The 138,080-nt window shown below is 43.5% G+C and overlaps 13 protein-coding genes and 1 long non-coding RNA gene across 25 annotated transcripts in view; 6 read left to right on the forward strand and 8 right to left on the reverse strand.

Annotated features, from left to right (window-relative positions):
- slc34a1b (solute carrier family 34 member 1b) overlaps positions 1-1,799 on the reverse strand; it is a 13,277-nt gene extending 11,478 nt beyond the window's left edge. Inside the window, exons 1-4 of the mRNA XM_030061605.1 lie at positions 1,763-1,799; positions 1,462-1,647; positions 884-1,030; positions 479-622 (exon numbers count right to left, since the gene is read on the reverse strand). Of these exons, the coding sequence (XP_029917465.1) occupies positions 479-622; positions 884-1,030; positions 1,462-1,647; positions 1,763-1,799 (514 nt within the window). The remainder of the gene's footprint in view (positions 1-478; positions 623-883; positions 1,031-1,461; positions 1,648-1,762) is intronic.
- Positions 1,800-4,690: 2,891 nt separating this feature from the next.
- On the reverse strand, positions 4,691-12,046 carry LOC115366740 (uncharacterized). Its single transcript, XR_003928860.1, has 5 exons — positions 11,925-12,046; positions 7,312-7,430; positions 7,154-7,231; positions 6,967-7,020; positions 4,691-5,088 (listed from the first exon to the last, which is right to left on the reverse strand). It is a non-coding gene; the product is annotated as an uncharacterized LOC115366740 (long non-coding RNA).
- A 1,850-nt stretch (positions 12,047-13,896) lies between these two features.
- rgs14b (regulator of G protein signaling 14b) lies at positions 13,897-26,824 on the reverse strand. 3 transcript variants are annotated; one of them, XM_030062519.1, is made up of 15 exons: positions 26,363-26,824; positions 22,410-22,431; positions 22,102-22,253; positions 21,832-21,924; positions 20,689-20,832; positions 20,415-20,594; positions 20,094-20,175; positions 19,872-19,975; positions 19,430-19,648; positions 19,039-19,115; positions 18,560-18,686; positions 18,327-18,408; positions 16,001-16,053; positions 15,307-15,406; positions 13,897-14,375 (listed from the first exon to the last, which is right to left on the reverse strand). In XM_030062519.1, exons 1-15 carry the CDS (start codon positions 26,483-26,485, stop codon positions 14,092-14,094), a joined length of 1,842 nt encoding a protein of 613 aa, XP_029918379.1. In that variant the 5' UTR covers positions 26,486-26,824; the 3' UTR covers positions 13,897-14,091. The 3 variants fall into 3 exon arrangements, with proteins under 3 accessions (XP_029918379.1, XP_029918380.1, XP_029918377.1); XM_030062520.1 differs by having other exon boundaries at positions 15,328-15,406; positions 19,872-19,978; positions 26,363-26,823; XM_030062517.1 differs by having other exon boundaries at positions 19,872-19,978; positions 26,363-26,823.
- Positions 26,644-30,965, forward strand: LOC115366867 (uncharacterized). The gene is made up of 9 exons (XM_030062521.1): positions 26,644-26,662; positions 28,728-28,780; positions 29,045-29,097; positions 29,198-29,281; positions 29,435-29,479; positions 29,628-29,660; positions 29,775-30,029; positions 30,268-30,366; positions 30,733-30,965. The coding sequence occupies exons 2-9, from the start codon at positions 28,755-28,757 to the stop codon at positions 30,807-30,809; spliced, it is 672 nt and encodes a 223-aa protein (XP_029918381.1). The 5' UTR covers positions 26,644-26,662; positions 28,728-28,754; the 3' UTR covers positions 30,810-30,965.
- A 733-nt stretch (positions 30,966-31,698) lies between these two features.
- arl3l1 (ADP ribosylation factor like GTPase 3, like 1) lies at positions 31,699-36,770 on the forward strand. 2 transcript variants are annotated; one of them, XM_030062341.1, is made up of 6 exons: positions 31,699-31,969; positions 33,031-33,177; positions 34,264-34,380; positions 35,076-35,126; positions 35,283-35,468; positions 36,194-36,770. In XM_030062341.1, exons 1-6 carry the CDS (start codon positions 31,952-31,954, stop codon positions 36,239-36,241), a joined length of 567 nt encoding a protein of 188 aa, XP_029918201.1. In that variant the 5' UTR covers positions 31,699-31,951; the 3' UTR covers positions 36,242-36,770. The 2 variants fall into 2 exon arrangements, with proteins under 2 accessions (XP_029918201.1, XP_029918202.1); XM_030062342.1 differs by having other exon boundaries at positions 31,700-31,969; positions 33,034-33,177.
- Positions 36,771-41,329: 4,559 nt separating this feature from the next.
- LOC115366675 (soluble guanylate cyclase 88E-like) lies at positions 41,330-51,188 on the reverse strand. The gene is made up of 18 exons (XM_030062238.1): positions 51,069-51,188; positions 50,697-50,837; positions 49,719-49,858; positions 49,445-49,579; positions 49,057-49,180; positions 47,974-48,093; positions 47,762-47,846; positions 47,313-47,399; positions 46,925-47,042; positions 46,295-46,424; positions 45,978-46,124; positions 44,900-45,046; positions 44,577-44,733; positions 44,056-44,165; positions 43,855-43,944; positions 42,935-43,093; positions 42,647-42,784; positions 41,330-42,362 (listed from the first exon to the last, which is right to left on the reverse strand). The coding sequence occupies exons 1-18, from the start codon at positions 51,186-51,188 to the stop codon at positions 42,207-42,209; spliced, it is 2,304 nt and encodes a 767-aa protein (XP_029918098.1). The 3' UTR covers positions 41,330-42,206.
- Positions 51,189-53,027: 1,839 nt separating this feature from the next.
- Positions 53,028-58,075, forward strand: LOC115366678 (myozenin-2-like). Of its 4 annotated transcripts, XM_030062241.1 has the most exons (6): positions 53,028-53,100; positions 53,537-53,630; positions 54,998-55,155; positions 55,614-55,767; positions 56,455-56,638; positions 57,642-58,075. In XM_030062241.1, the coding sequence occupies exons 2-6, from the start codon at positions 53,546-53,548 to the stop codon at positions 57,823-57,825; spliced, it is 765 nt and encodes a 254-aa protein (XP_029918101.1). In that variant the 5' UTR covers positions 53,028-53,100; positions 53,537-53,545; the 3' UTR covers positions 57,826-58,075. The 4 variants fall into 4 exon arrangements, with proteins under 4 accessions (XP_029918101.1, XP_029918100.1, XP_029918102.1 ...); XM_030062240.1 differs by lacking the exon at positions 53,028-53,100 and having other exon boundaries at positions 53,522-53,630; XM_030062242.1 differs by lacking the exon at positions 53,028-53,100 and having other exon boundaries at positions 53,522-53,630; positions 55,614-55,695.
- A 170-nt stretch (positions 58,076-58,245) lies between these two features.
- On the reverse strand, positions 58,246-64,474 carry rbm22 (RNA binding motif protein 22). Its single transcript, XM_030062239.1, has 11 exons — positions 64,095-64,474; positions 62,726-62,779; positions 62,581-62,610; positions 62,327-62,459; positions 62,136-62,236; positions 61,844-62,016; positions 61,384-61,584; positions 61,030-61,194; positions 60,804-60,892; positions 60,315-60,443; positions 58,246-59,117 (listed from the first exon to the last, which is right to left on the reverse strand). Exons 1-11 carry the CDS (start codon positions 64,146-64,148, stop codon positions 58,963-58,965), a joined length of 1,284 nt encoding a protein of 427 aa, XP_029918099.1. The 5' UTR covers positions 64,149-64,474; the 3' UTR covers positions 58,246-58,962.
- Positions 64,475-66,731: 2,257 nt separating this feature from the next.
- On the forward strand, positions 66,732-105,458 carry ndst1b (N-deacetylase/N-sulfotransferase (heparan glucosaminyl) 1b). The gene is made up of 15 exons (XM_030061495.1): positions 66,732-66,920; positions 93,146-94,168; positions 95,315-95,797; positions 96,574-96,661; positions 97,149-97,303; positions 97,927-98,112; positions 99,234-99,362; positions 99,498-99,680; positions 100,402-100,498; positions 100,854-100,977; positions 101,148-101,322; positions 102,018-102,188; positions 102,310-102,419; positions 103,105-103,207; positions 103,337-105,458. The coding sequence occupies exons 2-15, from the start codon at positions 93,623-93,625 to the stop codon at positions 103,454-103,456; spliced, it is 2,670 nt and encodes an 889-aa protein (XP_029917355.1). The 5' UTR covers positions 66,732-66,920; positions 93,146-93,622; the 3' UTR covers positions 103,457-105,458.
- Positions 105,459-106,371: 913 nt separating this feature from the next.
- cd74a (CD74 molecule, major histocompatibility complex, class II invariant chain a) lies at positions 106,372-111,687 on the forward strand. Of its 2 annotated transcripts, none has more exons than XM_030061497.1 (9): positions 106,372-106,588; positions 107,553-107,722; positions 108,514-108,611; positions 109,139-109,195; positions 109,306-109,389; positions 109,483-109,555; positions 110,519-110,722; positions 110,835-110,894; positions 111,023-111,687. In XM_030061497.1, the coding sequence occupies exons 1-9, from the start codon at positions 106,503-106,505 to the stop codon at positions 111,031-111,033; spliced, it is 843 nt and encodes a 280-aa protein (XP_029917357.1). In that variant the 5' UTR covers positions 106,372-106,502; the 3' UTR covers positions 111,034-111,687. The 2 variants fall into 2 exon arrangements, with proteins under 2 accessions (XP_029917357.1, XP_029917358.1); XM_030061498.1 differs by having other exon boundaries at positions 109,142-109,195.
- An 8,012-nt stretch (positions 111,688-119,699) lies between these two features.
- LOC115366191 (probable UDP-sugar transporter protein SLC35A4) lies at positions 119,700-121,427 on the reverse strand. The gene has a single exon (XM_030061514.1). The coding sequence runs from the start codon at positions 121,405-121,407 to the stop codon at positions 120,430-120,432; it is 978 nt and encodes a 325-aa protein (XP_029917374.1). The 5' UTR covers positions 121,408-121,427; the 3' UTR covers positions 119,700-120,429.
- Positions 121,428-121,581: 154 nt separating this feature from the next.
- Positions 121,582-123,989, reverse strand: LOC115366192 (SLC35A4 upstream open reading frame protein-like). 2 transcript variants are annotated; one of them, XM_030061516.1, is made up of 3 exons: positions 123,540-123,989; positions 123,072-123,170; positions 121,582-122,249 (listed from the first exon to the last, which is right to left on the reverse strand). In XM_030061516.1, the coding sequence occupies exons 1-3, from the start codon at positions 123,552-123,554 to the stop codon at positions 122,052-122,054; spliced, it is 312 nt and encodes a 103-aa protein (XP_029917376.1). In that variant the 5' UTR covers positions 123,555-123,989; the 3' UTR covers positions 121,582-122,051. The 2 variants fall into 2 exon arrangements, with proteins under 2 accessions (XP_029917376.1, XP_029917375.1); XM_030061515.1 differs by lacking the exon at positions 123,540-123,989 and adding an exon at positions 123,258-123,362.
- A 136-nt stretch (positions 123,990-124,125) lies between these two features.
- On the forward strand, positions 124,126-137,028 carry hmgxb3 (HMG box domain containing 3). Of its 2 annotated transcripts, none has more exons than XM_030061510.1 (21): positions 124,126-124,309; positions 125,302-125,459; positions 125,593-125,767; positions 126,527-127,069; positions 127,236-127,343; positions 127,475-127,609; positions 127,753-127,997; positions 128,292-128,398; positions 128,508-128,588; positions 128,847-128,929; positions 129,019-129,126; positions 129,290-129,430; positions 129,886-130,193; positions 130,324-130,451; positions 131,223-131,354; positions 131,460-131,644; positions 131,769-131,991; positions 132,516-132,649; positions 132,762-132,881; positions 134,542-134,755; positions 134,917-135,068. In XM_030061510.1, exons 2-21 carry the CDS (start codon positions 125,323-125,325, stop codon positions 134,931-134,933), a joined length of 3,324 nt encoding a protein of 1,107 aa, XP_029917370.1. In that variant the 5' UTR covers positions 124,126-124,309; positions 125,302-125,322; the 3' UTR covers positions 134,934-135,068. The 2 variants fall into 2 exon arrangements, with proteins under 2 accessions (XP_029917370.1, XP_029917369.1); XM_030061509.1 differs by having other exon boundaries at positions 124,129-124,309; positions 134,542-134,751; positions 134,917-137,028.
- csf1ra (colony stimulating factor 1 receptor, a) overlaps positions 137,023-138,080 on the reverse strand; it is a 12,789-nt gene continuing 11,731 nt past the window's right edge. For all 3 annotated transcript variants that reach the window (XM_030061512.1, XM_030061513.1, XM_030061511.1), the window contains one exon: positions 137,023-138,080. This exon is cut by the window's right edge and continues 523 nt beyond it. The gene's annotated coding sequence lies outside the window, so the exon portion shown is untranslated.

A 138,080-nucleotide genomic window follows, 5' to 3' on the forward strand; every position in this document is an offset into this window, starting at 1 on the left:
CTCTTGCTCATACGTACGCTCTAATATGCCGTAAGTTATATTTGCTCACAGGTCAGGTGCCAAAGTTTACTGTCAGCCAAGTTGTCTGATGTGACTGCGCTCTCCGAGGGCAGCTAATCAGCTCAGGAGCCAGAGAGCTGAGATCACATTCCTATGAGCTGCTAATTAATTAGGTCCATATATCACTGCCACAAATGCACTCTGGGACTGTAAAGATTTTGCACTTGTTTGTTTTCCGTTTCTGTCTGTCTCCTAGCATCCCTCTTAATCCCCCCCCTTTCTGCACTGCTCTGTATTTGCATGAGCGTATACAGACACGCAGGCAAATACATACACATCTCGGACTAAACCAAGCCAGAGTGGGTATCTTGTCATTTTTCAGAGCGTTAGTCGAAATTTCAAAGAAGGGTACTGCCATACCATGAGGCACCCGCACATCCACACACACACACACACACACACTTGATCGCCTACTCACATCCAGAGGCCACTAGACTGACGATGATGGAGGTGGAGGTGGAGGAGCTTTGGACCAGCACAGTAACCAAAATCCCCACCACCAGTCCAGCCACAGGGTTAGACAGCACAGCATTGTCCTGGAAGATGTCCCCGGCTACCTTACCTGACACACACACACATACATTGTATAGACATTCATATCTCGGATGAGACAACTACCAACTTCAGTGTTACACAAGATTTAAAAAGCTAGTCTGCCCAAAACCAAAAAGGTCAAAAGGCGTAGCTTTGAAGTTAAATTATACAGCAGGGCCACAGCGGGACAGTGTGAACTATTCTGCAGTGACTCATTTATTAGTCATACATTAACCGGCTGAGTCATTATTAACCCTCTGAGGGGGGCAGCGAGGGTTAGAGTACCTACCCCCGGCTAACTGGAAGGCAGAGCTCAGAGTGTCCAAGGAGCAGACGAAAAGGAAGAGGAGAACAAGGAGGAGAGGGATCTTGGAGAGATTGAGAAAGAGCTCCTTGATCTTGTGTGGATTCCCCGCAGAGGTGTGTGGAGAGCAGTCTGTTCAAAACAAGCAGGCATGAACACTGTGCAGCAGCCAGAGAGACATGTCAAATCATGCTCACAATGAGGGATTAGAAGCCAAAGTTGAGCCAGTTCAAAAACACTATCGCTGCGGTATCACGCTTTGTCTCTCGTTTTCATTATTTCTGTGTCCTGGGTGAGAGCGATAGCCTCAATAAGCAATCACACGCAGAGAGTAAAGATACGTGCCATACAGTCACCGTACGTGGGAAAATGATGCTGAGTGACTTTGTCTTTGCTGTCCAGACTCTGTGATTCCACCAGCCATGTCTATCTTCTGTGCATTTTCCTTTATCTTATAAGCTTGCTGTATTACTTCTTTTTATTTGTCTTTTCACAGAGGCGAGACTCACTCCTCGCCCAGGACATGAAAGTGTGATTTTTTTGTGGTCATGTTATTCCTGTACCTGTCTGTTTTGAGAGTCTGCCTGCCTCCACGGGTGCAGATTTGTTGGACAGGGTTTGATTTGTTTGGTTGTTGTAGCTCTCAAAGCTGCTGATGAGGTCCAGAGTGGAGCCAATCCCTGACTCCCGGTCGTCCTCCAGCGGGAGCTTGGGCTGTGAGGGGAGCAGGCCGCTATGCAGCCTCGCCTCTGATAACACAAAGAAACACCACTGCATCAGGAAAGCCGGTGAGAATCAGTTCTGAAGTGTTAAATAAATATGACTGTGGGTTTTACTTTATAGAGTGATGGATAATTTTATTACCACTGTAGCTGACCGCCGGGCTCCCTCCAGAGGGCATTATAGCGATTGGGCGAGAGGACATGGTGGTTTGACTGCAGTGCAGAGAGATGGAGGTAATTAAAATCACAGGGTGACACAATCAGAGAGAGAGTGAATGCGAGAGGGAATGTGTTTATCACCCACCTGCAGCAGTGAAAAAAACAACCAAGGGAGTCCGGGATGTCTTTATGTAAGCCTGTGTGCAAAGTGTCTTTCACTGTGCCACTGAGATCAACAGACAAGCAATTAGAGGACAACAGAGGCGGCGGGCATTGTGTGTAATTGGCAGCCGTCCTTGATTTGAAGGTCAATAGTTTCACCGCTTAAATCAGATACACCGGGAGGGTTTTCGTCTACCCACTCCACCGACAAACGAACGCCTTGTCAGAATCAATAAGGAGAGCTCAGCATCCATGTAACTTGTTCTTGTCCTCCGTTTCCTGCAGCTGCATGTCAGCTATTAAAGGGACTCTCCATTGGCTATAGAAAAGCAACTCACTTCAAAGGTTTTCATGCTCTCCGTTTAAAGAGACCATTTTTCCCTTTTCAAGTCAGCTACTTAGCCATATTTTGGGGACTCCGGTAGAGGAGGGAGTACTAATGTGTCTCTTAAAAGCAGAGGATGGAAGTGAGTTCAGTAATTACAGTATCCTAAATTACAGTAATTACAGCCGCTGCATCATTCTGATTCTCTGCGGCATCCTCCTACAAGTTGTGATTTGCACCGAAGCGCCGCTACCAACCCGTATGCGAGTGTATGTGCGCGGTGTACGTATGTGAGACAAAGAGCCACAGACTGCAGCTGAAAAAACTCAAAATTCACTTCTGCGTGTGTGTGTGTATGTGTTTGCCTGTTTATCTACCTGTCACATGCTCATCTCCCTCTCTGTCTGCATGGCACAGGATTTGTGTGCAAGTCCAAAAACTTATGAGGCATTAATGAAACATTTATTGACTGTTTGACATGCCAATATACTTTGAAGGATGCATGAGCTCTGGGATCCTGAACCGTGGATAAAAGACCGGCATTCAATCGGTTATAAATAATTCATTATAATTAATTACAGGACGGTTTAATATTGATGATGCAGGTTTTCATTGTATTAGTATGAAGAGGTTATATTTTATTTCTGGCATGAGCAGCATAGATTTTTTTCTTACCTTGTTTCAAACTGTCTCAGGTGTTGGCCCCACTGGATGGAAAAGTTTCAGAGGGAGGGAGTGTTATGCATTTTTCACTATTTATCAGCCACCGGGTTTTGAGGTGTCTAGGAGAACACCTCATCTCTTGTTCATTAACTTGCTCCATCATCAGGGATCTCGCTGTTAATCAGTAACACAAAGCCTCACCACAAACTTCATGATGCATACACCGGGGAGGACGGGGCTGCACTTGGTGTATTAGCTGATGAAAGATGTTTGCTCAGCCAGACATTTTTCACCGACTTACGGACAGATAAGATTCCAGGATGAAGAGGATTTTGCATTTTGTCTGATTAATGATCCGTGCATTTCAGGTTCTCTCTGGTTTGTGAGTGCAGGAGAAATCTGACATCTAGTGGCACAACGACGGAAGAACCATATCACATTTCCCATCATTAAACTAGGCCTTTTCGAATTCTCCTTCTGCTGTTTTCAGCAATAATAAGCCTTGGTATTACATTGTCATTTTTTCCCCATGTGATAAGGTCAGTGGAGGAATTTCAAACATGTTTAAGCGGCTTGACTCGTACAGAATGTTCTGGTGCTTCAATCTGTGTATTCTGCTATTATACATATGTGAGTAGACACCTATCTCTGCACAAGCCATGTCCTCTCCATGACTTAAGGTGGTGGTAACCTGAAAAACTGGGTACCGGTTAATGAGTAGTCCAGCTGCTGTTCTGTCATATCAGCAAAGCTCTCACCCAAGTCCGCCAAAACTGCTGACCTCGTATTTGATTTCCAGCAGCAAAACAGGGGCAGCTCATAATAATGTGCCCTCTTGGACCTGGTTGGTGCTTTCTGAGGAGCAGAGAACATTATGAGAAGTGGGAGGCAGAGAGATAACGGCAGTCCTGTTATTGTGCAGTCAGCTGGACTGGAGCAGAAGCGCTGAGAGAAATCCTTGAGATCTGGTGTGACGTAAGGCAGAGGGAGAGAGAAACAGAGAGCCAGACATCAAGAGCAATGAGTGAGTCTCAGTTCCAGACCTATGTGGTAAAAGCCCGCCCATCCTGTCTCCAGATGTGGCAGTCAGAGAGAGGCTGCTGCCACCACTTAGCCTGGTGACAAGCGAAACATGGGGTACTCGGTTGTCACACACCCCTCTGGCGGTCTAAACACATGTCAGTCAGTTGCACGGTAGGTGCAAGGCCTCATCCTCATCCGCCCGCCAGTAAGTTGTCACCCCGCCTTAATCTTACACGAAGGAATGCCATATGAGGCTTCCAGTCAGATAATAGTCTCAGTGCATGCCAATCTGCCACTTGAACATGCCAGATCAGAGCAGAAACAGCCCAGTTAATTATCTCCAAGGCGCATGGCAGAGGATGCATGTACATCCTTGCAAGTTCCTTGTTTGAGAAGCTATTACTCATTAATAGGCTTTACTGTTTTTTATCATCAGTGTTGCACAAAGGCGACTTGTAACAACATGAGCTTATACAGTCTACATGAACAGCTAATTAAAAGGCGATTTCTGTCACTTGCTGCAGTCATTTGACAAAATGGTAGCGTACAGTGACGAGACACCAAAGGCAGTGTGATGAAATGCACTTCCCCTCACCTGGAGCTTTTACGGCATTTCCACATAAAGCCAAAATATTTAGTAGATCCCAGATAAAGCTGCCTGTTCCTTTAGAGATATTTAAGGTATTTCAAACATTGGTGAGGTGTTTGGCTGTGAATAGAGCAGAGAGAACCGTGGAAACACTCAATAGCATTAATTTATTGTCATTGCACATTCAGCTTGGTGTGTATACAACACTCACAGTACAATGGAACAGCATCATCATGTGTGTCTCTTTGTTCATGTGTGATTGTCTCAGTGTGTGTGTGTGTGTGTGTGTGTGTGTGTGTGTAAGAGCCCATGTTTGCCCAATTTCTTTCTTTCAACTGACGACAGATTCACTGTTTGTGCATTTTCCAATTTACTGCACTCCTACGCTCTTCTCAGTGTTGTTTGTTTGTGTTGTGCGTGTGTGTGTCCCTGTGCAGATATGTACATTTTATGCATGTTGGTTTTATGATCATCTGGTGGTTGGATGCCACCGTCACTTCAGCTCCTCGGTGGAGGACGAGGGCGTCTCAGAGCCATCGGGCCCCTCCTGCAACAGACACACACAAGAAAAAAACCCCTCTCTCTCTCAGATTGCGTTGTGTACATTCCTATGTTGGAAATACATATTTATGCTTTCTATTCCTGAATCAGAGGACTGCACCTAAGAGTGTGATATGCAGAAAATACAGCATAGGAGGGTACATCCACTGAATAGAACCATTCAGAACACACACCTGTTTATATCGCTGAGGAACTTCATTGACTATTTTCATTCCCTCACCTCTAACCCTAACATTAAGCACTACACAGGCAACTTTAACACTCTAACCTTACCCTAGAGTCCTTATTCTAAATTAACCTTTATCCTTGTCTTACCCCTAAAGACAAGACATGCCCAGAGCTATGTGTTGTCCATCTATAGTAATGTGATGCAGATCCATGACACCATCTGTCACATTGATGAGATTTGGTTGGTGTGCTCCAAAAAAGGGCATGTGGGAAGTGACTAGGAGGTAGCATATGTCAAACAGTTCACACAAATTACTAAAAAGGAAGATATTTTTCCCACTCACCCCTTGTGCAGTCCATTCATCCGGATAATTTCCGTGTGATTCGGTGAGGTTCCCAGGCTGCCACAATCTTCCCCATCTCTCTTCAAACTGGCACAATGGGGCTGGATGGGTATTGTTTAGTAGACGTGCAACTGTCAAAAATTTATATGCGATAAACTCGGCAGCAACGGCTCTTTCAAAAAACAATGACATGGATACTATCGTCCTCCAATTTGTACTCCCTCACAAAGGGTGGAGACATACAATTTGCCGTTGTTCTTTGGTAGAAAATAGTTCTGGATGAAACTCTTCCCTCCCAGAGGCTGTGGATTATACTGGGTATCCATGTCATTGTTTTTTTAAAAAAAACTGTTGCTGTTGAATTTGTCTCATGTAAATATTTGACAGTTTGAGCTCCACAAGTAAATATCCATCCAGTTTTGCTGGGCCAGGAGACGAGGAAGATTGGAAACCTTGCACACAGAAACTATCTGGATGGATAGGTCGCGCTGGGGATAAGTGGTAAAATACATATCTTTGGATTTGGGTGAACTGCGCCTTTAAAACCATATTGACAAATCGTTCAGCTTTTGTTCAAACAGTACCCCCGTTTAACTCCAAAATGAAAGAGCTGGGAATTAATCAAAGTAAAAATTCAGTCTGTTGCAATTGTGGAGTACTTCATGTATTTGGGTACACAACTTGACAACAGTTTGAGTTTTTAAAGCCAACTCTGACCACATTTATGAGAAAAGGTCCTGCAATGTGTACATTTAGTAAGAAAGAAGATATACCTTGGAGCTGGTCTACAGAGGTTACTGAGGATTCTGACAACATATTGACTTAGTATAGTGGTCTTTGGACTAAGGATGAGACTAAACTTTCTAGCATGGTAAATATGGCTGGGGAAATCAGAGGTAAACCATAAAATCAGCTATCAGACACATGAGGTCTTCAGAGGGCAGAAAGCCCAGGTTCTCCACGGGAAGGAGCTATAAGGTACCCTGGGTAAAACATCTTCAAGAATTACCAATTTCCCAAATAAATTCCTAAATCAATCTTATCCTCAATCCGATTAATTCAGTTTATCATTAATTTGTCTGCACTTTGATTACTGGAGTACCTGAAGCTGTTATTGTGGTATGTTGTGAATGTGAGGGTCCTGTGCTGTGTGTTATGCTTTGTGCAACCTGGTGAAATCAAGGACAAATTGCCAGGAATGGATAATAATATTCTATCTCTCTATTCATCTATCAGCTCTAAAATTAAAATTGCTGCATACAGAAATAAAATGTCCCTTTGGAGGAGATTTTTTTTTCTAAACTCGGGACTATTTTTGGTCCTGCTAAGTATAGAAATACAACAACACACACCTTGACTTTGTCCAGCTCCGGTCTACCTGGGAGGGATTTCTGTGAGGAAAAGGCCTTTAAGGAGAAAAGAGAGGACAGGCAGATTAGACGGGACATGTGATGAGTGACAGAGGGAGGGAATGAGGGACGGCACGTGAGATAAGATAGCCCTCGACTGAACGACAGCCCGGCCGCTGCTGCTGCTCACCTTCTTTGTCTGTTGAATCTCCTCTGTGGATTTGGACCGGTTCTTCATGTACTTCTGAGGAGAGGTGGTGGTGGGGCACTAGAGACAGAGAGATCATATTAAACAGGGTCGGAATGACTGAATGCAAAGGTTTTGCATATCACTCCTCATTTCCATACCTCATTCATCTTCTGCTCCATGGCTGAGTTCAAAGTTTCCTCTGGAGGAATTCGGTGCTGCGACAGAGGTTTGAGATAGATGATGTCCTTTGGAAAACTCGGGCAATGTGAACGGAAATCTGGAAGAGAGAATAAGGAAAACTTTACAGCCACACGGTTGTTGAATGCAACAATGATGAATGCACTTTTGCCAATGTTTATCTTGCCTCTCTGAGGGAATACTGATATAGAGTCACTGGCCTGGTCCCCTTTGTTTTCTCATTTCAGTAAGACTGATAGGCTTTACCGATTCCTGATGAACGCTGCTACTCTGCGAGGCCTGATGAGTACTAGCTGATGAGTGAGCTCGGGCGTGCTGAGAAATCTGCAGTTGTGGTCTTATCTCACTAGATGGCGACTCTTACCCAGGAACCCTCTGTTGTTTCCACTTGACTGATATGAATTTCTTGCGAGGTCATTTTCCTGGGGGAATTTTCCCCAACACTTTTGTCCTCCATATCACATTGTGATGAATTTGCTATTCATGGTGCATAGCTCACACCGTTTTTTTCCCCCCTCAGTTTATAGTGTCCAAGGAGAAAAAAATTAGGGCACACTTTAAATTGGTGCAACCTGTCTGAGCCCCCTTTTAGCAGCAGATGTAAACTAAAGACTAATTAGAGAGAAAATGGCTTTGTCTTAGAGGAAGATGTCTCCTGTCCTCTGTCTTTGAGTCTTAAATTGTGGACACAGCCTGGAAAATGGCACAAACAAATCAATGTCCACATTGTAGTGAGCCTCTTTTTGAGTTTCTGCAAAAAAACATAAAAGGCCAAGGCAGTTTGCAAGAGGAACATTGGTAATATCAAATGATGGAGAAGAAGGGGTGGAGCACATCTGTGCCATACAGAAGCAAAAATATCTCATTCCTACAGAGCAACAAGACCAAAATGAATGACAGCTAGTGCACACCGACATATCCACACCTGGCCTCAGCAACATCAGAAGATAAGGCGATCACTTGGGAAGCCTGGCCTTCAAGGTCTGAGTCAACATGCAGGAGATTAAGTCTTATACTCCTGTGGTTCTGGACCTCAGTGCAGCCCTGCTCATTTGTAGCTCTGTCTGACATCCAGCCAGTTAGATCAGATCAGCACATGTTCTGGTAAACTGGGGGGTTTGTGGATACATAGCTGGGATGTTGAGGAATGGGATAACATTCTGGTGACTGGATAAGGAATCCGTAGGGATTAGCAAATGGAAGTGTGTTTCCCTAATGTTGCTGATCAAAAGCATCAACCCCTCTACATTCAGCAGCTCCGCTCGCAATCAGATGTAAAGAAAGGATCCAATTGGGACAAAAACAAGCTGTCAATCTCTCATCCTGACACACACAGACACTCTTACTCCAACCTGTGTAAATATTATCAAAAGTAACAGTATCCAAAACACAACACTGGTGGCAATCATTGTCAATCATGCAAGCAGAAGGCTTAATAAGCGAGCAGAAGGCTGATGGACAGATGCTGGTCAAATACCAACAAGTTTTCTGAATTATCATTTTTTCTTCTGTTTCTGTATTGGTGATTTTGTACTTTAAATATGGCAAATCAATCTGAAAGTAACAAAGTAATCAGATTAATCACTGGGAGGATGATTTTCATCTTAGTTTACCTTGCTGATTACAATTTTTATGACAACTGTAATGGAATACATTCTTAACCTATAGCCAACCGTGATTAGTAGTGAAAATTAATGCAATACAAAGAATGATAAATCTCATACTCGATCGTTTGTAGAGGGGGAATCCACAATCTGAAAATAGTCCCTTCCGGATTTGACTGAACTGGGAGTAAAAAATGCCTCCCACACTGATCTCCACTTCAGTCTTGTGCTCCACATGAAGCATTCAGCCCAGGGCTCATTAACAATGAATGGGATCTGATCGACAGAAGTTAACTCGCCAACTGTGATGGCTGACGTAAGCGGTCGTGATGGTGCCAGATTTGATGCTGCGGGGAGCTCCATTAATACACCGCTTGCTCCTGTAGAGCTGCACTCGAGTCAGAGTGACATTCAACCCCTCACCTGTGGTCTTGGACATGCAGAACACATGCTAACACAGTGCTGCATAGTATAGCTGAGGGACTGGCTCTAGGTCTGTCTCATGCACCCAGCTCATGCATGATGGCTAGGCCCAGCTGTTTACAAACCTGTTGTGCAGCCTGCACTTACTGTAAAATATTATGCATTACATCCCTTAGAGACTGTGTTCCTGTATGCAGCAGCTAAGTCTCAGCCTTGATGGAACGACAGGCATTCAGTGAGTCCTGAGTGCTTTTTCTGACCAGCTCACTGAGGGATATGACCTAAATGAGACTGATTTGACTGCATGCTTCACCCCTGCCTCTGCCCCTGCTTTCCTTTGTCTCGTGCTCTCTCACTCTCTGTCAGTCTTGGGGTAGATGAGGAATCCTTCCATTTTAAAGGAGATAGAGGCAAGGAGATGGAGGACTATATAGGCTACGTTGAGGCGGGTGAGAGTGCAGTGCATCTCCTTTGTACCCGGGCTAGAGAAGCCCTGTGGCTTGGAGAAGCACTTCCCCATCAATTAAATCCACATGAGTGAGCCAACGACAGCCAAGGTGACATGTCAGAATAAGATGCCCCTTTGGGGTGTGCGTGCAAAAAAAAAAAAGGGTACATCCACAAACACTGGGCTCATACATTAAGTTAGATTATTATGTGAACATAGACAAACACAAAAAAATCAACAAAAATGATGCCTTAAGAGACACTCAAGACTTCTTTGTGCAAGGATGGGCAAATAGAATATTTTGCCTCACAGTCTTTCTTCTTCCATATCTTTTTTTTTTTTTTATCCTCACATCATTTTGACTGAGGCTGGAGGATGAGGGTGATAAATGTGACAGAGGAAATGCTTTTAATTCTGTGTTAACGGCGTAATTAGCCTTTACAATCCCGAGTAAAATGCTAATGTGAACCTCTGCCTTACATAAGAGGCAAATGTGCTATATGGAGATGTGAATCCATGACACTGCCAGAGTGACTGAGTTTGGCCTAGCTGGAATCCTTGAGTGTAGGGTCATCGCTGTAATTAACTTCCTGGCTGAGCAGTAGAGCATGACAAGAGCTTCTTGAGCTTAATTTCCGTATGCATGCACATGGGTGTGTGTGTGTTGTGTGTGTGTGTGTGTGTGTGTGTGTGTGTGTGTAACGGGGCGTTCAGAGAGGAGAAAAGATATGAGAAAACAGAGTCAAGTTAGATCTACATTATCACTCCCAGCTGACTTCATGCACTTCAACAGATCAGAGCAGTCCATCCATCTGTCACATGACTACCTGTTGGAGACACATAATCACTCCTGATTATGCGTCACACCAGCCCCCTGCAGACATTCATCTAGAAATGAGGAGGATGAGAGGAAGTCTCTCTTGAGCCCTAGTTTGAATGATCCACGGTCTTGTGTGTAAATCTTCATCTTATCGAAAACTCAGATGATGGGTTCCCTCTTTCGGTCAACTAACCAGATCAAGTCCAGCTCAGAGGGGAAACACAAACCCTGATGCTGGCTGTAAACACATCTGTGCTGCTGAACATGTTGACACAGGCTCAGAAGATTTATAATTACTGGCACCGTTATAGCATGAACATGCGCACACGGACTCACAGAGGAGGAGGTTAAAGCACCAAGGTGAGCATGTGGGCAGTAATTGCACAGGCAGTCTAAGGCACAGAGCACATCAAGACCGTATCCACATGCAGCAGCAAGGACATCATGTCCTATAATTGATGAGGATGGGCTCCCCATTCAGCCACACTCAGGTAGACTTAACCCTTTCTTACACAAACACACACACGTTCCTGCCAGTTGATCCTCAGTCAGTAGGCGACACAGCTGCTCCCTGCCTGCCACAGCTCAGCCGAGTGCATCTCACCTGAATCTGAGTCGGTGCTAGTAAAATCCCCATCTCGTTTTCATTTTTACCACACAGAGCACACACTCTTTGTCCTTCACCAGCCAAGCACAATCTTCTAACGCATTGTGATCCACAACGCAAAGTAATGTGTAAGCATTGATCCAATAGATGGGCTTAGTTTTGAAGCACTTATGTATTCTCTGCAGAGCACTAACTGGCACAGAGAGAGCTCTTTCTGGGCACCCATTAGCGAAGGACCTCCACATGTCCAGCATGTAATTGTTATCTATCCCAGTGTACGGAAGACTACGGCATACAACTGTGATAAAACATATCTCAAAGCAGTAAATATTCCCTGTGATAACAAAAACGAGATGCAAGACAGTAACCTTACCTTGGCACTTGTCTCAGTCTACCCTTGATACCTGATTTTCCAAATGTGGTTTCATATGAATGAGGAGATAAGGAGGTTTAGCTCAATTCACAAAAGGCAGCACGAGGCATTTAATGTAGGCACAGTCATGCACAGAGTGAGAAAGACCGTATGACAGAAAGAGAGTGAATGAGAGTGACAGAGAGAAAGGGCAGGCATACACGTCTACTGAGTGACTGTACAAACACACTGATCACACACTGTAATAAAAAAAAAAAAAAAGATTAGTACAATCCCTGAGGGGAATTCAGACACTCACCTCCTTCTCTCCTTCTCCCTCCTTTGCTTCTCTCAGTGAAGACGTGCAGGAGGTGTAGATGGCACTCCTCCCTTCACTGCTGTGGTGCTGCTATGGTGCCTCAGAGCACACCCCTCTCTGCCCATTCATAGCTCCACCGACGCACCAATCATGCACAGCCAGACTCACGCGCATACACACACACACATTCCAGGTGTGTCAACTCTACCCAATCATAGCTGTGTATGCTAATGTGTCCAGCTTGAAAAGAGTCAAAGGCTGGGGGGATTTGTGCTAAAAAGGTATTATAAAACATAAAAACTCCCTAATACAGATCCATACACTGTCAGAGGTTTAGTGAGCATAACACAATGACGATGAGTCACATCTGCAACATTATCATATAGACAAGGTGGGGAAAGGTGCAGCTTACCAAACCTCACATTATCAGCTCCTGCAAGATATGTATGGTGCTGTCATCAGCAGTAAGTAGATGAATCCATTTATGACTCATCTAATTTGTTTTGTAACCCACACAATAGCCAAATATACCCAACCTTACTCCCATCAGGCTCCACGTCAGTTGGAGAACACCTTCCAGCAACAGGTCTGTAGACACACGGAGCGAGTCATTGGCTGGCAACACCTGATCCAGAGCCTATCACAGCACTGCACCAATCCCTATCACTGTGCAAAAATGACGTCATGATGACATCATCCAGGGACAGATTTTCTCGTCCAGACTACACTAAAAGATACAGGAGAAGACAAAATAATCACAGCTAGTCAAAAGTGACGCACACAGAGACTTTTCAGCTCTTTGTGGAGGAGCAATTTTACATTGTGTGTGAGTCATACAGCTGATTCTCAGGTGGGTTGGGGGTTTAGCAATGTCAAATATAAAAAAAAAAAAAACAATTAAGAATCATGACTTGGACCATTAGTTAGGCCAGGAACTGACCTTAGTCAATTAACCAAAAACACCTTGACACAGAACCAACACCTGAATCTGATTTCCATTTCCATAAACAAACTTCAGAGACAAAGGATTAAATTTTATCATAAAACACTATTTAATATGGGGCATACACCTTGTGAGATGAAGACATAATATAATTCACTTTTTCAAATACCAGCAAGTTCATATTATTAATACTGCAGATCTGATGAACCCTGAGATTTAGTATGAGGTGATATGGAAAGGACATGACCAGTCGCTGAGGGCTTCTCAAAGTGCCAAAACAGCAAACAAAATGTGCTAGGTAAGTGCTACAAACACACAGGCTAAGAACAGTGATTAAGCACAGAAAATAGTCTAAAATATGAAAACACTCTTTACAAAAAAAAAAAAAAATCAATAGTGCAACACACTTCAAAGACCCTTGTCGGACATCATTCCTTCCTGTACAAAGGCACAAACCAGACCGATTTGAACTGCAGTTCATGCTGTATGGCATCAAAAGCTATGAAAAACTTTGAGCAAACAAGTTGGCTTTTAGGGAAGCGACTGTAAAATGTACATTATAAAGGTGAAATGTTTGTTCTAAAATTGGTTAGGTACCATTTTAATATACATTTCAGTTTCATTCCAATTTAATATCTGTCTTAAAAGGAAAAGGCAAAAAGTTGACATCCTTTGCGATGTAAAATTGTTGTTTTTTGTTTTGGTTTTTGAAAGTAAGATTCAGCTGGTAATATTTTTGGTTAAGCTGGTAACTACTTTACAATCACTATAAAACAGCTACAGTAATGCCAATAAAATCACAATTTTGAAACAATGAACAATACACATCAATAAACATTTTTTTTTCCATAGTGGATGTGTAGTGTTTTGAAAATAACATTTTAAATGCTTGCCATGATTTTTCTCTCCCAACCCCCTTGCATTTTTCTTTCCTTTCCGGGCTCATTATTAGTGCCAGAGAAGGCAGCAATTCATTCTGAGTCAGAGCTTATTCATAAACAATCTTAAAAAGAAAAAGTGCTTGACCAGTTTCCTCTTCAACTAACAATTAGTTCTGGTCTACTCGCATGACTGGCATCACGGTGCTGTAGGTTTTTTTTTTTGTTTTTTTTTTAAATTATGTCTTTACTTAGGTGCGTAACTCTGCCCGCACATAGCCTCATGACACAGACATCCAATGTACCAGTCCACTTTCCCGCCCCCCCAAACACACTAACAGTGCTATTAAACTGTTGTTTCCTTCAAGTCTTTAGGTTCAGAGCCAGAGGAGTTTGAGATTTCCTTTTCTCCGTCACCTGAACTGGAACTAGACAAGGTTTGGGCCTCTGATTCCTCTTTGCTGTTCGTTGGGCAAGAGTCAGTGGAAGGAGGCTCTCCTCCCTCTGTGTCCTGCCCCTGGTCTGAGGGCAGCTGGAGGAACTGGGGCAACTCCAGCTGCTCTTTCGTCAGAAGACCTCGCTGGTCCTCAACCCTGCAGCACTGAGCCTTGGACAGCATATCCAGTAACCCTGACACAGACAGAGAGAGAAACATGTCATTTTTTTGTATTGATATATTCAAATAAATTCTGTTGTGCTTTTTTAGTTACCTCAGACATTTAAAGGGATAGTTCGGAATTATTAACACAAGGTGGTATGACTTAGTGGTTACGGTGATATTACTGCATGGATGTTATCTCCACTGCCAGTGCCCATGATTAGAGTGGTGGCTAGTGGTGCATGTAGTCAAATGAAGAGAAGTCAACAGCTAATGACCAACATTTTAAGCCACAAAAAACATACTAAAAATGTTTAACCTATCCACAACAAAGTGCATCAATCATAATGTATTCCAATGCTTATCACCGTCATTAGATAAAGTGGCACTGTTCAATTAGCTAAAAGGGTCAAGATATAGTATTAGTCAAATTTGTGCCACAAGCACTGGAGCAGATTGTTGATGCTGCACTTGCTGATGGTTTCAACATTTGTAGCATTTTTTTCTCCTTTTTTTGACTTAAAATGTTACCCATTACTGCTGACCCCGTTTATTGCTATTCATTTAGCTTCGTTCATGTTCACACAATTAGCCACAACTCTGACCACTGGGTCACCTCTGGAGATAATGACCATACAATACCACCAGCAGCTAGTAATTCATACCACTTTGTGTCAATAAATCCCAACTTTCCCTTCAAATAACTGCTGTTTAGTCTACTAAAGGGCAGCTTATTTTCTTCCTTTCGTCTGGGTAGGTAAGTAACATTGTAAACGTCTACAAATGATAAGCATGCAGCATCAAAGCAAGGTTACAAAAAAAAAAAGCACTATGACCTTGAGATTAAGTCACAGTGACTGGAAATAGATCTAGAAAATCTGGCTACTATTGCAACTAGTCTGAACACGTTCAAGGAATGTAGATCCACCCTGTCCTGGCTGTATACTGCTGGCAGTGTCCTACCATCCATGTCGTGGTTCTTACTGGGCTTGGGCTGAGTCTTGGCTCTCTCCATTAGGGGCGATGACCGGGGATCCACACCACCTGGACCTGCAGCTCGCCCCTGGAACCGAGGCAGATGACCAGTCACATAGAAATACAGCCTCAATATTCTAGGTAGGATTGCAGTTTTTACCAACCACAGTATTGGCACCACAGTATTATCATTACAGGGAAAAATGCCTCAGGTCGCTTCTGAAGCAAGGAATCATTGGCCTTCAAAACGCCCAATAAAGTTACGCATCAAAGAATAACCTCCATTACATTCACACTGAGAAAATCATAACCATAACTCATGCTCTTTTTCTTTTCAAGTGTTGAAAATATTTTCTCAAGTGCTTAGAAAGCAGTGAGGTAAACATAGCTATATGTACATTTAGCACAGTGAATACAGAGCAAACTACAAACAGCAGGTTTTAATTTGTTCATGTTGTCAACTGAGATATTCTGGAAACTACATTATTTTTGCTCTACAAATAATCCAACCAATCAAATCTCAAAATGCACAACTGCAAAAAAAGTATTCAGACTTTCATGCTTGGCAAATACTCAGCACTCCAAAGTAAAGTTTCTTTAATGTTGGCACTAACACTGTTGCCCAATTCACTGTATAGTCTTACAATAAGGCATGTTAAGCAGTTTGTGAGCAAAGCCTCACCTGTGTGGCTAGAGCATGGCCACCGGGTCTGGAGCTGCTGTTCTGGTCTTTTCCTACTCACCAAACAAAGATATGCATCAGTTTATACTGCAGGGCAGAATATGTCCACTATGAATAGATAATTACTTGTGCTCAGCAGGCAAAGTTTTTTCTGTTAACACAACGGGCAGAGGTCTGATGATGGTGTTACAAAATTTAAGTGCTCCATTATGCTAAACACTGAAGTCTGACAGATAACATCCTTGACGAGAATTAAACTGGTCCTCTTGAGATATAGCTACTCTAATCCAATCTACTTCTCTCTCTCTAAATGGAGTGAGTAGAGCTGAGGCAGAGAGCACTGATCCAAAGTGAAGTTGGGCCTGGTCTCTCAGCAGTGGGGAGAAGAGGTGAATGAACTCAAAGTGACACAGCACTCAACAAGCCAAATGGACTCAGACATCAAGACCCCACAGAAAAGGAAGAGGAGAGCAAGCGAGAGAAAGAGACCAGGGTAGAGAAAGTAAAATACACGCACAGCAACAAAGAGAAACGAGGCCACTAAAGTGGACAGTGAAAAGAAAGACTCTTTACTGCTATCTGAATGTGAGTGAGAGCCAAGAAATGCAGCAACATTCCCTGGGACCCATGGAAAAAAATTCAGTGAGGCAAAGGGCAAGAGGTGTCAAGCTGCAATCCCAAAAGGAGACAAGATTCAAGGCAGCATCCAGATGACAATACACAATGCATAACATACCCTTACAATTGTATTCTACACTATTCTACACTATGACATAATGCTCACAACGCAATCTCTATGTAACACCTAAGACATGACAGTAGGCTTGTATGTGCCTTTATTTGATTTCATTGGTGTCATATACACTATATGGACAAAAGTATTGGGACACACATCTTAATCATTGAATTCAGGTGTTTCATTCGGTCCCATTGCAACAGGTATAAAATCAAGCACCTAGCCATGCAGTCTGCCTTTACAATAATTTGTGAAAGAATGGCTCATTCTAAAGAGCTCACTGAATTTGAGTCTGGTACTGTAATAGCAATGTAATAGGAAGCCACTGTTGCAACAATTCAGTTTGTGAAATTTATTCCCTCCTAGATATCCCACGATCAGCTGTAAGCGGTATTATTGCAAAGAGGAAACGCTTAGGAACCACAGCAACTCAGCCACCAACCCCACCACTATACAGCTCAGCATTATGCAGTGCTGAGGCACATAGTGCATAAAAGTGGCCATCGGTCTGCTGACTCAGTAACCGCAGAGCTCCAAACCTCCTCTGGCATTAACATCAGCACAAAAACTGTGCGCCAGGAGCTTCATGGCATGGGTTTCTATGGCCGAGCATCCACATGCAAGCCGTACATCATCAAGCACAACACCAAGCGTTAGATGGAGCGGTGTAAAGCACACTGCCACTGGACTCTGGAGCAGCGGAAACATATTCTGTGGAGTGAGGAAGCACACTTCTCTATCTGGCCGTCTGATGGACAAGTCTGGGTTTGGTGAATGCCAGGAGAACGTTCCCTGTCTGACTGCTTTGTGCAGACTGTAAAGTTTGGTGGAGGAGGGATAACGCTATGGGCTTGTTTTTATGGGGTTGGCCTCGGCCCCTTAGTTCCAGTGAAGGGAAATCTTAATGCTTCAGCTCAACAAGAGATTTTGGACAATTCTCTGCTTCCAACTTTGTGAAAACAGTTTAGGGAAGGCACTTTTCTGTTCCAGCATGATTGAGCCCCAGTGCACAAAGCAGCTCCATAAAGAAATGGCTGGGTGAATTTGGTGCGGAAGAACTTGACTGGCCCACACAGAGCCCTGACCTCAACCCCATCCAACACCGTTGGGACAAACTAGAATGGAGGTTGTGAGCCAGGCCCTCTGGTCCAACATCAGTATCTGAGCTCACAAATGCTCTTCTGGATGAATGGGCAAAAGCTGCAGAGGGGGACCAACTCCATATTAATGCCTATTTAGAATTGGATGTCATAAAAGTTCCTGTAGGTGTGATGTGGAGGTGGTCCAAAACTGTTGTCCATACAGTGTAGCTTATTCATCACCCAAGAATAAATCATTTTTGACCATTGCTTGGTGAAGATTCATACATTGGTGCAGCAGCAGATCTTGTTCAAGGAAGCATGTAGGACCAATCCTGGGCCCTCTTTTTGGGAGCACAACCTCACTGAACTTTAGATCAATTGCTGCCCACAAAAATGATTTTAAAAAAGGTACAATGCAGCAAAATTTAATATTGTAACACTACAAAATACAATTGATTCCTGTGTCTCACAAAGATACACAACATTCTCAAGGGTCAAGTATATTCACCTTTAGCTTTGTCAAGCTTTAACTTCTTATTGGCCAGACGGAAAACATTGGCGCTCATGTTCAGGGCCTCATCACTCCCAACCTGAAACCACAGGGGGGAAAAAAGGCATGCAAGATTGCGACTAGACAGATGCTGCCACACACACACACATACACACACACACACACACACACACACACACACAAAATCCATTACATATCGTCTCACTCACACACAAATGACCAGCGCTCACCATGGTAACCAGGGCGTCCTGCGGTTTGAGGTGGTGTTTCTGCAGCACTGCAGAGAGGGCATCCTGCAGCGTCTTACTGGACTTCACCATGATCCCCACTGTCTTACCAGTGAAGACAACCTCCAAGCTGAAACACACAGATGCACTTCAGTGCACTCCTTCACATAGCCGCAAGGAATACTAAAACCTTGTCACACTCAGCAGGAAAACCAGTATAGCACAATTAAAGTCTACATATAAGAAAAATGTATCAGCCAGAGAATCAGTTCTTAGACAAAACTGGTTAAAATTGGCAATTCAAATCCTAACCAAAGGACAGTGATGACTGAAATGATGATTCTGTCCAGAAAGTCATCTTTTAACACAAGGAGTTCCCCCTAGTGTGGTGACAAGTGGCATGCTGTAGTGGTGGGGTGTGAATGCCTGCTAGTGTGAGAAAGAGAGAGAAGAAATGGAGGGAAGTGCCACGGCTGACTCACGCAAACGTCACCCTAAGCTCTAAGGAGACCTGCTGGTCTCTCAGTACGGAGCAGTCCTGGTCCAGCGATAAGGGTTGCTGTGGGGAGAGCACAATGTATCATACAATGAGAGATCATAGTCATTGTGAAACATCTGAACATAAAACATAACTTTAGCAGGTAGCTGAAATAAAAAGGAAGAGGTGTGAGATAAGAGAGCAATAAAGGAATGTGGGGTTGAGAGGATGTGTTAGACTGGGGGAGTCATCTCCATCGTACCATCTATTATGATACAAATTTGCAGTTTGGCACAGTAGGCATTTTTAAATAACCTCTTGATTTAAAGCTCCTTTTCCCCTTAGGTTCTCAAGGCCTGAGGCTGATGTATGAGACGGCGCGGCTGAACACTTACCTTGTCCTTGCCGTGAAGGTAGATGATGACATCTTTTAGCGGGAAAGCTCTCTTCTCACAGAGGCCAGCCAGCATATCCCTGATGGGCATGCCGGGCCGTGTCGGGGCCAGGGAGGCACTGCCGTCAGGTAAGTACATACAGCAGTAACCCCCCTCCACCCCTAGGCGACTCCCACAGCCACCGCCTTGCTCGGGGGAGCGAGGACTAGAACGACCATTCTAAATCAGAGATGGAAGAGAGAGTAGAGATACTACTCAAAAATTTCCAGAGTAAACCTATTTATGGTAGAATTCCCTCTAAGCCGCAAAACTTATCACATGGTAGACTACATACCGAAGAGGTGTAATTATCACGCCCGCCTCCTAATTAAGAACCATTAAATCATCATTCAATTACAGAAAGGCAGCTCCAGCTGCTCAGGCCCTTGCCATGTGCACTGACCTCTATCTGCCTGTAGAGGGAGCCCAGCTCCACGCTGCTAGTTGACTTCACTGACATGTGGGACTCTTTCCGGGACACTGTGATATCAGTGTGGGACATATCTACTGCTACAGATGGAGAGGATAGCAGGACAAGAGTAAGAGGAAAATGTAAAACAACGCATTTATACTGATTCAGAGGCATAGGACAAGTTCAGCAGAGGTGGCATTCCACAGACTCTACCTCCCCAGGATCCTCTTTTCTGTCGTTGCTTTGCAGTGTTGCTCTTCCCACCTGGACTGCTATTAGAATCTGACTTCTTGTTCTAGTCAAGAAAATAATGACACATCACTGGATACTTCAACAAACAAATCATTTCCTCCTTTATTTACAAACAAATGGTGACTTTATAAACTGTCCTGGTTTGGTTAACACTGCAAAAGAGAATCAAGGGCAATGTATCAGTCCATTCCTCCATCCTTCTTTTACTCCCATTATCTTTCCGTCTCTCTCACTTCTTCCTGTCCTACTGTTATGTTGTGCATTTCCCCCCTGTTGATTTACCTTCTTGCTGTCAGAAAGGGTGGGGCTTCTGTTGGCCACATCCTCCCAGGATCCCATGCGGGCCGGCTCACAAGAGAGACGGGGTAGATTTTTGCCCTCTACACTAGCCAAGGAGCATTTTTGGTAGAGAGGAGAGCGTACAAAGCGCCTGTAGCTGTCCATCTTCATCAGCTTAAATATCTGGAACAAAGAAGTGTGACACAGTCAGTGACAAGACCAGCAATATTGAGTGTTTTTTTTTGTGTGTGTGTGTTTCTATAGACTACAAGTAGACCTGAGTCTGGGCCTTGTTGAACATATCAGGTGTTGGCTGTGCCAGGTCCTTCTCCTCTGTTTTAGCTGTGTCATCAATGTTGACTGAGTAGGGGGCGCTGTCAGCCAGGTAGTTCTTATAAATGGAGCGAGCCTCTTCCTTGAGCTACAAATAATAACAACAGGGTCATCCAGAGGCCTGTAAAATGCATGATCACTCTTTTTTTCTTAAGCCAATGCCCATCTATACAGCTATATGTTGCTTTTGCTCATGTGTATTGGCCAATACTGGGCACAGCCTGTGTCAGGAATCAAACCAATAAGCCTTACCATGAGTTTACAACTGCAAGTAACAATCACCAAGTCACAGGAAGCCCATTCATTTTCAACAGAGGTGAGCACCCAGCAAACCTCAGTCAGTGATGTATAAATAGTCAACAAGTTTGTTGGCCGAGGAGGAAAACTGGGTTAGGGTTAGCCACAACTAAACTTTTCATGACTGTTGGCAGTCAGCAGCTTTCCGGGTTTCTGAGTTTCCCTTTCACTGCAAATTAATTTCATGAATAGTCTCAAATGGCAAGTTCAAAATGCACAAGTTGACTACAGCCACTCAAAACTTCACAGTTCTCTACAACTTTTATTTGAAAGAAAACAGTATTGTAAAAAAAAAAAAAAAAAAAAAAAAAAAAATCTACAAAAAATATTCCTTGGATCCAGTTAAATGTTAACATTGTAGTAAGTTTGAGTGTGTTTTTTTTGTTGGTTTTCAATTAATGCCATCTTATAGACAGTTAGCTATCTTATCAGAACAATGTAAAGTTATGGAATGCAATACAAAATTCGAAAAAAAAAAAGAAAAAAAAAACATGATTTGACTGTTAAAAGCTATGAAGCCACTACACCGATGCAACTGGAGCCCCTCCAACACCCACAATTAGTCAGAGTGATGTGACCCAACAAACAAGCAGCGTTCAGTGTGAACATTGAACTGCTTGTCAACCACCTGCTAGTGGAGTTTTCACAAATCCCTGAGGGACTGAAGAGGAAGCATATTTGGGGGGAATGCACAGCCAACAGCAGAATGCATCATGAATTACAAGTAAGAAATGTGTCACACACCTAGCAGGCACATACTCTCAGCAGGGAGGGGAAAATGCCACCATACCTCATCTAAATGGTCGACTGGAATCTTCTGGAACTTCTCGCAAGCCTGCCAGAATAAAATGTTCTCTGCACTGACTTCAGACCTGAGAAAGGCCTGTGCAGAAAAAAAAAAAAAACACCACAAAGACACCACAAACACACTTCAGGAAAAAGGTTTTGACACCTAACGAGAGGGGGTGCAAAAACTAAGATAAAAATCAGCACCTGAATTATTTAGGAAGTCGTCATACAGTGCTGAGGGCATGACACAGACAGTGTTTGTGCATCTCACCGTGAAGTAGGCAACTCCGACGGAGTCCTCCAGCAGCTTCTCAAAGGAGACGGCCCAGCTCAGCACGCTGTTAGCCTGGCCAGCCTCTCCGCCCTGAGACCCTGGCAGGCTGCAGCTGCTACCTCCACAGCCCCGCGCCGACATGTTCAACTCTGAAAAGCATACACACACGCAAACGTTTAGCAGTACACAAACTAACCATGACCAAGACACAGAATGAATTCAGTGCTTTGTTGTGTCATGTTTGGACTTGTTCAAGTTCTTGGAAATGTGAGATGTAGAAAGGATTGGTAGCTCTTCACACTCACCTCCATCTGACACTGCCTGGATCTGTAAAGAGACATACAGAGAGGGTTAAGCAATACTAAAAAGAAGCTGAAATTTGTAAAAGCAGCTGGTAAAATACACCTCGTTAGATTTGACAGCACTAAGTGTATTGATAAAAATCGCACATTATGGTTCGTAAACTCCCCAAATCAACTTTAAAAACAGACTTCTTGTTGTTGACTTGAATTATATATGCATACAAATGGAACAGGGAATTCAGTTTATTCCTATTAGCTCAGATAACACAGTAACATGACCAATAACTGTCATTAATCAAAACTGCATGCTGTGATGTAGTAAGAAAACATATAGTTGTTCCACAGTATAAATATTACAGAAGTGTTATAATATTATTGAATATCCTTGAAAAATAATCACTAAATTATCATGTTATCAAATGCCACAGAAGTTACAGAAGCTACATACAGCACATAGGACAGGCAAACATTAAGGAAGTGAAATGTGAACAGCAGCTGCATGTTGTTGTTTTTTCCTTTTTTTCTGCCACCTCCCTGTATAACGGTGGTGCAATCAGGCAAGCTTGCTGCTCTCACAGGAAATGCTTGTGGCACTGATGACGACTGTTCTCATTCATTTTTCAGAGCTCACAATAAAACCTAATTCGTGCCTTGTCAAACTTCTTTTTGATTCCACATCCGGCAGTTTCTCACAGCTACATAAAATATAGTAACTAAATTTTGCAAATTCTGCACACACAAGCCCCGCAGACTGGAGAGATACGGGGTTAGAGGTATTAGTGTTGTAAACTATGCAGTGAAATACATGGTAAACTTTCTCAAGGCCAAAGGTGCATTTTAAAGCCTCAGGAAATATATATAAAATCACGCTCTTGAATAAAAAAGGCCTCTGGAGGACAAGTGGCTTTTCTCTCTAAGGAGAGATGAACAACTTCTGCTCCACAGTCAATGTTTCTAAGCAGTGAGCCACTGCTGAGGGATACAGGCAGGATCACAAGATGTGCAGGCAGGACTCATTTTCCAGCATCCTCTGATGTGACAAGCAAAGTCCAGCCTAAAACCAAGGGGCCAGAACTGGCAGTATAAATTGAGGCTGCACTCACCTCACAGTATGTGGAAGGAACCAAGGGGTCCATCATTTGGGTAGAAATGTAAAGGTAATACTTGTTTGTTTGTTTGTTTTTCTTAGACAAGTTGGAATAGTCAGAAGAATTTATTTAATATCTCCTAATGTCCTCACTTGTAGTGATATTTTAAATAACTGTACCATCAGGAAGACATATGTTAACATAATTTTGCTTTTGGAAATGGCAGCAGCTCTGGGCTACACATGGGCTTTATGACCATATAAGGTAATATGGGTTGGCTTTTGGTTCAGTTGTGGGTTTTACTCTGACTCCACCTCTTTCTGGCATAACTCTGGCTTCAAAACACAACATGTCAGCACCTTGACATGCAGCACATCAACGTGATATCAGTCACTTCATCCGCACTTTTCTACAGTCAATGCGAAACTGCAAATGATTCATCTGTACCTAAAAACTGCTCTCCTGTCTCTCCTTCACGCTGCAACACACAACAGCGCCCGAGGGGAGCATGTGTTAGGTTTTCTGCAAATTCTCTGAAGGAGAGACAAGACATGGAAGCAAAACAAAAACAAATGCAAGGCAAGAATCTGATGCAGCACTAGATACAGGATTATTACTAACTACACAAAATGCAGAGAGGAAGGTGACTAGGAGTTAAAAAAAAAAAAAAAAAAAAAAAAACTATGAGAACATCTTTAGATAGATGTTCACGCCTTTAGCAGAATCAAACTAATATAGGAAACACTATGGTTTCACAGACTGAAGACTGAGGCCAACTCAGCCTACACACAACAGATTGGCAAACAGGCATGGCTCAGTTTCCGCTTCTGACTCAAGCAGGGCCAGTCTGTTTCAGTAGCACCAACTGTAGCTGCACAGCTCGATTGGTTCTGGCAGCACTGAGCATTTCATCTGGTGGAATGGAGACAGAAAAATATAAGCAAATACAAGAAAGCGCTGCACTGTACTCCCAACAGAGATACAGAAGGGGGCACAAAAGTTACCAACATGGATATTAACTGTTGCAACCGTAGTATCAGCAGGGTTAGCAACGCAGAGCAAAACACAAGTTCAATGTTTCAAAAGAAATCGCTGCTCAGTCAGCTCTTACGAGGTCAAACTCTCCTCCTTTTCATCCTTCATAGAAAAGAAAATGCACAGGTAGGTGCGCGCTAGTGAAACCTGACATTAACTTCATAATGTCAGGTTCTTCCTGGATCTAATGTGCAGCCGCAGAAACAAGACAAACATGCTGCAGTCAGATTGATGCCAACTCACCATGTGGCCAACAGAAATCCCTAAGGCATTGCAGTTTTTCGCCATGGTGGCCTGAGCACCAGACTCAAAGGCTGGAGTCCTATACGATGTGCACACAGGCAGAGGTCACAGAGGAGTGCTCCACCCAAAGCTGATACAGACTCTCTCATACACACACTCAGGACCTCATCACTTGGGACTTCCTGTCACTTCCTGCCTGGAAGGGAAGTCTTGCCATAGCAACGAGCCACAAAAGAGGAAGTACGGTAACTATGATCAAACTGTTCTCAGCATGCCTCTTGAGAAACCTTCAGATGTGGGCACAGACAAGACAGACACACACACTTGGTGCTTTTGATCTAACATCACTGCGCTTCTGTAGCACGTCGTGTAACCTGATGGAGTGAACAGCTGTTCTCAAACTCTGTAACAGAAATGCTACCAAAGACAGACAGTAACTAGACGCCAATTCTGCAGCTCCTGCACTTCAGCACAGAGGGTTTTAAACAATAAAGCTGTAAGCACACTGCTGCCTCATGATGCTCACAGGATCCAAGATGATATTTGCTCACACATCCATGTGTCACGCACAGTATCTTGGCACATTTTGACAAAAGTTGGAGAAATGATGCATCTCATGCTGCATTCCAGCATTCAGAGTTTCACCAACTGGCCAAAGGGGAACTATAATAACAGCTCAAAGTTGGGTGACATATTTGTTACTGCCTGGTCCAGACTGACACTTCATCATTCACAGAGGACAACATGTTCACTCTTGGCTTGCTAGATCTGGGTTTGGGATTCCCTCCATCATATGATAAGATGGTTTTAACCATAACTACTAAACTAGTGGAGATAGAGGCCTGATTGCAAACCCTTAAGAGTATTCACAGTATCAAAATACCACTTTGGCTTGACATTTAAGCGATAGGGAAGATGTTGCCAGAGTTGCAGGAAGAACAGAGACTTGTTGGCAGAGGTTTTGAGGTCTGACAGCCTTCTAGTTTGGTACTTGACGTCTCATTTTTTTCGGTGTTTCTGTTATGTGTCCACTCAGAATATAAAGACACAAAAGGTCTCTATAAAAGCATTATTTGACACCAACGGCACATTCTACGTCCCGATGGAAAGAGGAATACTAGCCATTTTCATCAGAGGGAGAAAACAGACGTACCTAGAAATCAGCCAAAGCAGGCATCAGGTCAGGCCTCCAAGAGGAAGCTGCTCTTTAAGAACCAGAGGTGGGGACAGTTTCACTACCAGTGAGCTGTGTCTTTGGGAGTTTACCCGAATTCAAATTTGGATGCTATTATCAGCTCACATTGTTTGTCCTTTAAAACACTGCAGCTACCAACTAGGCCCATTTTGAGTGCACAAGTAAAATAATGAACAGCAATGTAAATCTTTTATTTATTTTTTAATTTACTCCTAATTGCCAAGCTTGTACAGTTTTTTTTTTCTTCTTCCAATTTTAAAAAAACATCCCTCTCAACTTTCCTCAGTGACTTGTAGTTCAGATATAGGCTATGTAACACTGATTCAGCCTGTAGCTTATCCAACACACTGCTAGAGGGACACATGTTATGTTTGTGTAGGAAATGACAGTCATACCTTATCGCCAGTCATGACACCGGTGTTAATGGTGGATTGTTTGTCATATTTTCTGCTGCACCTCAGCGCTGCACCTTTCGCCAAACGGGAGAAACTGTAATAAAGGCCGCTGAAAGTGACCATCTCCAGGCAAACTATGACACTGCGACAATGAACAGTGTGAGGCAAGAGGAAGAGAATGTGGGTAAGGGAAAGTTTTTGTTTTTTTTTTTAGTTAATTAACGCTGTTTCCTTTTGTTTCCCCGAATTTCACTTGCCCCGTCCTGACATGCGCAGAAGCTGCTGACCGGAGTGGACCAGGTGAATCTTAATTAACGGTGTGTTAGGCTAATGTTACACCTTTTTCACACAGTAGCCATTTCGACATTAAAAAGTAGGGCAAACACATGTTACCGATGAGGCTATTAAGGTTTCTGTTCCATTTAGGTCGAACAGAGCCGGGGTCCTGCTGGAAAGGCTCTGCTCCGTTAAACACAAGCAGAGCCTAAATTAATTTCATCAGCAGCACCTGTGTTTACCTGCTGTTTTCATGTCAAATGGCGCCCGTGAAAAAGGCCTGCTGAAAGAGTCGTGCATTTGCTTGAATTCCAAAGAATATGTATCTTGACTTAGTCTACTATTTAGCCTGACTTTCAAAGGCAACTTAATCCTTGATAAAACACTGGCCTGCGTGTGCAATTCCCTGTCAAAACCTGCCTACAAATCCCAAATGCAGTATGTCAAAAACACTAAATTTCGAGCGACTTTTAAACCAGTTAAGATTAAAAATAAGGCTTACAGTAGAGGACATTGTATTTCTTTGTTTGAGATTTATGTGGTTGCATTTGTGGTACTTTAGTAAACTGACCTGAACTGGGAGGGAGGGAGGATTTTTTTTGAAGAGGGCCAGCAGCACTCTCTACTGGACGTTGTGCAAACATATTGGGTGAGGCTAGGAGGCTAAATGAAACAGACGTGACAAATTAAGGGAAAAGCCACCATAAAGTGTCTTAATAAGGTGTCGGGCCACCACGAGCTGCCAGAACAGCTGCCGTGCACCTTATCAAAGATCCTGCAAGTCTCTGGAACGTCCTGGAGGGATACAACACCATTTTTCCAAAAGATACTGTAGAGAGGGATATTATAGTGGAGCTGCAAAGCATAAACTCCTCATTATGTAGACAGTCGCACATTTGAGAATCCAGTGGTGCAAAAACCATAGTTTCAGGTTGACGGTGATGTGAAACAAGGCGATGTGGTGAGATGAGTCATATTCTTGATACGTGGGCGAGTGCGCCAAGAGGACGCTACAGGCCTGAATGCTGGATCCCTACAGTGAGGGGGTCTGCTGGCTGTGTTACACTGTGGGGGGTGGTTTCCTTGCATGGTTCGGGTCCACTTATTCCCTTTGTGGGAATGCCCACCGCATTTCTGCCCTGATGGAAGTCGTCTCTCACAGGATGACAACACCCCCATCCACAGGGCACACGGGCTCACTGAATGGTTTGATAAGGATGAAAATCATGTATGCTTTGACCTTTGCAGTCACCCCATCTCAACCAAACTGAACACCTATGGGACCAATATGTTAGACAGTGCTTTCCACCACCGTCATGCAGGGGCGTCGTAGTGGGGGGAAAAGTGGGACTGATTACCTAGGGCCACAATGGGGGAGGGGCCCTCGAAAGGCCTGAAATAAAAAGGTTTGCCTATTGACCGGCTATACAAGGGCCCAATAAGATTTCTTTTCATAGGGCCCAAATTCCCTGGCGGCACCCCTGCCGTCATGAAAGCCCAAATGAGGGACTATCTTGTGGAAGAATGGAGCTAAATCCTTCCAGTAGAATCCCAGAAACCTGCAGAATCTATGCTGAGGAGCTTTGAAGCTGGTCTGGCTGCTTGTGGTGGCCCAACACCTTACTAAAATACTTTAAGCTGGTTTTTCCTTCAAGTAGTCACCCATCTGTAAGTCGGCAAACATAGATTAACTGCTGTTTTGCCTAAAATTATTAACATTATGCAGGGCATGAGAAGCCAGTCATAGTTTGCATGGGTAAACCAGTTTGCTTTGTTGATAACAGGCTTGTGGTCACCATAACACACTCTCTCTTTTTTCCTCCATCCCTCTGTGGTGTGTCATTAGGCCTATTTAGTCAGAATGAGCTTTACATAATTTCCACCGCTATATTATCCCCATGAACATCAACATGAACTGTAGCAGCATTACGCAGCACCGCAACAAGCTGCCATCACTCACCCTTGAAACCATAGCAGCCATGTTGTTTGTGTGGCTGTTGAGGACTTCCAGGAATAAGCTTCATTTGCATCGGTATCAGTGTTTATGATCAGGTCGCATGCCTTTTCTAGTACAAAGACCATTCTGTAGGTCAGGCAAAGCAGATCAGCTCAGTGTATGAGGAGACTGCATCCACACAGCAGGTAAGAAAGCACACATTAAGATATACCACATATGAGGTGTTAAAATGTCAAAATTGACACGTACCATTTGTTTAAATGTTTGACTGTTTGCTGTTTCTTAAAGAGATTTTTCTTTATAGGTTGTTGGAAATGTTTAGTCTTACTCTGTTCGTGAAATGCTTTTGGACCTTGTCGCTTCTGTGCATTGAGATGAGTTTGTGGGTTCATGTGTTGATGTGTACTATATCTGGCACGTAACATGACCGCTAATCTTTGGTCCAACAGTATGAAAGTGAAAGAGACGCTCCTATTTTCTTTGCTTGGTCATCTCCTCATAAGTAAGGAACCATTCTTATTTTTACAGACCTGTTTGTGTTTAATATCAGTTATTCCTGTAAATACATCCGCCGACTCACTCTCTCGACTTAATAATTGTAGTTGGGATTTGGTCTGACTGTGTTCCTCGCCAGTGTCTGAAATATAACTGCACAGGAGAAAATCTGACAAGGACTACTCCAGCTAGTGCGTATAAAAGTCTATCCTCTCCTGTGCTATATTTCTATTTTATCACTAATACATGTGTTCCAGCTGATATTCCATAACATTTCATCCACTTATGTTATTTTGTGTTAGGATACGCAAGAAAACTCTATCTGCTCTATTTTCTTCCCCTAGATTTTTGTCAACCCTGCCCAGTTAATGAAACCCAGTGCATCGAAAGTTAGTAAATCATTTCTCTGTCACTGTTCCCTCAAAATGACCTGATGAACATTGAATGCACAGGATGATTCATGCATGCCCCGCTGTACTAAATCAAATGCTGACTATGCTTCTACTCCTTCCTTCACACATTCACGAAACTCTATAGCAGACGCAGATACTCTACAAAGGTGCCGAAAAGGTAGGCTGAAATTTAATGGCAGTACAATTAACTGTGCCACTGAGTTGCTGACACTTCTGGAGTATACTTTGTCTGATGTGTCACTCCCGTTAAAATATTCATTCTGTCCATCAGATTTTAAGGTGTTTCTCAACAGCAGCAGGACAGTTGACTTGCAGGAAGGCGATACGGTCACTTTTCAATGTGTCGATCGCGTGCCCGTGCCGAATCCGGTGTTTGAGTGGCGGAAAGACAACAAAACCCTGGAGGGGAAAAATAAGAGCTCGCTGAAACTCAAGGTGTTCACCGATGATGCAGGCCGCTATCACTGCATTGTCAACAGCACATGTGGCATTTTCCTGTCTGCCTCAAAGACCGTCACTGTAAAAGGTGGTGAGACTTTCCCCTGCTTCAAAATAGAAACATTTTGTTTTGTGTAATTTATACTGGTTTTAAATTTTTATCACAGTTTAGAGGCCTGAGTAAAGTGCAATCAGAACAAAAGATCTGAAAAAAAAAACAAACAAAAAAAAACAATACATATCTCAGTAACCCTCTACAGCAGCCTGTGTCTGCCTGCGTGTCTGTCTGTCTCTGCAACGGTCTGTCTGTCTGTTCTGTCATGCAGACAGCACTCTGGTGATTGTGGTGATCTGTGGTGTGGCAGCTGTGGTGCTGATGCTGTTTCTGGGGCTGGGTATGAAGTGGAAGCTGCAAAAAGAGAAGGGTGAGAGCCCATTTTGAACATAATTCATAATTCAGTAAATTCTCATAGTTAATTTTTTGTCTTGCTCTGAGAATTTGCTTTTAACGTGCATCTTTACTCTTATAAATGCAACACAAGATATGCAGTGGGTTTCCATTATGCCCTTGTTTAGCAAGCAATACATTTTTAATGAATGCTTATATGAATACATGACAAAAGTGCGTTTAACATTCACATGCTGCTAGTGCTTGTTTCAGAAGCTTTGCACTGTGGTTTGAATTTCAGTCATGGAATGGACCCTCATGGACATCATCAAATGTGGCATTTCTCTCTCTCTCTCTCTCTCTCTCTCTCTCTCTCTCTCTCTCTCTCTCTCTCTCCATGCAGCTGAACATAAAAGGAGGAAGGAGCAGAGGGCAAGGGAACAGCAAAGCGCTCCAACTCAGATGCCTGCAGATAGCTAAATAACCACTATTTTTTTTCACATTCATACAATAATTCACAGTTGTGTAAATGTTAATATGTGATTGCTGTTGTTGCTGTTGCTGCATGTAGAATAACGTCAAATGTTGTATTTATTATAGAGAATAAAATCTAAAAACCTTTAAGTATGCATTTTTAAGTAGTGTATGTATTAAGTTAAGTGTATGTATGTGTTTGTGTGTGGTTGCAGCTGGAGTCATGATATAAGATGCCATTTCCAGACCATTATGGATCCATTGTGTAACTTAGCAACCATGCTAGCCACGCCCACTGCCGAGAAAGCCTGTTCAGTTAAGGAAAAGAGCCTAGAAATGTTTTAATCCAGGCGTGCTAAAACTAATCCTGGTGAATGCTCCTCTCACAGGAACACACAGACACTCACGACTCTGACTCCCACAGAGCAGCTTTTCAGTAGCTGCCGTGTAACGGATATATGAGATGATATGCAATCCACTCCTCTCCAGCCAAGAGAGGGAGGGATATGGGATTTGAGAGTTGATTTGTCAACACAGAAGTTAGATCCCTGGTATAACAACATAACATAAGCCACTGTAGGTCACGTGTTAAGCTGTTCTCTACAAACAGTGTCAGGTCTAATGTTTTCCTGCAGTAATAGCATCCATACCCCTCCACCATATGGTAAAATGTCTGGACTATTTTTTTTTTTTTTTTTTGTACAACCTGTGTAATATGTGTATGAGTATGCCATAAATGGCTGCTTCTTTGGTTTCCTCCATAGCAGGTGGCCAAGGGATAATCCAGGTAAAGCTCCGCTGCCAAGTGGAGATGGAGGGATGGACAGAGGGGGAGGGTGTGGATGCAGGGATGACCAGAGCTAATTCTGGCCTCCTAATCCCGGGCCCATCCACCCTCCCCCTCTTCCTACTTGCTAACTCCACGGCGGTGAGGAGCAACTGACGGCCAGGTAGACATTACTATCACATGCACACATACACTTAGTCCACTTAAGTTTATTGAGGAGGAAGAGAAGGAGGAGGAGGAGACCACAGGTAAACTTTCTGTCCCCTGACTCCTGGCTGACTTGGATAACCACACATACCTGTGAGCTTCACTGGAGAATGTAGCTGCAGCCTTAAAGCCAAACCGCAGGACACACGCCATCATGGGAGAAGCTCAAAAGGTAAGTGACCCAATCAGGAGTACAAGCCTCAAGGAACCAAGCATTAACCTGTTTGTTTGATTCAGAGAGTTGCCCATAGGTCGATATCATTCCAACGCTGTCAACCATGAAGCGTTTAACGGTGTTATTGTATCTAGAGGCTCCTCTCAGGCTGTGATGGTTGGGTTATCTAAATTCCTTATCTTAAAACTCAAGTTTTACAACTCTGCCACTTACAAATAAAGGGCAACATCTAATTCCTTTTTTACATTGATTATCTTTATTCTGATTATCTTTGTATCTACTTATCTAGAATCAAATATGTTTTTTTCTGTGTTAAGGTACAGGTGCACCTTTTCTCTGCAAGTTTACCTGTGTTGGTGTAGTGTGTGCATCTGGGCAAGCTTGCTTAAGACAAATCACATGAATCAGTGCACTGTTATATGAATGGGGCTCTAATAATCTCTAGTGCTCTCCTAAATTAAGCAAATTCATTCTTAGAAAGGAAGAGGGAGGGGGTAATGGAGGGTGGTGGGTGGTGGGTGGGCAGAGGAGGAGGCGCAATATACGTGTATATAACAGCAACCAATAAGCTGACCTCAAATTGGAGAGAGGTCAGTGTGATTTTCAATTTTTCATCAGTGTTAGGGCACCGGGTTGTATCCCACCACCATGCCACACCTGACAAAAGAAGCATGGCACTTGTTAATTTAAAAAAATAGTGCCATGTCTCTGGGTTTCCAAGAATATAAAATAAGATCAGCCCCCCCCATTTGACCCATTTATGGTCTTCTTTTTGTATTATGGAACATTTTACATGTTTATTGCACTAGTAATACATTAAAAACGTGATTACCATCTTGGACCACCCATGTTTCCAGTAGTAAATAACCAATCGTAATGTGCTGTAGGTGGAGTACATTTCCATTCATCTGATTACCACTGCCACTGTATTAGATTAAATTTTTTTGTGTGTAGTTCCTGCTCATCAGCCAACTACACGTTAGGAAGGATGCTGAGAATGCTGGAATCAGTGTACGGTGTGGATGGCATCATACCAAGTGTCTTTTCCTCCTCGTAAGCAGGGCTTACTCTCAGTCATTCAGAAACTGAAAGGGGCCACAGAGCAGGAGCTAAGGATAGTGCTGCTGGGCCTGGACAACGCCGGCAAGACCACCCTGCTGAAGAGTCTCGCCTCGGAAGACGTTAACACCATCACACCCACACAGGTCAGGGAGAGGTGCCTGCTTGCATACACACACATAATGTTACAACACAATTAAGTGAGGAAACACATTGGCAGGCATGTCTTCTGTGCCCTTCAGTTTACTTAATGTGTCCCTTCATGAAGTTCTGTTGCAAATTTCTTTTATATTATTACCTGGTGTCCATCATGGAATTGAAAATACACCAAGTACAATGTGTAAAAGTGTTATTATCAACCAAGGACTCCTAAAATGCTTGCTGCTATATGCTGTGCTATATGCCAGTATTGCAAAAGGCAGAGGCATTCTATCTCAGCTAATGAGACCAGCTGATTCTTGCGTGTCTAAGAGTCGGATGACCTTTCTGTTCCTGTTAAATGATTGGCCTTACGGTGCACCTATTACAGGTGCACCTACCAAGAGGGTTAATGATGTGAGGATGTTAGATCAACCTGTTAGATGTTAAATAACCTTTCATTAGGAGATAAACCATGGTCTCACATGACCATCTGGATTTATACACTCTCACAAGACATTGTCTCTGAGAAGATCCCAATGATGTGTTTTTCTTCATCAGCCCCTTCCGATGAGATTATGCAACTGCTAATATCATTATCTAATAGTCTTGCATTACTCTCACAAGACAAGACATACAGCAGACATGATGCTAGGTCCTGGGCGAATGTGACATCCCATCAAACAACGGGGTTAGTGGATGCAGTGCAGTAGTGATGGCAACAGTTACCGCAAAACTAAATCAAACCTGACACATAAACACACAGTGCTGCTGATCCTTCCAGCCTTATCCTCAGATTTGCTCCTCAGCTAGCCTTCAGGATAATGTTGTTACACAACCTTGCCCGGCTGAGCTAGAAAGAGCTGTGTTATGAAAAAAGATTGAGGCTTAACACACTGACCAACTCACCAGAATAGTCCGTTTCCTTAAAAGCACCTCGAGTACCTGTTGCACTCCCGCCGATACAAAGGAGGCCACAGTAAAGGGTATCATAGCGCATTTCTGTGGCTCAGAGTGTGCGATCTGAAAAGGTGCTACAATAATGTTGACGTGGCAGCAGCGATATCTAACCCCCGCTTTGTATTTGCCTGCAGGGTTTTAACATAAAGAGCGTGGCCTCTCACGGCATGAAACTAAATGTGTGGGACATTGGGGGACAGAGGAAGATCAGGCCCTTCTGGAAAAAGTACCTGGAAAACACAGACCTGTTGGTGAGTGAGTAAGCATGGATCCCTTTCAGTTCATTTCACACTTAATTGCTTCCAGAGGGAAAAGGGTCCTCGGTTAAATAGATGTGATAAAAAGCAAGGAAAACATAGAAGCACAAGTAAACACATAAAAAAATTGTCACAGCATATGCCACACAAACATAAGCTGACAAGACAACACATGTAGTCAACAACTCGATACGCTGCAGTACAACACATTGTTTCATGTGCAAACTAAGAAGTGGTAGTAATTAAATCTTGATAAAGTCCCTTGGTGTTGACACATAAGAGTTGTGGATTTTTTTTTAATGTGCCAACTGTATCTTCTGCCTTTAATTGTGTCTGAGTTGTGCTGTATACAGTAGCAGCAGCATGATAAGAGTCACTGCGACCTTTAGAAATTTGCTCAATGAACAGGCCATTTTGACATGAATAGCAGGGTAAACATGGGTGTTACTGATGACATTAATGAATGTTGTGTTCCATTCAGGTCTAACAGAGTCAAGGTCCTGGTGTTGTTGATGCTGGTTCACTGGAAAGACTCTGCAACACTCAAATGAAACAGAACCTTAATGGCATCAGTAACACCCATGTTTACCCTGCTATTTCATGTCAAAATGGCTGCTGTGAAAAGGGTCTGTTGTTCACATTTCCGCATGTAAGAGTGTGATTCCATTGCTTTTTATTTGCTCTTTCAGATCTATGTTATCGACAGCGCAGACAAGAAGCGGTTTGAGGAGACTGGACTGGTAAGCCCGATGGAGTTTGAATCTCTGACAACGTTCACATTAAGAATCAGCTGAAAGTAAAAATTCACCCAGAACAGAGATCAGATATGGGTTATGAAATTAGAAAATTAGAAAATTAACCAAACTCTGTGTGTATGTATGTGTGTGTTTTTGCAGGAGCTGTCCGAACTGATCGATGAGGAGAACCTAAAAGGTGTTCCCGTGCTTGTCTTCGCCAACAAGCAGGATCTGGCTACGGCGTCACCGGCCAGTGAGATCGCTGAGGGGCTCAACCTGCACACGTACCGGGACCGGGAGTGGCAGATTCAGGCGTGCTCAGCCGTGTCGGGGGAGGGAGTTCAGGTCAGACACACTTCCAGCTTTGGTTCATCAGTATCTCCTCAGTCAGGGTGTGAAAGCTTGTCTTAATAATAGCTTAATTCGATCCACGATTCCCTAGTTGCGGATTCGATTTAAGAACAAATTGGAGGTGTCGTTTGAATGAGTCAGTTCAATTTGAATTTGTAAACCATGGTTTTGAGTCATCAATTTGATTCAGTACTTTGAGCCAAAATTATGCATACATTAAATAAATCCGCACAATACTTGAAGGCTATGTGTATTCTTCTGAAATCTTTAAAAATCAGGCAGCGTAATTACAAACAGCAGTCATTTAAAACAAAAGAAAGAAACATTATGGAGAAAAATTATCATTGTCAAACGTCCAGTTCAATTGGGAATAATTCAGTTCCAAGCATTTCATATCAATTCAGGTCAAAGCCACAGTCATTTTTTAAGTTGTTTCTTTTATCAGAGTGATGAATTCTTAACCATGCAATGAATGAATCATTACACCCCTACTCCTCAGATATAAGTCAGCTCACTGAAAATGACATGCGGCCTTTCAACAGAAATTAAGAAAGTGCTCTGAAAATTAAGCGGTATGATAATTTACATCAATCTTAAAAACTGTAGCGCTGCCGCTCAGCAGCCTCTTTGACTTCTTGTGTTTGATCAGCTTTTTATCCCCAAAATGCCTAAATCTGTAAAACGGATTTTGACGGTTTTATTCTCACCTCTTCCACCAGGATGGGATGAACTGGATTTGTAACAACATTGTAAATAAGAAGAAATGAACCAGCCGCTCTGACCACGTCGACCAGGGTGGTACAGACAATCGGCATCACCGCTATTTTTACACGACCTGGCTGTGATGATATTTATGTGATGGATCAAGAAAACATTTCATCTCACAAAGTTTTCAGATCAGCTATAATGTTTCAATTTGAGAAGATCCTGCCTCCCCTCACAGATTTGAATGATCGTTTGTTTTTATGTTTTCTTTCATTTTTATGAACATTTACAAACATAGCCACTTCAATGAAATTCTTTAGCTGCAGCAAATGAATTAGGCACTAATTAATCACCATTTTATGATTTAAATGTATGTTTTTATTTTCCTTAACACCCCTCCTCTGGAGAATCTGTGTGCTTTCTTACTTATGTTACCCACGGTGAGAGAACCAAACTGAGTGTGTAGCCATGTCACGCTGTTGGGGTTAGGCACTTACATAGAAACCAGTCCCGTGTGAGTGCAAAGCATGTGTGTACTGTGTTGAAGTGTCTTGAGATTTTTGACAATAAAAGAATTAGTCATTTCTGCCATCTTGCCTTCTTGTTTTCACACCCCAAATAATCACCATCAGTTTCTGTTGTGCCAGAGGTTGAAGAAAAGTCTCAGAGCCCGGGACCCAGGAGCCCAGGGGCCGGCTTTCATTTTCATTTAACCCTCTGGACAAAAACACCAAAATGTTTAAAATAAAACGTAAAAATGTGCTACTTTGGCCTGTGAAGATGCATTTGTTGGTGTTTGTGGGGTATGTTATTTAAAGCAAATTTAAATCTTTTTTTTTTTCCACAGGTCAAAAGTAAGAATTTTTAGACAATTAATTTTTAGAAAATATTTTTTAGACAACAAAACATAAAAAATGCATCATCGCACATCATAACTATTAATATATCTATATCTATATCTTGTTTTGTTGCGAGCGTGTCAAAATGAACATCCGTCCTTGGGTTCATGTGTTTGATTAATGTTATCAAGTTCTAACCACACGCACACACACATACACAAACAATAATGTATTAATACTCTAATACTGATTGATTGACTGATTGATTGATAGATGCGTGAATGCCTCCCTGAGTGACGGGAGCAGCAGTAACAAAGTGATCCACTGAGCTCAGCTGTCGACTTGCTTTATTTCTTCAGTGAGCTGACAAGCACGTGCATCGTAGAGCGGGAGGGCGAGGCACTAATTGAAAGGAAGGAGGAAGAAAGAGAAGAGAATTTACAATGATATGCTCACGGTGCAGAACAAGATATGAAATCTACAAGGCACAGCGGACTAAACAGTGCAGGAAATGACATGCAGAGAGTAATTTTCGGGAGACTTTTCTCGAAATCTTTGTTGATGCTGGGAACAAATCCCTTGTCACAGAGGCACTCGGCCATGTCATGCACCTTCTTGTTGATCGCCCCATCATCAGCTCCTGGTTTTCCTCAGGAGAAATATCAGCGCCTCGTTGGTCTCAGGCAGAGGTTTTCAAACTTTTTCATATTGCAGACCCCAAAGGTGACTTTCATTAAGGTACACAGGACACAACTCCATCTGAAGTGATTTTAGGGACACTGACATGAAAATATATTGGTTGGTGTGAAGATGTCATGTAACCCTAAACCCTAACCCTACTAACAAATGGATTCAAACTGGTAAGACCGAAATGTAATGTTAAAATAATAAGTCAATAGCAATTTCTCGTGGATTAAATCCTAGTGAAAACAGATTATTCTTTTTACGGAAATGCCCCTCGAGGACCACAGGGAAAACCCTCTTCACCTTCAGATCTGAAGTCCACAAAGTGCTTGTCCATCCATGCCTGAAAACAAGGATCACGCTTCATCTGCTAAAAGTTTTCTCTTGGGGCCACAGCTGCCAGACCCTGAGCCACACACACACACACACACACATATACACCCTCACATCCTTGGAAGCCAATAATGCCTGCATCCTCCAGCTATTTGTCCCTGAGAGCGACCTTGATGTAGTCGTTCCACTCGGCCATTTTGGCTCCGCTCAGCTGCAGTTGGGTTTAATGGATCTTTTGTTTTTATTGTCTGGAGCTCTAATTAACCATCTGAAAGCACTCTAAAATCACAACCACTAGCAGGCTATTGTCTGCGTCTCCTTCTACATGAAATTATGCTAATGAATACTTTTGTGTTTTGTCGTCTGGTGTTTATAAGTGCTTAGGAAAAAAAAAAACAGGTCTTTGGTTTTGCTTGCAAAGTGTTTCCATAGTGATTGAATTGGAGTATGTGTGGAATAATTGACTAATTTCTATGGTGACTAAAAATTTGGAGAGAATACTAAAGGCTGTTTGTTGTACCCAGGCAAAAACTCCTGTGTGGGGAGAGCAGCAGGGGGTGTGAGACCAATTACAACTTGTACCCAAGGATCACTGTGGCTGTTGGAGAGAGTCTAGACTGCACAGGAGCTGGGCTCTTGGTGATAGGAGTTCATATTTTCCGGCGGTGTGCTTCGTGCTCCCTGTCTTGCCAACAGATGGCAGTATTAGAGAGCCTGACAGGCTTCCTCTTTGCAAATCAGAGATTTGACACACACCGATTTCAGCAGCTCTGTTTGCTGCTCCAAATCCCAGGCTTGATCCTGCATGTATTTTTTTTTTTACCCTTTCACAGTCACTATTAGCTTCAGAAGCACAGCCTATTAAAACCAGATGGGCTACAGGTGGTGGGGGTGCTGATAGTATTAACAGAGCTTATATTACAAACCTGCTCCTCTGGTGGGAAAACATCAACATAAAAGCTCAAGGTGTCACTGATCAGTTACCGGTGTATCAAGCCTCAAAGCCCCCCTCCCCTGTGTGAAATGATGTCACTCCCATGCTCATGGCCCCTCAAAAAGGGTTACCATGGTAACCCTGCCTGTCGTGGTCCTCCAGCCACCTCTCTCCTTTAGTCCAGCCTTCCCTCTGTTGTGCTCCACTTCTTTTATTTCCCTCTGGCTCTGCTCATCAAAAGAAGCCCCTGAGTCCTGCACAAAGACACAGGACACCTTTACATAAAGAAACTTCTGGTAAGAAGAAGAAAGAAAAGAAAAAAAAAACAATTTCTGTTTGCTGTGGCCGTGTCTGCTTGCTAGGAAGTTAAGCTGCTGCTTTTGAAGAGACGGAGGTAGGTGATGTATCTATATACTGAAAGATGGGAGGCATGTTTTGCAACCATGGCTTAACACTGCCCAGCAGCTCATTATACCAACTTATAAACAAATGGTACAAGCCACTATGTTCATTTGATGCTGTTCTTTTTTCACCTGTTGACACAAATATCTCACTTTTAACACCACTTGAATTTATCGAGTTTTACTGCAGAATCCTGTTGCTGTGCATGGCCATATGTGTGCATATAGCAAACTGTTACCAATTACAAATAATGCTTTCCTCCCTAAAGCTGAAACTGAAGACCAGCAACTCACTGCAAGGGGGCAAAACTCCTCCTGTCATGTCGGACGTCCCCTCCATGGCCTCCATGAACCCACTGACAGTCACTCCTGACCCCGGTCCTGACCCGTCCAGGCTGACATCAGGCCTCCCGACCACCACGCTCCTCCCGTGGGAAGAGCAGAATATGCAAGTGCATACAGTGCTGATCATCATCATTTTTTGCGTGGTCTGCTTCCTCCTCCTTGTGGCCTTCTTCTATGCCTTCTGTTTCCGCTGCTCCATCGGTCCGTCCCAGAAAGGCTCGCAGATGGCCCGCGGATGCAGCCTAGAGCGCGAGGACGCCACCTTCAGGCGCAGCTCCTCTGATGTCCAGTCAGTGGGCAACGTGGTCTGACGTATTGATATCTGACTGTAAGGTGTCCTGTCGCTGTATTTGTGTGATGAGTACACTCTGTGCACAGGGCCAAATAGATCTGCACATCTGCATCCAAAGGCAAAGAGTGAGCCAAGTTTCCTAAAACCAGAACATGACATTTGATAGACTTGTTTTATCGATCTCTTTCTCTTTATTGATCTTGACTCTCAGATTACCAGGGAAATAACTGAACAGACAACTACCAAAAATAAGTTTAATTTATTTTGAAGTTAAGGAATGCAATGGTTTGTTTATGAGGTTTGTTACTGAAACTATGAGTTTGTTTAGTTATGAAATTGCAAATGCCCAGACACACACACTGCAAGACATTTCCATCTTAACAATTCATTTAATCTCATATTCAGGGTTAAATCTTCTATATTAATAATTATAAAAAAAAAAAAAAAAAAAAAAAAAAATCTGTCAGTGGGATGAGCAGTGTTGGAAAGGGTACCACAAATTCCTACTCAAGTAGAGGTACTATTAACTTGCTGACATTTTAATTAAGTAGAAGTACTGCTGTAAAAGTCTCCTTAAGTAAAAATAAAAACTAGCTCATCTAAAATGTACTTGGAGTTACTTTTTCAAAACAATAACTGTGTTAGGTGTGATCTTTTTCATGCAGTCATAAAAGGATGAGAGTACATGGTTCAAACTCGATTCTTTTCAAAGTGCTTGTGCAAAAATGGTAATTTTTCATTGTGCAGAGTGGGAATGGTTTATATCAAGATCTTTATAATATGTGTTAGTTACTAGGTGATATTGCCATCATAAGACTTTACACAATGTTTATTAACACTAAAAAGTATTAAAAACACTATATAAGTGTATTAATAATAGCACCATGAACACATTTATTTTAGATTATAAGGCATCAATAAGCAGCTTCCACATCTGGAATGAGCACTACATTTGGACAAAGGTCAGCATAGTTAAACCTAACCTTTCCCTAACCTTAACCAAGAGGTTCTGTTGCCTAAACCTAACCTTTACCATGTTCTAAGAAAAACAAGATTTTAATACCAAATATGAGACTGAAGGACTTGTTGGATGGAGATGTTTTTGCAGTGTGCAACCCCAACAAAATGAATTTGCATGGTCAAAGAATGACAAAAAAATGTGGTCTGTGGAAAAAAAAAAAAAAAATATTGCAGAAAAAAAAAATGTGTAAATGTGTATGTGGCTGTAAATGTCAAAGCATTCTCGAGTGGGAGGAGAAACAATAACAAAACCGATCCACTCTGGCTCAGCTGTCATCTTGCTTTATTTCCTCACCGAGCTGACAAGCACACACATTGTGCAGTGGCTGGGTGTTTGACAAGACTGATATAGAACAATGGATTCAGCCACGCAAGAAGAAGGAGAGCGACAAGAGCAGGAGGGGATCTGAGAGGAAGAGGGGAGAGAGGAGAGATTTGCAGCGGTTTCCTCGCAACAAAGAAAGCAAGATATCAAGTCTACAAGGTGCAGCAGAATAAACAGTGCAGGTAATTACAATCCAGAGAGGCTATGGAGGGAAGGAGAGCATGTCCGGCCGAACCGCACGACACTGAACACTTTTTGGTAATCAAAGGTTTCACACAAGTTGGTACAACTTTGATTTAATACACAGCAAATTCCCTGGTGTTAATCAGTGTTGACTTTTCAGCGATAATTATTTGGAGTTGATTGGAGAGCTGTTTGCTCACTCACAGAGATAATATGGCTTTGGGGTGGCTGTTGAAACCTATCAGAAGTGCTAAATTAACACTGATGGGTATAAAATTATATAAACAGTGGCATGGTGTAGATCTTTACAGTCTCTCAGTTAAATAAGCTCTAATGATTCTGTGGTATAAAATGTATTGCTGTGAACAGAGAGATATTAAACTCTATACTATTCAAGGCTATTGCAAACTTCAAGCATGTCAGGCTAGTCCATTCACAAATAACGCAGGATCAGGCACAATCATTGTACTGGGATTATCACACAAGAGCCTGATCAAAAGTCATGTTAGAAAAACCAAAAGGCACAGTGATAGCAAAAATAGCATTCCTATCTATTATTTGGCCTGGAGGTCAGTGCTTTGGGTGAAAGAGCTTTAGAAACAGTAATATAAATTTTTATTCGCCTAAAGCGTCAGCTAGCATCTGGACATGTGTCATGAACATGTGTGGGCTCATGACACGGAGCACATGGCACTCTTTTCAGAACAGTGGGAGTCAGAGGAGCCGCAGGGCGACTCCATCATGGAGTCTCTGCCATGGAAATCGGGTGAGTCCAGTTCCAGGTGAGGATCCTGAAGCCCGTCCTGCAGAGCATCTTTGTAGTGGGACTGGGGAAGAAAACAGTTCCTTTTATTTGTCATTTTTCTTAATGAGTCTTCGCCATTAATAACAAAAAAATAGGCTGCACCGGCTGCTAAAAAATAACTCAGGAATGGAAGCCAAGGGACGGAGAGTGGGGAAATGAAGGGAAAAAAAAGATGGAAAAAGATGGTGGTAGAATCAAGATAAGCTATTGGGATGTAATTGAATCGATGTAATGTGATGACCCTCCGGATGGTTTGGAAGTTTAATGTAATATAATCCACCAGGTTTGAGGTTTCCTCCATCTCACCTTGTGAACAGACATCTCCTCCACCCGGCACTCCTCCATCGACTCCTCCAGAGAGTGGCCTGAGATCTCCATCTTGATACGATGGGAGCGAACTGACTTGACATCATCCTCATCCTCCCCCGCTACCAGTGGGAAGACCTGGGACAGAGGAGGGTGGTCGGGTAATGGAGCGTTGAAGCACATACAGTATAAATGCACTCTCAACAGCCCCTTTTAGGCTCGTTTTGCTGACTTAATCGTGCCATCATCTAATACAGCGTCACAAGGAGGTCTTGGCTGTAGCCTTACCAGCCCATCTTCGTCCCCTGTGGCCTCGGGGGCCGAAATGGTGGCCTTGCTGATGGCTTTGCTGATGGTCTGGGTCTCAAACTGGGGACACGCCGCCTGGGCGTTCCCATCCTTATCTCTCTTGCCCTTCAGCCAGTAGGTTTCAATCTCCACATTCCCCTAAAAGGTGGAGTTGAGAGAGGCAGAAAGTGGAACACAGAAAAAAAAATGAAGGGAGGGATTTGGGTTGTGAAATTCTACAGCCTTGATACATGCACACATTCCCTTTTAGCTCGCTGGAACAATCTCTAGCATGAAGGTGAGAGAAATGGCAGCTGACAGGGTGTCGACAGTCAAAATCCCTCAGTGAAAAACCGAGTCACTCCTGCTTCCTTAAGATTAACACCTGTAATGAGCTGCCTCGCATTGTTAGGAGACACTGGCATTATCATCCAATCTACAGACACAAAGTCAGATTCACTTACAACACAGACTGGCAACTCAACAAACAAAAAGAAACTGCCAGCTCCAAAGTGTGCTGGCTCCCCAGAGCTGAAACATGGCTGCATTCCTTTTAAAGATTCAGAAAAATCTTTTCTTAAACCACATAGTTGTGTTGTTACATTTTGTCTGAGGGGAATAAATAAAGTCGGAAGTCGGGTCAGACGTTATTTATTCAACTGGAATACACAAAAGACCCTCTAACACTGATCTGAAAATAACAGCAGCAATTAAAGCAACAATGTCGGGTCTCGGGTAGGTCACGCATGGTGGGCAACTCACATTTGTCTTCTTTTGAGTGGAGAGAACACAATATCTGTTCCAACTGTGAGTGAACCACCGAACGTGTGTAGCATATGATGATTAATTACTCATTGTTTCAGCAACAGGGAAGTTAATGGTGTGGGAGTGGTTGCCATTTTTATTTGGCAACCCCTGACCTTAATGGTGATGGTGCCCCTCCTTTCAAAAATAAAGTGACTTCCTTTCAGGTGCTCGTAGGTGGCGCTGCTGAGCTGGATGTGCATCTCCTGATGGGGACAGAGAGTGATTAGTGCTTATGTCAGGAAGCTGATGCATCACTTCACTTGAGGCTTCGCTGTTGTAATTCTCTCTCTCTCTCTCTCTTGATTTCTCTGTACCTTGCCGTTGCTCTCCATGGCAGATGCAGTGTGGACCGTGTCGCCGTGGAGACCGTACCGGGGCATCTTGTGGCCCACCACGCCCGCCACCACCATGCCAGAGTGGATCCCTGCAACCAGGCCAAAAGTCAATCCAATCGGTCATATATCCACAGATCCACATTAGGGCTGGGTGATATGGTTGAAATGATTATCACGATATTATTTTTACAGTATGAACATATATCACAAAATGACTAATGCATGGAATATCACACGATAAATAACCTATTTCTTATTAGTTATTACCTATTAAATAACTATTAATATTGAACCTAATGGTAATGTTAGGGGTGATGTTAAACAAAACCAAAATTTTCAAGTAATATTCCTTAAAATATTTCATGCCCAATTTTGCCAGCCTTTTAAAATGAATATTGCTTGCTTATCATCAGTTTAGACAGCAGAAATGTCACAATATCCCATGATATCCTAAAATCACAAATTATCGCCCTGCTCTAATCCACATGAGCCGCACTTACCAACACGAATCTGGATGTTGTTGCCGTTGGAGGGGTCTTTGAGGTGGTCTATGGAGCGCACCATGTCCAGAGCCATGTCGCAGATGTTATGGGCATGGTACTTGGTTTTTTCCGGAGCCCCAGCCACCACCATGTAGGCATCTCCGATGGTCTCAACCTGGAGACGGCAGGGACTGAATGGTTGTCAATTCAGAACTGATCTTAAATTCAACGTTTGTTCATCTTTGATGTTCAATCACAGCACCAGAAAATGCAGAGCAGCTCACAGTCTCTCACATACAGCATGTGTCTATTTTATGCAGAAGGAAAAAGCCCACACAAACCTTGAAGACGCGGTGCTTCTCGCTGAGCGTGTCAAAGAGGGTGTACATCGTGTTGAGCATGGACACCACCTGCATGGGAGTGATGTGGCTGCAAATGCGGGTGAATCCCACCACATCACTGAAGAGGATGGTCACATCAGGGAACACCTGGATATGAGGGAGGTGATGAGCTAGTGGACTTATTTTACCATGCAGCATCAGCACAGTGCCGTTTCACCCTGTATTATCTATACTGCTATGCACTGTCGGGGTGTCACTGTCACACAACTACAGTTTCATCCAGCTCTGAGGGGTTTTTTTTTAGCCCCTTTCACACTTGTATTCCTTAGCCCTTGACTAATCTAGACCCTGGGTTAAGGAATCACACTTTCAGTTGAAGCCCAGGGTTTAAGTCCTCAGAACAGTTGTAGCGACAAGGTGTAGTTGTAGTGACAATCCGTTGGGGTACCAAAAAGCCACTAATGAGCTGTAGCCACAGTAACCTCACTCTGACACAAATGACAGGAGATGTAATCCAGTTTAAAAAATATTTGCTGAAAAAAGATTGAGATTAAATTGTATCACATGGTAGAGAATCAGTATGCTGCTGTGCCAGCTACAGCTCTCTTCTCTTCAATATACATGCATTTTTTTGTACATTTGATACATTACCTTTGTCTTTAGCATTGACTAGAAATGATGAAATATGAATTTTAAATGGTAGTGAAATTAACTTATATTTTCACCATTGTGGCTTTAAAGATGGGGTATGCTAAATTAAGTTGAAAATGTGAAACAACTGGTAGCCCAAGGCTAACGGAGGTGTAATAGTGTTAATGAGGACCTTAGCCCAGGGCTAACTGTAATGTGAACAGGTCTTTGGGGTATGTTAACTGAGTGGTACTAACGGTAGTCTGAGAAATGGCTTCTTCTTAACTCTTGTTTTTGCAGATAAGCACTTTTTTGTTGTTTTTGGCACCTGTTTGCAATTATCTCAAATAGATCCAGTTTGCCCAGTGTAGACAGATGTGCATGAATGGCATGTGATGCTCTACTTTTGCTCTACACACTCTCTGATACTCCAGTGTCCAATTCTGACCTCGCAGGTATTCACAGCAGGCTCTCCTTTGCGCAGCCTCTTGGCCACAGGCTTGGGGATCATCCTGTACAGAAGGTCATCAGTCTTCTTCATCTCATAGTCCAGCATCTTCATGCTCTCCTCTAGCTTACTGGATTTCTTTTGCTCCTGCACTCACAAAGAAGAGGACATGGAGAAAAAAAAAATACCTTGATTTGTTTGTCTTCAATTCCTTTCACTTCAAGTCCACAAGCTGTGGAGTGTGTTCTGGGACTGAAAAGACTGAATGAAGAGGGACTTTGTGTGATACAGAAAAGACAAGTGTGCACTCAGTGTACCTGTATGAGAGCTCTCTTCAGCTCCTCTGACTGCTGTGTGCCTGCCAGCACCAAATCTCTGCTGGAGTCGTGCATACTCAGGTCATTGATGTACAGGCCTGTCTTAAACATAGCACTCAGACTCTCCATGCTGCGCACACACACACACACACACACACACACACACACAAAGAGAGAAAGTTGGCAAAACATGAAAGCCAGTAATTAAAAAATAAATAATTCCTCTTTTTTTTTTTTTTTTTTTTTTTTAAAGCATATAGACGATACAAGCAGCAGCATATACCATTTAACATTTCAGTAGCTGCATCAATACAGACATAACGGCACTTACTTGCAAAACAAAATGTTTTAGAGGAGGAGGGGAGATGTTTTTGTAATGTACTCTGTGGAAAACACTCTCAGTTGCAAATGGGCTCCCATTAGGCTCACAAGAGCTGCACTGTCTGATTACAAGCTAATTAGCAGCTCATTTCATGCATGGTAAGTGCTGTTAGGATGGGCCCCTGATTTGATTCATTGCCCAGCCTTCTATTTCCAGCCTTATTATTCAGTTTAGCTCAGGCTGCTTTTCAGAATGTTTTACTTTCAAGATGCAGTAGTAGATTTTAATGAAATGTGTGTGTTCCTTACACAGGGGTGCCGAGGAAGATGATGGACTCCCACTCGGGCATGTATCTCATTTGTCCTTTTAGTTTCAGACAGCGGCTGCCATCGCCCCAGCTTTCCATAGCGTTAGCACTATTACCATCTGAAACAAGGCCATCAAATAAAAAAAAAAAACATAGTATAAAACATTTAATCAGTTGTCATTGTACCAAAAAACAGGCAGGAATTCAATGTTGTAAAGTAGACGGTTACTGCCACTGTGTTCCCAGTGTCATCATCATGTTTTTAGTGGTTTAACAGTTTGTAAACGTGAGTTTCTTCAGTGATTTAATTTCATTCATAAGCCTGACTCTTCAGTGTCTCTATACTCAGGTGTTGGCCTATGTTTTTTCAATGAAAAGGAAATTACAACCTTTGTAATCATCTCCAATAATGGACTGGAAGGCCATGAGCTCCACATCTACGTCAGCAGAGCGGTTGGCGTTCTCATAGTCAGAGTCTGTGGTAAAGAGAGTAAAATATCAGGACTACAGAAAGTCATATCCACACACCCCCCCCACCCTCCATGACTACCAGGGCTGGGATCAGTTCCATTCAATTCAATCAATTCATGTTAAGTCAAGAAATCAGTTCATTCAAGTCGGATAGCAACTAGAAATCTCAAACTCCATCTATTCAGTTCATTTCTTTTAAATAAATTGCTCTCATACAAGAACATATTTTATGGCACGCTTGTTTGAAACTGAAAATGAATGTGTCTGTTGGAACTGACTGGAGTGAAATGGATTTGACCACAACCCAGTGACACCTAGCCCACCAGACACACACCCCTGTGAGTGTTTAAATGGCTCCCACTCTTACTCTGGACTCGGTTGTGGAGATTCCTCTCTCTCTTCACAGGCTCCTTGGACATGATCTCAAACAGGTTGTTGGGGTGCGAGATTATCTGTAAATAGATTCATACAGTGTTTTCAGAAATTTACTGTCTATAGTTGATCTTAGTTGTCTTTGTTGAACGGTGTGGCTTTAAAGAAACATTGTGACACTTTGGAATAATTAAGGGGACGTCTCACCATGTTCCAGGTGAACTCCACTAGGGGGCGAGCCAGCAGGAAGGCATCATTGATCTTCTTGCCATCCAGGTCAGGGAAGACCGTAGCCAGGCCTGAACCTACATTGTGCACCACCATGTCCTAGTAGAGAATCGGACAAAGAATCACAGTAACTCTGACTTTTTTTCCCCTCGTGTCTCAGGTGAGTCTGGGAATGCAACTCACAACCAGTGATTGGAAGGTTACTATTCAAACGTAATAGGTTACAGATTACTAGTTACCATGTTAAAGTATAAGAAGTAATGTAACTGAAAAAAGGAAGAATAGGAGAAGGCTACAGCGTGTCAACATTTCATTTAAAAAAGGTTCATTTCATGACACAAGAAGGTGCTCATCGGACTTACGGGGAGATATTTCCAGGAGGAAGTCCAAAAATTTCAAGGCAGCTCTTCTTGTACATTAAAAAGCCTTTATTTGAGGTGGCTTATATGATTAAAAAAGCTTCAACATGTAAGCCACCTCAAATAAAGGCTTTTTAATATACAAGAAGAGCTGCCTCGGAAGTAATGTAACTGATTACATTTGATTATTTTTTGATTACTCTTTCAACATGTTTTAAACTGGGCAATAAAACTGAAAAGTCCTAAAAACATACATTTAGGCAGTGTAATCCTCACAACAGCACTCAACACTGACCGTCAGGCTTTTGTTAAAAGTTCTTCAACAGAACTAGAATTAAGATCAGAGTGTTTTGATTTCTAAACACAACCACTAACACAAATGTAGGTCACACACAACAAACCATCCAGATGTGACTGGTTGCTTAGAAAACTGCAAATAGTTGCAAATCCACACAAAAGAACCAATCAAAAATGCTCAAAATTTGCATGCACACTGCTGAATGAATGGATCCTTTCTAGATGTAGAGACAGCTCCTACCCATATATTCACATGTAACAACTTTGTAATCACCAACACTTTGATTAGTAACTTTAACTTAATTACATTTTTTTTCTCAGTAACCACAACTAATTCCAATTAGATTTATTTTGTAATTTAACTACATGTAACTAGTTACTCCCCCACAATGCTCACAGCCATTACCTGTCTGAAGACGATGTTGAAAGGGAAGACCTCAAAGAAAAAGTCTGAGGTGATGGGCAGAATCTCCTGCTCTTCCTCATCCTCCTTCATGATGTAGCGGTAGGCTGAGTTGTCAAAGTTCAGCCTGTGTAGCCAGCCAGACAGCCAGACAGACAGCCAGCCAGCCAGCCAGACAGACAGACAGACAGACAGACAGACAGACAGGGTGATGAGCTGCCTGATGTTTAAAAGCCTCTTAATGTCCTCCGGAGCAAATTAACTTCTTGTGGGGAGAGAGAGGAAATAGCATTTTGATTGGTGATTAATATTGAATGTAATCCATATGCATGTGTGTGTGTGTGTGTGTGTGTGTGTGTGTGTGTGTGTGTGTGTGTGTGTGCTGCTGTACCTCATGGTGACATGGGAGTAGTCTCCCACCAGCTGCTCAGACAGCACCTCCACATGGATGTCTGTGTCATAGAACTGCTTCCCCATCTGCCGCAGCTGACCCATTGCATAGTGCAGGTAGCCCTTACGCTTACTCCTGCGGGGCAAAGAGGGACACGGCGAATACGTCTCCAAGCTCACCTTATTTTTATTTTTATTTATTTTTCTGTCACCCTATTGGTCTATCAGTCTTTGAGAGATATGACTCTCAGCTCTCTCCTGCCCTCTGCACAGACCTGTAGTGGAGGGTGACACCGGTGGCAGACTCCTCCTGGCAGAAGAAGGTTGGGGGCTGGACCTTGGGGTAGCTGAAGCGAAGGTACTCATGAAGGTTGTCCAGCCCATTGACAAAGTCACGGACATGACGACCCAACACCTGAAAGATGCAGAAATTAAGGCATTGTGCATACCCTAGTTATGATCAAAATGATCAAGTACAATTTACAGTTCTTGACATTACCTCACCAAACCAGTTTACTTCAACCTCCATTATGCATTTGATGTGTGATGATGTGTAAACACTAAAGGATAAAAGGATAACTTTAATATTTATAAAAATGTTTATAAATCATATTTCCTTATATGCACTTAACACAATGTTATAATGTTATAGTGCTACTGTTATTTATACATGTTTCATTAATGGGTTAAAAAAAATACTTAACCCCAATATAGTAGATTGTTAAAATGAGCTAGAAAGAAAATGTAACCAAATCAAAATCCTCTGTTGATGATGCATTCAATGTTTCCCTGGACCCTTGTTAATGAATAATCCACCGATTTTAAAATGGATGATTTTAGATCATGCACAAAATTGTACTCATGTTTTGCCAGGAGGTAACTAAGCACATCGGTGCCTTGTAGAGCTGCTATTGTTTTCTAGACTGACTGTAGTCAAATGTAGCTGCAGTACTTGTGCTTGAGTTAAATATTTCAGTATTCTCTCCACCTCTGTCTGAGGACCTTGAAGAGCAAAGCCCATTATTCAGAACAATAGCACGGTAATCACTTCAGACAGGATCAATTGATTGTGTTTTCAAATGTCAACAAACAACGAGAAAAGTAAATGCAATTACAGGTAAAAGATGGCAGATTTCACAAGCAAACTGGCAGGGTGGAGGATTCCAAGGTCGCTGTATCTTTAATAACTTCATCACACGTCTGCCGGAAAACAGCACAGTTTTGACAGTTTGGAGTCTGGGTGCTTTTCTCACCTTCAGGATCCTGTCATAGCCATACTTCCCCACGAAGCCCAGGAAGTACACACCCCAGGAGTTCATCAGCTCATTGTAGGGTGTACCTGTCACTCCACTGGCTGCTTTTGCAATTCGGGGAATCACACTCTCACTGTACACCTGCAGACACACACACACAGAGGCAGGCAGGCAAGTACACATTTGACTGACAGATAAATAGGCTTGCAGACCGGCTGACATTACCCCCTCATGCATACACACACATAATTATGCTTTATTGCAGTTCCACGCATATATTACCAAAATGCATGCTAAATTTCTGCTGCAGACACATATTAGTGCACATATGAAAATAAGCCCCCGTTGGTTGCAGGAACAGAGCCACTATACCTGATGGGTGACAAAAGAGTGCAATCTGACATCAGCTCTCTCTCTGACTAGTTTCCACACGTCATCTCCGTACGACTCCTTGATGAAGTCGTGAAGGCTCTCGCACAGCAGCCCATACATAATGTCTCTTTGGTTTGAGGCTCAGACTGAGCACTGTCGAGACAGATCCCTGACTGATTCGCTGCCAACAGTTCTCCCAAAGGCACCTACAAGCCACAGAAACCAGACACGTTCAGAACGATGATGATGAGTGTCAGTGCATTTGGTTCTCAGTATGAAGCCAGAAAAATCCACATGCTGCATACTATCGGTTTTACTTTCTCCTGTCCTGTACGCTACCTGTGGAGTTTGGGGACTTTGTTGTTTCCTCCAACTAGCCACCCAAGCAAGGTTTCGTCTGCCGCCTGAAAGGGCAATCAGTTTTTAAGGTGCCTTCGTTACACAAACCCTTGACACTGAGTGGGCCTCTATTGTCCCACTGTCAGCTGTCATTGCCTGGTGGTCTTGTGCCTCTCTCTATGTGACATGAACACACTGCGGAGGCTACCTCTCAAACACAGATGACACCAATCAAGGGTTTCATTGTCCTGCGCAAGGAAATTGATGTCACAAAGTCACCAAACTATAATTTTCTCACACAAAGCAGGCACTATAACCATAATAACTCCTATGTTCATACTGAATTGTTGAAAGCTGTGGGGTTGAAAAGCTAATTTGTAAGCCACACAGATCCACTGTGATTCCATTAGCATTCACTGCAGGCTCCCAGTGTTACAATGCACTGTATATTCATATAGTCACACCAGAGCTAGAAGGGAGTCTACTATGTTAAAAGGGAGCTACTAACTTTAAAAATATATATATATAAAATATATTTATATAAATTCAGACTTGCTTAAATATATCCTTACTGAGCTTCCATTTTGCCAACATAGACGATTTTCTATGACTTGGGATGGCTTCATATTTTCTGTTGGAGACTGGGAGGCCTCCTACCAGGGGAGTGCAGTGTGTTGGGGCAGGGCGGGTGAGAATCAATATCCAATCTCACCAGGGATAAAGAAAATGCCTTTTCTTGTAGGCTCCTGCTGAGCTCAATGAATCAAATTGTGGAAAAGGGGGGTAAAACTACTGGATCAAGCCTAACTTTAGTTCAAAAAGGGCAACCAATTTGAAACTAAAGGGCATCTCTCCTGGTGGAATACAAACAGTTACAGGTTCATGCAGAACTCACAATTGAACTCACAATTGAGTTTCTCAGCAGTTGGTGAGGAGGCTGATAAATGGCAGCACAATGACAAAACATAGAAATGCACTGTTATTTAATACAATCCTTTCGGACTCCTGAGTAGCGGAAAGACGGGTCGAGCTACCACAACACGCAGCGGTTTGACAGGATCGGGTATCGAGGCAGAGTTCACGCTGTCAAAAATGGAATTTCGATCTGCCACAGATATCGACCTTTGACCCTTGAATGGAAACGGAAACACAACCTCTTGAACGCAGCGACCTTATCATTTTGACAGCCACTGTCACTGTGGGCACCATGACACTGAGTCTGTATAGCTGTGTTTGTGGGTGTGTGGGTGGGTGTGTGTGTGTGTGTGTGCGTGTGAGAGAGACTGTGTGCAGAGGTTGAATGTGTGGCCTCTTAGGGCTTAGTGTCACTGTCTGGACAGAGTCAGCAGCTGTTATTCTGCACGCACACACACACATGCACGCACAGCAAGGATCAGATTTTTACTATCGGGGACACTGCAGGGCAGAGATGTAAATCTTTATACTTGCCCCTTCCCCCCTAATCCCCCCTTTATACCCCCTCAGACACTCCCTCCATCCATCCTCACCCTCTTACCCCTGCTAAAATAATCCAGTGAGGTAAGCGCCCGAGGCATCCTGGGATGAGCATTATACAGACTGTAGCCTCTCTGCCGAAGAGCGTCAGAGTGCATCCCAGCTCCAGTACAGGATAAACCACACAGCTCTTCATACTAACTCTTCCTCTTGTCATAGAGACAGCCAGGAGAGCCAGGTAAGGCGTGAAGTTAAGGGAAACGTTGACTTTCACTTCAGTGTGTGGCACTACTATGCTAAAATGATAATGTTTTGGCATGGAAGTCAATAGGCCTTTTATGGATGGTATAAAGGGAACCGATGAATTGATGCCTGAATGGCTGTTCTGAGATATGTCAAACGCATTCTGGTGTTGCGGTGGCATAGCACATGGCAGGTTTGATTTTCTCCTTATGAGACACAGCTTTTGATTCAAGGACTGGCTGTATGTGATGGCTGAACACATGGAGGGACAGTTTTTTTTTCCTTCTTATTTTCACCCATAAGGCATACTCTCCATTAAGGTGTAAACCTGAAACTGATTTTCTGAAATCCTGTATTCAGTGGCAGTGCAGAAATCGGGACTTCTAGTTAAGTACCATACTAATTAATGTAAAACCATGTGTGTCCATCAGAGGAACATAATGATGATGATGCAGTCAGGGCCGGATGACCTGACCAGGCAGAGGATGCAGCAAGCTCAGGCTCTGTGCAAGGAGGCCAGGGGAGGTGAGTAAGTCTGCTGAATTTGAATTAGATCAACTGCATTAGTTTGATTTAGTCCCAGATTAGGCCAAAACACTGGGGAACAGACTCGACACACAGGCACACAATGTTTGGAGTAAACCAGTGTATAATACTGTGGCAACCTGTTGGTGCTCCTGAGAATGTAAACCTGCAGTTTGTCATCACAGCCGGGGCTGTCAGATGTAATTGAGCCAACCATCAAAGTGTGTGTGCCCACTGCCTGCGGCCGCATGGGACTGTAGTGCACCCAAATCCCACGAGTGCCAATGTTGTTGAATTTCTCCACCATTCCACGTGGGAGAATCCCAGTTGCTCTGTTTGTTTTCCAGTCATGTCTGCCAGCTTGGGCTTTGAAATCCCTAAACTCAGCAAAATGTGACTCCCACCAGTGAGTTTGACACAGGTCCATCAAAGGCAACTTCTAAAAGCTGGCATATGCCCGGACTTCTCGACACCCTTATCTTGCATGAGGAAGAGGGCAATCCGTTCTTGCAAGAGCTCTTTCATCCAGAGATCCTATTTATACACCCAGTTACCAATGCAACCCTGGATCACAACAAACATTACATACCCCTAAACATCATCTCTGAGGCTATTTCAGACCCCCCACTATGTCATACTATAACATGAGCAAAGACACAGAGATCCTGACTCAAGGCTGTGCAGATTCCAGCTCAGTGATGACGGTCAAGAGTTTGCTTGGTTACATCAGCTGCCCTCAGTTGTTTTAACAGTAACAGCAAATCTCAATATTCTGTTAAATACATAAAAACAGAGCTCTGCCCACACTAGGAGCTGACATACGAAGCCAAAGCAGGTATTTATTGGTCCAGTTACCTGAAAGTTGTTGTTGTCTTTCCCTCCATGCATAGCGGTAGAATCATCTGACATCATGAAAATATTAAGTTCACTAACAAACTGAAGGTTCTTTGTCAGTGCAGTTCAGTAAAATAAGAGGCGGTAACACTTTACAATAAGAGTACAACAATTAACGTTAGTTAATGCCGTAATGGTTAATTAACTGTTAGTTAATGATTATTATGGCATTTACTAATGTTAATAATATCTACAATAACCCTTAAATAACATATAAATTAATACCTTAGCATGAACAGCATTAGTACATGATTCTTAGACACGTTAGTTAACAGTTAGTTAACTATTACTTAATGTTTATTACGGCATTAACTAACATTAATTGTTGTACTCTTATTGTAAAGTGTTACCTAAGAGGCAAAAAAAACCCAAAAAAAAACCCTCCCCTGCACTGCATTTTGAGCATGTGTAGGGATGTCCTGTGTAGTTCCTTATCAGGGTGCTTCTGTTTATGTGGCATGTTGCACCACAAGGTCTGAACCTGGGGAAGAAGATGAGCGTTCCAAAGGACGTGATGATGGAGGAGCTCAACCTTCCCTCTAACCGGGGCTCTCGCATGTTCCAGGAGAGACAGAGGAGAGTTGAGAGGTTCACCCTGGAGAGCGCTGCCGATGGCACTTACGACCACAATGTAAGGAACAGACAGATCACCCAGCAGACAGGCAGGCACACACCGACTGTATGTCTGCTGTAACTTAAACAGTTACAGTCAAAGTGTCTGGCAGACATGTAGGTATTGCATTTTACCAGCTTGTTAGTGTCCTGGATTTATCATAGAGCTGTGATTGATGGCCAGTGAAATATGGACTGTCCCTTCTCATATTTTCTGCTGTGCTCTTTCTTTAGATTACAACAGCCAGTGGTAAACTCGAACATCTTGCCATGCTAATTGTATCTGCAGAATGTGTTGCTTCATCACAGTTGCGTATAATTAGTTTCTCCCACTTTGATGAACAAACCGCAGATGAAAACTGTTATCCCACAGCATTAACCATGAGCACAATACAAAATCCATTAGAAGTTAAGAAACTGTGCTTATTGTTGGGCAAATTCATAATCTAATCAATCTAAATTTGTCTACTCCCCCAGGTACATTCAGAGGCCCTTCCTCCCGCTCAGACCATCCCAGGGCCACAGGGAGGAAAGGAGAACCGGACTTGCCCTATCCCTGGTAAGCATAGCCTGGTGATGAACCTTCAGAAGACTGTAGCAAAGAAGGGCAGTCCTGATGTCCTCGCTCCAGGTAAATGGTAAAACAGTGAGGGAACAATTGTCGCAGACTGCCACAAAGCATAGCAGTAGTTCAGCGCCATGCCAGTGCTTGGCCAATACCAGTGCCTGGACAAAGGCAATAGTTGGGCAGTGCTTGGATGTTGTATCTCACAGTTGTCTGCTGGTATTGAACTATTTTATGTAAAAACCGAGAGCAAAAAACAAACTTTCCAAATAGTAGGTGCTGGAGGGTTGACTGAAACTGCACAAGTTGTCTGTAAGCATGCAGAAAGCAATTATCTGATGTACCTTTGCTGAATGCCTTTATCAATCTGGCCTGACAGCAGACACTGGCTGTGGTCTTACTGACAGTGAGCTAAGCTCTGTTTATTATGTTGGATTCACACTGAGCTCTAATTACTGTAGCCGCTATTGCTGCCAAGAGTGACATCAAACGAGTGTATACGTGTGTACTTTGTCTGGCTCAGTTATCAAATGCATTGCTGCTCTCAGGTGAAAACCTTGTATGTCCAGCTTCAGTGTAACCAAAACAGCACCCATGTTTTTGCTTGATGGACCCATATTGTATTTTCTAAAGGAATCAAGAGATTTAAAAACCCAAAAGGGGGTTTCTTTTGAACTTAATCAGAGGTATTAACATGACAATAGTAATATGTGACTTTCCCCCAGTGATATTGTTTTATTTATTTTCTGCCAGGGTATTCTGGTCCTCTGAAGGACATTCCTCATGAGAAGTTCAACACAACAGTCATCCCCAAATCCTATTGTTCCCCCTGGAGAGAAGCTCTGGGAGACAAAGAGGAGCTCCTCAACTCCCTCAGTGTCCAGCTGCCCCAGCCTGCACAAGTACTACAGCCCGCTAACTACAGGTGCTTCAACAGGTAAAAACCTGCCTTTATATCCACCTCTTCCCTCTGCTCAGTTCACCCAGACAGTTCAAATGAAGCTTACAGGTTCATGACACACTACCACAAGTAGCACGAGGAAGAAAAAAACATGAGTCTAAGGATGCCAAAGGTGCAACAACGAGACTGGACATCTGCTCCCCAAGTAAGTTATCATAGCCTGGTCACTTTTAGCAGCACAGGCTTTGAGCAATCAGTCTTCAAATAGAGCCGCAGATGGCCAAACCATGTTTTCTATCACAATCATCTCTTAAATTAGGTTCCCTCGGCTCCAATCCATGTTTCCAAAGTGTTTGGAAATTAATCCCATCTCTGGCTTGCACCTCCTTGGACTATGGCTGTGCGTCGGCTATTTTAACCGTAGCTCTAGAAAGATGATCTACTGTGGATCTGCATGCCTTTCAGCCCCCACAAGACAGATTGCGCACGAAGGGGAATCGCCTTTCCTGCAGCACACAAGGCATTGCATCATACCAGTGAGGCACTGTGCAAAACAAAGGTTAAACTTGGGCAGAAATAGAGGCACTCAGACATAACTTAATTAGGAGACAATCTCCCTGTACCAGTAACTGTACCCACCATGGATGGATCAGACTGAAGATTATTCATTATGAAATTATGATGCCTTAATTAAATCGGAATTGATGGACATGCAGACCATGCGTGCTAAATACAAGATGTGGAGTTCACCATGCACTCAACAGCTAAGCCAACACCCATTTTGAGTCATCCTGAATCCCCAGTGGTTTTCTCCTGTTGAAAGGATGCTGAATCAAGTCAGCACAATCACAGGTTATCATATGTCATCTAAAAGCTTCCTCCTTTTTAGGAAGAAGTGTGAGATATACGATACCCAGACTCATGTTCTTCAAGGAACTTTAAACACCGCAACACCTCTCCCCATTTCAACGAAAACAGCGTAACAGTACAATCTAATTAAATCTGAGCAAAATTAAGGTCTCCTATCTTTGTCTCTCAGATCTCCAATGCCATTTGGAGGTCTAATGGCCAGCAAGAGGGTGATCCCAGTGATCAGCTTCGAGGCACTGGAACCCCAGAAACTGCCCGGCACCACCCTGGACCGTTTGTCTCGGCGGCCCAACTTCAACAGAGCACCCAAGGGATGGGGAACCAGCTACTCCCCTGAGTCTAATGAACTGTGAAGAAGGCCTATACAGCTGACCTTTGACCCTGAACCTTCTCTAATCTCTGTAAAGCTATGGGGTAAAGACTGAGGCTGTGACCTATGCTTGCTCCTCTCCTCCTTCAAAACATGCTCCCTGTTAGTCAGTGGGCGCTGTATGAAAAAAAAAAAAAAAAAATGACACCTGTCTATGATATAATGGTTACCACTGGAAGCCCAGTGGAGGCCAGCTGAGGACATCTGAATCATTCAACAATTTATTATGAAAGCTGTGCCTGGGACAAGGCCACCCAAGGCTGGTTGTCTTATACCTCCTTCCTTTTCTCACCCTGTGCCCTATCTTATCACTTTATCACTGCCTCACCCCCTAATATATCTAAGCTATCATCCCAATGTGATTCCTCATATTATCCTCCCCAAACTTGAATCTGTGCTCAACAGTATTTTTTTTTTTTTTTTTTAAATAGTATGCATGCTGAGATGACAAATGACAAGACGGCATTGTTTAATGACACAAATGAATACAACACTTAAAGAAAATCTTACAATAAACTAAGTCATCATGTTGTGGAATATTAATATTGTATCAAATAAAAAAGTCAATGTAACTGAAAATGAACAGGGTTTTAAAAAAAAAAAAAAAGCTCCTCAGAGATCGACTCCATGGGATGTTTTGCTTGATGTGACAAGTCTTACGCTGAGTATACAATGTCATACAGAATATACAATGGCACCAACCACGGGAGCCCTTTAAAACTGCAGGAATCCTCTTATAAGACGACACCTGGTCACACTGGGCAGTAATCATGGTGTTTGATATTTAAGTCGTTTATCATTTTCCACTGTTAAGAGGCTGTTCTAGTACGTTTAGCTGAGTAATTACAAAGTCATCTTGTAAGATCCTGGTTGTGGTCTTTCCAGACACACAGCTGGTGCGTGATCAGTCCATTCAGAGCACTGCAGGTAGCCTAATAAAAACCAGACCTTATCCTGTCAAAGATAATTGTCTCCTCTATGCAGTGTTTTTCTACCAGAAATGCTCTGTACGTTTCAGTTCCACCTGCAGCAATTAAGGTGAAACCACCTCACTAGGTTTGACATGGGGAAGCAATGCACTGGAATGACGCCTCATCACAGTATAATTTCACTCTAGCCGTTAATCGCCATGGCGTGAGCCGTGTGCAGCATGGGCACCCATGCGCTGTGGATCCTGAGAGGGGTAGTGGATGTGACCCGGAGGTCTCATGCTCATTGGAGGCGGCATGGGGGGCGCCATGGGACCCATGGGGTGGAACATCGGCGGGCCAAAACCTGAAAGAACAGAACAGCAAGACGATATTGACAAATTTGTTATTTAGTTACTGACTACAGAAGGGCTGCATCATTAATTGTGGATAACAGCATATCACAATTTCAGTTTCCATTATTATTAATCCCAAGATATTTGCTTAATAGCAATTTATTTTTATTAACTCTCACATTTGATATATTCAGTGTTGGTGGTTTATTGTTTTGCCAATAATAAGTTACATTTAATTCGTCTTTTTGGGTGGTTTGTTTATTGCTTTGATGATGTTGATCCTACTGACACTGGTGTAATTATCACTGTAATTAAAGCCACCTGTGCATTGTTTGGTTTTTATGTAGCACACAGAAGAATCAGGCTCTGCCCAAAACATCTGCGCACTCTGGAAATCTATTTGAAATCCCAGTTATGGTGTGTGCTACAGCTGAACAATTAATTTAAATGTCAAAATTGCAATATGGCCAAATGCAACAAGTCAAATTGCAAGAGCTGCATTTTTTTTTTTTTTTTTGGTTAAAAAGTCAAATGTGACAAAACACCGCTATAAATGAAGTACTGTGGTGATATAGATGCCCTGGCATACAAATGGTATTCTCCTGACATAAAAACAAATTTGTTTGGTATAGACCCTGATAGATTTAAAAAATAAATAAATAAATAAATAAACTCACTGTCATCCAATGATTTATATTTTCAGCAGTGAAAATGAAAATTATGATGCAAAAAAAATCATTCACACATAATCATGACCACCATATCACAATCGCAATCTCTGCTGAGTTGAATTCATCATATATTATTAGTTTGCTATAATGTAACCCAGGCCCTATTTGCAGATTATGTAGCATCATCCTGAGATGTAAAGACAATCATTCCACCAATCACTTGAGTACTGATCCTAATATCGATGTGCTGCAGGCTCGAACTTGACTACAACAGAAGTCAATGGCCGATCGTAAATGGCTTTGAAAACCTAAGATAACATTGCTTTTCTGAAATGGGAAATTTTATGTATACTCTCAATGTTCTCCTGAAAATGAATTCACAAACCTACCATTAAACCAACAGAACTACTTTATTTCTCACTTATCACTACAGCAGCCCATATAACATTTCATGCAGAATGTACCGTTTAGTTGAAAACTGGATTTACATTTAATTCAAACAACATTGCATCTTTGAAACCAAGATTAAGGTATTACCTGGAGGGGGTGGGTTGATGCCAGGGGGAGGGGGCAGGGCAATGTTCATGACAGCAGGAGAGGAACTAGGATCCAGGTTGAAATAGTTTGTTGGAGCTTCTTCATCTAGGGCAGGCGGTGGGGGTAGAGCTACAGGGAAATCAGAGTTAATGTGTGCAAATGTACAAAATATAAAACTCCATAAATTATTCTAATTGGATTACTTTCCAGTCTTCACAAGGGTCAATTTTACTTCATGCTGCCAACATGGCTTTAAATACACTCTACCGATGGCGCTGACACCTATGTCTATGTTTGCGTTCTATTGTGTCATTCACAACAATGAATGACAGAAAAAAAGACAGCATGTACATTCCCAAATACTAATTCAAGAAGAGGTTAAACTGATATTGAATGGGCAATACACACATACACACATATACACACACACACACACACACACACACACACACACACCAGTGCCAATGTCAACTGGGTTGGCAGACTCACCTCCAGGTAATCCAGGCACAGGGTCAAGTCTGGTGCCCATCTCACTGACGCCATCCTTGATGGCCTCCTTCCCTCTTGCTGCCTGAGACCTGACCATACAAAGCATATTAGAGTTAGAAACTAATCATACGAATAACTTAGTCTCATGGTACTTGAGACAGTCTTCCTAAATCCACCTCAGAAACTGGCTTATGCTCAACCTCTACCTACAAGATCAGTCACTCACCTGCCCCACTTGACCGTGAGCCTTCGTCCATTGATTATAAGCTTGTTGAAGGACTTCTCGGCAGCCATTTCAGCTGCCTGACGCGTGGCAAATTGGATGAAGGCACACTGCTGCCTCTGGACTATTGTAATGGTGCGAATCTCTCCAAACTGGTAGAAATGATTCCTACAACAACAAAACACAGATACAAACCAATGAGCCCAAAACTTTAGAATTAAATTTCCCAAATATTTAGCAATATTCCTTTTATGAGAATGAAAAACTATATTTGTTAGAAATTAAGAGTAAAGCTTAGAGTAAAGTAAACTGAGTTTAGTGGCCAAGATCTCCTTATGGAAAGACAGAAATTCCTACTTGAGGTCTGCATCTGTGACAGTATCTCCCAGACCCCCTATGTAGAGGGTAGTGATGGACTTGTCCTCTGGTGGGTCCAGCCTTGGCATGGTCGAGGCCCGCTTCAGCAGCTTGTCAGCCACTGGGTCGTTGATGCCATAGTAACGGTCCTTTATATTCTGGTCAGCTAAGGGGTCGTCTGGATCTGTGGGCTTCTCGTGCCTGTGTGCATGTAGGTGAACAAGAAAACCAGAGTCATAAAATAACACAAACAATGCATCAGGTCAAGAGAACTGAATAATGGGTCGATATTACGGTAATAGTAACTGAAGAGGTAAAAGACACTGATACATAAAAACACTGAGATCAACATCCATCTCTCACTAGGTACAAACTCTACTTTACATTACTGGCACCACAGCACCACCAAGATTGACCCCTGTGACACTGCAACTGTATGCTGTTGTGACGTGCAACTCACCTGTAGGGGCACTCCTCGCCTCTCTTACACTCTCCTTTCACCCAGAAGGAGCAGATGTGTGGCCGGTTCCTCTTGTAGTACGGTGTGGTTCGGGCCAGTTTCAGCAACATATCACTGGAACTAGGGGCCTTGCCTAGCAGGCCCACTGGCCGCGTCCCGTCAGAGTTAGCTATCTGAGGACACACAGATACAAGTGGGCATGCTTAGCGGGGAAAACCATTTAGATTTGATTACTGTGACTGTATGAAAAAACACAAGAAGTGGCAGCAGTTATTAGAAAGAGCAAACATACCTCTCTCTCCATATTCTGTGTGTAGTACTCCTTGTTCACATCTGACTTAGGAACATCATCTTTGATGGCCAGTCCTGTGTCTCGGACCTGAATGGGCAAACCTGAAAATAAACGCATCCAAATTAGGACTGAGCTGTTATAGCAAGCTAGAAAACAAGTAGAGACAGATGAAGACAAAAACACAATCTCACCATATTCCAGGTCCAGCAGACATGTCTGACAGACATTCTTCATCTTACTGCAGGTCTGACAGACCTCAGTCTTCTTGAAGCGCATGCGTGTCCCTGGACACCAGCGGAAGACGGTGAAGGGTCGAGCACAGATCTAATGGGACAAGAATTACAGACCATTATCCCTACTTTGTCATCGTCTTTAATGTGTGCAAGATAAGCTGTAATAGATTGAATCATGTTTAATTTGCACAAAGTGTTGAAGCAAAACATACCTTGCATTCCTTCCCATACTTCTCCTTTGTCTGTAACAGAAAGCATGAAAAAATTCAAATATACACATCCATTTATGAAAATTCTGCCAAAAGCATACCGTGTTAAATTTAGATATGAAGGGAAGAGGTGCCGATGCTCACTCACCATGCGGATATAAGGGTTTTCTCCCAAACATGTCTGACACAGAATTGGGAAGTCCTGAAAGAAAAGAAAAGGAATAGATCATTGATTTTAAATCTGATTTTATCAAACAAACAATATCAATTTCTCATCTTACAGTCTCATCCAAAGTGATGAAGCCTACATTCTCCATTTCACATTACATCATGGACACCCGGGCCAAGTTACAAGCGCCAAGGCAGAGAGTGCTGAGGGTCTTACTAGCACCTACTTTGCCATCTGTTGGAAGATGCAGTTTCAGTCCAAGTGCTGGCTGCTGAAAGAGAGATTGCCTTCCTCCATTCCACCTACCTCACACTGCAAACTAAATATAAGCATCTCTGAAGGCACCAACTTAAGATGACTGCATAGCTAGTCTTGGATAACAAAAATGATACAAACTGACAGTGAGCAAAGAAATATACTGATTCATACCCTCTAAGTTAGACTGTACACTAGCCACAGCCCTTGAATTTGGCTCAAAAGTACAGTCCTTGGTGTTAAGGAAGATTCGTACAGTAAAAATATCGGACCCAACAATTTATGCTAAAATAATGATAGCCGGATTAGTCTGAGTCTCCTACGTATGTTTGGCTGTGTGGCTATATAACAGTATGTCCTGTGTGATGATATGAACAAACACAACTGAAGTTAAACAAACAAATTACTGTGAGTTGAAAGGAGAGCTGTTTACAACAAAGAATATGAGCCTTTCCGCACCTCAAAAGAAGTGATAAAAAGCTTGCTAGCTGTTGTAGCTGCTATATAGCCGAACAGGCTAAATGGTTTAATATGTAGGTTAACATTTCACTAACCAAACTTTAAGCCAACTCTTGTCATCTTTCATTCTTATAAATCAATAGTAAACACAACACATGCTAATTCTGCCAAACTACTTGTCCTAAAACAATGACAGACAGATTCACAAATCGCAAAGCGTTAGCGAAGTTAGCCTCGCTGAAATAGCATTAGCCAGCTACTGCTAACCTTCGTTAGCTTAGGTCAAACAATACTTCGTTAGCTTGGCTGAGTCAGTTTATCGGAAACCTCGGCCAAAACAATATCAGCCCACCTCTCTGTGTGTACCAGTTTCGACTAAAGCCGCTCTAGTAGAACTTCAACCGTTTTATAAGTGAGTGTTTGTAGCTAGCTACTGCTAACTCTTGATTTACACGGACACAGCTATAGCAACCATGCTTCCGCTAGCTACCATGCTAACTGGGCAGCTGATTAACACTATAGCTAACCATTTATCTCGCAGCCACATCATATTTAGGCATCTAACTAGAAAAACGAGATGTTTAAATCACACCTGCCTAGCACTGTGTAGTAACAAACGCTGATAATAACATACCGCGTCTTCCCAGTTCTGCCTGTTGTAGGTGTTAGCTCCTAGGGACGTCGCCATTTTACAGCGAGCGGGCCAAACAACCGACGTCAACCCAGGAGCTGTCAGAACCACAATGCACCGCGCGGGCGAGCCACGTTTTTTACCTTGGGGTGTCGCCCTATTTCAAGAAATTATCACCTTTACAAAACCACTTGACCAAAATTATGAAAATGACAGGTTAAATAAGCTACGCGTAAACAAAGATGAGAAGGCTAATGTATGCGGTGTTTTGACGTGACTTCAGCCGGCGCGGTTGTTGTTGTTATTGCTGGCGGTGTTTGAGTACACCTTGGATAAGAAAGAAAGAAAACAAATCATAATAGCAGATGCAGGGAAAGCGGGGAGTTTGGTGTGGTTGGTGAGGGAGATTATGTGCATGTGGGAGAGCTTGTGTAAGACAGCTCCTCGGTTCGTCTGAGTTAGTCCATTAACAGTTTAGCCACCCACCTGTTCCTGGTCAGGAGAAGGCGTCTGTGCTGAGGGAAGCTCCAATTAGTGGAGTGACGGATGTTTGAGATTACGGATCAGCACTAATGGACTTGTAAGCTCCTAATGGTTATTTAAGGTATAGGAGACTGTATTGAGGAACCATAGATGTCAGCTACAGGCCCAAAATCCTTTCTTTTATAGCCTGCTTGCCATTCAAGTGCTCCAACTGGGAGACAATACAGCGTGTTTTCATTTGATTGGGTCAAGTTTGACTTTTCTTTCACATTATTTTAGTGATTGGAGTCAGACTTAAATGTATGGTCATTTCCAGTGTCTGCAGGTGACCTATTGATCACTGATCATTTATTTGCTCCTGTGGCTGTAGTGCAACAAGAAGAGTAAAGTTCAATTAGACCTCACAGGCTCTAGGGTTGCACAATACAGACAAAATTTCATACCTAGATATTTATGTCAAATACCTCAGCAATATGATATGGTTATGGGTTCACACTTTGAGTAAATTTTAAGTGTTAGAACAGACCAATCACTGTCTTAGGCTGCACTGAAAATAAGTAAATGAATAAATAAAATCGGACATTTCATTGCAACCTCTGCCTCGACACAATGCTTCAACGATATTTTTAGTATAACAGTGAAAATTGAACATTCTTCAAAAACAAAACAAAACAAAAAAAAACAATATAATAATACCAAATGGATGTAGAAAATGCAGTTATTTCACAAAATATTTTTTTGATCAGAACAGACCAATCACTGTCTTAGGCTCACCCTAACCCTAAATTTGATATTGTTGCATTTTGAGATATTAATATCATATCTAGATAACAATATGGTAATGATGTTTCATTCAGTCCTAATAGGCTCCTTATTTCCCCCTGTTTGCAGACAGACAGACAGACAGACAGACATGCACATGAAGACTGTCTGTCTTCATGGTGTTCAGTGGGACACCAAAGGAAACTGTGTGGGCATTGCCTCCTCAGTCTTAATGAGTCGTGTGACCCTGTCTACCTTATCATGTGATCTGGATGAGACAGCCAAAGCTGTTTTGAAGGACGGCTTTGTCTTGGGTTTACTACCATAATCAAAATCACCAACCTCATGTGTCACAAGGTCAGAGGACATGTAGGTGCACCCCATATACTCCCTTAATAGCTGCTGCACTTTTTTTTTTTTTTTTTTTTTTTTTTTTCATCACAGTGCTGTTGAGGATTCTCTTAATGGTATCCTCTCCAGTTTGTGGTGAATTGCCAGAGACAGTGGAGCTCCCATATCTCTCAAGAATATTGAATGTGAAAAGAATGATTTTGGTATTAACATTTATTTGTACCAGTCAACCGATTCCACTCTGAAACTGTGTAATAAGTCCAGTAATTGCTGTACACTAAATTCAAATACATGCTCTCAGTCTGAATGTTACAGCAGCCAGCTGGTGCTTGTATTTGATTCAGACTGTGATCATCACCATAAACTCTAATTTATTAGAGATGAGATATTCTTTTCATATTTTCTCAATTCAAGAAAAGCACTGGAGTAGAAGGATGTAGCTTACAGCACATCATGGCCTAATAAATGTGCAGTAAAAGGGTCATTTAAAAATATCAGAGCAAAACAATATGTCCCAAGAGAAATAATATAGGGATATTGTCGTGACAACAGTGGCCATAAGTATGATAAGTTCACCAATAAACTCAGCCTTAAGTACAAAGACATACTAAGTCCCTGTAGAAATATTCTAGGACTATTGTAGTGGATTGTCACTGGAAAAAGTAATTTAAAGTTTAAAGCCCATTATTGTTTTGTAGTGTACTCATTTCTTGTGAATCAAAACTAATTAATACCTGAAAAATAAACAAACAATGCTTGCAAACGTCGTTGTGAGATATGTAGGAGTGATAGATCAAGATAATCTCGATTCTTATCTTATTCTTATCTTATTTATAGTAGCCAAAACCTATAATACTTTTCAGGAGGATGGCATAGACACATCACACCCAAGTCCTTGGGATATTATTGCAAAGCTCCGGGTCCAGATGAGTCCTGATGGGAATATCAGAGGAATGTTCGAGTGTTTTTTGTGAGTTATTGTAGCATTAATGTATGCGCATAATCAGACAAAAAATGTTGTATGGTCGCCACCTATCGACAGTTATGGGCTACTGCCGGTGCATAGAGCTGCAGAAAGAGAGGGGCATTCATTTCTTCCAGACGAGTCCGCTGTGCCGCTTCCATATCGCGGGCGATGGCAAAGCAGGACGACGACATGCAGCCAGCGTGCTTCAATCCCACATTCATTCCAGTCGACCTGCCGTGTCCCACTTTCACCTAGGCTCGGAGGAGGTGAGTGTAGAGATACGAGACACATCGTGGTGTTTTGCTCATGCCTTTCTCCAGACGACCGAGAGCCCCGCTCGGTCTCCCAGGCCAGGCTAGTGAATGTTGTCTGCCGCAGACGGGGAATGCGGCCAGTTTTCGGCCTGACTCTCCCCCTGGCTGGAAACACAAGCCCGGGGATATAGTTGAGTCTCGGTGCAGCTTTTAGCCGACCCGTGGCAGCGGGCAAGGCTGCTGTTGCAGCGGGTCGGGTCGAAGTTTTGGCTGGGAAGAGCGCGGTGTCCGTCTGCGCTGGTCTGTGATTTAATGTCGGAATTCCTTTATCTAGCCAAATCCCGTAATGCAGCCCAGCACTAGCAAGAGCCAAGAAACTTGTTTTTGTAACTTTGCAACAGCTGTGACGTGTAAAGCATTATCAAACGCTCGTGCCAAGTTAGCTCGAACAATTCGGCGACATTGTAGCCATTTACTAACAATTGTTGTGGTCTAAGTTCGGCTATTACTCGTGATGTGAAGTTATCTGCCCCTTTCAGCGCAGGACAGCTAAAGGCCGAGCGATTCTGTGTGCAAACTATCATTATTAAAGGCTAGTATCATTGTCTGTCGTCTAATCTAATAACGTTTCACATGACAGTGGTGGGAAAACCGATCACAAGGGGATTTCAACGATTGCTGCGCTCAATGTGTCGAGATGATTCTGGAGGAACTTGGGTTAATTGTAAGCACAATAGGCAGGCACTGTGTTATGATAGTGACACATCAAACGATTCTGTGTCTAGCTGTAGAAATCAGCTGTAGGCTAGTACAAATTGTATAATAGTCCTCCTCAGTGAGAATTTTAAACTATCTGGGCTCGGCTATGAAAAACACCATTGTTGAAAAAGATTTGTCACACTGACAATAGCGAGCTATTCTCCAAATTAGGTTCTGACAAAGTAGGGCAGTTTGGGTGCATTGGCTTCAAAAGGAATCACCACGCATGCATTCAACTTAATGCTTTTAATTAATTGTTTATGCATGTCTTGGTAGCTGTTGCATAATGCAGCACTGATGCAGTGCCTTATTTAATACGGCCTGTGCCTTCACTGTATCAGTCTGTTTGTCAGTGTGTATGTTGTAATATGGAGCAAACGTTCTCTCCACCAAGATAGTTGCATCTATTAAATACTATAAACACTTGACTCCCCTCAGTAGGAAAAGGGGCAGTCCAGACCTGCCTGAAATCTATTGCCTGAGGGTGTGTGCGTGTGCAAGCGTGCGTGTATGTGAGTAACAGATTAGTAAGAAAGTGACTCACACTCAGATTGTGTTTGGCAAAGTGGTAAGGACTTTCCCTGCATTTTAGCTTCAGCTGCAGAAAACATTCTTGTAACTGCAGAGTGCTGTGCTCCCTCCTTTATCTATCATGAGAAAGTTATTTGACCATTGCTTCACATTTTTGTTGTCCCTCGAGCCATGTGTTGTTTATCACATGTTGAGCTGTGCATTTGGAAAAAAAAAAAAGAGTAGGGCTTATTCCATTTGCAGATTAGATAAAAAAAAAAGAGAGAGAGAGAGAGTGCAATTGCTGCAGTTTGTCTCTGTCAAATTTGTGGAGAGTTAAATCTTGTGTTGTGTTGCATTCATCTGTGCCAACTGTTTGTCTGGTTGTTCTAACCCTCCATCTGACTGCACCCACTGGCTGCCAAACATGCTGTGATCTAGTGCTTTGAGTTGATGAAGGCTGCCACTGCTGCCACCACCATTTGATCATATATCAGCATCTCCTCACTAAGATATGCCTCTGTAATGCTGTGACTAGGTTACAATTCCTAGACGTATACTTTGAGGTTGAGAATATAGGCTTCACAGTGTATGACAGCTTGTGTCACCAATCAATGTATGGCTGTTTATCAGTATGAGGCGTGATCACAGACAAATCATCAGTTTAGATTTAGACCTGTATTGTGAACAGTAAGGCACTGCTGCCTGTCAGTCATTATAACTTTAACTTGTTTTTTTGTTTGCTCTCTATAGCAACCATTACACAATCTCCAGAATCCTTCCAAGAGATTTTTGATGAGAATCTGATCAGCAGCAGCTATCTTGTGGCATGTAATGTTATGGAAGGTAACTGTAGGCTGATGGGAACTGCAGTGCCCAACAACATGCCAGCTCTTGTATTTTTCCATGTCAGTGCCCCTTGGAGCCACTCTCAGTGTGTGGGGGGCAGACCTCTCTTTAGAGTGGGGCTGAAGCCAGGCATCTTTCCAAAACACCAGCCCCCCAACCCTCTCTGCTGGGTATAAGCACTGCTTTGTGTGGCAGTGCTGCTCCCTATGGCTCTTATTCATATACTACTACAACACTGCTGGCTACACCAGATACTGGAATCTACAATGGAAACTGTGTCCAAAATAGCCTGCTATTGGACAGACAGACTGAAATGTTGTTCATTAAGCCTAGCTTTTGGTTTAATTTGCCAGAATGCAAGAGGCAGATTGTACTGTTGTAGCCTGCAAAAGTCTGCGTTTGAAAGGAAGTCGTTTCTATTGTGAGTGCCTCGTTCTGCCTGGAATGTAGCTGTAGCATTTTTGGCTTAGGCCGTGATATCGTGAGTGATATTGGACTGCGAGAGGGGGAGCAGAGTAAATACATTTTCAAACAGCACAGCACAACTGAGTATTAGCAAATGATCCGATAGCATCTGTAATCCTCGGGAAAACCTGGAGAGTTGTTTTGAATAGTGCTAGCCTCTATCAGATAGTTGGCAGTCACCGGGGGTGTCCACATGTGTGACTGGCTGGCTGAGCTAGCAGCGCGGCTGAATGCTACAGTATGCAGGCAGATCAGATTACTGAACGATTAGCCATGGCCTCCTATCCCCAGCCCAGGGAAATGATTTTCCACTGTCATAATTCCCTAGACTGAATTACGCAGGCCAGTGACTCAGAGACACTCAATACTGAAGGCCTGGATACTGCACAGCATAACTGTTGCTCTCTGGAGATGGCAGATGAGCTGAGAGGAGTTGTACCATTGTTCCAGTGGAGAGGACAAACAGACAAATTATTTTTTAGAGCGCCACTGTGCATGTAATTTGAATTTCAGATTGCACTCCAGTGTTTGTTTTCAAGCATGGCCAGATAGTGTGTTCCTTCATCACTGTCAGTTGGGCAAAGGGGAAGGTTCATTGTGGTGTTTACCCCCAGGCTGGAACCTTTTTTGGTGTTGGTATAAAAGAAAGGTTGCAGGAATCCAGAGAACAACCTCGAAACTTGAAACTTTGAGAGTTTCTTTCTATTGTCAAAGGGACATCGAAAATGTGAGCACGTCACAGGGGCGATCAAGCGACAGGATTCAGGCAGGCCTCTGGTGGAATTTCGCTCAACGGAAAGTTAGTCGGAGAGAGGAGAGGGAGGAAAAAAGGGGTAGAGGCGAGGCGGTGGAGGTTAGGACTGCGTTTCCAAGGTACTTACCCCCTGAGGCAGGAATCCGATACATTCCAGAGGCTCCTGTATCCAGACGAATAATGGTGACTAGGGTGTAGCGTTTCATCAGATGACACATGATTGGAGCATAAGTGCTGGGAAAGTGAGAGCAATGTCATAGGCTCAGAGGTAGCCAGCTCTGGTTGCCTGAGGGATTGGGAAGTATGCCAGATGAGCAGTACAGGTTATATGAGATATGGTTTTATCCACAGCAAGACACTGCCTGGTTTTTATAGCTCCCTGCTTACCCTACTTTCTGTTAAGACACCAACATTTACATTTTATGCATTTCGTTTGCCTCATCCAGTACAACTTACGGGTGCAACAGTAGAAAAAAAAAAAACCCTGATTGTCTTGGATATATCATACTTCTATTGTGCTCTATTTAGGGCTGTACTGGCAGTCGCATTGAATATGGTTTGGCACTTGATGAATAACCAAAAACCCACCCGAGCCTGCTTCCCCAGTCTCTCGACAAGTTATGGCATGACAATGTCTTCTAAACACGTGTTAGTGAGAACAGTGTGAGATTGCATTTCAGCAAGGAGCGTTAAAAACTCACATGGGTATAAATCATCATCTGTAATGATACTTCTGCACAGAACCGATAGAACGGCCTATGGGCTTAATCTGTTTTCTCTGAGTTTATCTTAAAACCCCATTTTGTGTTCTTTAGCTCTTCAGCTGAGGGCTATTTATATTGGGGATGAAGAGAAATACCCTGTTTTATTTAGTGGTCAAAAAAACAAGCTGCTTGGTGTTAATGGACTTCACCTCAGCCATTCCGGTGGACCCTCGGGGCACAGCGTGTTCGTACACTCGGCATGGGAGCTCTCGGCGCCTGGCCTGTTAATGAAGCCATTTTCAGCTATGGGGAGATGCGGTAATGGGAACGCACCACTTCACTGCTGGATATTCTAACCCTGTTCTCATCATAAGTGCTATCAGTCACCAGATATGATTAGGGTTTTTTTCCCTCCTTCATCCATTTAGCTTTTCAGGAAGCTCATTTTTCTGACTTAGAGGTGTGCGTGTGCGCACGTGTGTGTGTGTGTGCACGCCTCCCTGCCTTTTCTATTGCATTAAAATGTACACTGCATTTATATAAGGTAACCTATCCTGTCTAACACGTCTTTAATAAACTGTTCTGAGGTCAAGGTGCCATACTGGTATCATTTATTCATACAGTCAAGAGGACCATGGTGAAAGCTGTTACTCCAGCGTATGTGTGAAAGATGTTATATGTCAAGCTGTGCAGTTTTTATGTAGCATATGAGTCTATATGAGGTTGTTTAGATGTTAGCCTTATATTGTAAGACCTCTTGGGTGTCAGTGGCGTAAAGCTCTCTTTGATATGAGCGCGCAGGGCAGACAGGTGGAGAGAGGTGCTGTGTGTTTACCCAGTTGTCTGGTAGCCTTGACTGGACCCGGCTGTAACATTGATACCACACACATACTCTCACCTAGGACTGACCTCCACGTACGCTCACAGTCACGCTTATCCACAAGTAATTGCCTCTCAAGAAACCATGTTTTACCTGTGGTGGAACATGCACGGCCTCCTACATGTTATATTAAGTAGGATGTTTACAAGAAAAAAAATGAGATTGCTTGGTGATCAGACCTTGGAGACTGCACAACTTGAATAGCCCAATCCTGAATGCATAATTTGTAAAGCTGAAAATATTGAACTGTTTGTATGCTAGACACCAAAAAACACACCGCATTAAATATCGTTTTCTCTGGCACAAGAAAATAACATTCCCGATAATCAAATCGGAAGAATTTGAATCGATTTTATCTGCGTAGATGTATTTTAAATGTGAGTAAACAGTAGTTGTTAAAAAAATGTAATACCAATATATAATATGTAATGTATGTGTCATCAGTTCACTTCAGTTGAGATCTGTATTGTACCCTAGGAGAAATTTGGCTTGCAGCAAGGCCACCAGCCAACAATAAAAATAACTAACAGTAAGACATAAAATAATAAAATAGAAAAAAGGTAAATGGTAAATGAAAACCCAGTTAAATGAAAGTGAAAACAAGTGAATCACACAAAGACAAAGAATCCATATGGAAAATGCACAGAGAAGGACAGTTTTCAGTAAAAAAAAAAAAAAAAAAATGATAGCTGATAAAAGTGCAGTGGTATACAGAGTGCTTTGACACTGTAGGGCGCAACATTAAGATGAGTGCAAATATTTTGCACGTGGGACAAAGGAATAACAGTATCATATTAGCACTGATCAATATTAATATGTAGCCATTGATGGGAAGCACCTTCAAAATCTTCATAATTGTAACTGGCTGTTTTTTTCCCCCTGTTTTTATTCCGTTGCTGCCCTTCCTGAAGGTTAAACAAGATTGTGACCTGATGCCGCCAGGAAGATGGTGCTCACTGTTTACCAACTAGACTATGTGTTTACCGCCTTGTCATGAGAGGCAAAGAGCTGTTGAGCTAACTGAGGAATGAACACCTACACAAGGTCACTTGGAGGTTTCAGCTCTCCTATTTTAGGCTATGATGATAGAGAGCTCCGTTACTCAGGGCCGCAGTACAACATAAAAACAGGAGCATCTGTGGCACAGTCTCTCTGTCTCTGTGCTCACCCTCCTGATGTTCGAGAGTGGACCGGGCCAGAGCATCATGGCATCCCACCAGGACAGCAGGACTGAGTAAACTGGAACAGGGCATCTGGTGCCCAGTGCCCCTGTCCTCCTCTCTTTCCCCTCTTTCCTGTCTCATAGCCCCAAAGCAGACCACGCCACCACACCACAGCAAGTCATCTGGTGTCCAGTCGGCGCCCATCTGCAAGCTGGCCTCGTTGCAAACAAGGCATTGCGGCATGCAAAAGGCCTCTGTTGCATCTAAACAGCTCAGCCCTGCTATCTAGCTTAATCTTTGGGTGGAAACTATGAACACATTGCCAGAGCTCGGGGTCAGCTCCATTTCAATTCAGTAAATTGTATCGAGGCATTGAGAATCTACCATAGCAAATTGACCACAGCCAATGGCATACCTCTTCTCCATTTTGAATTGCTGAGGTGGAAAGAATTGTAATGGTGCCGACCTGAGCTTTGCTGCTGGCAGCTCCAAGTGTGCCCCTCCACTGATCCGAGGCAGCGCCATGTCTGCCCAGCCTGCTGTCAGTATCTCTCATCCATCCTGGGTGGTAGAGGTGTGTGTGTGTGTGTGTGTGTGTGTGTGTGTGTGTGTGTGTGTGTGTGTGCGCGCGCGTGTGTGTGTGTGCGCGCGCCTGTCCCTGTCTGTGCAGGACAGGTGTTGGCAACCCGGAGGTCAGTACAGACGCAGCTGGGGCACCGAGACGGTGGAAGGCTGGAGACGGGATTTGACAGCAGGATGAATGAGGTTTGTTTTGAAAGGTTTTCGGGAGTTTTTATTCAGGGGGTTTAGCTGAGAACGGGGCTCAGTTGCGACAGTCAGGTGGTGCAACGGCTGGCTGCTCTCAGTGGGTTGTGCCGGAGCAGAGAAAGGCTCCGAGGTTGCTCGGGTGTAGTTGCTAGACTAAAGGGAAACATAGTGGGGTGTGCAAGCCTGCAAACACAAACAACACCCTACCCCCTCTATGAAGCGTTAAGTGGCCGGATAAGTTTGGTGAATGGGACACAGGTGTCTGGGCTGGGCTGTGTGTGTGCCTGGCCAGAGGTCTGTGTTTGTTTTCTCCTCTTAATGGCCCCCAAGTCTCTCCTGCAGCTGGACCAGAGCTCATTGGCTCTCAATGGACCGGGGTGGAGGCCCCCCCGCCCCCCCTCTTTTTTTCTTTTGGTCTGCTGTAGGACTGAACAGTGTGGCGGAACTCGAGGCAAGATTGTTATAATGAAATTCAAGACATCCCACAACACAATGTTGAGGCTTAAGCATTGAGCAAGCCTTGTGCTTTTTAGATTCAATCCTCTCGCTTTCTTTATTTTCCCCTCCATCCCCGCTTTTCCTGTGATCTGCCCCAGCAAAGCAGCCGTTTGAAGTTGTCAAGGCTCTGGCTTTGCTGTTGAGTCCTCAAAGGACTTATGTGACAGGAAGAGGGGAGCTGCAGGGGAGTAATGTGACTCCCATGTAGTCCACAGACTCCCCATCCTCCATGCCCTTGTCTCCCAGCCTCCGACATGTCTCCCCCACCCAGGCTTCGTCTCTGTGGTGATGTCACTCCGTTGAGCGCTCCCAGTGTTGAGTAACAGCCCCTAGGTGTGCTTCGGGGTCATAGAACGACATGCACACACACACACCCCTCAGCCCCAAACTGTGAGCAGTCCCTCCCCAGGGAGTGCAGCCGGGTGAGGTAATGGGCCGTTAACCTCGCAACCACCTCCATGTTTGGATGTCGTACCATCAGCAGTAGCGGCTATCGCCATGCTGATCTCTGATTGTTTGGCTAACCCTGTGGCCTTCCCAGATGGCCACGGTTCAGAGCTTGAATATTATAACCATACAGTTGATATCTGGCCCATGTAAAAGCTCCCCCACCCTCTCTCCCTCTTTCCCACCCCCCACCAAAGCTCTCAAACTCTGCTCTCATTTCTCTCCGCCACCTTCTGTGCTATTGTCTTTGACACCCTCTCCTGAGCACACCCTTTTATTTCTTTATTTAAGTCATCTTTTTAAATTCCAGAATCCATTTCGTTTGCCCCGCGGGCGCTGGGGGTGATGGCTGGAGACGGTGTGGCAAATTAAATTTGGTCTCCCTCTTCGCTCCCCTCGGACGTGGTCTCAGTGGAACAGGAAAAGGAGTACAAGAGCAAGGAAGGGCTGGAGGAAAGGGTCCATTTCTCATGCATTACTGTCTCTTTCCTCGGGGTCTATACTAGAACAACAAGCAACACCTCTCTCACTTTCTTCTCGTTCGCTCTTTTCCCGCCGTTCTCCCCGGTTTTCTCACTCTCTCCATCATCTCTCCCTCTTTAGTGCTGCTGTTCCTGCTCACACAGTCTAATCTGAAAGTCCCTCTGCTCTTGCTACCACTACCACAATCTGACCCAGTTTATTAGTTTGGGTCTAGTGAATCATTAATCGAGGTTATCTAACTGTTCCTGTAATGACTCTTCTGTGACTCATGTGTCAGAGCCTTTCCTTGCTCTTACCGATCAAGTTGTACACTAATGCCTTCCCTTGTTCAGCGTGTCTCGCTCTTCACATTTGTATTCTATCATAACTGTCTTGCAAAAAAAAAGCAACGTCCCTCAAGCTAGACTATACGTTTAATAGGTGTGCTGTGCACTGTAATATGTCATTGTGTCAGAGCACAATACAAGGCCTAAGTGCACTGAATGCAAATTAATCTTGTGGGATGGCAGCAGCTGAATAGAGTGCGGTTTGGGGAAAGGAGGGAGAGTGGCAGTGGAGGGGAGAGAAGGCAGGGACAGAGGGAGGGCTAATAGTGGTGGCGGACAAGAGAGGGAGAGAAAAGAGCATGTGAGAAAGAGGAGGAGGGATGTGGGTTGTAGTCATCGCCAGGCCCATTCATCATGCAATGCCTGCTGGGATGCGCTGGGGTCAGTCCCGCACAACACAATTACAGCCTGTTCTGGTGTGTTGTGCTCGGCTCCACTCTGTTCTGACTGTGTTCTGTTGTCTGTTGTTAGATTTCCTCTGTTCTAACTCTCTTGTTTTCCCCTTTGCATCTTTTTTTTTCCTGCTCTGTTCTGTATGCTTCTGTTCAGAGCCTGATTTTTTTCTTTTTTCTGTTGCGTTCTTTTTTTTTTTTTTTTTTCCAAACTGGCTCCTCAAACTATCACCAAATGATCCACTGCAGCTCTTTTAGCCAAGTATCTCAATTAACTAGGCATTTGTTGTTGTTTTTCCTCGCTTTTTCTTTCGACTCGTACTCTCTCCTCCCCGTCTTTTGCCTTAAAGTGCCATATTATGTGCTCATGCGGTGTAGCTGCCTGCTGGGCTGTTGTGCCATCCGTTGCACAGGCTTCTTTCATCCCCATCTGAGTCGCAGCCACCAGCCAGATTCATGTGATTGACAGGCTTGGTTAGCATGGGGGCGTGAAAGGGTAGTATGCACGTTGTTTACCCTCTCCGCCTGACAGTCCTCTGTGAGCCCACAGATGTTTTTATAAAGCTGTAAATATGTGTTCTGTGTTCTAATGTCAGTTGACAGCGTTTCCGATCATAAGCATCTCTCTGTCTCTGTGTCCATGTGTGTTTTCCCCAAGCAGGGAATACTGTTTTCTCAATATGTAAACCTTTAGGCGTTCTGACAGTATGAATGAAAATAAAAAAATACGGAGTGACCAGTGTAGTTTTTTGAGGGATAATATGGATATTTTCTTATTTTATGTACATTGTATACCATTTTGGTGGCTTAGACCTATTTTTGTAAACACAATAACTTGATGCATTAAATTTAATGCTTGGGTTCCACCTATAGAGCAGATGATCTAATTAGATTTTGAAGCATCTTCCTGCATAAATTTACATACTAGGAGGAAAAGCTGATTTTCTTTAAACTACAGTGTCATCATAGCGCTTTAAGATACAGAGGCCACGTTAATACCACCCATGTTTACTGTGAAGGCAAGAATGTTGACCTAGAAATATTTGCTGAATAATGTATTGATTTGCTTAATTGATGGCGAGGCATTAGGCTTATGTGCCTTTTGTTGGACTGGAGCTGCCCATAGTTGGTTTTGATTTGGTTCCAATATTCTGCATACGCGGTGTAGCCTTTTTTCAGCCAAAACATGTCAAAATGACAAAGATTTAGTGCCTCTCCCAGAATTTTATTCTTGGCAGGATGGAAAAGTTTCTGAAACAGTCATCAGACTATGGGACATTGGCTCTTTGTTAAGTTGTTCTTCTGTTTTGTTGTTTCCTCCGTGACACGTTTGACATAATATCCAACAGCCAAAATGTGATTCCAAATTAAAAGGCTGCAAGGCATAGATAAAGGGCCGACAGGTTTACTTGCCAGCCGAAGATGCATCAGATGGTGACTTGGCTGAAAAGAATGAATCGAGAGACTTAAGATTCATTGCGAGAATGACACATCACGTCCCAACAGAGCTATAGTTTACAGCACAGGGCCTTTGGAAATGGGTGTGTATTGACTGCAAACCTCATCCAGAACGCAGTCCATCTTAAACTGAAAGCATAACAGATCACACTCACTGGTCTGAGAAGTTTCTTCTCTTCAAGACAACTTAAGAAGATCTTTCTCCACAAGGGCATAAGTATGGACTTGACAATCTTAGCTTTGATAGTCACCTTAAAACTCTCCACTGACGCCTAAACCACTGAAAAATGTTAAGTCCTTAGAGCAGGTTGAGGCAGGCCTGTCTAAAGGTTTTATCCATGGTGGGCAACATTGAATGCCAAATATCTCATTTTTATTGAAAGGCCAATATCAGTGAGAATTACTGGTTTAACCATAATGTGAAATATTCTTACCCCCCAAAAAGACATGCAAAACTTTGTATGCTACCTAGGTGTTTTCATGCATAAGGCCTCTGCATGGCTTTCAGTTGTTTTCTCCTTGCATAAAGCTTTAGAATGGGTTCTTATAAGGTTGTTGCGTGCATTTAGTTTTGTTTAGTGCCTCCAAATCTGGGTTGAAGCAACCTAAAAAGCAGTATTCCAGCATAAAAAAGTGGTAAAAGGAAACCTCTCCTCTGCCACTTATCAACAACCTGTCTGCAAAACATTCAGTTGTTGTAAAATGGAAAATAGCTAGCAGCACTAAGAATAGCTAATGTTAACCCTGCTCAGGCTCGGGAGTAGCTGTGAATAAATGGAAACAGCAGCACCCCGGTCCTCGCAGCTTGAGTTCATCAGCAGATAAGAAGCTAATGAAGACTACAGTCGGCTGCTGTTCATTTGAAATGGCCTTTGAGCTCTTTTTATAACCCCCAACAGTAAACCTGGCCTTGTTGTATTATCTAGGACACTTCTAACTATGTCCCATGGCAACAGTCTGCGTTGCTAAGAACACCTGCTCAGTGCCTCCCCGATCTGCAGACGTGGTGGCCTGTCTGTCATCATGTTGTCTCTGGAGCGCCCTAATAAAGCCAGGGAGATGTGACGACACACCACGCATTTCGCTCTCCACCTAATTGTGTTGATGTGGAGGCTGATATCCCTGTTGTGGTGCTTAATCTTAACTGGTGTGACAGCAAACACTGGAGTCATCAACGGGTATGGCACAGCTAATTATACTAGTGTGCGCGCCCATGTATGGGGAAGTGCGGTGAGCTGAGATGGAGGTACAAGAGATGCAAATAGGGGAAATAAATAAGTTTTTTTCTTCATCTTGAAAGTTTCTCCAAGAAGCCTTTCTTGGATATGTAGGCTTATTCTGTGAAGGTTGTGCAGTTAAATGGCAGCAGCCACTCTGAATATGGACGAGTCTGGGAAACCTCAACGTTCATTATAACCTGACATTTTACCCACCCTACAAATCACAATCTTGAAGAGTTTCCAGTCAAAGCATTTTGAAAGGTGCGCACACTGTAAATGGCCTACTGTTAAAATAATGCTGTTTTTTTGCCTCCGTCCTCTCTCAAGGAAAGCTGTTAGTAAGTTTGATTGATTAGGGCCTAAAGCCACTAGCTCTCTATTAGATAGAAGACAAAGCTTCAACACTTACTGCAGGAAAATCAGAGGTAATGAATTAGTGATAAAGGTTTCAAAGACAACACCATTAGAGGGGCCGTCAGGAGGAGGTGGACTGCTCTTGCCTTGCAATTTGCAGAGTAGGTAATTTGGAGTCTTATGGAAGTGAAATGCTTTGGATCACTCTCTCTTCTCTCGCTCTTTGTTTCTCCACCTTGTTTTGTCTTCCTTTCTTGATGCTCCTCTCTCTCTCCCTCTGGCCACCGCTGACAGTAAAGTTAACCTCGGCTCCACCGCGCTGTCCTCGTGCGACCTGGATGTCATCTGTTACGGGGAGTGGTCAACTGTTGTGCAGCTCGGGTCTCAGGCCTCACTGGAGCTCTTAATATATTGCGACTGTAATGCTTTGGGGGGGTCCAAATGATAATATAAGATTGCATTTTGAGCTCTCACACTCCACTTGAGCTCAGAAATACGATTCCAGCAAAAAAATTCTGCAAAGTCATCCTGTAATAGGCTTTTTTTTTTTTTTTTTTAATTGCCTGCGGCTTTGTTTGGTTTTGTTTTGAATTCTGACGTATTGCCAGTGACATTCATGCAACTTATCTCCCCCTACATTGACAACCATTAGCTCACACAGGCCCTGCACCCTTCAGGCTGGTTGGTGTCAATTCTTGCCACGTTACCCGGCTTCCTGTCCCCCCCCGTGTCCCTCTCAGTTAGGTGGAGGGGTGCTGCGTCCTGTCACCTGAGGAATATATGGTGGAAACTTGTGTCCTCTGAGGCATGCAGGGGCAGATGCAGGCCCTCCGTTGGTTCAGCTGTTCTGCCCCGGACAGACCCTGCCAGACAGCCAGGAGAAGGCATAGTACGTCTCTGTTTCGTTTATGTCAACAACAGGGTAAGAAGTGAACTTCTTTTGCCGCCTCAGTTTGTTTTTTGAAACATTTTCGGTCTGTGTCGTGGGCGGATTTATTGAACTATGAAGTAATACATTTGCATTGCATGTTGGCAAATAAACACTCATTAAGCAGTGCCAGTATGATTTGTTTTAACTTATTTCCTTGTTGGAAATCCATGGGTGGCCTTACAGAAGGGAAAGAATCCATTTTCCGCATTCTTTGCACTCAAACAGCACATCTTTCACCCCTTAATTTTTGAGATTTTTTGATTTTATGGCTTGTTCCATGTATTTTGTTGATGCAGTGGTTTGTGTGTGGACATCACACCTCTGCTGCAGGCAGTGCGGTGCAAACATTTTTTCGCTTCTTGATGTTGCGTTTTATGGTGGTTTTATGATCAAAAGCTGATTAGTTGTGATCGCCCATGAAAGAGTTTATCCCTATCTTCTGTTTTGCTGCTGATTAACTTTGAGTAGAGGCTGCGATCTAAACATCATGTTCATAGTTATCAAGTAAATACGAAAGATTTCTAACTTCTGTAACTGTTGCATCTTTTCTCAGCAAAAAATTACCAAAGAAATATTTTTGCCCACACACACTTGAAAGAATTGCCCCGTCATAGGCTCCCACAAATCTCCTACAGCGGCCAGTGAGGGACAGTAGTTGCATTCATGCATGAATATATGACAACTCAGGGAATAATGTGGATGGTGCAATGCAAAAAAAAAAAAAAAAAAAAAAAGGGGGCATGCATAGTTATCAGAGCCATTTTTTGCCTCCTCATTAATTTCATGGGCATTTTCTGAACTTTCACAGGCATTTTTGTGACTCAAGCTGCTGTTAATATGTGACCCCGGTGTGGAAAATAATGAGAGAAAGGTTAAACTTCTGCTAATGAGTAAAGCTGTTGCCTTTATGGCCCTCACGTCTCAATTGCGTATCACTCGCTACCATTTTCTGGTGTTACAGGGGTTACTTCCTCTTAGTCTCATTAAGCGGCAGGTTACTGCGACTGAATGTAATCAGCCAAAGGCCTGGCACTGTAATCAGTGGATTTCTCTGAGCCCTGGGCATGATGTCATGATGATCTCACAACACCTCCTCTGCACTTCCCCTATCCTGTTGCTATTTTATTAGCGAAGCCTCTCTTCCCTTGGCGAGAGAAGGAGGAGAGGTGACACTGAGCAAAGTGACAGTACAGCACAAGTTCTCCTGTCAGTGTGACTGTGAGAGAGCTCTGCCTGTGACAGGTAGATAATGAACATCAAGCTGTCTCTGTCTCCATCTCTCTGTCTGTCTGTGTGTGTGTCTCTCTCAGCCGTCACTTCACCTCTCCACAGCCTCACCCATTCAGCTGATGCGATGACATCACCCGCACATAATGGCATCCAACCTTCCTTCCTCTCTCTCTCTCTCTTTGCTCTCATCAGCCGCTCGCTCTAATTAGATGAGGGTGATTTCAATAAAGTTACCGTCGTCCTCACTCCATTAGTTATATTAACACCCAGATTCCTGCCCCGGAGTTGTCTATCTATCCTGTGCCTTTCACCGGTGGGTAGAGGAGTTGGGGGGCAAATCCTCTTCTTTTCATGGATCTGTGTAACCTAGTTACTGAGGCCCAGCAGGGGAGGCCAATCAATTAATGAACAAAGGAGCCAGCTCACTGAGCAGCCGTGTGAGTCTGGGACTATAAACAGGGCGCTCCCAAAACATGGTCCCTGTCAGTTCAGTTGTTATCTGATGGATGTTGTTTTGTTTTTGGTTTTGTTTTGTATGTTTTTTCTTCTGCGTGTGCACTGCTCTGCAGCTGTTCAAGGCACGAGGCAAAGGCAGGAGGGTGTTTACAGGCTTGATGAGCACTATTGTGTTACCTGTTTGAAGACTCTGCCGTCTTTTCCAGAGCAGGTGAGGTCAAGCCAGGGGTTGAATTTGAAAGGCTTCCGGCAGACAGCTCGCAAACACCTGTCCTCGGCTCTTTCTCAGAGCACGTTTTAGATATGATTAAATGGGCTCTGGCTTTTTTTTCCTCCGCCGCGTTGCAAAAGGCTGGAAATAAAACAACTTTGAAGATTCGGCCAAGGACTCCCTTGAAAACGTGCGCTTCCCTCGCACAAAATGAAGAATATAGTCGTTCCCCATGAACTGACACATTAATGGTCAGAGGTTACATGTCCATACCTGGTGATTCTGGCCAGTCTCCTAGCAACAGGCATGTATATTTGGCCTGTCCTCTTCTTCTCCTTCATCCCCTCCACCTGCACTCTCTCACCATCTTTCACCACTTTCTCATCCCCCCTCTTCTCAATACCCCTTTTCATCCCATTCAGTCTCTCTTTGTTTTTTTTTTTTTTGTTTTTTTTTTTAAACCATGCCTCACCTCTCTCTCCCATCACCCACATCCATCCCTCTTTCCCTCCTGATCTCCTTCCCTTCCAGCTTGCTGATCTCTCACTCCCTCATCCCTCTCTCTTAATCCGGCTGCTCCTCCCTGGTGTCCTCCTCCCCTGGAGTCCCCAGCTCCGTCTCCCTGTGTGAGAGATCAGGGAGCAGGCTGTTGTAACAAGCTGTTGAATAATGTAAGCACAGGGCCATAGGCCAGAGTTTCAGTTAACCCTTTGATCTCTGATCACACGGCGAGTGAAGCGGACACATCATAAATGACAGCTCGACAGCAGGGGAAACCAGCCCGGAGGCCTCTCCGCTTCCTTCTTCCTCCAGCCTCTACCTAAAGGCTAATGTTCCCCCATCCGGTTTCATTGTTGTGGCCTTTCATAAGCAGGAACCCAGCGCACGTCCCTAGCCTTTGTTATCCTAACGTTGATGTATTATTGAAGGCTTGGAAAAGAAGATGCTGAATAATTGATTTTGGAGCAAAGATGTGTCATGGCATTCTCAACCTTCCTGTGTTCCTCTCCAGTATTTTTACTTGTGGCGCAGATGAAAGATTAACCAGTTTGTTTTCTTTCAGGTCATCTAGTTCACTCCCGTCTGATTCATTGTGGCACCACACAGCACGCTTTCCTCTGATGCCTCACCAGCTATTATCATTTTTTTGGATTCTTCCTGCTTTTTTTTCTGCTTGGTGTATGCTGTTAATTGTCAGCAACCAAAGTCTACGGACTGTCGAATCAGTTGTCATATTAAATCTTGAGCGCGCGCCAACATGTTACATGTGCATTACCGATTTGTATCAATTAGCTGATCAAGTCACCCACTTCCAATTTCACAAAAGCGTAGCTGGCACACAGGGTCTCATTAACTCTGGGTGATCAATACAGATTCCCCTCTCCTTAAGTGCTACTAGTTAGCTTTAGAGCCTCATATCCCAGGGCAAGGGTGTATTGATCTTGTGGACTGATAGGAAGCTTCCCCTCCAGGAGATGGAGCAGAGTGGGGGAAAGGGTGAGTGCAGTGGCCAGGGTGAGGGAGTGGGTGTTCATAGCCAGATCAGCTTTCTACTTCCTACCACCCCCCCTCTTCCCGTCACCACACCTGTTCCTGCTAGCAGGAGGAAAAACACGGCGCCAATCTGTGTGCAAGTGTGTACATTTGTGTGTGCGTGCCCAAGAGAGGGAGAACGGCTGAGAGGCGTATCAAATGAGAAATGTGTTACATAGGGTTTATGGTGACGGTGTGCCTGAACCACACTGGCATTAGCAGCTGCTGGCACGTTATGGATGGCTAACAGGAAGACAGATTTTTCTATTTTACATGGCTAGCGCGCCGCTCGACAGTCTGCTTTTTGCATCGAATGTTATTCTACCCGTAACCGACCGTCCAACCACGTTCACTCAGTCACACACAGATGTTCACACATCGACACACATGTACACACAGGCACGCACACGCGCCATTAAACTGTCAAGCAGTGTGTGTGTGTGCGTGTGTGTGTGTATACGGTGCTGTAAAGTGGCATTTAATCCATAACTGTGACAGGCTTTCCTTGAACTGACAGGGAAAAGCATAGCTGCCTTCCCACATAAAAATACATGCACATCTCTCTCTCACTCTCTCACTCTCTCTTTCTCTCTCTCTCTCTCTCGCTCTCTCTCTCTTTCTGTTTCCCTCTAGCACTGTTTCTCCCTCTAAAAAAAAAAAACACAAAAAAACTGAAAAGTTGTTCAAATTTCAAAAGTATTGTGTTCCAGTTACGCCACACATTCATCACTGTGGAGGCTTGTCCCTGTGCCCTGGCTGCAGCTACCCCCTCCTGTAAACCAATCTGCGTGTGTGTGTGTGTGTGTGTGTGTGTGTGTGGTGTCACGGTAGGATACACAGCAGCTGTAGTGAGAGCAGTGAAGGGGGGAAATGAGGAAAGCCAGCGTAGTAGACAGAGCCCAGATAGACCTGTCAGCCCCGGTGACACCCACATATGCGTCACCCACCGGTTCAGGACGAGCGCGGGGGGGGAAGGCGAGGGAAAGGAAGTCGGTCGGCAAACGGGTGAGAGTGCAGGAGCTGGAAGGGCTGCAATTGGACGAGCCCGGGGTGGCGGTGGCGGTGGCAGGGTTTACACTAAAGCCGAGGAGGGGATAACGGTGAGCCGCGGCAGAGCTGTGTTTAGTGGGGGAACACGGAGGAGACCGTTTTGCAAGCCCAGGACTGGACAGATCAAGGAACAAGGCTTTGGCTTGGTAGGAAGCTCTAACATAGTCGGGGGTGCACAGATTGCAAAGCAGCTGGTCTGACACATTGGAAAAGTGGGGAGTGTAGAGTAGCCTGGGAGTGGGGCTGTGGTTGTGGTGGAGACAAAATTAGACTGGCAGTTTTTTTTTTTTTTTTTTTTTTTTAACCATGAAGTCTCTCACAGTGTTTATAGTAGGGAAGACCAGTGAGAAAAGCTGACGCTGGCTATGGGAGTTAAAAAAAAAAAAAAAAAAAAAGCTATAGGATTTATAATAGGAATCATGATAAGGGTTAAAATTGAAAGTGTAATTCTTGTCATTGTAATAGTCCTATCACGTCAATTGGGTATTTCTCTGCATTTGGGATTTTCATCAGTTTAGTGAATAACATTACCATGATGAGGCCACGTGTCAAGTGCGCTCTGTTTGTTTATGCAAAACATATACGGCCCTCTAGACAAATTACCACTTCCATCCGTCCATTTATCTGTTAGTCTTGATTATGCTTTTGAAAAGCAGGCTGATGATTCTGAATGCGTCTTTATGCAGGAGGAAAAAATCCTATCTGTTTGATCTCGCAGGCAAAATATGGGCAGCACAACAGAATCTCATCTCCTCTTGTGTCAGCTATTCTTCCTCACTGCGATATTCCCATGGGAACGCGTTTCTGCTGCGCGAATCAGAGTCAGATCAGTGCGGGCCGTTTCTTATCTGGACATGAAAGAAGGAAAGATGGAAGAGAGAGGGAGTTAGAGAAGGAAAGAGGGAGAGGAGAGAGGGGAAAGAGGAGGGGAGGGGGAAGGCTCCTGCAGGGGTGATAATATTCTGGTACCTGAAATTTCACCAGGCAGCCTCTTAAATCTAGCTCATCATCATTTCATGAGCAGGTATTGTACTTTTGCCTTTTACAGTCTACGATACATCATCTGGACAACAGCTCTATCTGCTGTTTTTCCTCCGCCTGTCCCAGATTGATTGAGTAGATTGGACGGCCATATTGTTTATGTGAGCGCCTTAGCTTGTGTCGCGATATGCCCAGAGGATTTTCATTATGATTATTGTAGCCTTTTCTTTTGTTTTGTTTCGTTTTTCTGACTCACCTTAGGTCATCATGAACATTGTTGTTCGGTATCTTTAGTTCAATTTAGGTCAGCAAATCTCTTGTTGCGATCTCGCTGCAGGCACGAAGGCCTTAATAAACTGTTGTGCTTTGCTCAGAGTTTCTCCGCAGCTCCAGATGAGCTTTTTCTTCGCAGTTGAACAGGCAGTTCATTTGATCGGCAGACCCTGCAGCATGAAAACCGCACTGACAACTGATGTTATCTCTTGTCGTGCCCCGCCCACCACCTCGCCCCATAAACACACACACACACACACATACACACACACACACTTAAGATAGTCTCTTACCATTAAACGGCATGGCTTCTCAGAGTGATGTTGTGTACTGTCTGTATGAGGAGAGACCCATTACGGAGTAGAGACACTGTGCTGCCCGCTGTGCTCCCTTGTCCTTCAGTGACGTCCTGAGATGACAGTAGATAAACAATGGGAACAAACAGTCACTCCCACTTGCATTGATCTGGATCTCTCTCCCCCCTGCCCTCACCAAAAACACCACATTGATTCCAGCTACACTCAATTTATATGAAAGCCCCCCCCTCCAAACCCCCCCTCTTCTACCACTACTGACAAAAATGATAAATGACCACAGCCCCCCTGCGCCGCCACCTCCCGGTGCCTTGCATTGGCTGTCCAAGGGACTACAAGCTCATTTCTTCCCTCAGAAATCCAATAGAGTCAACTACCCTTTCTCGGAAGTGTGTCTGCATGTAAGCATTTTCGGCCGTGTCTGTCTGTGTGTGTGTGTGTGTGTGTGTGTGTCTGTGAGATGGCGGAATGGATGGTAGTAGTCATCGCCTCAGGTCATTCGTTTAATTTCCACACACAAATATGTCAGTGGCATTATTCCACTCCTGCAGGGCATCCATATGCATGATGTTGAACCATCAGGAATAAAAAGGGAATATTATCATGTATTTTTCCCAGCGTACACCATAGGATCCACCCTCCCGTGGCTGCTGGCTAATAGTCTGCGCTGTCACTCAAAGATTAAACTGAGAGGGAACCATATGGAAAGCCTCCAAAGTGGGGTCAATTATTTCTCCTTCTCATTGGCTTAATCAGTCCATTCTGTGATTGTTATGTATCTGATTAATCCATCTAACACGTAATCAGGTCCATCAGATGGCAATTAATCCAGACACGACACCGTCCCTCCACAGTGGATCTGTTGTCATTTGTGAATGATAATGGTATGACCGTCCCTCTAATGGGGTTGCAGCTGTAGCAACACATGTGCTGCGGTATTTTCCATAATCCACCATTTATCATTTCCCTATTCCACCCCGGCCAGTTCAGCCTTTGACTCCCCCTGCTGCTAATACAGGTCCGCAGTGTACAAATTATCTGTTCGGTTTTCTCATTTACTGATCCTCTGTAGTACAGAAGCAGTGTCCTCATGTCTGTAAATGGGGCACTAAGTGTCTATAAATAGACATACTGTAGTAGTGAGCTGCTGGTGGTTATCAGCAGAAGGAGGTGTGCGATGTATATACGCAGCTTTGTGTGTGCGTGTGTGTCTATGTGTGATGCTTTTAAGTGCCATGCACAGGTTATGGAGGCTATTGATGAAGGTGTTGGCTCCCCTCTCTCCACGCTACTGCCCAGGGGGGTAATCCCTTTGAGGATCATCTCCATTTCGCATCTCGACTCCACCATTCCCTAATGACTCTCCCCATCTTGGCTCTTACTCGACCATAGTTTTCCCATGGTGCACACACACAGCTCATCCACACGGCTTCTCCCACTGTGAGGTAATCCATTTCACATTTCCTGCTGCTCTCAGATCCCATGTCCCCACACTCTCTGCTCGAGATCCCAGATCTGAAGAAGACCGGAGATTGGGGACGCTATCTGAAAGAGAAAACGAAAACAAGAGAGGCATTTATATTTCATCCTCTACCCTCCGCGTTTTTATTCATCTTGGTCCTAATCGCCCCCACATAATATGAATGTGTAATCATGCCATTATGCCTGTGCCTGTTCAGTTTATCCCTATGGAGGATGATATCTGTGTTGATGGGATCTGACATGATCCTTCTAATGGAAGTCTGAGGGTGGAATCTCACTCTGTCTAGCACTGAATATACAGGTACAGAAATAACCCGATTCTCTCCAAGTAATTTTTATTGAACACACTTTTGTGGTCTTCCCATTTTGTTCGTAATTGCTCTAAGGAAAAGATTGCGCTCTCTCGTCTGGGCTTGAAGATGAGCCTATGCCTCTTTGTCCCATTACTGCGTCAAAGAATAACATTGCAATCATTTCAATTACGACAGCTCTGGGATCAGGTCTTAAAGTGCGGCCCTGAGATGTAATTGGAGGGGCATTGGGCGAATTGAGGGAAGGCATTTTTCCCCTGTGAAATTGCCTCAGTTTTGGGGACAGTAAATTGAGGTGCTGAAAAATGATGTGATAATTCAGCCGCATGGTTTGACGGTGCGGCGGGGGCGGCGGCGGCGGTGGTCTGAAAGTCACTTTGTGGAGAATTAGAAAGCAAAACTACATTTCCTCCCCGAGTCCTCTGTCCTTCACACAGAGGCATGAAATGAATTGATGAGACTGAAAAAGAGAGAAAGTGTCGGTGTAAATGTTTGCAGTGCGGCTAAAATGAAGCTGCCTGCCTGTGCATTCAGATTGGCTGTAGGGTAAGAGGCAGAAGCTGGAGAGAGGAAGCAGCACCACGTTCCGCGCTATTTCACGGCCTAAGCCTTTAATCGCGCCAGCCACAATGGATGCATGAAATGGAATTTGAATTTCAGATTGATTGATTCTATATTGATGAATGCCAAGGTAGGCTTAAGAAGAATAAAAAAAAAATGCATCTGTGGCTTCTAAATGTAACCTGTCTATGAAGGCAAGTCCGTGCTCCTCACATACACTTGTTTGTTCCTTTTTTTAAATGCGTTTTCAAAAAGAGGGAATTTTCTAACTTCTTTTGAAGTTTAATCTCCAGCAAGAAAAAAGGGTAGGAGGATGAAAGCAAATGGAGAAATTTGCTTTAGCTTTGCTTCTCAGTGCTCATTGCTTGGCTGGAAATTATAACACAATGGTCTTGTAGTCATCTCCAGTGGTCACAACAACTCTCAAACTGTAGACAGAGTTTGCTCTTTATTTAAGTCAAGGACTCTGAGTGGATTAAGAAACTATCCCCAGACAAACTAGAAATAATGACACGTATGCAATATTTTCACCTTTTCCCCAATATAACTTCCGTCCCTAACCTACTCATTCCATATTGTCTCGTCTTTAATCTCTTCAAGTCATCCTACACAGTAACAGAGCTGTTATCAGCACATTCGCTACTGTTTGCAGTGTTGAGATTAACAGGATTACAGATTAGGGATTACATTGGCCTCGTCCTGACCCATTTAATCTTGACCCTTGCCCTGAAAAATTCAAATGGACAGAGCAAACTTTAATTTGCGCGGTCTTGTCAAGGCCGGGAAGCCGACACAAAAGCGCCATTGTGATTATTATTCGGAGGTAAATACGAGCAGAGTGCCTTTGCTTTGTTGTGACACCGCTTGGCCTGCGGTTCCTCTAATAAGCCTCTCGATTCAGACGCCTCCTCCGCTGTGATCCGGCCACTTTGGAACATGCACACCAGTAAGACAAAGAGCAAACAGTGGCAACAACCGTAGTCTATTGAGGCACGTCCCGTGCACCACCACCCTCCCCAGCCTTCCCTTCTGCTTCGTCTCCATGCAGTGGCCTCCAAACACAACACTACGCGGACGTTTCCATGGAGAATGTATGGTTGCCAGGGCACTCGGAGATTGAACGCAGAGGGTCATCATTTATTTCTGCCAGTCAACACCGAGGGGATGGAGGTAGCCGCGGAAGGAGGGGGGGCACCGTTTGCGTCCTGCAGAGTTGAGAGGCCCTCTGCTCCTTAAAAGTTTATTTGCAGAAAGGATCACCTCTGGCTCGTCCAGCCCCGGTTGTTAGCTTTAATGTACTGACCCTCCTTACAAGCCCTGGAGTACTTAGGCCCATTCACACTTTAAACATGCAACAGTAGTGTCCGAGGGAGACAAAGAAAGAAAGCGATGAAGGGAAGGAGGGTGAGAAAAGAGGGGACGGGACATGTGAGGCTGCATATGGCCAAACCTTAGTGTTGTTTATGCAGGGAGTTGTTACAGCTGAGGCTCCAGTCTCTCTCTCTCTCTCTCTCTCTCTCTCTCTCTCTCTCTCTCTCTCTCTCTCTCTCTCTCTCTCCCTCTCTCCCTCTCCCTTCCTCATCTACTCATTAATCTAGCGGTATGATTCTGGCCTGCTTCCCATGATGTAGAGGGAGCAGGTTTGAGTGGCCACCCACCCTGAGGAAAAACATTATTCTGTCCTCTCTGCCGTCACCTGCCATTGTTTATGCCACCACTTCATTTTGTCATCATCATTCAGCTGCTGTTAAAAAATGAGGGAAATATGTTAATTGATGTTTTCAAAAGACTTGAGATTGATTGTCACCTTAGGGGTGATTTTCTTGCTCATTTCTCCCACGATTTCTGTCATTTTTTTGTTGTGTGTGTGTGTTTTTTTTTTTTTTTTTCGTGCTCACATGGTTTGGCACTTGATCTCGTTGTTCCTTCCACGTCTTTTTTTTCCTCTCCTTCTGCTCATACTTTTTTTTTTTTCCCTCTGCTGCTCCTTTTCTTCCCATTTGCCTGTGTCTGCCACCTCCATTTAGGAAGCCTCACAGTCCACGTGTGCAATTACAGAGCTCATATTCGGTCTGAACTCTTTCCATCATTGAGAATGAAAAGGTTGGCTATCAAATACACATTAGTCTCCATCTGCCTCTCCCTTATGCATGAGTAAAGACACTGACTCTCTTTGGCAGACAGTGAGACTCTATGCACCTTTTGGCTGCTCTTTACCTTACTGATATGTCTGCTGGCTATACCTCCCATCAGCTTCGTCTAAACATGAAATATTCATGTCCCCTTTCTTCTTCCTGCACCACACTTGTGCATGTATTTTATTATTTTGAAGAAAAGGGGAAAGGGGCATTGACATTTGTATTTTGGCTTCTTGGAATATATTGTAGGTGAAAGAAAGAAAGAAAAAAGAAGGCTTGTTTAGTGAGATGGGTATGCAGAGATTTGAGATCCATTAGCCATTATTCTGTTCAGTGCTAATACAATCCTGTAGTACATACTCTCATCTCCATTATAGTCTAATGTAATGTACTCTCTATTTGGCTTGGCTCATCTCACTACTATAGCTACAATCTCGCGGCCTTGAGATTTCCTTTGTGGGCTTCGCTCTCTCTTTCATACCTTTTTTTCGTGTGTTAGTCCTTTTTCTCACCCTCCCTCCCCTTACCCCTTCCTCCCTTTCCCTCCCCCTTTCTGCCTTCAGTTGTAGCTCTTTGTAACGCAGTCTGAAGGTCAACATTGGGGGGCGGTCATCATCACTGAGAGTTGGCCAAGACCCGAGATGGTGCGTGTCCCCACTCTGTTTGTGCTGCCTCACCGTTTAATCTGCTCCCGAGCGCTGTCAACAGTGTCATTAGAGCTGTGGCAGAGCCTTTGTGTCCCCGCAGACCTTGGCTAGAGATAACACAGGTCTTCATTCTGATTAATCATCAACAGAAAATTACTTTGAAATAACCCCCCGTTCTTAGCGCGAGGATTTGGCGCCGAGAAACCTCATCATTCCAAGTCCCTCGAGTAGTTCCCCCGGCATAGCGATGCAAACCTCACGCCTGGAGACCTGTCAAAACCGTTAGGCCTCTGTGTCGTGTTGAAAAAAAAAGTTGTCTCTGCAAGAAACTTATCCCTCAATTCTTTTCCGTTTCGTTGTCGTCCTCAGCAGATTTCGTTGTCTCTTCCTGTGGCTAATCGGGCTTTGATATGCCGTGGCACGGACCCTGGCTCCTTCAGCAGCAAACAAACATTGTATGGGGGATCTTCAAGCGGCCAGGGCTGTGGGTTTTTGTCTGCTCTGCCGCGATACATTCTCTGAACGCCCACCACTTTTTCACGCCCGCTCTTTACATTAGAATCTGCTTTCCTGTGAAGAGGAAACTTGGACGCAGCACAGAGAGAGAGAAAAGTGTGATTTATGCTGCGGCACTCACAGGGAGATTTAGGCATCCTTTTAACCCAAGCTGGAAGGCTAGAGGGAGAGCTGCTCAACCAGAATGCTGACCTTGATAGCTTTAAAGGGAAATTATGTGGTCAGCCTTTTTTTTTTTTTTTCACCATGTAATATTGTGAGTGTGTGTATATGTGGAGTGATATGTTAAACGATATGAGGATTTTCTTTGTGGAATACTGTTCAAAATGATGCATGGAATGATGTGAAGCTTTTCTCCTGTTAGGCTGTCAAAAATCAATAACTCATTAAATGTAATGTGTCAGATGGCTGATGGCTACCCCTGGGAAGCACAGTACCAAGCTTGGTATGGCCAGCATTTTATTTATTTATTTATTTAATCCCTGTTCACCTTTAATTAAACCTTGCTACTAATTACTAATTAAACATATAGCAGAATTATCATGTCTATTTTATGTCTCTTTGATGAGCCATGGGGGAACTCGTGGTTATTATTGAATGTCTTTGGGCTGAGGAGGCTTTGACTCTTCTATAATGTAGTATTTAGGCATTTATAACTGGGCAAAACTTACACCTCATAATGGACAGAGCATTTCCATGCAAAGACAGTGCTCTCTCTCTCTCTCTCTCTCTCTCTCTCATTTTCCTGCCACGGCTCTAAATGGAAAAATGGTGTTTCTGTGAGTGACTAGCTCACACCATTCTCATATCGCATCTTGTACTTTTCCCACTTGACGTAATCAGATATTCAGCACCTTTACCAACTGCCGTGTCCGTATCCGAAGGTCTTCTTGTAAGAGCCAACCGGAGACTGAGCGGATGGTTCGCCATACTACGCTTGCTCTCCGCCTGCAGATGTATGGAAATGCACATTGTGTGTGTGATAGGAGATTCTGTTCGGATCCCATTGTTGCCTGGTCTGTCTGCCGCCATCATCCACTCCTCTGCTCTTGGATCCCTTCCTCTCTGTCAGTTTGTTTTCTCTTCCCTCTCCTGCACTCAATTTTTGGTCTTGACACTGTGAGGATTTGAGGGAAATAGAAGGCGAGTGTCCCCGCGGGTGATGGCTTCACTTTACATGCAGTCACACAGTCCTACTGGACTGAATCAGGGAATTGGCTCGCCTCGGGGCTTTGTTGTCACTCACATTTCTGCCTATTGATTGTGTGGAGGCTGCGTGAGTGAATGCGTGTGTGTTTATGCTCACAGGGGGTTAGATGCGCGCGTGTGTGTATGTGTGTGGGGGGGGAATTGGCAGCTCTGACAGTGTGTGTAGGTGAATGCAAGGACTACTGTCGAATGAACTTTTGGAGTGTTGGCACCGGCAGTACACACACACGTCTCCCACACACCGCTAAACCCCACAAAAGAGAAACTCCGGCATTGTGCTTTGCTCTGTAGCAGTTGATGCTGTGGTTTACGTTTTATCATTGTTTTTCATACGTTTTTTTTTTTCTTTCCATTGTCTTTCCAGGTCAGCAGATACCGTCTGGGGGTAATGGTGCTGCTGAGATGACCTGTGCGACCTTGCGTACCCCAAGAGATCATCCTCCAATCAAGCGCCTGGAGCAAAACCTAGGTGGGGCGCGGTTGTCGGGTTCACATGATGGATGGGTGACAGGCTTGTCTGCCACCTTTCTCCACCAGTGACTTGGCCTGCCACCTCTCCCTCTACGGCATAAGTGTGTACTCGTGGTACAAGCCCCCCTACTTCTCTGCCATGGTGACATAAGCGGCACTACAATATGAGGGAGAGCCAACGTGAGACCGTCTCATTTCTTTCTCCAGTAGCTGCTGCTGCTGCCGCCACGTCATCACCCTCTGCATTTAGTTGGATAACAAGACTGACTTTGCTGTGAATAATTCCCGCTCGCCTTTCTACCCCACAAGCCAAGAGAGACTGTTCCCCGGGGTGCATTGCTGGGCCGGCGGGGCGGTGCGGCGTGAGACGATGCTGGGATGTGTGACACGCCTCCGTCGGCTGGTCCGTCTCCTCCCCCTGCAGACGTCCCTCCTCCTCCTCTTCCTCTTCTGCGCCGTCAGCGTCTTCGTCTCCGCGTACTTCCTCTATGGCGTCAAGCGGGACCTGGAGCCCTCGGGAGGGGGCATGTCCGGAGCCGAGGGAGCATCCGCCGACTCCGATGACCCCCGGGTGACTCCGTCCCGACTGCTCCCGCTGCGGAGTGTGTCCGGGGGGCCCGGGGTGGATCCGGGAGCGGCCCGGACAGACCCCGTGGTTTTGGTGTTTGTGGAAAGCCAATATTCTCAGCTGGGCCAGGAGATTGTGGCCATCCTGGAGTCCGGTCGGTTCCGGTACCGGACTGAGATTTCTCCCGGTAAAGGCGACATGCCCACGTTAACGGACAAAGAGAGAGGACGTTTCACGCTGGTGATTTACGAGAACATTTTGAAGTATGTCAACCTGGACGCGTGGAACCGAGAGCTGCTGGACAAATACTGTGTCGAATATGGAGTAGGCATCATCGGCTTCTTCAAGGTTAGGACAGCACAACACACACACACACACACACCCCTCACTCCCTGCCGCCCCTCCCCTCCTCACACTCCTCTCACTCACACCTTCTGCCCTGTCCATCTGGCTCCATCGTCTCTAAGGAGATGAGATTCACAAGGTTGGAAAGACCTGCCTGGTTCAATATCACTCGGTCCCACTGCACTCTTTCTCTCATGCTCTCTCTCTCTCTCCCTTATTTTTCCTTTCTTTTGCAATCTGGCCTCTTCCCTTTCATGCCACAGTCTCCCCTTTTCTCTCTGTCTCTTTCTTTGATATGGGTTCTCCCTCTAGCCATTCATTCCTCAAACTCTTTCTTTTTCTCTCCCTCTTTCACAGTAATCCCTAGCTCAGCCCATTTGCCCAAGGCCAGTTTTCAGGTGTTAAGGTTTTTATCACCATCTCGGAGCAATGGAGAGAATATAGAACGAGACGTGTTGGCATAAAGGTGCCGTGATGTTAGGTGGTATAGGTAAAGGTTAAGAAGACCTGGTGGGATTTGCTGTCTTTTGGGGAGGAGGAAGAGAAGAGAGGGAGTGCATCTTAATGACACGGCCACACGGCACAGCTCTGCCGTTTGCACTGATGTGTTTGTATGTAGATCACAGTGGACAAAAAGATTTGAAATCAGACGCCATCACGCAGATGCCACAGAGCGTGTGCCAGCATTAAGTTGATAATGCTGTTTTTTCTCCTACTCCCACACAGCCCTGGTGGTGAAATATTGAGCAAGTCCTCAGCAGAAGTGCAAGAGAAAAAGGACGACTTGTGTATCCATGGTAGTAGAGATGTGAGAGAATTGGAGAGCGACAATTTTGGGAGGGGAAATTCAGTTATGAATAATCACTGAATCCTCAGTCTTTGAATCTTGGTAGAGGACACAGCAGGAGGTTATTTATTTTGACTGAGAACCCCGAGCATAGCAGATTGAGCATAGCAGGTAGAAGCTGCCTCATGCCTTCACGTTTGAGTAGGCCTGACATTCCTTATTTCACACATGATCAGAGAAATTGGGGAATTTTATCCAATGCACTTCTGTCTTCATCACTCGAATGTACAATGAATCTCCCTTGTGATTTTTGCCTCTTTCTCGTCTCTCTCTCTCTCTCTCACTCTCGCTCTGTCAATCAGGCCAATGAGAACAGCCTGCTAAGTGCTCAGCTAAAAGGTTTCCCCCTCTTCCTCCACTCCAACTTGGGCCTGAAGGACTGCACTGTCAACCCCAAGTCCCCCCTCCTTTTTATCACTCGTTCCGGACAGCCCTTACCGGGCCCGCTCCCTGGGGACGACTGGACTGTCTTCCAGTCCAACCACTCCACCTATGAGCCCGTGTTGCTCGCCAAGACGCAATCCGCGGAGAGCGTGGCGTCCATGGGGCAGAACGCCGCCCTCCTTCCATCGGTGGTGCAGGACCTGGGCCTGCACGACGGCATCCAGAGGGTCCTGTTCGGCAACAACCTGGTCTTCTGGCTGCACAAGCTGGTGTTTGTGGATGCCGTCGCCTTTCTGACGGGGAAGAGGCTCTCGCTGTCGCTGGAGCGCTACATACTGGTGGACATTGATGACATCTTCGTTGGCAAAGAGGGCACTCGCATGAAGGTGCCTGACGTGAAGGTAAATTTGCATCTGAGTGTGCTTGTGAGCATCGTGCATTTGTGTGAAAATGAATGGGGAAACTGGCCCTTCTGTTGATTCCTCTTCCACTTCTAGTCTTCTGTGTTCATCCCCCGGGCAGACATACAAAAAGTTGCCCCACACGCACACTCTGTGCTATCCTCCACCAGTCATATAGAAACCCCTTCCTCTCCTTCCAATTCCGCCTCTGAATGTGTTCGTCCCAGTAGGCCGCTCAAAGCTGACAGGCCCCAGTGCTCACACTGTCACAGAAGCTCCACATCCATGAATATTTCAGGGGCCCAGAGACATACAAAGAATATTGGAGAGCTCCTTGCTTGCGTCCCCTCAGAGTAGAACAGACCCCTCCCAACATGCGCAAGCGGGGGGTAGAGAAAAACTTGGGGAAGAGGCATCAAGGCTCTCTCACTGGCAGCACATTAGGAATGAATCACACCCTGACACGACACGGAGAAATCTGAGAGTGAGAGACTGTGTACGCTTGGATTCTCATCCAGTGCGGAGATCAAATGAAACAAACACCCAAATCAGAGGAGAGCAAAATATCAAACAGAATAGAGGAGAGGAGTGAGGCAACTGGGGGTGGATGTTGGATGTGTACTGAAAGAAACTTGGAGAATAAAATTGTGTGTGTGTGTGTGTGTGTGTGTGTGTGTGTGTGTGCGCGTGCTGTGGCGTTCATGCTTGCCTAGTAATGCATTTGTGAGGCAGTATGAGTGCATCATGTATTGACTCACTCCCCTCTGCTGTTTCAGGCTCTGCTGGAGACCCAGAGAGAGCTGCGAACTCATGTGCCCAACTTCACCTTCAACCTGGGCTTCTCAGGGAAATTCTTTCACGCCGGTAAGATGCCGCGGCCTCTCGAGAGACCTCGGGCAACCGTTAACTCAGCCTAAGTGCTGACAAGAACACGCTGTAAACCGATTGTGATCAGACTCATAAGATTGCGATGGAAGAGTTATTTTCTCCCTCGGCCTGTTCCTCTGCTCCCTCGTTGCTCGATCTCATTTCCTCTCCTGCTCGTCTCCCTCATGCCTCACCCTCATATTTGACCTTTTTCTTACTTTGACCTTTTCTTCTGCCTCCTCTCATTTCCTCCTCTTCCCTTCACTGACCCCATTCCACCTTTTGTCACTGTTGAGACTCGCTCTGCTCTCGGTTCCTGTTACCGTTCCCGCTCCTTCGTGACCTCTTCCTCCGCTTCCTCTTTTTCATCAACGCTGATCTTTGGTTTATTTCCCTCGTCCTGACTTCACCTCTGCCTCATCTTCTCCATCCCCCCCCCCTCCCTTGTGCTCTCTCTCTCTCTCTCTGCCTCCCTCATGCCTAGGCTCTGACGAGGAGGATTTGGGAGATGACCTGCTGCTCTCCTACGTGAAGGAGTTTTGGTGGTTCCCTCACATGTGGAGCCACATGCAGCCCCATCTATTCCACAACCAGTCGGTGCTGGCCGAGCAGATGTTGCTCAACAAGAAATTTGCCATGGTTAGTCACGGGGCAAAGGGCAGAATTCAGCTTTAAACTAACATTCCAAATTTCTTAGTTTGGCAGGCGATATGGACAAAATCAGACTTCTTACCTTGAACTGAATACCTCAATATTGATGTTGTGATCATATCATAGGGATGACTATGGTGCTTTGATAAGGCAGGCAAGTGGAGACAAATAACACAACAGTTACAGTATTTTATTTATTTGCATTTTTAGAAAATCAAAGACAGCGACAAAACAAAACAAACAACCAATCAAAAACAAAATAGACAGACAAATAATAATAATAAAAAAATTATATATATATATATATATATATATATATATATATATATATATATATATATATATATATCAATTAATTACACAAATATCAATATGATTTCATTATTTTAATATGTTCATAAAATTGCATCCCTTTACTATAATGCAGCCTTTGAAACACTTACGCCATATCACAGTATTACAATATCCAAAATCCTAGACTACTGTCACAGCATCAATATCATATTGATATATTGCCCAGTTATATTTGTGGTACTGCTGGTGTTGTGACCACGGCCACCTCCTTTTCCTTCCATCTCCCAACGCTCCTTCTCACTTTCCCCTTCCTCCAGGAGCATGGCATCCCCACCAACATGGGCTATGCAGTGGCGCCGCACCACTCGGGGGTGTATCCTGTCCACATGCAGCTGTACGACGCTTGGAAGAAGGTGTGGGGCATCAAGGTGACCAGCACAGAGGAGTACCCCCACCTGAAGCCCGCCCGCTTCCGCCGGGGCTTCATCCACAGTGGCATTAGCGTAAGATCACACATGAACAGTTAGCACACACGCAGTTTTATCATCTTGTCTGCGTCTAAGCCCGTTCTCTTCTCCTCCGCTTGGCTTTGCAGCGTCCCTTCTGTTTACTCTCCAGTGGTGAATCGCTATCTCTATGCTACATTTTGCTGTCTTCAACCGCCTACCGCTAATTCCATCGTTCATTTGCTCCATCTCTGCCTCCAACTGCTCTTCGTGTTTACTCTCTCCATTCCCTCTCTGGTGCCCATCTTGCCTTCACCCATCACAATCCCCTTCCTCTCCACCCACTCTCCTCTCATGTCTTTTTCCTCAGGATCTTGGTTTTGTTAATATCATAGCCCCAAATCATCTCATTAGACCCGTCGGCTACTTGGGTTTCTTCTTCAGAGTGGCAGATGATAATGCAGTCAAGTCAACTGCTCCATCGTTAGACGCCTCTGTGCTCGGTGCCTGGCTGGCTTCAGCGCCACAATGATGACTGACACCTCTGGCAGCAGCACAGCAAATGTTTGCACACAACCAATCAGTGAAATGTCAGCCCCCCAAAATCCTGTTTTATTCTGTTTTGACAGTGCATGCCACTACTTAAGAAAAACAGAGATAGTAAATAAAAAGGTTCAGCATACCGGGGCAAAATTAAAGTTGAATAGATTACATTCAGGAAGTTGAAAGAAGTGGAAAAAAATTCACATCTATTTTTTTTTTTCCCAGTTTGACCTTCAGTCCTGATAGGAAACAGTGCAGCCTCAGTCCAGGTCCTTTGTAGTGCTGGCATTCACCCGGGCTGTGTGGTCTCAGCGCTCTATTCTTGTCCTTGAGATAGAGCGCTGTGAATGGGCAGTCTCCGCTGCTTACTGATGATTGATATTCAATTCTCCAGACACTCCAAACTGTAAACGCATTTCCATGAATTTCCATATAGACTCAGAGTGGATAAGAGGTTTGCTTTGGCTAGATGAGCTGCATAATATGAATGTTATTGAAAGCAAACAATGTGTGGGGCAATTGCCTGGAGTATTGACTGCTCTGCACTCGCTGGAGCTCTGATGTGTGCGCGTGTTTGTTTGAGTGTGTGTATTTTATGCGTTGTCGCTGTAACTTTTTGTGCGTTTATCCTGCAGGTGCTGCCCAGGCAGACATGCGGTCTGTTCACACACACAATCTTCTATAAAGACTACCCCGTCAGTCCTAACGAGCTGGACAAGCTCATCAATGGAGGAGAGCTATTCCTCACTGTTCTGCTAAACCCCGTGAGTCGGACGCATGAGCACAGCTCAGTCCTGCTTGGTGACATACGTAATGAACTGCTGGTGTAGATTGCAATTCAGACCCATTCATTTTACCTTTTGTCTCTTTTCTCTTTCTTGCTAACTCCCCACCCACAGATAAGCATCTTCATGACCCACTTATCGAACTATGGGAACGATCGCCTGGGTCTGTACACCTTTAAGAGCCTAGTAAAGTTTGTCCAGACTTGGACTAACCTGAAGCTGCAGACCCTGCCGCCTATCCAGCTGGCCCAGAAATACTTCAGCCTCTTCCCCTCGGAGAGAGATCCCCTCTGGCAGGTGAGTGGAAGGACATTCTAGGGTCAGGGCTTGGTGATATGGACAGGATGTTATGTCGTTTTTTTTTTTTTTTTTTAATTACTATTTTTAACAATATTGCCAAGTTGAGCAGTGCCAGAAACTGTTTCAGTGCAAAATCTCCATGATGCAGATTTCATTCAGACTGATGAAACCTCATCCAATTTCCAGCATAAACTCTTGATAATAAGGTGGCAATTGCAACAGTGCTAGAGGAAATATGTTGTTGTACATATGTCATATTAGTGTACTTCAAAATGCGTTTCAAGGTTTTTGAACTGTTTTGCACAGCCATAGCTCGAATCGTCAGCAGTCATTATGCACAGACTTGCATGGTGTGCATTTGACTTTGGTAATAAATTAAAGATGAAATTTTGCGGATAAGATGAAGAGGAGATTTTGTTGCCCTCACATATTTTATTAAGTACATCCACTTTGAAGTATTGCAGCAGTTACAGAATATGGGAGTGAAATCAATGGTTAAACTGCCTAGTCTTGCACTTAGTAATTTTCACCAACTCCTGTACATGTAGCATTTCGTGTTTGGTTGAAATTTCACACAGCGTTCCAAATACCAGAATAAAAATCTCTGCTCAGTTTATGATTGGTTTGTGTGTTTTTTAAATTTTACTCTTTTTTTTTTTTCAAGTTTCACAAATAAAACAGCTGCTGAATTTGCTTTGGTTATTTTTTGCGGCTACAGGATCCTTGTGAGGACAAAAGGCACAAGGACATCTGGTCCAAAGAGAAAACATGTGACCGTTTCCCCAAGCTGCTAGTCATCGGGCCTCAGAAAACCGGTGAGACACAGTGCTTCAGCACCCCCTACAGGACGTGGTTGGAAATGAAATCATATTTTCCTAACGGTGGAAAGCAGAAGACGTGTCATGTTCTCAGTGGTGTAGATGTCTTGATCTGAGCACTGAGCAGAACAACAGGAACATGACTAATCAGAAAGCCATCAGTTAACCAATTACCTTGAGGGGATGGACACATTTGGTTGTGATTTGTTAATGTCTCATTACTCAGTTTTTGCATCGTTTGTGTTAATATTTCCAGATGAGATGTGCACTCTCTTATACGTCTTGCTCTTTTCTCTCTCTTTTCCTGCTCCCTCATGTCTACACCACTGTTCATCTCTGTCGCCTCTCCCAGGGACAACGGCGCTATACTTGTTTCTTGGCATGCACCCTGACCTGACCAGTAACTACCCCAGCAAGGAGACCTTTGAGGAGATCCAATTTTTCAATGGGCACAACTACCACAGAGGCATTGACTGGTGAGAAACATAACAGGACACAATCATATTCATCAGCTATACATTTAAAAATCCAGTCAGTGAATGATTGCTTGGCATCCAAGGACATGGTCTTATCCATGGACAGCACATTGGACCAGATGAACTACAGCTGCTTAACACTTTCTATCTTTGTGTATTCGTTCTGTCAGGTATATGGATTATTTCCCCTTGCCGTCAAACACCAGTTCGGACTACTACTTTGAGAAGAGTGCCAACTACTTTGACTCAGAGGTGGCTGCTCAGAGGGCTGCAGCTCTCCTGCCCAAAGCCAAGATCATCACCATCCTCATCAACCCAGCGGACAGAGCTTACTCTTGGTACCAGGTCTGTCCCGGACAACCCTCAATCAGAGAATTAGCTCAAAATCAGTTCAGCAGTTTGAAGGTGCAAATTGGATTCTACTGATAAAGAACGTGGAATAAGCATGAAATTTATCAGTGAGTTGGGCCAACCATATAGACTCAAGCATCAAATAACATACTTATCTCATGTTTTACACTCAACTTCTTTTCAAGTTGAGTCTAAACATTCTCACTTGTATATCAAATAGGGATGGGAATCTGTTGGTAGCTGCCAATGCGATACAATCACAATAATTCAGCCATGACAATGATGGTATCACGATATAGGCGTTTATGTGATATGTGATATATTTTTAGATAATCCGTGGTGGCACATCACGATATCTGTAACTGAGAAAGAACAACAAAAAAAAAACTCTGTAAAAGGCAAAATAATTTTTCAGTAAGTAGGAATCAATCATGTTTTTCCAATGTTTTAATAATTTAATTAATAGGCATCAAAGAAACTCAAATTTACATCTTTGCAAGTTAAGTTGAAAACTCAAATATCGATAATTGGCACAAGTGTGTCCATAATATATCACAAGGGGAAGCATCGCAACATATCGATATTTTGTCCCACCCGTAATATCAACCCTTTGCAGTTTTACATAATGCACCTTTAACCACACACCGTAAATGCACAACCATTCTGACTCTGTGTCTCTCCGTCCTCAGCACCAAAGAGCCCATGACGACCCGGTGGCGTTGAAATATTCCTTCCATGATGTCATCACAGCAGGTCACGATGCTCCAGTCAAACTACGGGTCCTCCAGAACCGCTGCCTGGTGCCAGGCTGGTACGCCATCCACCTGGAGCGCTGGCTCAACCACTACCACTCCAGCCAGGTAAATGTGTGTGTATGTCTGTGTGTATGAAGCATATGTGTGCTTGTATGTATGTGTGCGTCAATGTATGAATAGATTTGTGACTAAAAGAAAAAAAAAAATGACCGTGCCTCTTCCCCAGCTGCTCGTCTTGGACGGCCAGATGCTGAAGACTGAGCCGGCCTCAGTCATGGACAAAATCCAGAAGTTTCTAGGCCTGGCCAACACTATCAACTACCACAAGATCCTAGCGTGAGTGTCTGCTTAAACTTTAAATCATTCACCGCATAATTTCCACTTTCAGCTGCCAAGTTTACAGATTAATTTGCACAGTATTATTTAACTTGAGATTTCTCAGGACACGTTGGTACACAATGTACACTAGTTACTCATCCAAGAACCTCGCCACCCCATTCAAACTCACAGCTTATCTGAAAACAGTCTAAAATGTGATGCAAACACGTTGAGTTTCAGGTAAAACACAGCAGAGATGTACAATTCTATCTTATTCAGGAATCAATTGCTGCTCCCACTTTGCCATGTAAACCAGTAGGAGTCCAAAAATATAAGCTCCACAGCACACTTGTATGTGCAAAAGGTGAAAATCTAGCCCACAGGCTTTCCAGGAAGGGCTGTGAGCCACAAAATGTTGGTGCGATTTTAATCTTGCCATGCAGTAGCCACTTTAATAAAGGCTTTTTAGCTCTCGCATAGAAATAACTGTGTCTTGGATCTTTTGTTTTTGGGCTTTGGAGTATCTCTTTGCCTTTACACTCATAAGCCAAAACAACATTCCCTTATTAAGGACTATGTAAACCAGTAATTTGCTTGCAAGGCCGGTTTGGCTGGTTTAAAAGTGCTTGTGGGAAAACTGGACCAGGCATTATTTGATCATTTGAATTTTAAATGAGACTGTTCTATAATAATTTCTGCACAGGTTCGACCCCAAGAAAGGCTTCTGGTGTCAGCTGCTGGAGGGAGGGAAGACAAAGTGTTTGGGGAAGAGTAAAGGGCGCAGATACCCTGACATGGACCCTGAGGTACAATGAATCATACGCTTATGGCCTCATGCATTGTGCCATCTGTTACTATTTCACCTTTATACTGTCACATTTCATTTCCTCAAGGTTTTTTAGTGTAATTTCATGTGACCCCTGTCTCTCCATCAGTCCCAGGCGTTCCTCAGGGAGTACTACAGGGATCACAACATTGAGCTGTCCAAGCTGCTCTACAGGATGGGCCAGCCGCTGCCCAGCTGGCTCCGAGAAGAGCTGGTCCACACTAGGTAGCAGCACCACAGCGGGACACTACAGCTGCACAGACTGAACCACCCCCCACCCCCCTCTCTGGGCTAATCTGGGAAATGATGGGAGCACCCTGCACGCTGAAGATCCCAAATGGTTTTTGAAAGAGACGTATACCTATCAAAAATGAGAGATTTGAACATGGGTTTCCAATGCAGAACTCAAGTCCTGTTTTGATCTTCACAAAGATGGGACAAAAGGGGGCGGTAAGGTAGAAAATGGCATACATGAGAACTGGTCGGGGCAGGGAGCATAGGCACTTGCTTTCCATTAATCCCTCGAGATGCCTCAATCCTTACACAGGACAAGCCCTGGTTCTGGCCCCCGCCATGTTTTCAAGAAGAGGGGAAGGCACAGGAATGTGTTCATTAATCACAGCCCTGCTTCCCTCAGTCAGGCCTTCTTCTTCTTCTTCTCATGAACTCAAAATTTCATCCTGAAATCAAAGGAAGGAAAGAAGTCTGATCCTTGGCTCGTCTTCGCAGTGCCAGGTTTTTGGGGAAGAGGGGTGGAATACACTTGAAAACACAACTGACTGTGTCTGCAATTCTGCGTTGTGTTGTATGACTTGTCTTGTCTGGAGCACATTGGAACCGGCGACGTAAAATGTACGCAGATGAGAGCTTGATTGACAGAAAGGCATTAGTTGCAGATGCCTTTTGGAAGTAAATGAGAACAGGACATCTGGTGTACTGACTCAGGCTACATGTTGTAGCCTTATTTGATAGGCCTTGGTAGAATCTAGTTATCGCATTTACAAGTGCCAGGACAGAATCTTCATCAAAACATAACATGGACTTTTGAGGGTTCTTGTTTTTTTTAAAGATAGTTTGTTTGTTTTTTTGTTGTTGTGTTTTTGTTTTGTTTTTTTGTTTGTTTTTTTACTCAGATTTTATTTGTTTTAACTTTTCTATGATGCTGTTGGTAACACATTATTGTAGAATGTACCACAAGGCAAAACATTTTAGCTCAGTTTCAGTTTTCTCATCGAGGCCAGATGTAGGGCGGGCTGGTTTGTTCAACCGTTCTTTTAGCTTTCCCTCTAGTCATTTTCACGACCGTGGCAATGGCTAAAGCAGGAACCGTGAGATACATGTTGAAAGCACAATATTTAAGCCACTCGAGTGAACAGCAGTTGTCGGCATACAGGTTGTCGGAAAGCACACTAATGAAATGAATCCTACTACAATCTGTGAAGATGACCATAAGCTAGCTACGTTGAATAAGCACTGTGGTTCAAGAGATTCAAGCAGAGTGTACAGAACAAGAACATCCATTTTAGCACCACAGTATCCGCATTGGGTTTCGTCAGAACTGTATATTTTGTCCTCTTGTTTTGTTTCATTTAGCAGATGAACTTAAGTTGGGAAAAATGTCTCTGGGAAAAAAAAATAAACTTTGAAAAAAAAAAAACGTGTAAAGATGCCAGGCAAACCAACAGTATGACTCGTAGACCATACGGACGTTTGGGTATCGGTCAAGGTATTACCACTGCAACTAGATGTCAAGCATAGATAACAAAAGCTGCTCTTATTGCAATAGTTTTGTACAATGTTCTGATGTAATAACAATGCACATGTTGGTCCTTTTATTTCCTGACTTTGTAATGTACATAATGCGCAACCCTTGGTAGACCTAAATTATTGAATGTGTTTGGGTTTACACTCTCCATCAGCCCCTCTTACAGTGTGAAATGTCAGTGCTGTTCCAAGGGGAGGGGGAGTGTGTTGTTGCCGTTGGGATCGTTTCATCGTATGGAGGTTTTGGTCATAAGATTGTTCCCTCTCACATCCTCTCACTGCCAACTGTTGTACAGAGGTACTGGATCTCTCCATATAAAGTATTAAGTGATAACATAACAGCAACGATGGTACTAATCTCCTGGACTGTATGATAAAGATTTGTAATTGTTGTCAATAATTTTTACAGTGTAACTAATATTGTCGGTGCTTTTTAATTTGCAAATAAAACACCACTGTATTTTTCAGTAGTTGGATCTTTTTTTTGTTCTCGTTTCACCCACAATCACCGCTTGGATCTGTTCAGAGGAGTTATTTCTTTACTCACGGCTCATTTCCAGCCAGAGGATACTTTTAGAGTTTTAGTCAACCCCAAGGGGGAAAAAATGATTTCTAAAGCACTGAAAATTTAAATCAGTGGCTGTTTTTGTGCCATCTGGCATGAATTTAGCCTGAAGCTAGAAAGAAAGAATAAAAGTTTGTATTTGCCTTTTGGTTTCATTTTGGAACAGGTATTTTTAAACAAGCAATACCGGCTGAGTCTAATGGCTTGTAAGCTACATATGGCTTTTGTTAAACAGCTTAATGGCTGGTTTCTTTTTATTGATCTTTGTGGTGTTTTTCCTAATTTTGAATGAAAGGAGGGTTTAACTGTGGCTCTTGTATTTCAGTATTTTTCTAATCATCACTTCCATATGTGGAAAACACCCAACATCATATAAACAGTAGCCAGTGCTAAGAACTAATTTGTCTCAGTATATAAAAAAAAAAACATCCAAGTATCCTATTTAGAGCTTAAACTGTTTCTCTAGTCTGTAAGTCTCCATTTTGCTGAGTCCCCCAAATTGACTGAAGGATCTTCAGAGACAGCAGAACAAGGTTTCTCTTCGCTGTGACTGGCTGTTAGAGATATGTTGTTTGGGAAAGTGAGAAATTTACTGTTGTTAGAAAAATAGCAGTGCCAGTTCTTGTTAATTATTCTGCTTACATTTCTTTACAAACTTTTTCAGACATTCAAGGAAGTGTGTTTCAGCCCTTTTCATTTCAGTATTGTCTGCCGATACCAACAAGTGATGCGGGAGCCAGCTGACCAATGGCAGCGCAGAGCTCCCAGCGGGCCTGCCCACAGCACCTTTTAGGATGGGGCTTTCCACAACTCAGCACCTTGCACTTCAGTTTTCTGAGGAACCTGTCTGGCATTGCAGCTTCCTTATTTACAGTGCTATTTCACAGGCTCTCCGTCCAGCTGCTGTTCATTTGCCCAGAGGCAGCAGAGAAAACTTCCCAGAGAAATGGACCACAATCAGGATGATGCTCCTCTGGCTGGAAGCCGGGCAGGCAGTGAGGAGGCCCTTGTTACCCATGCAACACCCGGAGGGTGAGCTATGAACTCAAGATACACCTAACTTTGTTTTTTGTTTTTTGTTTTTTGTTTTTTTTTCATCTATAAAAAACAATAGCCAATTGCTTAAAAGTAACTCTTTTGTTTAATCTTTGCTAATACCATTCCATGCTGCATATAGTATAGCTATTTTTAATACCTGAATGTCTTACTGTAAATGTAAATACAATGAATCACACTTCTTGGAGACAGTCAACAAATCACAGTTAAAACCTATTTTACATGATGACTCATATGGTATAGGCAATAATTAGGTTAATGCAAGCATTAGACATTTCTGTAATAATTACAGCGTAGTTTTTGCACTGTAACCTTTTTATAAACTGTTAGGAACTGTCCCAATAATGCATGTCTGCAAAACATGTATAAAAATTAGTTGGTAGAAATATGTTATTGTCACTTCCCCTTGCACTTGGGGAAGTCCTCTGCCTAGCAATTCATGACGCGCCCCATGCCATTGGCTGATAATGATGAGTGCGCACATAAAAATCTACTGTATTTGCATATTAGCCTCTAGTAAAAATAGTTTTGGATCAAAACCAGACTGACTTAAACATAAAGTTGTTTTCCTTCTCTTACATATATATATTTTTAACTTATTTATTTATTTTTAGTTATATTTAGTTGTTTGTTGTTTGGTTGTTTGTGTAATGCCATGATTCCATGTCCAAGGATATGGACATGGAATCTTGCTGTTTTGGACTTTCCAAAAGGTAAATCAAAATGCCGACATATAATTTGAAAATCTCAGTTATAAGTCAATTTAATGGCTTAGAAGCTCCTTTAAAAGTTACTGCACCACTTCCTGCTTGGCTCTCTGTGAATTTGTGCCTCACATTGTCGCTGTTTCTCACACTTCTTGTCCCTTTTCATGCTATTTCAACCTATTTAAGTTGACATGCATTTTTTTTCCATCTATCTCCTCCCTGTGGGTGACTAGGGGCTCCAACAGCCGTGCGCTGAAGGTGGCGGGGCTGACCACCCTGGCGGTTCTGCTGCTGGCCAGCCAGGTTTTCACCGCCTACACCGTCTTTAACCAGAAGTCCGAGATCCACAAGCTGCAGAAGAATTCAGACAACATGCGCAGAGACATAGCCCGCAAAGTCCAGGGTAAGGAGGGGCAAGCAGGAAATGTGGAAAAGAACAGCAACATGAAATGAAAATATGTTTGGAATGATAAAATGATCAGCTGGGGAAACCGAGTACAGCGCTGGTGCAAATGGTGGCACTTGGTAGCATTTGTATTTATAGAGATGCAAGGTTTGAGAGCGCTTATATCATCAGAAATGTATCATCAGCCAACGGTAATCTTCATCAGATGAGAGGAGGAAGAAGGAGGGACAGAGGTAGAGAGAGAAGTGAGAGTTAACTGGAATGAGGAACACTGTACAGAGAGACTAAATTATGTGTGGTGAATCACAGAGGGAGAATTCTTCCGTGTGCTTATGACTGTATTATTTTGACTGTAAAAACTGAGACTTTACCATCACAGCTACTGTCTGTTTGAATTATGCTGTGAATGTTGGTTTAATGATCAGCTTATCAACTTGGTTTTTAGTGTGAGTTTGGTAGGTTTAGCTCAGCTTGTTTAATTTTAATTTTTTTTTTTTTTTTTTTGAGTTTTTGTGAGGGGTTATGTTTCGTAAAGGTGTTATGACACATTCAGAACAGGTCTGGTATATGTTTGCAACAGATGTGATTTGATTTGAGGTTTTAACATAGGCTTGTTTTATCTACAATTTTATCCACAAGGTTAATTTTCAGTCCGTGTTTTTTCAGTCGACGACGGTGATTTTTAACCCAGTTTCAGTTTTAGTTCGCAGAGGTAACTTGATGCCGGGCAGCTTTGAGCAGCAAGCTTCAGCAGACAGGTTTACCAGTTTGGCCTTTGTTCCCTGCAGTGGCTCCGATGCAGATGCACATGCCCATGAGCAACCTGCCCCTGCTGACGGACTTCGACTCTGATGACGACTCAAAGACGAGCGAGACATCCTTGGCTGTAGGTTTGCTTCCTGAAACAGCTCTAATTACACCGTCAAGATCACCTAGAAATCTAGTCTTGTGTGGTGTTTAATGTCTGACATCACTTTGGATCTCAAAATTGGAACATGTAATGTGAGAATTAATCTGTTACGGCCTCACCAACCAAAGGCTCTTTCCCGGAGACCGAAAACATAACACAGACGCCAAACAACTTCTAACTTAACCAAATCATTTATTTTTTTTAATCAATTTAAACCACTTAAAGGGTTAAAGGAAACACAAACAAAAAGGAGATGGAGATCCCGGCCGAAAAGAACAAAAGAAGGGAATTTGCTGGGCCAGCCACGCAATGGGCCATCGGACCCAGCTCATTCCCCCTAAAAAGTAAAAAAAAAAAAAAAAAAAAAAACAGTTCCCAACTTATTCAAAATAAAACCCGAAAACTAGACCGCCGGAAATCTCTATTCCTTGAAATTTGAATGTAAGGACAGTCTTGTTTATTATCCCGGTTTTTGATTTGACCCGTCTCTCCCGTCCCACCAGAAGCAGCAGGACACCGCCACTGTTGATGTGGAGAAGGAGGTGAAGGATCTCTTGCAGGTATGTTGCACTCACTATCCTGTAACACCGTCACCTCGCTATCCGAAAACCATCCCTGTCAGCTCTTGTTGTGAGCTGTCATCACTAACCCGATGTTACGCTTTGACCAGAATTCCCCGCTGCCCCACTTCAATGAGACCTTCCTGGCCAACCTGCAGGGCCTGCAGAAGCAGATGAATGAGAGCGAATGGCAGGTGATGCCACACTCCTATGCAGACTCTGAAATGTGTAAAGTTAAATCTTGTTTTTTATTGAACCTGTATGTAAACATTTTTTGCTTTCCTCAGAGCTTTGAGACCTGGATGCGTTATTGGCTGATCTTCCAGATGGCCCAGGAGAAGCCCCCTGCACCTACACCAGGTTATTACAGTCAATCTACCTGTCAATCTTATCCTGAGCATCCATAAGATTCATTTCTTTAGATTACCAGAAAATGTACTCAGTAGTAATACGAGCAAGGGCCATGGTCATCAGGCAATAACCCTTTATAGGGCACTCATTGAAATACTGTAAATAAAAAAAAACAACCCTAGACTGTTGTTAGTGAATATGACATGAGTTTATTATTTTTATAAAAAAAAAAAAAAAAAAAAAGATTTCATTTTCCTAATCAAATCAAAGCCAATGAGATTGGTCAAATGCCACAATCATGTGACCTGGGATGTAGAGCGATCTTTGCTGATTGGCTGGGTGAAGACCAAATGATTATTGAACTAACTGAGACAGGGGATGGGCCTGATATGTAAAATTTTTGAAATTACCAAAAATAGTCACTTGCCCTATAAAGGGATAACAATATTCATGTAACACAGAAATACACCTTGCAGCCTTGTTTTGATGCCTTTACATGTTACTTCTTTCATCTTTCCCATTGTGTTGTGTGTACATTATCATACAAGGATACAAGGATACAAGGATACAAGGAAGTTTATTTGTCATTATACAACAGGTTGAATAATGAAATTAAAGTGTGGTTCCCTCTTGATTGATTAATTGATTGTATAGAAAATAAAATCATACTAAATTAATTAACTAACACTTAATACTTCATTAAGCATTAAAATATTTTTTGTGACTCAAAGACAAAGTGGGGCGAGAGGGGATTTTTTTATTATTAGAGCAGTTAGTGTGGAGCCTTTCAGGCTTTCTAAAGGAAATGACAGCAAAAGCCAGTTAAAATAAAAGTAAATATGAGACAAGAGACCTGAAAAGTAACCCAGCCGGTTGGTCAAACCTACATTCAGCCTGGACCCCTGTGTTCAGCTTATCGATGACACGAGTCTTTAATGTCCCGATGTCTTCTGCCCTTCTTCCGTCCCTCAGCCGTGACCATGACCAAGTGCCAGATGGAGGCGGCTGCAATTCAAGGCGTGAAGCCCGGTTTCTTCAAGCCCCAGTGTGATGAGCAGGGCCGCTACAAGCCCATGCAGTGCTGGCACAGCACCGGCTTCTGCTGGTGCGTGGACAAGAACGGCAACCCCATCGAGGGCACCAGCATGCGTGGCAGACCTCAGTGTACAGGCCAAGGTAGGACAGCCTCTGTGTCTTTGCGCACACAGACATTATGAATGAGAACAGTGTCTGAGTCGATGTTTCGTGTTTTTTTTCCCCCTCATTTTCTGCTCATTTTCCTTCTCAGTGCCTCGCCGCATGATGGCTGCCCCCAGGATGATGCAGCTGAAGTCTTACAGCAAGGATGGTGAGTGTCTCAGATTAGCTTCCAAACATCAACAGAGCATGATTTGTTTTTGCTCAGTTTTTTTCACAAGCCTTTATTGGCAGATGCGCAGACAGACGCACATGATCAATCCTTCTTTCTCTTTCCAGATGAGAACTAAACCAACGTGGCTGGTTGTCTCTCTTCATCAGGCAGTCTCAGCAGACACATCAGTATCTTCTCACAGGCACCCTTTCTCAGTAATGCTGTTTGTGATTCATTAATCAGCGCTATTTAATCTGTGAAATTTAGCCTTATTACTATTCTCATTTTCATGAAATGAAATTAACAGAAGCCTGTTACATTGAGTTCTGTTTTTCTCTTCCTTAATAGGCTTAGTTTGAGGTATTTGGTATATGGTATATGGTATATGATGCGGCATTTGAGTGTTCAACCTGTGTGACCGTATACAGCCTTGTGTTGAAGTGATTTCTTCACAGTGTTGAATGAGAGAGCTAAATAAAGTATGCTGCTTCCCTAACAGCTTAAAACTAATTGTGAAATGAATTTTAAAGCCAGCACTGAAATAAACCTGATCAGCTTGAGCATACCTGATTAGTTATGGCGAATTTGCTCGCTTCTTTTTGGGGTGGTGTATGTTTAAAGTATGAGATTTTGTTTTGTTTTTCTATCTACTGACAATGAACTGCAGTCAATTAACAGAATAACAAAATATGCATTGTGCTTCGGTGTAGCAGAACAGCTGCCGATGTTTTGCCGCAGCGCAGGAATGAGCAGAAAACCCTATTTAATAAATAAGCTTTTTAGCCTCTTGCATCTGTCTCTGTTCGAATATTGCACGATTGCACAAAGCATGATTTTAGAGAGACGCTCTCTGCCAGAAATGATTTCATGACAACCTATTCCAAGTCCTTCATGTATCCCAGTTTCCCAAAGCTATCCTTGTTCTAAGATTGTCTTTAAGGAAAGACAGAAAAGAGATGCAAAACCGCCAAGCTGGCACTCAGTCCAGAACTTAAAATGAGGTCATATCTTTTAAACTAAAATAGCCGTAAAATTATAGGCATATCCAACAGGGACCACATTACATTCTCTCTCAAATGACCCCCACAGTGGTATTTTCACAGTCCTTGGCCCAGCTTCAGGAGCCGCTGGTGCAAGGGCCGAGTTTCCAGCTGGAGGACGTATAGCTGCCAGGGCAACTTGGATCTCCAGAGAGACGGGACCGTGGGTTTGAGAGGGCCGAGGGCCCAGAGGCTGTCCCGCTAGCTCTCCCTGGTGACGACATGCAAACATGAACATAGTTATGAGACGCTTTTGGTAACACCAGCTTTGCTTAAAGGAAGCCTAACATCTGTCCTAAGACAACAATCCTCCTCGTTCTTGGGATTTTTAAGGGAGATGTGGGGAGAAGAGAAGTGAAAAGTGAATTTTATCTATCTATCTATCTAAACTAGAGTGTAAGCTGTTTTAAATCTGCATGATACTGACTTTTTTTCATATATAATGAAATTTGAATGAAATTATAATAAATTTTTAGTGCTGATCAAAGTCTAGACCATGAGATCATGTTAGTTTAATGAATATAACAGCTTTGTTGGCTCCATTTAGCAGACGGTACTGTATATAAAGCAGTTTGGCAGGACATATGTATAGAGTGAAGTACTGTGAAATTTCAAATATACTGGAAAACATTAAAAACTATTCATTAACAGTGATGTAAGGTTCTCAATTTTTGTTCATTATGCTTTCAGGGAATATAGGGAGCAATGTTTGTATGAATTTGTGGAAATGGCAGACCTCTCCCTCCAGCTCTGTCTAAATGTCAAATTAGTCTACGTTTTATCTGAGACATTCTCTCATCTCAGGATCTGAGGCGTTCTCATGTATCCCTGGTTGTTCCTGACCGTGAGCATGAATGAGACCGTGGAGTGGCCACTTCACTTTGAGGCTTTGGCAACAATGAGACCCATTCTGTGGGTGTCCAAAGCCCCAGAAATGTAATGATTTGTTTTCAGGCGCTGGAGTTGCACTTGAGGAATGGTTAGATATTGGAGAATAAGTCCTTAGACAGGATATCCCCAGATATATAAAGTAATCTTCAACAATGTCAGGATGTCCTTCATATCCCTGTCAGCACTGATCCCACTTCCCCCATTACTTCACATTCCACTGCCCACCATTTTTTGCGTCTCATGACCTGAAGTGTCTCAGTGTGAGGGACTACAGCTGCACCTCCCAGCGGGCACTGTGCACACTCCCGGGTCTCGCTCCTGCTTTCGCCAAACTCCATGTCAGTGGGAGCAATTTCTCTATGTTCCACTACTACCCCCGCTGCTCTCAGGTAATGAGGACCCTTCAGGATGATGAATTTATCCCACACAAGGATTACCAAGGTTGGCTCGCTCTTCCCAACATCACTGGAAGCACTGGGTCTTAGTTATAATGCTTCGGAGGCATCGAAACAGTCGACCGCAGCGCCTAAAGCAGCTCTCTCTGTCATAAAAGCACTTCTTTCCTCCCGAGCTGACCTGTCTGAGCTCCTGGAGCTCGAGGTGAAAGGTAACCCACTGACTGTCACGTCTGATGGGACTGAGACAGGAGTCATCGTCTTCTGAAGCAGCTCCCACTTCTCCATGCAGGTGGGAGCCCTGCAGGGCCACTGTGCCCTGAGGGAGAGCATCATTTTGATGAAGCACATGAACAGTGTTTCTGTGGACTGACTGGCCTGAGGGTTTGTGTGCCACACCAGCGGCCCAACAAGGGACCGAGCCGGCTGACATTCTGCCTGGTGAAGGATGTGCGCAGCCTACCAGTGGGACATATTAGATTACTGTCATGCCTGATTTATCGTCTTTGATGTTCACAGGAGACAGCGTCCTTGTTTGTAATAATATGGAGTATTATTAACGAGTGAACTAGATTCTGATGACACTGTCGCGAACACACTCTTCCCGGTTTAATATTGCAACATTTTCATATATCAAGATGGCAAGATTTGGCCGCATTCCACCCTGATGAATCACATTAATATAGATTTAAGCAATTCATGCTTGCTTGTAATGTTTTATTAGTCCTATCCTGTAGCGTGGCATTTTCCAAAAATGACACGATGAAGAACAGATGCCCTTGTCGTTTCCACAAAGAATTATCGATCCACAGTTTTGAACGGTTGTGATCTTTTCGTCCATCTTGGCAACAGTAACAGTACCCGTGTCACTCAGACCAGTGAAAGTAGAGTCTGTCACATTAATAATTCAGATCGGTGTAATCAATCCAGATGGCCTGGTGGTAATGGTAGAAATAAGCATGGGCTGGCCACAGACATCTTCCTCTATGAACATGGATACACCAGTAAGTACCAGCAGCCATTCACAGTTCAAGTAGAGAGCATAGCAGTGTTTCAGGGAGTTGAAAAACTGTCCCATGCAAGATCATTGTGTGTGTGTCTGATCGTCTTTCTCCTACTGGACAGATAATACCTGAGGAAGCTGTGAGAGCGGCGGTTGTTCTTACACCAGGTAAAGTGAGGACAAAAATGTAACCTCTGTAAATTTGGACTGCAGTCCCCGGGTGCATTCACCTCCAACTGTCACTGTGCTTCTTTTTTTTTCATATTCGCAGACACAGAGGGTAAAGGTTGCGTAGTAATTAGTGAGGACAGGCGTAGTTTGGACTACAAAACAGCAAACGATGAGGTAAAACATTTGCATATAACCAGAGCTCATTACCTCGGATCAGGATAAGTCATTTCTCTGCTTTGATGGCTCTAATGTGACATGTGTTCTTCAATTAGGAAACTAAGTCTTTCTCATTCGATCAAGTTGCCGCTGTAGACAGCATGCAGGTATGGACAAACATCAGCAATGTACACCAGCCTAACTGTACTACATGAGGTATACTAGTGAGACTAAATGTTCCTATTTATGAATATAAATCTCCAGACATTACACATAGAGCTCCTCCAGCCTCTCACTGAGTCCATATCCTGTGGTTATAATGGAGCACTGCTGATTGGGGGAACCTCCAGGACAGAGAAGACGGGCGCTCTGATCGACCATGGCGTCATCAAACAGGTGGCAGCAGAGTGGCAGCTTTGTCTTATTACTGCTGTAATTGTATAATAATAATGATCATAATGAAATATGCTGACTCCATCTTCGTTTAGATTTTGACAGATTTGTTTAGTCGTGTATCATCACAAGTGAAAGAGGAATCGTTCATCTCTGTGTCTTTCATTCAGGTATGTCCCTCTACATTGTTTAAAACCCAGTTTAGTCACAATATGGCAGTAACTCTTGCTTTTGTCTGGGTTAGTTTTACCCAGATGGCAGTGCTCTGGATGTCCTGAACCCCAAACGACTCCCTTTAAATCCAGTGTCTCACCCAGTCCTCGGATGGTGAGCAATAAACTCGCATTAGAGTGTGCACGCAACATTAATACATCTGGTTTATAAGGGTATGACATTGAATCCATGAGCTTCCTTCCTGTCTCAGTCTTGTAGGAGGGATGTGTGAGGTGTGTGTGTGCTCAGCAGAGGAGGCCTATGCTCTTTACGAAACAGGCAGGGAGACACTCAAAGCCAATCCAGCCACTATTTCTAGCAGGTATGTCACTTAGAGCACAGGTCAAGCAAACTCTGGCCAGATAATCCATTCACTCAGTTACTTTGAAAGGCTTAATTACGGCAGCTGATCACAATCCACTTAAGCCTATTGTGTATTTAACCACAGGATGAGTAATTGGGTCGCTGTGCCTCCTTTTCAGGCTGTTGTACGCAGTGTCGCTCAAGTGGCCCTCTCCTGAAAATTTGTGATTGAGCCAATGTGCCTGTGCGCATAAATTCATGTGTCTTTATGTGTGTTCATGATGCGTGTGTTCTTCAGATGTAGCTCCCTGTTCTCAGTGGCTGTTGAGTGGAGAGTAAAGTCGGAGAATGTGGAGTCTGAGTTCTGTCGCAGCAGACTGCAGCTGTTCAGCCTGGCAGGAGGAGCCAGCATGACCGACCTCAGAGGGTCAGTTATATCTAACACATGCTGAACTCACTAGAAAGTCAGAGTAAAGGGGAGCACTGATAGTATCTGGCACACACATACTAGTACTTGGCATATTGTGTAACCACAGTATGAAAAAATATAAAGATTACCTTTTTTTGCACATGAATAACTTCTGAAAACAAACTTCTGTTTTCATGTCCTTTGTAAACCCAACAAGTTCCGCAAAGTCTCAAGGATAAGAGAGAGTTTATGCCATTTTAAAGGCACTCTTTTTTTGGCAAATGTATTTTTGCCAGTGCCCAAAACAGGCCTGGCAGGTGTATGTCACTAAAACTACAAGTTCTCATTTTCTCACTTTCAGGATACCACCGCTACACAGTGTGCTAGAGCATTAGCATGTGCACTGGACAGAGACAAAGCCTGGCAAACAGAACGGCTCTTTTTAATAATCTTATCATGATGCAGATAATGTGCCTGTTGCATTAGATCCTAGTTGGATATCATCAGTCTGAGACTAACAAATCACAATCCAAATTGTAGCTGATGGTGGCTACAACGTGAAGGGCAAGCACATTAATTTTGATTGGCGGGTAAAGGGCACTGTGAATTTAAAGATGAGAACCAATCAAAACGCATACAGCACTTGAGCAAATACTGCCAAATAAATCAAGCCTGTGCAGATGCAGTGGTCAAAGCGTCATACTGTCCTACAACGCTGGCAGAAACACACACAGACATAGAACTGGTGCCAATCTATCAAACACCAGGTAAGGTGGCCAATGGGCTCAGAAATTCAGAGTAGTCCTTTAATTAAGACATGAAATTACTTTTTTTTCCCCCAACACTTATTCCATATTGTTGCCAGTTGAGTCTACATGGCTCTTGCTTCCATTGAGCCTCTGCAATTTTTCATCATGCAGCTTCTATTGTGAAATTTGGAAATGACAAAAAGTGCATCAACAAAGTAAAAGCAGATTCCTCTTTTCGTCTTTGCTGACTGGCCGTTCCACAATCTGTCTCTGATCATTTGTTTTCTGTAATGGGTGTGATTTAAAATGTGAAATTACTGACTTTAAAAAATACTCAAAAAGTACAAATATACAAAAAAGCTACTCAACTACAGTAAGGTGAGTGAATGTAATTAGTTACTTCGTCCTCTGCTCTTTGCAGAGTCAGCCCGCTGGTGAAGGTTCTGGATCAAATGCAGTCTGGAGCCACAGCTAGTGACAAGCTCCTCCCTTTCCTCCTAAAGGACGCTTTAACAGGAAACAGCAGGACCGTCCTCATCTACTGCATCCATCCACACGGTCAGTGGTCGTCTGAGCCAGTCCCCACTGGGTCACCCATATCCCTTTGAGCACACAAATGACCATACAGGTTGATTAAACCTTGCTTTTCCTGCCAACCCTCAGGTATCCTGGACGGCGAGACACCCTCTGCCTTGGCGTTGGCCCAGGGAGTGAGAGCTTTGGTAACGAAAGCATCAGTTTGTCGGTGGTGTCCAAGGGCGACTGAGCAAGAGATCAGAGACACCATCCTGGATCTGAGAACCACAATGATGTCCCAAGAGGAATATGGAGCGCAGAGCACCTGTAGGCTCGCAGAGATGACTGAGAGTCTCCAGGTAATTTATTGGATTGGATGTTATGGCTGTTATTTTCTAGACGCATTTTATAGGAGCCTCTTGATTTCACAGCCACATTCTGTAATCTCACCACCAGATTGTGAAAGATCAGTCATGGGAGAGGAGGAGGGAGCAGTCAGAGAAGATAAAAGACAAAATAAAGGTTTGCACTTCAAGATTTTGGTTTTGCACATGAATGCACCATGAGGACAACATTACCATGTTCCCATTCTGCATAATGACATAATGAGTGTTATGTGTTGTGTTGTGTTGTGTTGTGTTGTGTTGTGTTGTGTTGTGTTGTGTTGTGTTGGCAGGGATTGCAGTCCCCCAACTGCAATCTGCACCTTCCCAGCGATAGTAACACTGACCACAGAGAGACCAAAGGCAAGATTAAAGATTTACAGGATCAGTTGAGAAAGGAAATGGAAGAACATATCAAAGGTGCAGTTCTATGATATTTCATGAAAATTGTGGATGTAGGGACGACTCTTCCCCTTACATGGTGCATGTTTGTTCTATCCACAGAGGGTAAAGGGAATGTGGATGAAGTCCAGGAGAGGTTATCTAAGATCCAGCAGCTGAGGGAGGCTCTCAGAGAGGAGATGGTGAAGCATGGGCTTTCTACAGAGAAATCTGACCTGTCCCAACAAGTACTGCTCTCCCTCTGAACATTGTCATTTTGAACTAGACATGCTGTAAACCCATTCATACAGTGCAGCAATGTTTTTCTATACTCTGCTGATACCCTTTTTAAACTCGCAAATAGAAGTCATGTGTGCACAAATGAGCTCTCCACACTTACACAGCTATTTTGGCAATTTACTGATCAAGTCTCAGTCGGAGTACAACAAAGCCCAGGAGCAGAGGAGGCAACTTAAGGAGGATCATGGGAGATTAATTCAGGAGGAGGTGGAGAAGATGGGGAGGGAGTTGGAGCAGGAACAGGTACCAGTAGGGATAATGAGATGCACCGTTGTTTAACATTATCCTGATTGTGATCTATCTCTGCTGAGGATGCTGAGTATGTGTAAATTTCTGCAAGCCTGTATTACTTAGGGCAGTGGGAACCGCATTTGCAACTCCATTCTGTTATTTTTCCTTGCATTTTTATGTTTTCGTCCACTTTTCTCTTAGGCAGAGGGTCCCCAGAGAGAGCTGCTGGTGCTGGCCGGAGAGAGGCGTGTGCTGGTGCTGCAGATGGAGGCCCTGCGCACTGAGGCCCAGCAGGCTGAGAGAGACTTGGAGGATCAGTACCGCAGACACCAGATGGAGCTGCACTGTCTGAGGGAGGAGAGCCTCCAGGTGGGAATTACTTGTGTTCATGTCAGAAAACTTATGTTAAAGTAATTATCTTCCACATTTTCACATGAATAAATGTCTAGTTTGTTGCTTCTTATTAATGATTGATTGAGCGCTGTTCTAAACACTCAGTGTAGGTAAGTCTTCGCCAAGTAAAATCCTCTGGCGCGCAAGAAATGAGGGATTTGACGTTTCCAGCAGCAACAGTGATTTGTTTCCAATAAATAAAAGAACTGGGAAGTTAAAGTGAACAGCAATAGGCACCATGCCTGAGCAGACAAGGAAAACAACACCCACAGAAACTTAAACTTCTTCAACAGAGTGTACAGGAAAAGATGCTTTAGTCGTGATCAGTTGGCCCATTGGCTGATTGACAAGTGATCTTTAGGATGTGCAGGGCTGCACAACAGCAGCAAGGACTGCTTTGTTATAATAAAAAAAAGAGAGATTTTTCAGTTAACCAGTTTATCAGCTAGAGAAGCAGAATCTGTGCATTCTCATCAGACATTCTGGTTGTACCGTTATTGATTTATTCATTAAAACTGATTTTTACATTATTTAAGTTTACATTATTCATCCTCAGCTTTATTGTCCCCATGCTCTTCTGTTTCCCCGTCCAGGTGTTCCGGGTGTTTCGACAGGTGAGTGAGGAGCAGAGGAAGACGTCAGAGAGCAGATACAGGACTCTGCTGCTGGAGGCCGTGCAGGACGCCGTCCACCTGTCTGCTCAGAACCAGCAGCTACAGGCCGACAACAAGCAACTCCGCGCAGGTCAGCTCATGCCCCATGACTAAAGTGGCTGCTTTGTCTCTGATATCCATTAGATTTGGGCTGCAGTGCTTGTAGAGATTTTAGTCATATTACAGGTGAAGTAAAATGTTATAGAAATGCCCTGACATCACTGTAGGGCCACTGCCGCTTGTTCTCATTGATTAATTTATCTTATATGTACAATGCAATAACAATAATTCTCTTCCATTTTCTCTGTAGCACTGATGGAGCTCAAGGATACTCTAGTTGTGCGAGGGGATCCCAAGGTTGAAGTGTTAACCCAACAATAACAAAAACGAATTCTCTTTTAGTTACTATAAATCATGAGAAATAGAGCTCTTGGACAATGTATTTATTAGTTACTTTACAGACTGAATAACATTTTGTGTCTCCTTTATCTTTGACATTTGACTTAGACTCTGATTTATAAAATGTAATTAAACTGACAATAGCACCACTCTCGAGAAATGTGTAACTGTGAAGATATAATACTTCAACCTCCAAATGTGACGTCACCTGTAACAGTGTAAGAGATAAGTATGATACAAATTGGTGAATTTAAAAAGGCATCTTTGTGACTGGACAGGACACAAATAAATGTATTTGTTGAGAATGTGGAGGTCAAAGTGAAGTTTCTACTGCCCGGTCATGGGTAATTATTTTCAGCTAAAATCCAACTTGGACCATTTGAAATTAGATGGAAAAACAAAACTCAGACAAAACGTTTTACATAGCAGGCAGAACACACACACCCCATTCGAACCTTAATTTCAAAAACCTAGGCAACATCATTTTAACTAGACAGTGCTGGGAGGTCCTTTGTGTTCACTGGACCTCATTACTGTCTTGATAAAGATTCCACTACTTGTAATATAAGTAAGCTGCCAGACCAATCATAGAAACAGGCAGGAGGAAGAGAGGGGTGAGCTGCAGCCCTAAGACGGCCCGGGACAGCACGGCGTTGACCAACATGGAGCACGAGATGACAAACAGTCTGGTGATCCCGCTGCCGTGCTTCAGCACCACAGACATCAGGAGGCCATTCACTGCCTGCCCTGCTACGATGACCCACACAGCTGCCGAGTACCCCTCCAGGAAGCCCTTTTCGTTTGCAACACTGGAGAGAGACGTGACCCCGTTGACGGCAACTCCAAACATGTACAGATACAGATTCTGCAGGCTGAGTGGAAGCTGTTGGCTCTTCAGCACCCTCTCTGTGTAAACAGCTGCAAGACCTGAAACAAAGCAGTACACCAGCACCAGGAAAAGTCCCCAGGCTGTGACATGAAGCTTCAAACTTGGCTCAGCTTCAGCCCTCTCAACGTCCGCTGGACCCATGCTGCTGTAACTGTGGCACACTCCGGCCGCCATGAGGAGCCCCAGGGCTAACCACTGAGCCCGTCGAAGCCTTTTGCCCAAACAGGAGGAGTAGAGCAAGGCGGTGGAGGCGATTTTCAGGTTGCTGAGGACTTGGTAGGAGCTAGGGTCCATATAGGCCTGCATGAGAACAACTAGGTTGTTGTTGAGGGCGTAGAGGACGGCAGGGACTGCGTAGGGGGCCACAAGGCCCAGGGATGGAGGAGCACGCAAGGCAGACGTTTCACCAGTCAGGAGGAGGGTCGCCAGGGAGATCAGGAGTTTGGCTAACTCAATCATGACAACACAAGAAGAGGGGCTGAAAGGGACTTGGCCGTCTACCTTGGTGAGGGCGATGAGTGGCGCATGTGAGCCATAGATGAGGACCATCAGCACCAGAAGGACACCCCACTGAAGCCTCTTCACCCACTGCCTCCTGCGCCTGGCTGGGGATCTGGGTCCCACGTTCTGGATCACAATCATTATCAACACTGCAAACTAAACACTAACATAACTTATGAATAAATCTGTAAATAATGTGAATAGCAAAAAAAGCGATTTAAGTCATAAATAAATCAAAATAAGGCTATTGTAAAAATGAACAGAACTATAAATCCCAAACAAATGTCATTTATAAAATACTCTGAATCACAATTCTTTAGAGCTGCAATGTATTCTGAGCTGAATCATACGGGTGTAAGAAGCATTTGCAGGTATTACTGGCTGTTTTACGCATTCAAAATCAGAACAGGCTTAGAAAGCTGCTCCAGGCAGCAGTATTGAGTAAGCAGTCAAATCTGACACAAAACCTTAAAACCTTGTAGGCACAAAGTCTGGTAATGAGTGGAAAAATAACAGAATGGTCTTTAAATGAAGCAGCAACCTTAACTTAACCACAAAAAAAAAAAAAAAAAAAAGAGAGAGAGAGAGAGAGAGAGAGAGAGAAATTCAGTCTTTGAATATGAATCCCCAATGCTGCTCCAGTCATATAATGATATCCATGGTCCAGTTAACACAGGAGAGCTCAAAGACTTCTGTTAATGAGCCACTGGCAAACCAGCAGCTACGATGCTGTTGTGCCCCTATACCACAGGCAGAAGAACATGTGGGCTTGCTCTCAGTCCAAATTACTTTGGTCCTTTTTTCAAGTTGTTCATATACTCTTTCACAGTCCTTTCAATGTTGGGCACTTGGTAGTTCTGTGCTACGTAAATGCCAGTGATTGTCCCCAGCAGCACTCCCATTATGGCCGAGGAGCGCAGCTTGGCCACCACATAGCCAGCCAGAAAGCCCTTCAGGAACGGAGATCCCAGCACGGAGCCTCCCTACAACACAACAAACAGGAAAGGTTTCTTCACCAGTCCAAAATGGACGAGGCTCCAGGAAGTACATGTAGGTTAAATAAGGGGTGACTACTCAAAGGTTGGGACACTGGTTTGGATGACAAGAGAAAACCAAAGCAGATCTTTGCTTTGTAAATTTTTAAGTATTTTCTTTTATTACTGAACTGATTTAAAATAAAGGCAAAGTTTTGGCGAGAGAAAATCTGGCAAGGCCATTTTTAAAGGGGCCCCTTGACCTCTCACCTCAAGATATCTGAATGAAAATGGGTTAAACAGGCACCCACATGTCTCCCCTCTGCACACATACCCACCTTATGCTAATCCCATGCAGTTTGGGGGGGAAAACAATACAGGTTTTTGCCTGCAGTACAAATATATTATTTTGGCTATTCTAAAATTGTGTCTTTCTGCATACTGGGGCCTAAACAATCTTAGAGATGTGTTAGTTGGGTTTTAAATGGAAAGCTGAGACTCTTGTGGATTCAAGGAGCCACATTTTATTCACGTGTGATGATGTTAGCCTCCATAATACCCATTTCATTGTAGTGAGACTATTTTTTTTTGGAAATGTGACGATGATGTATTAACCAATTGTGACCTTTAGGATAATCACAGCTTTATGGAAGCTTATGTCCACAAACTAAAGGATAATTTAAAGAAAATGCAATAATTCATATGGAATCGCAATGCATGTCAAATTGGCACCCGAGTACCAGCATAATATCCCAGCCCTAGTAGATGTACTCACTAAACTATAACCTGACAACAATTAACTGTGCAGTTTAGGAAAAATGAGCCACTTACCTGAGGAATTCCTGCAGCCACTTCGTTCTCCACCCTCCTCTGGATCTCCTCCAGTTGACTCTTGAGCTGGGTCAGGTCTTTCAGCTGTTTCAGAGGATCCTGAGGCAGAGGAGTTGGGTCATGTTAGCATTAGGCGACTGTATACGAATCACAAAACTAAAATGTTACTGAGGATGACACGGTTACCGCTGCTTCATAGTAAACCGGTTGTGAGTAGTTGCTGACCACAGAAGCGCCCCACACGTTTCTCAAGCAGTCTCTCCTCAGTTTGCTCATGAACCTCACTGGCTAACGTTAGCTAACATGTATGTATGAAATTCATTCGTTAAACCTTCGTCGTGTCATTTTAATGTCAGGCCGGTTGTTGCAGAGAGGAAGGGAGCTTACTACTTCGGTTTTACCAAGTACTGTCATCCGACGGGACGCGTGAAATTACTAAGTTTGAAGTCAGAAGAGTTACTCACTCACCTTGTCATCCGCCATCTTTGCTAAGTGGGATGCTCTGTGCTCGACTTGTGAGCCTGGGGCAGACTGGTGTATCGCCTCGGGTCGACTACTCTGGTCTGTTTAGTCTAATAAGCCCTATTTTCAGCCTTTATGTAGTCTCGGCGTGGCCGTAGGCGGCGCCGTGGGTGACTTGTGTGGACAAAAGTAACATATTGTTGGAGGAAAATGCCTTAAATATACTTTGAAAACCAGCATAATGTATGGAGAAAGGCGTGTGCAAGTAGGGAGTCATTCGGGGTCTATAACATTTTCTGTACCCTCTCCCTCACTTGGGATCCGGATGAGACCAGTTTGACCTCACTGCACACCAAGCAGCTTACTTATGTGGATTTTAATTTCTATCGCAACACACACAGCGTTTCTAAGTCGTATATACATGTCATATTGGCAGCAATGTGTTTTAAAAAAAATGCAGCTAAAATAGCTTTGTTGCCAGATCACACGGGAGCACGCATAGCTTTCACGTGTCAAAAACGTCTCCCGTGATTGGCCGCTGCCTGTTTATCCCGATACTCGATTGGTTGAAGCCCATAGCAACATAGCGCCATGTTTTCTTCGAGGCGACGACAAAACCTAGCTATTGTACTGGACATTTATGAAGCATAACTTCAGGATTTGCCAGGAACCATGGAGAAATGTTTAATATTGTGAGCCGTCGGTGCAGTACTTGATGTTTCTGGCGTCTTTTGAGGGCCGCTCGGAGCAGTTAGCAGATCCTCGGGGCAGCAGAGGTAAGGCTTCAATAAGGAGGCACCTCATTGGATAACTCCGCCAGTGTCCATTCAGTATAAACACACGCCAATAACCCTACATTTTAAAGCAGGGAAGGACCAATACTTTCGACGCGTTATCGCATCGTTAGACTGTCAAATGCCCTTTCATGTCTCGTACATGCTCATGCTATTTATATATTTACTAAATAAAGTTAATTGTGTTCCTGCTGCTTGTGCTGCAGAGGGCTGCTGAGTCAGACTCCCCTGGTAGCACTGTGCTCCTTATATTGGGTTGTATTATTGTCAGCATGTGTATTTGTCCCATCAGCTGATACACTGCATGAACACTTGGACGATATTGTTCATCTCCCGATTTGATATTATCACGATACTTGGGTGCCGATTCGATATGTGCAGCGATTCTTAAGTATTGCTATTCGATATTACGATTTATTGCGATTTTGACATTAAGTTTCAAAAAAGCATCTCGCTACAATGAAATGGCTACTGTGGGACCTAATGTCACCACACATGGATACAATTGGGCTCATTGAGTTCACAAGAGTCCCAGCATTCCATTTGAAACCCAATTTATGCAGCTCCAAGACGGTGTAGGCCCAATTTATGCACAAATACTCCATTTTTAGTATAGGTAAAAATAACACTTTGGTACTGCATGCAAACACCTGCACGGTTTGTTCTCCAAAGTGCATAGGATTAGTATAAGGTGGGCATGTCTGCAGAGGGGAGACGTGGGTGCCCAATGAACCCATTTTCATTCAGATATCTTGAGGTCAGACGTCAAAGGATCCCCTTTAAAAATGTCTCTTTGATGGCTTAAGCATGACATGCTTAGGTCATCTAGTTTCATATGATACCAATATCTTTACATCGATTCAAATTGTGATACTTCAGTGAATTGATTTTTTCCCCCACCCCCAATGAACAATACACTGTACACATACAAACACACCAAACATGAGCCTTAACAAATAGCCTTTGTTCTTCAGGCTGGCCTCAGATCTGCAGCCATGGAGACAGTGGAGGTGTATGACACTGTGAAAATGCCAGAGGAGGTGGAGAGCTGCTATAACTTAATGGAGGTGACATCCCCTAAGAAGAGAAAGAATAGAGCTCAGGAAGATGTGGAGAAACCCAAGAAGCCCAGGTGGGGCCCGTGTTGCTTTCGCACACAGTTTAGTCAAAATATCATGACACTGCATGGCCTTGTGCCAAGCAGGACATGAGCCTCTGTGAATCAAAAGTTCCTCTTTTCAGACGTGGAATCTCTCTGTGTTTAGGTCAGCATACCTGCTATACTACTTTGATGTTCACCATATCATGCAGCAGGAAATCCCTAATCTGGCACAGTCGGAGATCAACAAGCGCATCAGTGAGAGCTGGAAACGGCTGAGCGTAGCTGAGAAGGGCTACTATCTGGAGAAGGCCAAGTTGGAGAAGGAGGGTGTAGAAACAGTGAGTTACTCGCTCCACATCATGTCTTGATATGAGCAAGCCAGAGCATATCAGGCCGAGGTTACATGTGAAAGTTTTCCATCAATTTTGATGCATGCTCTTGAGTTGTTTTGGTGTCCCATCTAATGAAAATTATGAAGTGGGATTGCTTCATCACTTAGAATGTTCCACATAGGCTTGTTAACATAGCATCAGTAAAAATGTATTTTGCAGCATACAACAAATTGCATATAAGTTGCACTGTGTATGACTGGCCTATCGTTCTCGGTGTAGGGCTGGATGATGTGGACAAAATCAAATATCAGATACCACATACTTCAATATTATTATTGTGGCAATATTGTGAAAATGTGTTTCTGCAAGACATTTACAAATTTGATTTTTGATAAACAGTCAATGCATATGATGACAAAGCAGGTAGAAGCATAATAGAACAGCTACAACAGTCTATTAAGTTTAGGAAATTGCAGTCCTTTATTGAAATGCAGGCTGGAAAAAAAAACAAAACGTATCAAAATGTTATGATATCCAAAATCTCAGATGATGTCTAGTCTTATATCATGGTATATTGATATATCGATACATTTCCCAGCCCTATATCAGAGGGAAAACAACCTAGTCTCACAGGCGCTTGTAGCTGCTTTATATCCGCACCAAACTACTTCACTGGTGTTTAGCAAACTGTCAGTGTCAGTGCCATGAGTCGAACACAGTAGCAGCCTATGGTTACAGAATTTACATTTATTCCATTTCCCTCAGTCCTCACTTGGACCCTGCCAGGACCTGCCAGGCTTCCGCAAGATCCTCCCCAGGGCCAGTTTTGTGCTTCTGCCTAAAGGCTCCTCTTCAAACCAGTGGGCAAGCGGCTCCCAGCAAGATGTCAGCGTGGAGTCTCTGGATTCCCCCATGGAAGGAGGCCTGCCCTCCCTCTCCCTCCCCCAAGAACCTCAGTTCCCACCTTTAGGCCTGGGCAGTGAGGTGGAACTTAGCGAGCAGTGCATTGCCGTCGAGGGCCTGGCTGAGGAAACTGCTGCGGTGTCCCATCCCACGGCCCTTCAAGGCGTCCTGCCTTCCTCATCTAAAGCCTCTCCCTCCATGATGCCACCCACAGACACCCACAGCTCGCAGGGCTCCAGTGCCCTTGCGGCAGATGGGATGATGCTGAGAGGAAATGACTCGAGGGTCATCGGTAGTGGTTATAACGTCGTTAGCATGGCATCTGAGGAAGGAGACATGGATGAGGGCACGGTGCAGCAGATGCGGGGGGAAAGTACACAGGTGGTTGCCATCATACCCACCCAGGTGAGATCTAAACTCCCATCTGCCAGGTAGCACTGTGTTTATTTATTCATATATTTGGGGATTTTTAGAGCATGAGATTTCTAGTTAAAAATCAATGCAGCTCACAGTTTTACCCGCAGAACAGTGTTTTGACAGATGTTGTGATGTGATTTTTCCCTCTCTCCAGAACCTGCTGGAGTCCAAATCTTTGGTAGGTGCCAGCTCTGTTGGCCCAATGATGATGGTCTCTGTAGGAACAGCCATAGAACAGAGTGCCAAGCCTTCATATAAAATGGTGAGCACACATATTAGTCATCCACTATGAAAATGTCGATTAAGAAAGAGGCAGATGTAGAAGCTCTACGTGGATCAATTCCAAGAATATCTTATTACACCGTTATTAACACGGTGTTTCCTTTATTGCAGACCGTAAAGACGTACACCAGGAGAGGTCGGGGAAGGTGTCTGACTCCTGGCTGTTCTTTTGTGTATGTCACCCGCCACAAACCTCCGACTTGCCCTGAATGTGGAAGCCATCTGGGTGGCAAGTGGGTGCCTGCTGTAAGTCACAAGAATATGTGCACCTGAACAGTTAAGGCTGTTGAATTGATTATGAAAATGTAGGTGCACTCAAACTGTTTGAGGCTTCAGTGGCTCATGTTGGCGTGTTGTTTTAAGTTTTTTAACAGCTCTGTTCATGTTAGGCAAAGAAGACCCAAGTGAAAGACACTGCATCCAAGCAATCTCAGCAGAAAGCTGAAACCAGCTCTAATGAGAGTTGTCAACCAGCTTTGCCTCCCGCTGCGGAGAAGAATGCCGCTGTCAGTCATACGAACAACACTGGAAGCAAAAAAGAAGGGCAAGTTCAGCGGTGCTCCAGAAAACAGCATGCGGTTCCAGGAGGAGCGCCACTAGAGGGCAGCAGCACCAAGACTCAGACACAAACAAAGTGAGGAACTGTGGAATTTTGTTGCTGTTTAATGTGTGATCACTTGACACCTTTTAATTTGAAAAAAAAAAAAAATGTTATGGTAGAGGCATAATTTTCACTAATTTTCATTCTCCTCATCATTATTATTTCTTTGTTTCTTTTTATTTGAATGTTGAAATATGTTAAGTGGATGCAATAAGGATTTAATGACTCTATTGTATTGTTGTATTATTTCAGTTTTATTGCAAGTATTAACAATACTTAACTGGTCTGTGTCACTGGATTAATTAATACCTCCCCTGTGTAAATCAGTAGGCCATTGAAAAGCAATGCCAGATTCACCACAGTCCAAGACAGAGGCAATGCCGTCATGCAAAAGAGACCTGTAAGACCCATCCTGCCTGCCTACTGCAGCACAGGTAACACACAACATTTAGTACATAAACAACTTAGCGCTGTTCGATCCAATAATAACACATGCTGTGCCCTATGCATTTATTCCTTTGCTTTATTTATTTATACCCCTAGGCCGTGCTTTGCTCCAGTTCATAACTGTCCCTCCTGACAAAGGAAAATCTCAGAGTACCAACAGCAACAAAACAGCCATGGGTACGGTATATCATTATATTTCTTGTAATTACAATTTATTTAACATGTTTCTTGTCACTTTTAGTGAATTCAGGAGTTTTATATTTGTTTGCATAGTATTGTTTCATTGTTTTCATTGACTGCTTATTGACACAAAATAGTGAAAAGCTCTGTCGAAGTAACTGCAGAATACCTCGATTACCTGAGGGGAAGTGAAATGTGTTTACTTTCTGTGGTCTGTGCTCTCAGTTGTTGTGGTTGTGTGTTGTCTAACCGCAGTGCCTAGTGAGCATTTCTCAGGTCTCAAACCCAGCACTTTGAAGCAGCTCGGCCAGACAGTCCCAACAGCCACAGCCAAGCAGGTTAATGCGCACAAACACTCACTCATAGAAAAGGAATATTGGTGCAAGTTTGCCCAGTTTTTCTCACTTCCTGTCCTGTTCTTCCACAGGACACCGCTGCCCCAGCAGATGGAAGCCAGCATGTCACTTCACTGATTGATAAAGGCGTGAATATCCTGTCGTTCATGCCTTTCAAACAGAACAGCATTTCCAGCTTTGTCAGTATACCGCTCTTACCTGTGCAATTTAGCCGCTTTCATGTTAAATTAGGATTTTGCATTAGTATATGACATTCAAGCACAATTGCTGGACTTCCTCTAGATGTGTGTTTGTCTCTGGATGTCCCTTGGGTCATTCTTTCTCTGTTCTTTTGTCTCTCAGGATTTGGGTCTGTCCACAGCGCGAGGCAGGGGCCGGTGTAAGAACCCATCCTGCGACTATGTGTACAAGAACAGACATAAACCCGCAGAGTGCCCAAAATGTGGCTGGGAGCTGTCCCGCAAGAACATCAAGGGAACCAAGGTGAGGACCGTCTAAAGATTTTGCTGTTTACTCTTGAAGCACACACCCCTTCATCCCTCATGAGCCTTACAATGTCCAAAATCCTAGACAATATCTAGCTTCATACTATGATTGATATATCAATACATTGCTTAGTCCTAAGACACGCTACTATATAACAATGCTGCTCTCTCCAGTTTTGTTTTGAGAAAATGAATTGTTATGTGTCTTGTTTGACAAATTCACATCTCTCATTAGCCATCAACAATTGAAATAGACAATTTTATATTCTTACTGTATTTTATATTTCTTATTACCTTTTTTAGTTTCATCTTTTTGCACCTCTCACTCCTTGTTCACCAACACATACTTTGCTGCTGCAGTGACCCAGTTACATTCTTCAAATCTCATCTGATTTGTCTTTTCATCTCATCTGGGTGAAATTGCTCTCATTATTTCCTCTCCTCTTCCCTCAGTCTGGGGCTCTGCTGGACCCATACCAGACTCTGAGTCCTGCCCAGAAGGACCTCCAACGCCAGTCCACCCTGCAGCTGCTGCGGCGCGTCCCGCAGATTCCTGAGAGTGAGACGGAGCTCCAGGAAACGCTGGCCCTCATCCAGGAGCTCAACAGCCCCCAGATAGTCTTGATTCAGCCCAGTGATCAGGACCAGGAAGACGGCGTGGAGACGGAGACGCTGGTCCAATCCGGGTGGCCTCGCTTCTACGAGTCGGCAGCCACACACTGTGGCCTCTGTCACTATCCTCTGTTCAAAGGAGGTCAGAGGTGAGGAGATGGGAGGAGCCAGAGATGTTTAGTTCTGCTGGAAAAGAAACAGTGGTGGTTTACTTGTGGACATAAATTATGATATATATAATATATAAATTATTTAAAGGTGTGTGTGTGTGTGTCTTAGTACTGTTGCAGGACAAGAGGACTGCTGGCTGCTCACAGAGACGCTGATCCAGACAGCCTCTCTCCAGCTGAAGGTGTGTCTCAACACTCAGTGTCTGGCCCTGCACAGCTTCACTGATCTGCATCCAGGTAAACTGCAGCAAACACGCCACCGTTTACATTCCTCATCTGCTTTTCCCTATCAATCTGTCCATGCCTGGCAGCGTTTACTTGCTCACTTGCTTTTGGCTGATTTTCTGAGACAGAGTATTTGGAGTGTGTCATCATATATCAGTGAAAGAATTCCCCATGTTTACCCGACTTGCATGGAAACTCTGCTCTAGAGCTGCCACTAACGATTATTGTCATTATTGATTAATCTGTCGATCATTTTCTGGAATTATTGATTTGTTGTTTGGTCCATAAAATGTCAGAAAATGTTGATCACAATGTCCCACAGTCCAAGGTGACATCCTCAAATGTCTTGATTTGTCCCAACCAACAGTCCACAATGCAAAGATATTTAGTAAAATGTCATAGAGGACTAAAGACACCAGAAAACCAGAAACTAGAAAAATGTATACTGATTCAGCAGCTGGCTGTTACATTTTGATATCAACAAAGCCAGCAGTGTGTAGTAGTTATTATTATTATTATTATTATTATTATTATTGGAATCAGCATTTATTTTGTATATGTTGAAGGGGACTTATTGTTGCTTAGTCTCAGAGGGAGCAGGTAGTTGGTGGCTGCACCTTTTCTTACTTTGTTCCCTGCTTGATTGATTTTAACAGTGATACTCAACCAGAGCATCATTAAAAACAGTGCATGTTATGAGCATGGTGCAAATAAGTCTGCGGTATGGACTAATTGCTGGGCAGGACAAACAGAGCCGTTGATTCTCTGAATTTGTACCTACAGGTTTGTTCAACATTGGGAACAGGCTGCTGGTCAGTGTTGACCTGTTCTTTAAGATCCGGGCCAACATCAAACTGGGACATCACCCCTCTCACGCTGTCAGAACCATCCTGGACCACGTCCCCAATCATCCTGGTAAACATGCATTCTGATTTAGGATTTTGGGTGGTTTGTTTATTTCAGCTTTTCATCTCTCTCTCTCTCTCCCTCTCTAACTCCCTTTGTCTCTCCCTCCGTCAGTCCACGCTCTGAGTCCAGAGGAATCATCCCAGATTCAGGAGCTTCTGCTGAGCGGCTACTGGGCCTTTGAGTGCATGACAGTGCGAGATTACAATGACATGATTTGTGGTGTGTGTGGCATCGCGCCCAAGCTGGAGATTGCTCAGCGCAGCACACACAATGTGCTGGAGCTGAAGAATGTGGAGGTGAGAGATGGCGATGTGTAAATGTTAGAAAAAAAAATGTGAAAATTAAACCCATTAGTCCTTATTATTACAGCATCTCCACATGCTTACACACATTTTGATTCAAACTCTCTCCCACCTGCAGTTTACCTGGCCCGAGTTTTCAGTCCCGGATGAGGTGCACGTGGATGACTTTTGGTTGACCATGGAGAGTGAGGCTATCGAGCTGGCAGCTTTCCCCTCAGACATTCCTATCACACGAGTGGATGCTTCCATCATTGCTCCCTTCATCCCCCCACTGATGAGGAGCCCCACCGTGATCAACACAGAGAAGGACAAGATCCTCTCTCACACACAGCAGCCTGCAGGTAGCCACTCTGTCAAACAAGCTTTGAATTTTTCACCTGTCAAAGTCACAACAAGATACTTTTTGAATTTGATCTATTTCCTGTCAAAATGGCTTGCAGGGCTTAACACAGAGGGTCATCTTTCAAAAATATGAGTGACGAGTTTTAAAGTTTTTAATTTGATGAGAGAGGTGTCTCTGTTGTGAGGTTGGTTCAGGCTTAATGATTTGGTATGACATCACCATTGAACACAAGCATACTCAAAGACAGGAGTAATGTCAACTCCATAATGAAAGCAAATGGAAGAAAAACAGTAAAAATTTGGTCACAAAAACTATCGACATTTTTAGTACAGCAGGGATTGAAAAAAAGCTTTAAGCTAACCCTAATGCTCTTCAACTTAATACATTGCTATTTATTCCTAAGGACGGCGCGGTTTAATTACATTTGTACTGATTGAGGTAGCTTATGTAGGCCATACGAAAAACATATTCTGACTCAACTGAATGTTTTACCCATAAAATCAAATTATTTGTGTGTTTCAGGAGACCCGTCAGTCTTGGTGCGTCTGATCCACGAAGGTCAGCTGAGACTCGATAGGATTGAAGAGCACAGCGAGGAGGAGCTGAGAACCATACTGCACTGCTGTGGAGAGACAGCCACACCAGACTCCACCCAGGTGTGTGTGTGTGTGTGTGTGTGTGTTTGTGTAGAGAGAGAGATGTCTTTGTGTCTGTGTGGCTGTTTGTATCAGTAAAAGTTTCCCACCCTCCTCTCTCCCTCCATGTCAGAATGAGCTGCTGGCCTCTCTGGTGTCCCTGTACTCGCGTGTCCACTCCGGCCTCCCCATCGCCCCCCAGCCACCTCAGCACCTCACTGCTGGCAAGCTGTCCAAGCTCTGCCCTCACAAGGTAAAAGTAGTAGCTCCCTAACTAGTCACTCAGTTGTCAGACAGCAAATCAAAGAAAATAGGAAGCCAGCCTGTCAGTTAAATCCAAAAAAAAAAACAAAGGTCTGTCAAAGGCCCGGTCCAGTGATCAATCTTATTTACACAGTGTGACCAAATGCCTAGAACCCATATATAACATCCATTATATATCAGAAATGTTTTGCTCAAAACATATTTTTTATGAGGGATGAAACTCAAAATAAAATTGATAATTGATGGAAAAAGAATGACTAAAGTGTTATTGATTTGTCGAACGCATTCCTAAATCATAAAATGTTTTAATAAAGACTTGAGTCATTCTTTTCCCATCAATTATCAATTTTATTTTGAGTTTCATCCCTCGTAAAAAATATGTTTTGCTCAAAACATATTTTTTACGAGGGATGAGCAAAACATATTTTTTACGAGGGATGAAACTCAAAATAAAATTGATAATTGATGGAATGACTAAAGTGTTATTGATTTCTCGAACGCGTTCTTAAATCATAAAATGTTTTAATAAGGACTTGAGTCATTTTATGAAAACACAGTGGATTTGATAAAAGCACCGCTGTCTTCATCAAAACGAGCACTTGTTCTGCTTTCATCAGCCATGTCTCCATCAAATAACTACTCTCTTTATCTGTGTGTTGATATGAAGGGTGAGGGTGAAAAAATATTTAATTTATACAACCTCGGCTGAAAAATGATGAACAAAAAGTTCTTAAAACATAATTGTTTGGATAAGTGCATTCCCCGGTGATAGTTTTAATAAAACATGGATGATTTGATCAAAGCACTGCTGTCTTTATCAAAAGCAGTGTCCGCTCTGCTTTTATCAAATCAAACATCTTTATCTAATCCCTCCTCTCTCTGTCAGCGTGTTCACTGGTGAGAGCATTTATCATTTAACAACCTATGATTTAGGAATAAATTTATCAAAACGATGACACTTTTATCACTCTTGTATCATCATTTATCAACTACATTTGTTGCATTTAATTTTCCGCACAAGTTCCACGCTTCACAGTAGCACACTGATAAAGAGTGGTGTTGTTTTGATGAAAGCAGAGTGAATGCTCAGTTTGACTGAAACAGATGTGCCTTTATCAAGTCACACTGGCTTTATTAAAAAGATGTATCGTGTATAAATTAATTGATCAGATTTATTTATGACTTTATTTTGATTTATCAGTGATTTATGCACTTTTAATACTCTTTTTTCATCATTTGAATATTTGATCATCCATGTTATTTTTAACGTTACACCTTTCAATTTTTTGGGGTTCAATGGTCAATAATTTAGTCCAGAAAAACATTTATTTCAATAGACCTTTTTGACAGCCATTTTGAGCTGAAATAGCAGGGTAAACACAGGCGTTATTGTGTAGCACCTGTGTTTACCCTGCTATTTCAGGTCAAAATGGCTGCTGTGAAAAGCGTCAGTTACAAAATACTCAACTTTAAAGCTTTGAATCTGAAAATCAGTCATTTTATTTAAAAAATAATAATAAAGAACAAAACCAAAAATCGTCTCCCACAAAGCATCCGTTTTTCCGTTGAAGTTTGTTATATTTTCATAACTATGAGCCCCTCCCAGTGGTAAGGCTCACCTCCTCCCCTCGTCTCCTACCTGTGTCCAGGTGGTTTGTGGCTCTAAGTACATGGTGAGGGGAGAGACGGCTCGAGACCACGTCGACTTGCTGCTGTCCTGCCGTTACTGGCCCCCAGTCTACGTTACAGAATCTGCCCGCCAGGTGGCGCTGTGTGCCGACACGCAGTACCCAGAACTGGCAACCCAAATGTGGGGAAGGAACCAAGGCTGTTTCTCTGACCCCTTTAATGAGCCAGAAGTGGGTAATTTAAATCAAATCAATAAAATAATAAATTTAACTTGTGCTAATTGATTATACTGTAAAACAAATCATGGCATCTTTTTTTTGTCTTAAAATTAAATGGATTTGTTTCTTTGGTAAAGATTGAACAGTTGTCTTATATGCCTCCTCTCTGTTCTTCAGTTTGTGTCGTGTGCTGAGCTGCAGGACCAGCCGTACAGCGCCGACCTGTCCTCTGTGGCCGAGAACCAGCACGTCCACCCCATCACGAAATCCTCGTCTTGCTGGCTGGTGCACCCAGCTGGGGCGTCCCAGGCCCAGCAGCCCCCCGCCCTGCAGCACCACTCCATGGGCCTCTGCAGGGAGCTCGAGCCGTACATCAGCCTGATGGCCGAGCCGGAAAAGGAGAAGGATGAAGGGGAGGGAGGGGCGGAACAGCAGGAGCAGGCGGACAGCGGCAAAAATGAGCTCACAGAGACACAGGAGGTCAGTTCCTCGGTGAGCGGCGCTCAACGGCGGCCTTTGGTTTTCAACAATGCTGCCTATTACTACCTGTACAACCGGCTGGTAGATTTCCTGACCAGCAGGGACATTGTAAGCCAGCAGATCAATCAGGTGCTGAAGGCCTGCCAGTCCGGAGAGGTTGTGATTAGGGATGCCCTCTACCGGCTGGGAGTGGCACAGATCAACACGGAGAGAGAAGACGACGACAGAGGAGGGGTGGAAAGACAGGAGCAAGAGGGAGGGGTGGAAACTGTGTATGAAGTGGTGCTGCCCTGAAGAAAAAAGCAGGCGAGATGGCAGGATGACATGGCGTGACATCTGACAGCCGCCTGCAAAGGAGTGCAGCAAACAGAGGGTGTGCATGAGGAGGAGGAGGAGGTGCCCTGAGGTGAGAAGGAAAGTGGCACCAGAGGGAGCAGAGAGACTGGAGGAGCTGTGGTGAAGCAGGCGAAAAGCAGAAAACAGCTATTGGTGCTGGAGGGAAGTGGATAATATGGAGGCATAGCCTTTGCAACAGAGCCTTTAATCAGCTGATCGGGGATAGCAAGTTTTGTTAATATGAGAAAAAAACCCACATAGATTATGAATAGAAAGTGATGAATTTTGCAAAAATAAGCATTATGAGGAACAGTCAGTAGGATTCACTGTTTTTAGTTTTTTCAGGTCAGGTTCAGGACTTATTTGCCATCTCTAACCTAATCTGTGCATCATTTTGTGTGTTTCTTCTGCTTTTCAGATTCATTTAAATAAGTGTATGAGGTAACTGAGCGTGAGTGAAAACTAAACTCAAAACTACAAAAATGGAGAACTTGAATGTCAGAAGTAACAGATTTCAAATGACTGAAAGAATGTATCACCGAAGTTTTATTGCCCAGCAACGGTGCCAAGCGTCAAAAGAGGAAGTGGTCAGGCTAATTGAGTGTGAGAGAGAAAATGAAAGAGACATGAACTTGAACGCTAAATGTAAAGCTTTGCTTTCATGAGACTAAAAGAATGTAAACGATTTTAATCAAATACTTCTAAGCATCATGTAAATGGAAACATGAGATAGTATTTAATGCCCTTTTATGACTAGAGACACTTCTGCTTTACTTTTTATCACTCTTACCTCTAAGTTGCCACCTGTTGCCTTTTCAACTTATTTTTTTTCTTGTAAAGTAATGACAAAATGTATATCTGTACATCGTATTGTATTATAATGTGGTGATGGACTTTGTTGCCTGAGCGGCCTTTGCTTTGTTTTGGATTACAATGTCTTCTTAATGGAGATCCATAGAAGGACACATCCAATCAGTGGTCCTAAATCCTATCAACCAATCAACAGCCAGCCTGTGACAATAAAGTTATAGGTTATTAGACTGTGTTTGTCAGTATAACTGTGGGCGTAGTCACTGCAAATAATGCTTTGAGCTGTTGAGAGGTGTCAGATGTTGAGCTGTTGTACCTCTGGAAAAGGAATGTTTTTTCACTTAAAAACATCCAAACTAAAAAAGCGGGGAGTGTTTTGATCATTTTAAGTTTCTGTAGTCTCTCTAGTGGGAGTCCTACTTCCCTACAAAGGCTTTAGAGTTGTGCAATGTTGTGGGAATGAAACAGAGGAAATGCAGATTGGGCATTATCCAAAAGAAAATGGGAACTGAGTAGAGAACAACATAAAGGCAGAAACAAATTCCCAGCTGCAATTATAATACAATGTGCAATAAAGACAAAGTGCAGCTTTTAAATGTTTAAAACTTTACTCTAGAATTTCAACAGTACAGTTTCATTAAAGCTTCTGCAATTTGTCAGTGATTCGATTTGCAGATCTTGCATTGATTTGCTCAAAAAAACACAAAACATCAAAGAAAACTTTTTCTTGTACCACTATCTATCTAGTCTAAAACATATAAGAGAAAATAAAGATGAAATTCTTGATATACATCAGGAGATATATACATTATCATATAGACCTCTCACAGCTGCACACACATTTGAAAGGGCTGATCTCGTTCGAACATGCACGTCTGTATTTCTTAAAAAAAAAAAAAAAAAAAAAACAGCTTCAGTGTCATTCCGAAATCTTGGTCGCAACTGGCAGTGTAGGCTGATTGCTACATATGAAGCTTACATCAACATAAACTTAAGTAGTGGAACTCAGCAGGAAATTAAAAAAAAAAAAAAAAAAAAAAAAGCTTAAATTGTGCCAAGAAAAACATCATCATCGTATTTCACACGGTCAATTACAAAACATTGTTCATCTGATCCATCATGGATCCACAGATTTCCCGGCTCATCAGTTCAGTTGCTTTCCCTGCAAGTAAATCATGCTGAACGCTGTTTGCTAATTAACTGGATTGAAAGGGAGCAATCTCCATGCACCATCAACCGGCAGATATCGTGGAAATGCAGCTATGACCAAAGCACAGGGTGAAAACAACATGATCATTCCTACACACATAAAAAGCCTTTTCCGTGTTCGATTCAACATGTTGAAACTAAGAAGAAGCTCTTGCGCTGTTTATATGTTTGAATAAGGGGTTTAAATAAGGGAATGTCCAACATAAGTGTAAAAATATATATCTTAACATGACTTCGTACAATATTACAATATTAGAATACCTCACATTAATTCAGTGTCTAGGATCCAGTGTTTGTGACTGTTTGGTTGCTTCCTCTGAACGCACATATGCAGTAAAACAAATGATGTGGAAATGAACCTGCTGGGAAAGGTGAATGGAAACACTACCTTGAAAGGACTGCAATTGAAAAATAATAGCGGGCAATGTGTATAGTGCGTAATCAAGAGCATTTTGAGAAGGAACAAACATGTATTCTCTGAATATAAAGTAACTGATTGCCTCTGG

This window comes from Myripristis murdjan, chromosome 10 (genome assembly GCF_902150065.1).
Source record: "Myripristis murdjan chromosome 10, fMyrMur1.1, whole genome shotgun sequence".
Taxonomy (NCBI): Eukaryota; Metazoa; Chordata; class Actinopteri; order Holocentriformes; family Holocentridae; genus Myripristis; species Myripristis murdjan.

What these genes read in the sequence shown, in the direction of transcription:
- rbm22 (XM_030062239.1), bottom strand. Translation starts at nt 64,148, where the DNA reads ATGGCGACGTCCCTAGGAGCTAACACCTACAACAGGCAGAACTGGGAA. An exon ending in GGCAGAACTGGGAAGACGCG is followed by an intron (nt 62,780 to 64,094) that starts GTATGTTATTAT and finishes CTTTTCTTTCAG; the next exon opens with GACTTCCCAATTCTGTGTCA. An exon ending in CATCAACCCACCCCCTCCAG is followed by an intron (nt 59,118 to 60,314) that starts GTAATACCTTAA and finishes CTGTTCTTTCAG; the next exon opens with GTTTTGGCCCGCCGATGTTC.
- LOC115366678 (XM_030062240.1), top strand. Translation starts at nt 53,522, where the DNA reads ATGTGTGTCCATCAGAGGAACATAATGATGATGATGCAGTCAGGGCCG. An exon ending in GTGCAAGGAGGCCAGGGGAG is followed by an intron (nt 53,631 to 54,997) that starts GTGAGTAAGTCT and finishes TTGCACCACAAG; the next exon opens with GTCTGAACCTGGGGAAGAAG. An exon ending in TCCTGATGTCCTCGCTCCAG is followed by an intron (nt 55,768 to 56,454) that starts GTAAATGGTAAA and finishes ATTTTCTGCCAG; the next exon opens with GGTATTCTGGTCCTCTGAAG.
- LOC115366191 (XM_030061514.1), bottom strand. Translation starts at nt 121,407, where the DNA reads ATGATTGTGATCCAGAACGTGGGACCCAGATCCCCAGCCAGGCGCAGG.
- LOC115366192 (XM_030061515.1), bottom strand. Translation starts at nt 123,347, where the DNA reads ATGAGCAAACTGAGGAGAGACTGCTTGAGAAACGTGTGGGGCGCTTCT. An exon ending in CGGTTTACTATGAAGCAGCG is followed by an intron (nt 123,171 to 123,257) that starts GTAACCGTGTCA and finishes CCTCTGCCTCAG; the next exon opens with GATCCTCTGAAACAGCTGAA. An exon ending in TGGCTGCAGGAATTCCTCAG is followed by an intron (nt 122,250 to 123,071) that starts GTAAGTGGCTCA and finishes GTTGTGTTGTAG; the next exon opens with GGAGGCTCCGTGCTGGGATC.
- hmgxb3 (XM_030061509.1), top strand. Translation starts at nt 125,323, where the DNA reads ATGGAGACAGTGGAGGTGTATGACACTGTGAAAATGCCAGAGGAGGTG. An exon ending in AGAACAGCATTTCCAGCTTT is followed by an intron (nt 129,127 to 129,289) that starts GTCAGTATACCG and finishes TTTGTCTCTCAG; the next exon opens with GATTTGGGTCTGTCCACAGC. An exon ending in CTGTTCAAAGGAGGTCAGAG is followed by an intron (nt 130,194 to 130,323) that starts GTGAGGAGATGG and finishes TGTGTGTCTTAG; the next exon opens with TACTGTTGCAGGACAAGAGG.
- rgs14b (XM_030062517.1), bottom strand. Translation starts at nt 26,485, where the DNA reads ATGGTCACTTTCAGCGGCCTTTATTACAGTTTCTCCCGTTTGGCGAAA. An exon ending in GTGTCATGACTGGCGATAAG is followed by an intron (nt 22,432 to 26,362) that starts GTATGACTGTCA and finishes GTCTCTTTACAG; the next exon opens with ATCCAGGCAGTGTCAGATGG. An exon ending in CCCTCTACAGGCAGATAGAG is followed by an intron (nt 19,649 to 19,871) that starts GTCAGTGCACAT and finishes TCTCTGATTTAG; the next exon opens with AATGGTCGTTCTAGTCCTCG.
- ndst1b (XM_030061495.1), top strand. Translation starts at nt 93,623, where the DNA reads ATGCTGGGATGTGTGACACGCCTCCGTCGGCTGGTCCGTCTCCTCCCC. An exon ending in TCAACAAGAAATTTGCCATG is followed by an intron (nt 97,304 to 97,926) that starts GTTAGTCACGGG and finishes CCCTTCCTCCAG; the next exon opens with GAGCATGGCATCCCCACCAA. An exon ending in GAGCTTACTCTTGGTACCAG is followed by an intron (nt 101,323 to 102,017) that starts GTCTGTCCCGGA and finishes CTCCGTCCTCAG; the next exon opens with CACCAAAGAGCCCATGACGA.
- LOC115366867 (XM_030062521.1), top strand. Translation starts at nt 28,755, where the DNA reads ATGAGGAGACTGCATCCACACAGCAG. An exon ending in GCTTGGTCATCTCCTCATAA is followed by an intron (nt 29,098 to 29,197) that starts GTAAGGAACCAT and finishes TAATAATTGTAG; the next exon opens with TTGGGATTTGGTCTGACTGT. An exon ending in GACAAGGACTACTCCAGCTA is followed by an intron (nt 29,282 to 29,434) that starts GTGCGTATAAAA and finishes TTCTTCCCCTAG; the next exon opens with ATTTTTGTCAACCCTGCCCA.
- cd74a (XM_030061497.1), top strand. Translation starts at nt 106,503, where the DNA reads ATGGACCACAATCAGGATGATGCTCCTCTGGCTGGAAGCCGGGCAGGC. An exon ending in ACCCATGCAACACCCGGAGG is followed by an intron (nt 106,589 to 107,552) that starts GTGAGCTATGAA and finishes GTGGGTGACTAG; the next exon opens with GGGCTCCAACAGCCGTGCGC. An exon ending in GCCCCCTGCACCTACACCAG is followed by an intron (nt 109,556 to 110,518) that starts GTTATTACAGTC and finishes TCCGTCCCTCAG; the next exon opens with CCGTGACCATGACCAAGTGC.
- arl3l1 (XM_030062341.1), top strand. An exon ending in GGTTTGAGGAGACTGGACTG is followed by an intron (nt 35,127 to 35,282) that starts GTAAGCCCGATG and finishes GTGTTTTTGCAG; the next exon opens with GAGCTGTCCGAACTGATCGA. An exon ending in TGTCGGGGGAGGGAGTTCAG is followed by an intron (nt 35,469 to 36,193) that starts GTCAGACACACT and finishes CTCTTCCACCAG; the next exon opens with GATGGGATGAACTGGATTTG.
- LOC115366675 (XM_030062238.1), bottom strand. Translation starts at nt 51,188, where the DNA reads ATGTATGGGCTGCTGTGCGAGAGCCTTCACGACTTCATCAAGGAGTCG. An exon ending in TCAACATCGTCTTCAGACAG is followed by an intron (nt 48,094 to 49,056) that starts GTAATGGCTGTG and finishes ATTCTCTACTAG; the next exon opens with GACATGGTGGTGCACAATGT. An exon ending in ATCTTCCTCGGCACCCCTGT is followed by an intron (nt 46,425 to 46,924) that starts GTAAGGAACACA and finishes GTGTGTGCGCAG; the next exon opens with CATGGAGAGTCTGAGTGCTA.